This window comes from Dendropsophus ebraccatus, chromosome 4 (assembly GCF_027789765.1).
Source record: "Dendropsophus ebraccatus isolate aDenEbr1 chromosome 4, aDenEbr1.pat, whole genome shotgun sequence".
In the NCBI taxonomy this organism is placed as follows: Eukaryota; Metazoa; Chordata; class Amphibia; order Anura; family Hylidae; genus Dendropsophus; species Dendropsophus ebraccatus.
Window position 1 is genome coordinate 153693268 of NC_091457.1, and position 144179 is coordinate 153837446.

General features: G+C 43.3%; 1 protein-coding gene across 1 annotated transcript; it reads right to left on the reverse strand.

Moving 5' to 3' along the window:
• Positions 1-10455: 10455 nt before the first annotated feature.
• On the reverse strand, positions 10456-117257 carry PTPRC (protein tyrosine phosphatase receptor type C). Its single transcript, XM_069967498.1, has 36 exons — positions 117195-117257; positions 117013-117108; positions 67341-67367; positions 63012-63077; positions 59084-59167; positions 57298-57441; positions 55039-55188; positions 53430-53492; positions 52218-52244; positions 51344-51592; positions 50128-50250; positions 49284-49424; positions 47271-47393; positions 46903-46926; positions 44503-44526; positions 42334-42486; positions 37962-38158; positions 37102-37162; positions 34556-34664; positions 33709-33743; positions 32251-32360; positions 31779-31869; positions 31616-31692; positions 30681-30717; positions 30486-30583; positions 29608-29733; positions 29025-29179; positions 28480-28615; positions 27697-27846; positions 22700-22790; positions 20082-20212; positions 18935-19066; positions 18669-18794; positions 17541-17710; positions 16628-16763; positions 10456-14150 (listed from the first exon to the last, which is right to left on the reverse strand). Exons 2-36 carry the CDS (start codon positions 117077-117079, stop codon positions 13908-13910), a joined length of 3876 nt encoding a protein of 1291 aa, XP_069823599.1. The 5' UTR covers positions 117080-117108; positions 117195-117257; the 3' UTR covers positions 10456-13907.
• Positions 117258-144179: the final 26922 nt, after the last annotated feature.

A 144179-nucleotide genomic window follows, 5' to 3' on the forward strand; every position in this document is an offset into this window, starting at 1 on the left:
AAGAGGGAAGAACTCCGATCAGAGAAGACGTCCCCTGTGAGTCACCTGATGTAACTGCACTGTAATGTATATGGTGTCTAGAGCCTGTGTGGAGCTGCGTCCACCTCTATATGACTGGATGCGGTGATACGTGTACAGTGGATGTTATTCAGTAGCAGCGGTGGTGTTAGTAGGTGGTGGTGTTAGTAGCAGCGTTGGTGTTAGTCAGTATGTGGTGGTGTTAGTCAGTAGCAGCGGAGGTGTTAGTCAGTATGTGGTGGTGTTAGTCAGTATGTGGTGGTGTTAGTCAGTAGCAGTGGTGGTGTTAGTCAGTATGTGGTGGAATTATTTGTTACTTGCTATTTGGTACTATGTTTTATTGGTCTTAGTATACAGGATTTGGTCAGTAACAATATGGCGGTAATATGTGTGGTGATAATATTTTCTCTTCCTATCTTAAGATCGTTATTCGTAATATCTGTCTTGGTGTATATATATATATATATATATATATATATATATATATATATATATATTATACACATATACCAATAGCATCACTTGGTCGAGGAAGGGGGGGGGCCCAAGTTGACCTCTCGCACCAGGGCCCAGGAGTCATTAGCTACGCCCCTGCCTGGAGGTAACATAGTATCAGAATTGGCGGGAAGTTGGTAGTCAGGTAAAGTCCAAGCGGCAATTAGACAATAATTGCATCACCTGCCGAACGGACCCCAGGACAGATCTTGGATTAAAAGCAGCTGATGGTACAAGGGGTTTAGGGGGTCAGATTGTGGGTACAGAGTCACTTTAAATAAAAAATGAGGATCTTAGCAAACCGTTTGATTAAATAGAATGTACCAACTCACCATGTTAAGGTGAACCCCACAGAGTTGGACCCTATACTAGCAAATGGACTCTTTCCGACTATAAGTCTACAGAACTGGGTGTACAGGATCAACTATATGTGTAACACACCCACAGCAGCTGGGGGGAGTGCAAGCTAAAAGGAGGTGGCCACACCCGCCCGCACATGTGACACAAAATGCACTACACACTCACACTAGTTCACACTGTACAGTTTTGTACGATGTTGTGGCTATGATACAGATAAAACAGAAAAATGCTGCAACAAACTGCAAGTGTCAGGTTTGCTTCTGTGTTACCAATGTGTGTGTAAGTGTAAGTGTGAGTGTGTGTGTGGGGGGGGGGGGAGGAGTCTACCTTTTAGCTTGCACTCCCCCCCAGCTCCTGTTGGTGTTTTACGAAGAGTTTAGTTAGATCCCGTACACAGAGTTTTGTAGGCGTATAATCCAAGACAGGCCATTAGCTAGTATAGGGACCAACTCTCTGGGGTCACCTTAACATGGTGAGATGGTACATTCTATTTAATCAAATGGTTTTCTAAGAATCTCATTTTTTATAGTAGTAAAAAAAACTTTTAGAACAGGTTTTTATTGTATGTGTGCTGGAGGGAGTATATGCGGTGAGTCCTGACACTGTCTATTTTTACTCCAGGGTAGAGTGTCATTGGCTCCGTATCCCTGCTTACTGATAGCAAGGCTTGTGACCTCATGGAGTTGGAGACAGCAGGAAGCGGCAGCGGTGCCTGGCGCAGGAGTGTGGTCAGGTAAGTACGATACAATCTGCCTTCTGAGCCAAGTAAAAACAGGTGAGCTTTAGAAAAATACTTGTTACAAAATCAGTTCAGCCTCCGAGGAAACCAGAGCAGCTCAAAGAATTTAGGATCATTCCAGCCAAGGCCCAACCATGCCACACATTCTGTCACTTTTTAAAAAATTTTTTTAGAAAGTCTTTACAAAAATCTTTTGAAAAAAATGAGGTTCTTAGCAGACGGTTTGATCAAACTTAATTTACCAACTCACCACCTTAAGGTGCCCTCAGAGAGTTGGACCTACACTAACAATGGCCTCTCTCGGACTATAAGTCTACATATCTGGGCATATAGGGGTAACGTAACTCTGCTAAGAACCTAATTTTTTTCAAAAGATTTTTCTAAAGACTCTAAATTTTTTTTTTTAAAACTAAAATGTTATATGGCACTTGCTCTTTGCTGCAGCATTTTCTGTTTTGTAATTACTGTTAGCCATGGCTGTGTGCAAATTGCATAGTGTGAACAAGCATGAATGTGCAGGCTTCAATTGTTTTATTCTGTCGCTTTGTGACAGTCTCTCTGGGTGGCACACCAGATATCACTAGGAAGGTTAAAAACAGGTCACCATCAGAGCAGCAACAGAGGAGGAGCGAACAGGTGAGTATCTCTTATTTTTTAATTTTTAAGCCATTCTAAGCCCTTAACTCTTTTTTTTATTTGGCAATGGACAGCTCCTTTAAGAATAAAAATTGGCCTATAGCAAAATCTGAATGCAGATAATTCCAGACTGCTGATAATATACACAGAATAGCCACTTCACTGCCCATCTAGTGGGACAATTGACCTTCTTTGGAACCTGATGGCCACATTTTTTTTTCCATTTTACTATCTGTATTGTATTTTAAAATAATCATGAAATCTTGCAGTTTACATTCTTAACACTAGGCCTAAGCAAAGCTGTGACTTCCTATTCTTTGAGGATAAAAAGGAGGCTTCTTTCAAGTGTTCTGTACAGCAGAACAGCGAATGGTGGCACCAGTAGATAGAGAAGAGAATAGATGGAGCTCACACTTTAGCGTCCCCCTTCCTGTGCAAAGGTCATAGAGCATGCTCAGTTACCTTCCTTATTCATGTCATTGGGTCAGGTCCTGTCTAGAAATGAGCAAAATTTTCAAAAGTTTGGTTCATCAGGTTCGCAGGGGTTTAATGTAAAGTTTGGGTTCGTCCCCAACTGAACTTTAATTAACTGCACTAAAACAGCTAAAATATTGCAGGTGTTTAGCTGTTTTTCTGCGGTTCTAAAAGGTCTCTCATGATACTTACCCTGTCCTCACTCCCCCGCTGTCCTTCTTCAGTCTCGTCTTCTTCGGTTACAGCCTGCTCAGCCAATCACTGGCTGATCGGGATAGGACAGCATTGCGGCCAGTCATTACCTGAGTGGACCGTCACTCTGCGGCTGAAGACACCAGAGAAGCACAAGAGGACACCAGGGGAGCACGGACAAATGAGAATTTGTTTCTTTTTTGTTTCGTTTTTTAGATCTGCTACCGCCATCTTCCCAAACTTTTTCCATACTTTGGAAAAAGTTTGGTTCAGTAGCGAAGGAAACTTTTTGCAATTTTTGGAACGAATTTGGGTTCGGGAGGCTCGGCTGGCTCATCTCTAGTCCTGTCCTTTGGGTCCATTGGGTTTTCTTTAAAGCATATCTCTAAAAGCTGTTAAAATATTTCAGGCAAGATAGCTGCATCCATGAAAATACAAGTACAAAAAAATTCAAACATAGAATTAAAATTAAAAATTAAAAAATTATATTAGAGAAATTAAGTGTTTTTAATGCCTTTCTATTCAGTCTGCAACGTTAAACTGAATAGAGAACTGAAGGTTTTTAGGCACCAAATGATCTATGAGTGTAGAGAACTGAAATAGACTGTGATACACTGTTTCCTTACCGCAAACATCCGCAAAGTCCATCTTCCGAAACTTATTCTGAAGTTTGCAAAAAGTTTGGTTTGGTAGGCTCGGCTCGCTTATCTCTACTCCTGTCCTTTGTTGCTTATGTCCATTGGGTTTTCTTTAAAGCATATCTCTAAAACATTTCTGGCAAGATGGCTGCCCCCATAAAAATGGACAAAAAAAATTATTAAAAAATTATTTAAAAAAATTTAATTACAAAAATTTTTTTGAAGGCGTTTCTATTCATTGTGCAACATAAAACTGAATAGAGAATTGACGTTATTTAGGCCCCTAATGATCTATCAGTATAGAGAACTGGAATAGACTGTGATACACTGTTTCTCTACCACACACATCCGCAGGGTCCAACTTCCCAAACTCTGAAGTTTGCAAAAAGTTTTGTTCAGCAGACTCGGCTCACTCATCTCTACTTCTGTCCTTTGTTGCGTATGTCCATTGGGTTTCCTTTAAAGCATATCTCAAAAAGGTGTCAGGCAAGATGGCTGCCCCCATAAAAATGGACAAAAAAAAAAATTTCTGAAAAATTTAATTAGAGAAATTAAATGTTTTTAAATGCTTTTCTATTCATTCCGCAACCTAAAACTGAATAGAGAACTGATGTTATTTAGGCACCGAATGATCTATGAGTGTAGAGAACTGGAATAGACTGTGATACACTGTTTCCCTACCACACACATCCACACAGTACTCAACACTTGTAGACAGTTATGTAATGGTGTGAAAGGTTTGGAGGAGCGGAGCACACTGTCAGGATTATCCTGCACTGACAGACGCCACTTTCTTGACACTTGGTGCCTACATCGCGCCCCCCTGGTGGTGACTTGCGGAATGTTTTGCTGTGTAGGCGAAGTCAGAAACTCACAGAAGAAACCTGTGTGACGGCTCGGAGATTGAGGAAGCCACAGGCACGATGCTGCTGTTGGCAGCCAGACTCACAGATCCTTTTCATCATTGCCAAGTCCATAAACTCCCAACTTCTGCGCTTACACACTCGCCTTCTTCAGACGCTCAGATATCATCTATCAGAAATACCAATTCATCTTCCCCGATCCGTGTACGCCTCTAGAACCACACAAAGCGCTTTCCACATCCACTGTCTTTATTTTATCCAAACCAGAATTCTTCTTTCCAGCAAACTCTCAGATTACTTCAACTATGTCAACGATTTCCCAAGGAGACTGAGGTCATATGGCAATTGCCCAATAATAATGTTATAATATCCTGCTTTTTCATGACTAACTGCTCATTCATTGGGGTGTTTTTAGTGCAAATTGACCAACGGATCTGAAATTCTACAAAAAAAAAAAAAAAAAAGTCATCGACCTGGGACATAGTTTAAATGCAACCGAGTAAAATAAAATGTGACTTCTATTAGACCGCATTAAAGTCCGATGTGAATGAATGGTAAATGAGTCAACTATTTAGCGGTCATTATGGGAAAATGCAAAAATGTAGAACAAAATGTTTGGATAATAGAGGAAATGGGTCATACAGTCTATTTGTTACCAGGACGTGGGTTACAGTAAATGCAGTCATCTGACCGTATGACGAAATGTATCAAACACTGGGACAATTGCACTTAAAGGGAATCTGTCACTAGGTTAATGCTTCCTTTATTTAAGACAGAGTAAACTAGTGACAGAAAAGCTGAACAGATCGATGTATTACTTCCATCATTCTGTTCAGCCGTTCTCCTGATATGCAGGAGAATGGGCTTTGTGCTACGCTACTCCCTCCACCCTCCAGCTGTCTATTTATATACAGTATAGATAGTTACCTGCCAATCAGCAGCTTGTGGGCAGGGTGTGCTGGTGCTCATGAATATCCAGGACTACTGATCACACGCACATGAAGGAGAGGACTAGTTTGTTATGCTCATCTCATATCTCTGTATCAGCTGCACATAACAATGTTAGTGATACATCATTCTGTTCAGCTTCTCTGTCACTAGTTTATGTTGGTAAGGATAGTGACATAGGAGGTTTGGTAGGTAAGGATAGTGACATAGGAGAAGGTTTGGTAGGTAAGGATAGTGACATAGGAGAAGGTTTGGTAGGTAAGGATAGTGACATAGGAGAAGGTTTGGTAGGTAAGGATAGTGACATAGGAGAAGGTTTGGTAGGTAAGGATAGTGACATAGGAGAAGGTTTGGTAGGTAAGGATAGTGACATAGGAGAAGGTTTGGTAGGTAAGGATAGTGACATAGGAGAAGGTTTGGTAGGTAAGGATAGTGACATAGAAGGTTTGGTAGGTGAGAACAGTGACATAGGAGAAGGTTTGGTAGGTGAGGATAGTGACATAGGAGAAGGTTTGGTAGGTAAGGATAGTGACACAGAAGGTTTGGTAGGTAAGGATAGTGACATAGGAGAAGGGTTGGTAGGTAAGGATAGTGACATAGGAGAAGGTTTGGTAGGTAAGGATAGTGCCATAAGAGAAGGTTTGGTAGGTAAGGATAGTGACATAGGAGAAGGTTTGGTAGGTAAGGATAGTGATATAGGAGAAGGTTTGGTAGGTAAGGATAGTGACATAGGAGAAGGTTTGGTAGGTAAGGATAGTGACATAGGAGAAGGTTTGGTAGGTAAGGATAGTGATATAGGAGAAGGTTTGGTAGGTAAGGATAGTGACATAGGAGAAGGTTTGGTAGGTAAGGATAGTGACATAGGAGAAGGTTTGGTAGGTAAGGATAGTGATATAGGAGAAGAGTTGGTAGGTAAGGATAGTGACATAGGAGAAGGGTTGGTAGGTAAGGAGAGTGACATAGGAGAAGAGTTGTTAGGTAAGGATAGTGATATAGGAGAAGATTTGGTAGGTAAGGATAGTGACATAGGAGAAGGTTTGTGAGGTAAGGATAGTGACATAGGAGAAGGTTTGGTAGGTAAGGATAGTGACATAGGAGAAGGTTTGGTAGGTAAGGATAGTGATATAGGAGAAGGTTTGGTAGGTAAGGATAGTGACATAGGAAAATGTTTGGTAGGTAAGGATAGTGACATAGGTTTAATGAGCCGGCCGGGGCTCAGCGTCGGAATGACGATGAACCCGTCTCGGCATTTCATAGATCTGGTCTGCAGCAGACCATTATAATAGAGCACCGATCTGATGGATCGGTGCTCTATTACACTGTATACACAGCATTGATCTGAATGGGAGATAAGTGCTGTGTATATAGAAGTCCCCCAGGGGGCTTCTAATTACTGTTAGAACAAAAAAAAAATGTTTTTAATAATAAAAAATCCCCTCCCCTAATAAAAGTTTGAATCACCCCCCTTTTCCCATTTTATAAAATAAATAAATAAATAAATAAACATCTTTGGTATCGCCGCATGCATAATAGCCCGCAGTATTAAATTATAACATTCCTGATCTCGCACGGTAAACGGCGTAAGCGTAAAAAACTTCCAAAGTGCAAAATTGTGCATTTTTTGGCGCATCAAATCCAGAGAAATTGTGATAAAAAGTGATCAAAAATTAAGGTACCGATAGAAAGAACACATCATGGCGCAAAAAATGACACCTGACACAGCCCCATAGACCAAAGGATAAAAGCGCTATAAGCCTGGGAATAGAGCGATTTTAAGGAACATTTATTATTTTTGAAAGGTGTTACTTTTTTAAAAGTTGTCAAATAAAATAAAAGTCATGGAAGTTGCATATTGTTGATAACATGTCAGTTTTACCCTAGGGAGCATGGCATAAATAGCCCCCCCCATAGGAAATCTTGTGTTTTATTTTCAATTTCACCGTACATATTATTTTTTTCTGGTTTCGCAGCATATTGTTTGCAAAAATTAAGTCTGCTATTGCAAAGTACAATTAGTGGGGCAAAAAATAAGGGCTCATTTGCGTCTGTAGGTGAAAAAATGCAAGTGCTATGGCCTTTTAAACGCAAGGAGGAAAAAACGAAAACGCAAAAATGACCTGGGAGGGAAGTGGTTAAAGGACTAAATAAGGTTCTAAAGGGAAGAAACTAAACACAAGAACAAGGGGAAATAGTCAGAGGTTGGTTGGTTGCGGGAAAGGTCAGGAACAACACAACAAAATATTACTTTACTGAGTAGTAGATGCTTGGAACAAACTTCCAGCAGATGTGGTAGGTAAATCTACAATAACAGAATGTAACCTGCCTGGTGTATACATGTATCTATCCTGAGATAATAAGAAGGGGAATACTACAAGGGCCGACTAGATGGAGCAGAGGGGCTTTATCTGCCGACAATCTTCTATGTTCTGTAATTGTCCTGTATAACTTCTAGGATTATTGCTTTATTCCCAGCAAATAAATGTGACCTGAAGCTACTCATAATATTTCTAGGGGTGTTTTTAAAATTAGTGGAGGGGGCTACAGCATTCTGCATGTATGAACAAAACTACCCCTGTGAGACCTGAGTCACACATACTTTATAAGCAATATTTGAGTTACATGTTCATCAGCCATAAAATACATTATATTTAGCAGATGAGCGTGTTTTTTTTTCTTTCATGTAATATAACAGTCCTATATCGCCCCCTAGTGGATGTTGGACTAAATAGTCATAACATATACATTCTGGAGCACTCACTCTCTAAACTGTATAGAAATATCCATTACACTGAGGTTCACTGGGATGATTGGTGGGGTCCCAGCACTTGAAATCTCAGTGATCAAATATTAAAGAACTAACTTAAAGGGGTTTCCAGGTTTGGAAAACTTGAGCTTGGTAGTGTAGATTAGGTTTATTGAGGTAAATGGATAGGTGCATGGGGGGTGCCCCCTTATTCTTGTGTTCAGTTTCTTCCCTTCCAATCTTTTTCCAGGAAGTCATGCAGACAAGATTATATAGGTCAGCAGAGAACAAATCCAATCAACCCGACCCAACCTGTTACTTATTTCCAAACTTATATTATGAAGGAGGGGCAGAGAGGAGGCTAAGTAGGATGCAATGCCCTGGCCCCTGGGGGCCACTTCCGCAGTGCTGGTGTTATGAGTGGGCAGTGACCGGGGCAGCCGCAGGGGTTATACTTGTCACGGTATAGGCCTGAGGGTGACACAGCTGTAGGGCCGGTCTGTGGAATCTGCGGGTGATGATGGGCATGCGATTCCTCGCTGCACTTAGTCAGGGCACCAGTTAGTAGACACCAATGCCAGGGTTCAGTAACAGCGGTTTTATTATAGATGAGGTAACTAGTAGCAACAGTTCTGTCCGGATGCAACCGGGTATATAGCAGGCTTTGACAAATAAAGCAGGAGTGGTGCTGCATAGGCTGTGAGAATACGTGCCGGATGATGGGAGTAGGAGTATGAGAGAAATAGCGTTGCTGGGTGGATTAGCTTGAGAATAATACTTGCTGTGAATCCTTGTAGCGATGAGGAGAGATAACGGAATGACACCCAGATGAGAGAAAAGACACTTGAGCAGGCAGATACAGCCGAAGACTTGAATATAGCAGAGCACCTGATCCACACTTCTAGTGGTGTAGTGGGAGCTGCAAAGAAGAAGTCCAACTCCTCTGAGGTAGGAGAGGGACGACACACACCCTCCTTGCTTTGAAGCAGGGGGAAGACTAAGTTGTTAGGAAGTGGGAGGTCACATGGTTGCTCCTGGCCAGAGCTAGTTGGCCATTGGAGGAACCATGGTTACAGGGCACTGGCACGGTCACGTGATCAACAGCCTTGCATACCACTGTACAATGTAATAATACACAGGAATACATGAGAATACACATGAGAATGCACATTACCAGAGAATACTAGGGGAAAACCAGCAGCAGTTGCAGTCATTGAACAGGCATTGACACAGCAAGAGAAATAGCCATAATAGGAGTAGTAGTCTGCATGTTCTGGGACACTGCAAGGAGAAGGGGCAGGAAGGAGAGAGGGAGCAAGGGAAGGTGCAAGGCATGTAGGGGGAATAAGGGAAATAAAGAAGGGAGTTTTTTTTCAGGAAGAAACAACCTATGGCCCATGCATTTCACGTCAATCGGCACTGTGCTACAGTAACCCCATACCGTTTCAACACAACGTACAAAGACTCAGCTAACAACTATCTGCTAACAACTCCAGCGCTGATAAAAAAAAAAGAAACAATCAATCAATAAAACATAGTTTTTACACTTATCATCCCTCCGCAGTCTGTCTCCGTTTGAATTTCCCGCTGTTTGCAGGTCCCTGAAGCTCCAGTTGGTGTCTTCATTTTTCTTCACTTCCTGGTTTGGGGTTTCCCATGATGCACTTTGTCTCCTGTGGTGTCTAACTGACTCTGTAAAACTCTAAGATGGCTTACACCTTGCTCAGCCAATCAGAGCTGAGCAACCTGAGTCATCTGACAAAGAGAGGCTGGCTTAACAGGTCTTAGACCCGCCTCCCTCTTGATGATGTCATTGTCACAAAATGGCTGCCACAGAGCAGCCTGGGGTCAACAGTCATTAGGTAAGAATGAGTTTACTTCACTTCCTGGTGGGGGATTGAGGGGCAAAAGATAGGGAAGGGGGACAGATAGGTGATTGAAGCATATTACAGTTATATAACTTTGTAATGTGTTTTAATTACTGGGAAAAAGCTTTTCGTTGGAGTACCCCTTTAAAGAGGCGAGAGGCGTGCCCATCTGGGACACTTATGGCATATCCACAGGAAGTGTCCCCTAGATGCAGGTCCAACCTCTGGGATCAGCACTTATGTCCAGATCTAGGGATCACCAACCCCCCCCCCCCACCCCCTAACTCCTCTTTGACTCTTCATTACAGTAGAAGACCTAAGATTGTGAATAGAGATGAGCGAACCTCGAGCATGCTCACTAGGGGACTGCCAGCTACGGCACACTGTCAGCTCCTTAGGTAGGGCCCGGGTGCTGACAGATTACCTTTAAGTAAATGTCTATGATAATTTGTATCTAAAATGACAAAATCCACACACAATATAAATACACAATTTTTATTTTTTAATTCCTCTGGCTTTATTTCTTAAATAATGAGCAATCTTTAACAGAATATTAAATATTCTCAAATCCTCCTTTTCAGTTGTAAAAACGTGTCATTAGACTTATTACATCACAAAGCAAATCCATTAATATATTATAAGTATAAATTCTGCATAACAAGCAAATGGCTCACGACTGAACACATAATACAATGGTCAAGTATAAAAAAACAGCATGAAAAGATTCAGTATTCTTCTCTCTATATTTTCTGTTAAAATGTACAAATGTTAAGGCTCCTTGTAAGCTCCAGAGAGGGACGTCCATGGAATTCGCACTAGAACAACTGATCTTGGACAGATCAAACATAAAATATTACTAGAAAGTCAAATGAACACAAAACATTCATAAAACATTTTTCATTCTTTAAAATTAAAAAAAAAAAAATTGCTCAAATTTCAAATTCTACTTCAAACCAACAAACATAAAATGCTGAAGAAGCATCAAACTCTTTCAGTCAGTGGCGTCCTCATGATACACTGTTCTGTACATTTTTAAGGAGTTAGGCAATTGTAATATTAGAACTCCTCTTAAGTCACCCTCTTTTGTACTGTCTCCAGTTTTTTTTCTTCTTTGCACCTCTTTATTATTTTATCTTCTCTCCATCTCATGTAAAACATAGTCACACCCTATATGATGCCAGTCAATGTTACGGTTTTTCTGTACAAATAATTGGTATCGCTATGTCCATAATGACTTGAACTATAAAACTGTCAGGTTACTTAGCACATGGTGAAGACCATAAACAACTGCCAGAGGGCCTGTTTTACTTTGTTCATCCTGCCTCTAAAAAAATAAAAATATACCAATAAAAACATAAACTCATCCTGCAAAAAACGAGCCCTCATCCAGCTTGAAGAATAAAAATATTTATGGCTCTAAAAATTTGGCGTCACATTAACCAATAAATTTTATATGACATTAGACTAACCTAACCTGCTTATATTTCCCTATTGTGCACGGGACGCTGAGGATGAAGGTAACTCTTAACTTCATCCTCTGCGCCATTCCCGTGCATTTTGCAGTTTAATCCTGCGTCTACTGCCCCCAGAGCACTGATCAGCCCCTGCCAGGATTAAACTGCACAGAAGTGCGCCGAGTACCCTGTGCGCTATTGGGGGCTATCAGCAGGTTAGATTCTTCTAACCTGCTGATTGATTCCTATTAATAGACTGTGGATGGCAAAGTTACCCCACAAAAAACAAACCTTTATACAACTACATTGATAGAGATGTGAGGATGAAAAAGAAATAAGACCCATAAGATTTACTACACATTACCTGCACGTTAGACCTCAACATGTTATGTTGTAATTTGGACTGAATGTTGGTTTGTTTGTTTCTTACAGGTTAGAAAAATGGGCAGAAAATATAGGGGATGCAGAGGCTGGGGAGCAATAGAGACTCCATTAAAGTTGAGGGACCCTGTGGTACATTTATTGTACCAGGACCTGATGGCTTTAAGTTATGTCTCTGCATTGGCATATTAACCCTTTCACGACCTGGGGTTGTTGATGCTTCAATGCCCAAGTCGTGTTTGGACATCAGCTTATTGGATCAGAATGATCCCACAAGCTGATGTCTGTATCTCTGCCCCCTTTCCTCTGTCCCCTGCCGCTGTTACTATCTTGTAACAGCGGCAGGGGAGAGAGGGGAGGAGGCAGAAATCACGTGCGCACACCCTGCGCGCCCAGCCTTCCCTCCCAACCCATGCAGGCTTCCGTAGCCAGGAAACCTGAGGCTTCCGGTTTCCATGGCCACCATAGGGCTGTGATCACTTCGCAGAGCCCCGATGGACACCCGAGAGAGAAATGTCCCTCTGTAAAGGGAGAATTCTCTATCTGGAGTCCTATAGATGCTGCAGTCTTGCTGGCCGCAGTATCTATGGGGTTAACTTTCAGCACCGGAGCACGGCTCCAGTGCTGAGAGTTGCGTCAGGTCCCCGGCTATCACTGATAGCCAGGTCCCGCCGCGGTTGACACAGGTGCAGCTCCTGCACCTGTGTTATTCTAGAGCGTTAATTAACGTTGCTGCAGCATCGGGCATAGGCTGCACCGATGTTAATTAACATTGTGGCAGCGGGAGGGGGTTAAACAACAGTACCTGAAAAATACTCTCATCCAATACTAAAATATCTCTACCATAAACACAAGGCACAGTTAATACATGTGTTAATACCAGTGTGTACCGTCCACCATAACTAGAGCATGCTTGAGTCCATCCGAACCCGAACTTTCGGCATTTGATTAGCGGTGGCTGCTGAACTTGGATAAAGCCCTAAGGCTATGTGGGAAACATGGATATAGTCATTGTTGTCATGGATATATCCATGTTTTCCAGACAACCTTAGAGCTTTATCCAAGTTCAGCAGCCCCCGCTAATCAAATACCGAACGTTCGGGTTCAGATGGACTCGAACCCGAACCCGGTTCGCTCATCTCTAACCATAACCTTTGATTTTTGTTAAAGGGAACCCGTTACCATGAAAAAGCATTTGGCATCATGTTATAGAACAGAAGGAGCCAAGCGGATTGATATATAACTTTATGGGAAAAGATTCAGTATAACTTGTAATTTATTGATTGAAATATTTGATTTTTGAATGCTAAGGAGTCCAGCACATTAAGTGACAAGTGATAGATAGATAGGAGATAGATAGATAGATAGATAGACAGACAAGCCTCAACTAAAATGAGGGTCCTCCTACAGAACATGCACAGAACATTGCATCGTAGACTAGGTATATACAAAGATTACTTAGCTCCATTGAAACACCCCATTAGATTTTGTAAATTTATTGTAGACAATGGGCACTGTATACTATAATAATAAAAGAACACATACTACGACACAATATTTCTTATAAAATCCTTACTGAACATGGAAAAAAAAATACATGAGAGCAGAAATATAAGCAAATGAGTGATGTACCCACTGTCTGCGGCTTGCATAGTTTTAGCTTTTGCCTGCTTGGAATGTATGTGCAGCTTCCCTGCTATTATTGATTATCCGAACAATTATACAATGGAACAAATACTATACGGCAGATGGAGACGTGACGCTCTGCATTGGGGAAGCATCTGGGGAGCAGCAGGGAGTCTCTACCTCTTATAGAATCATATGGCGAGAAAGAATTTCAGTAGCCTGTTACTATAACACATCTTGGGCACACGCGGCACCGTGCACATAGGGAATTATAAGATTATAAACTCTTCACCTAATGGATAGAATATTTGCAGCTGTTCCTTATTACCATAAATTTCTAACAATGTGCACATTGTCGTCGGTGACCACGGTGAAGAACCAGTTTTGTTCATGAGATATAAGCTCATTTGACCTGAAAGGGCCACAAGACATTAACAAGTCCCGTCTCCTCCGTTTCCTATTGATCCATTTGTCATTCGTCTATTCTCAGCGATACATCTGTGAACACGGCCGCGCTTGGTCCGTTGGAGACTGTTTCGCCCTCTTTGGGTTCGGGCGGGTTGCTCTCCGTTTGGTTGGCTGTGACTGTCTCTATTGTGTCTGGGGTTTTGGTCTGGATTTCATTCTGCTTATCCTGATGGATGGTTATCTTCACTTCACCATTCTGGGCAGGTATAGTGCTGGCCAAGGTGTTATAGAGGAACTCATATTGCTCCTAAAAAGATACAAAGTAATACAGTTTAGAACTTTAGATTAAAGGGGGATTCCACTGTAGCATGACTTTTGATATGTTGCTGCCCATGGTGAGATTAACAATTCCTTCCATAATTGTCATTATCTATTCAGTCTCCTTCCTGCAGTTCTGAGCTGCTGCTTTCTGCTGAAGAAGCAAAAATCTGTGTGTGAGCCTTTCTCTATGTCTCCCCCTCCTTCCTCCTCCCTTCTGAGACAGCCTGTCCCTGACAGGCTGTATCTGCAACTTTGTAGCTTCTTTGTAATGCTGGGAGTATTACTCACAGTGAGTTCATCAGCAACGTGACTTCAAAATACAGCATTACAAAGAAGCTACAGTGTTGCAGTTACAGCCTGCCAGCCACGTGTTTACATCCGCTGTCTCAGCAGGGAGGGGAAGAGGGGGAGACAGAGAGAAAAGCTCACACACAGATTTTTGTGTCTTCAGCAGAAAGCAGCAGCTGAGAACTGGGAGAAGGAGACTAAATAGATAATATCAAGTATGGAAGGAATTGTTAGCCTCACCATTGGAAGTTACATATCAAAAGTTATGTTTGAGTGGACTACCCCTTTAAGGAAACATGTATTGACGTTGAGTGCTGACATATTCAGTAGGGCCAACACAGCCCTTGAGGAGGGCAGTCTGTACTATGTGGCAACGTCAACCACTGCATATGGGAAAAACCAATGGTCTCTCAATGCTGCAGCATCAGCAATACTGTGCAGCCATTAGCCACCACTTCCATTAGCTTTCACCTCCATGCAGCTGTCTTAACATAGTATGTGCTCTAGGGATGGAGGACTCAATGGTCAGACCCACACTGATCACCTAGTTATCTCCTATCCTTTGAATAATGGATGACTTTAGATGTTGGGAACAGAGATGAGCAAACTTTCTTAAAAGTTTGGTTCCGCAGGTCAGCTGGTCAGCTATATAGCTCATCATGAATCCCAAGTAATAATTGCAATAGAAAATTATGTCTTTACCACTTAAAGAGGTTGGCCACTTTATAGTAAAATAATTCAATGTATAGTATTAGTAACTGTACTCACTGTATATACTGACAGCATCTCCCTGTGTACTCACTGTATATACTGACAGCATCTCCCTGTGTACTCACTGTATATACTGACAGCAGCTCCCTGTACCTCACAGACTCCCCTCCTCCAGGCTGTACTGCCCTACTATGTGGTGTTCCTGTCCATAAAATGGCTGACATGGAGGAGCATTTGACCGTGCCCCGCCCCCCAGTGTCCATCACTGAGCCTGTATATGTCTATGGAGGACCTAGGGGTCACAAAACAGAGCAGGGCAGCCCAGCCTGGAGGAGGGGAGTCTGATTTCAGCTCTATGAGGTACACAGGAAGCTGCTGTCAGTATATACAGTGAGTACACAGGGAGTTGCTGTCAGTATATACAGTGAGTACACTTACTAATACTGTACACTGAGCAATGTTACTATAAAGTGGCCAACCCCTTTAAACGAACTGCACTAAAACCGAAAAACGATTTCAGGCATTTAGCTGTTTTAGTGCGGTTCAAAAAATTTTCTTATCTATACTTACCTGCCCCAGGTGTCCTTCCTCTCTGGTCCCCACATGCCAACAAAAAACGGTTCAGCTAATAACTGACTGAGACGGTACAGTGCCACAGCCAGTGATTGACTGAGCGTGCTGTCACTCTTGTCTCAAGAGTGATAGCCTACTCAGCCAATCACTGGCCATGGTGCTTTCCCATCTCAGTCACTGATTGGCTAAAGGGATGGAGACACGGGAGACCTGAAGGAGTACACTGGGGGAGCTCAGACAGGTGAGAAAACTTTTTGGTTTGTTTTTTAGATGTATGGCTGCCATCTTTTTGAACTTCTGAATTTTGCTAAAAGCTTAGTTTGTGAAGTTCCGTTCCCTTATCTCTAGTTGGGAATACCCCAATAACACCTGTAGAAAAACCATGCACACACAAAGAGGATCTAAAGAGATAAACTCTTTTCTTGCGTGGATTTAAAGGGCATATACAGTTTTCCAACCCAATTAATAGCAAGAAGTAGGAGATCGATGGAAAGCAGAGTCAGTGCAAGATCACACTAACTTGTTGTTATAGTTTATTATGGTAGGTTTTCAATCAATGCTATATACTATGTTTTTCGATTTTCAGAGCAATAAATACAACACTATACATCCCATAGAGCAGAATGTTTTCAATATACTTTGCCCAGAGTGACTCAATCCATGATCTATGGGGCCTGTTATGTCTCAGACCACACGGAAGGAACATGATGTAAGAATGTTTTTGCCTTTTAGCATTAGCACAGGAGTTGACACATCCCTGTTATGGGATTTCTAACATACACATAAAAGGTAAAAGATAACAAAGATAAACATATCACCCAATGGAGAACGACCTGTGAACATGTCAATCACATCATATGAAAAACATCCCAACGTCTATCATATACTTACAAAAGAAGACACCATTCCTGACCGCTGGCGACGTAAGTTCTTCACCGTCTGGAAGACATCAATGACTTCTTCAACCTGAGCACTTTCTAGAAGATTCCAGAGGGCGCAGAATGTCCCAGTTCTCTTGGATCCATCACTTTCAAAAAACATATCAAAAACATGAATTACTTAACATAATATATTTTTTTAACTTAGAGTTCCTTTTCCATAGATGTATACAATGTGAGGTGTACATGAAATATGGAAAAGACCATAGACACCCATGAGCTATAACATAAAATATTGTTATGGCTCTTAAGCAATTTGCATAGAAGATGTCAGTTCTTTAATTCCCAAGGTTCGAGGTGCGACCTCCATGGATGGGACTTGTTCCTCCAGCTCATCCCACCAATGATCGGCCGGATTAAGATCTGGGGTATCTGGAGGCCAAGTCACCACCTTGATCTCTTTGTCCTGTACAATGTCTGCAGTGCGGCCCCTGGGGCATTATCCATTACATACATTAGGGGGTCCCGCTGCCATGAAGGGGGGGACTTTGTGTGTACAATGGTTAGGTAGGTGGTCGGTGTCACAGTAACGCCCACATGATGCCAGGACACAAGGTCTCCAGCAGAACATTGTCCATCAAACTGCCCCCGCCATCTTGTCTTCTTCCCATAGTTCATCCTGGTTCCATTTTTGGGATCAGACCAAACAGGATAGCCTTCACCCCCACACTAGTGTTCATTCATTGGATGATTGGGTCTTTTGTGTGGCCTATAAAATTGCTATAATGACGGTCTATGAGCCATGGAAGGAAAATACTGAGCACATGTAATGGGAGCCGTGGTGCCTTCATGGACTTCTTTGCCTTTCCCTATAATTTTCTATAAAACGTATATCACAATAGAGCTTTTTAAGGACCTGAACTTACCTGCAATGGACCAGGAGAGACACCGATTGCTTGTTCTGATCATCTACTTTCTTACATGAAACATTTTTTCTGACCTTCTCAATCATCTCCAGCAGCCCCTTGGCCTCTTTGGGGACAACATCCTCCCATTGCTTATAATGGAATTGAGTGACCTTTCTGACATCTTTCCTCTAAAGTGTAAAAAAAATGTTGTATATCATTAATATCATATCTGTAAGTATCTCTATGTGTACTGATAAATTTAAAGAGGAACTGAAATTGTTTATCTCAGTCCACAAGGTGTCAACAGGGTTACATTAATGGGGTAAAAAAAAAAAAATTTTTGGCTGAAAGTGTTGAAAAAATAAAAAAGAATTGATACTCACCTGCCTTGATCCCTGATAGCTCCCAGTCTCCACATGTCACTTCTTCCTGGCTCCTGTGACACATCATCCCAGCAGGAACTGCCCCACTCAGCCAATCATTGGTGGCACTGGTGACCGACCTCAGTCAGTGGGCATTTCTTGCAGAGAAACCATGGGAAGTAGAGACTGGGAGTCATAGGAATGCCACCTACGGGGCATCAGGGTAAGTGAGTATCACTTCTATTTTATTTCCACACCACTCCCAGCCATATATGAGGGGGTGTTGATTAGTCTTTGGCTTTGACCACAAAAAAATGAAGATAGACGGAAACCCGTCACCATGAAAATGCTTCCTAAGCTATCACCATCATGTTATAGAGCAAAAGGAGCTGAACAGACTGATATATATATATCTTTATTGAAAAAGATTCAGTATAACTTTATGATGTAATTTATTAATTGAAATCTCTGATGTTTCCATACTAAAGAGTCCAGTCCATTGAGTGATCCCACCCACTGGACTCTTTAACACAGAATCAGCAGGGATGTCAATCAACATGAGACAAGTTATATTGAATATTTTCCAACAAAGTTATATAACAATCTGCTCAGCTCTTCCTGCTCTATAACATGATGGCGATAGATTAGATAACATTGCCTTAGTGACAGGTTTTCTTTTAATTTTCAAAGTTTTACGTAGTCCTCTTGGATATCAGTGCATTTGTGATGGCGTTGCAAGTCCACGGTGCTGCAGCCATGGTGGAGCGACAAATCATAGTCTTACCTTGGTGTGTCTGATCTCAAAAGAGCGCTCAGTGTAGTTAGCAGTTGAATGTTCCTCAGTCATCTCTACCTCCAGATCATTGTACGTCTTGCTCTTCTCTTTCCAATATGGAGCACATTCCTCTTCCTGTATAAACACATAGAGCAGCTCTTGCGCCTCATTCATTTTTTATAGTTTTCACACATTAGCAAAACAAAAAATGTATATAAATTACATTTTCAATCAAAGTTTAATAAAAAAAAAATTATATAAAATATAATACTAACATTGTCTTGGTTTGGTCCAGAAAGCGTCACGATTGCTTTAATTCTTCTTTGGGAGATCATTTGCCAAAACTCAGGAATTGTGTTTTTCAGAGGTGATTGAGCCGCTACAATCGAGCGAGTTCCCCAATATCCCTAGAATAGAAACTTGGATTATTTGGGTTTAAAAACCACATCTCACACTAGAATCTCCCACAATTCTGACCAATGGGGTCGAATAGGATGCATAATACCATATAGTATTGGAGTATTACGACAAATTATGATCTCCAAATTCTGAAAACTAGTTAACAGGAAGAATGGTCTATCTAGTCCATGGGTCTCCAAACTGCGGCCCTCCAGCTGTTGCCAAACCACAACTCCCATCATGCCTGGATAGTTAAAGCTCTGGATTTGGCTGTCCAGGCATGATGGGAAATGTAGTTTTGCAACAGCTGGAGGGCCGCAGTTTGGAGACCCATGATCTAGTCTTTATCTTATATGACATCCTGGGTATTTATATTCCAGTTATTCAGCAGAAATATCCCTAGCCCACTTTGATAATCCACTATCCATGTGGTCATTGTTTCTTCACTTTCCATAAACACAGACCATGTGACTGCTATGGAGCCTAGTCCTGGTTGGTCCCAGTCCTTTTGCAATTGTTAAGAATAGTATCTCCACTTATTTCTGTGGACCAAACAGCAAATATAGCTGTTTACTGTAGAGTAGCAGGGACTCCTGTCAAAATGACAGGAGTCCCTGTTCTCCACATAGTTTCTGTATTGCTCAATGCTATGTACTGAGCAGGAGGCATATGCTGTATATGCTGCATAACATTACCACTTACCCCTTTGTGAGGTCAGTAAGCAACAATGCATAGTGACCACAAGTTGTGTACTAGATAGGAAAACACCTGTCCAGGCCTGGCCACAGACAGGAGTGGGGTGAGTATTACATCAACATGGACGGAGCAGCCAGGCTAACAATATATGTATATGTCTTTACTGTACAGAATACATAATGTAACCATTTCGTATGTACAGGAGAATTATTTGTATTAGATATCAACCACAAAAAAATTTGGATTAAAAAATAAGCAAAATATTTGTAAAATTCACAATGAATATGCCAAATTGATTCACTCATACTGTATACTACTACAACGTACTATGATGAATGAAGCATTGATGTAGATGGACTCTTCATTGTCAGAATCCTCATCTGAAGACATGTCAGAGTCCTCCGTTTGTTCTTTTTCTGGCTCATCATTCATCTTGATTTGGACACGATTAAATTCATCTGGAAATGATAAGAATTATAACTTTGAGTAGTGACATTTGTGTTGATTTTTTTATTTAGTGGTGTAGATAACAATTTTTTAAAAATTATTAGCTTTTGGAATTCCAAGCATCTTGGTGTATGTATAGAGAGATTTGGTACTAGACAAATCTAACCTGCTGATATGTCCCTATTGCACAGGAGATGCTGAGGAGGAAGGTATGTCTCTTAATTTCCTCCTCGGCATATTCCGGTGCAGTTAGTAGTTTGCTCCATGGTGTGGTAAGGAGCACTGGGGCATCTGTTAGGAGCACTGCCCGCCTAATAGTGCTGATCTGGCCGCCCCCAGGAGGCCCACTCCATTGATTATAATTAGAGAGTGGCGGGCTGGCCGGGGGCAATGGGTCCTATGGGGCAAGCAGTGCTATTAATGGGTGCCCCAGTGCTCCTAACAGTCTCACCGGACTGTGGAGCAAACTACTAACTGCACTGAAATGGCACCGAGGAGGAAGGCAGTGGCATAGCTACCATAGAGGCAGGGTAGGCAGTTGCTATGGGGCCCATGCAGGAAAGGGACCCGGGATGCACAGGGAAGATAAAAGTCTCCTGTGTCCTTCTGCTTAACCCCTTATGTACTGTAGTGTGTAAGTGACTGCAACATAAAAAAGGGTTAATATGCAGAGGAAAAGGAGATCTTTGCTTCACTCCTCTGATAACCTCAGTGCACTAGTAGTAAAGTAGAGATCTCATTGTCTTCCTTTTTAACTTTTTTTTTGTGTTGCAGCATGTAAGTGTAGTACATAAGGGGTTAAGTAGAAGGTAGTCTGCTCCTGCACCTATGTATTTAACTATAATGGGCTCTTAATGGGCCCTTATAGTTAAATACAGTGGACTGACAGAGCAAGCAGCCATTGGCTCTCTGCTCTGCCAGTCACTCTTGTAGCTGCTTCTGCCTCTGGTCAAAATATATTTATATAATATATGCAGTACTTTGTGCATAGGGGAGGGGGGCCCCATACAGTTTTTGCTATGGGGCCCCATGAATCCTAGCTACGGCCCTGGAGGAAGATAAGAGACAGACCTTCCTCCTCTGCCTCTTCTGTGCAGTAGGGACATATCAGCAGGTTAGATTCGCATAACCTGCAGACAGTTCCCCTTTAAGGCCCTCATTCATACACAGATTTATCTGACAGATCATTGAAGCCAAAGCCAGAAACAGACTATAAACAGGGAACAGGTCAAAAAAGGAAAGACTGAGATTTCTCCTCTTTTCAAATCCAATCCTGGCTTTGGCTTCTGGTTAGTCCAGGAAGATGAAAGTTTTTTCTGGCTGGAGTTAGCTGCCCTGTAAGTCAATTTGCACAGCACAAATGGAGCCACGAGTGCCTGGTAGGTAGGAGGCACGCTGGTGAGACCACAATCACTCAGTGGGTGTATTCAAGATCATATAGAAGAGGTACAAGAGCACCCAGAAGTGTTCTTCAATGGTTTATTGAGCAAATGAGCTTACATAGATCCAACGTTTCAACCCCATCCAGGGTCTTTGTCAAGTACGGATGGGGTCATATACTTGGATGGGGTCATATACTTGGATGGGGTCATATACTTGGATGGGGTCATATACTTGGATGGGGTCATATACTTGGATGGGATCATATACTTGGATGGGGTTATATACTTGGATGGGGTCATATACTTGGATGGGATAATATACTTGGATGGGGTCATATACTTGGATGGGGTCATATACTTGGATGGGGTTATATACTTGGATGGGGTCATATACTTGGATGGGGTCATATACTTGGATGGGGTCATATACTTGGATGGGATCATATACTTGGATGGGGTTATATACTTGGATGGGGTTATATACTTGGATGGGGTTATATACTTGGATGGGGTCATATACTTGGATGGGATAATATACTTGGATGGGGTCATATACTTGGATGGGGTCATATACTTGGATGGGGTTATATACTTGGATGGGGTCATATACTTGGATGGGGTCATATACTTGGATGGGGTCATATACTTGGATGGGATAATATACTTGGATGGGGTCATATACTTGGATGGGGTCATATACTTGGATGGGGTCATATACTTGGATGGGATTATATACTTGGATGGGATCAACCGTTGTATCTATGTAGGCTAATTTGCTCAATAAAGCATTGAAGAACACCTCTGGATGCTGCTAGACCTCTTCCATAATGTAAGTCAATGTGTGACCCATAAACCTTCTGGCTTTGTGACAATAAGGGACAAGAACCCTGAAACAACTGTCTACAGATGAGTCCTCCTTCTCTTGAATATCTCTGTGCATCCGACACTGGAAACTCTACATAATATCCTATGTAATTTGAGGAAATGCTGTGTATCTCTATGACCGCTTACGTAAGTTTGGAATATTTGTGAGTGTTATAGATGTGATCTATATGCATCGCCCTTATGTCATGTGGGGTTGTGTTAGTATACACATTATTACATATCATCTCTTACATGGAATAATTGTGGAGTTGCGGTTCTTGTCTTTGTTGTCGTGATGGTTTCCGGTCGTCTGTGGTCTCCAGTTTCTATATGAAGGTAATCTCTAAAGTAAAGTACACAATTGTTGTTTTGTTACTTGTGTCCCTGTCATTTAACAAACTGTTGGACGTGTATTGGTCAGTTTTTGGGTGTTCAGACCCCCACTGATCCTCTAAACCAGTTCGCTGCTCTCCCGACTCCCAGATTTTTGACTAAGTCTATGGAGCCGGTGTCCTGCAGCTATATGGGGAGATCAGCTCATCACAGAGAGAAGTGCTCAGCCAAGAACTTCTCCTGACTCTAGCAATCGGTGGGGGCCTGAACATTCAGCCTCTGATCAAAATCTTTTGACATATCTCAATGACATAAAAACACAGAAAAATGCAACAGCTCACCGCAATGGCAAGATACAGACCCCCTACAGACATGAAAATAGTTAAAAGCAGCCCCCCCCCAACTGCTAAAAAAAATCCCCACAAAAATAATAAGGCTCTTGGTTACCATTTGCAAACAGTGTCTCAATATCTAAATGACATGACCAAAGTTTTGTTAAATGACAGTTCATACTAGCATATATAGTATTAGAATTGGTAAAATTGTTTTAATTTAAAAAAACAGAAAACAATCCTTTGCATTGATTTCCTTTAGATTTTTCCAATGGTAAATGCCATTACTGGAATCCAGATCCAGAGAAGATGCTCCGCCAGTCCCAGCCTAGGGTCCTATTAGATGGACCGATGACGGCCTGATCAATAATGTACCGAGCGCTGATCTACTAAAGCGGCGCTCTTTTACTCAGCCTATTGCATGGCTCGATAATTGTTTACCAAGGGCTGCACGGACATTGTTAGTAGAGATGAGCGAACCCGCCGGATTTCTGGTCCGTATGAACCAGAACTCTCGGCCAGGGCCGGGACAAAGGGTAGGCCAAGGTAGGCGATGGCCTAGGGCGCCATCTAGTGGTAATATACAGGGGGCGCAATTGTGGTCTCTGAATTTTTTTTTTAACTACTGGCTACTGTATTCTGCCTCCTGGTGGCTGCCGAGCGCTGCCCCTGCGCGCTCACATTCCACCAGCGCCCTCATATCCCCCTCACCTGCAGCAGCATCAGCTCTGAAGCTGCTGTGGGGCTCACATGCCAACGGGCAGGCCGGGATCCGGCCGCCAGCAGCGCCCTCTGCAGGACACAAGATCTAACCCCCACACACACACCTCACATGTGCGCGGGGGGGGGGGGGGGGAGCAGGCTCTAGTCCCGCGGCGGCAGTCATAGCCGCTCCTCCTCCTGACTACTACTCCGGATCCTTCAGACTCCAGGAGAAGGAAGACGCTGGGGAGGAAGGTGAATATGCTGCTGGGCCTCCTCACCACTTACTGCCTGGCTGCACTGACAGGCTGCCTAACCCTGCCATCTGGGGTCCTGCTCCCTCCACATCACCTGTTTCCTGCTCTGCTCTCATACACAGACAGACAGGCACACAGAGGAGGTGGGGGAGGGGCGGAAGAACCTGGTGCCGGCTCCAGGAAGGAGATGGAAGCAGGAGGAAGCAAGGAGCTGCTGAAAGTAGTTTCCTTATGATAAGTGTGTGTGTTTGAGCTGTGTGTGTGTGTGTGTGTGTGTGTGTGTGTGTGTGTGTGTGTGTGTGTGTGAACTGTGTGTGTGTGAACTGTGTGTGTGAGAGCTGTGTGTGTGAGAGCTGTGTGTGTGTGTGTGTGTGTGTGAGCTGTGTGTGTGAGCTGTGTGTGTGTGTGTGTGAGCTGTGTGTGTGAACTGTGTGTGTGAGCTGTGTGTGTGAGCTGTGTGTGAACTGTGTGTGTGAGGTGTGTGTGTGAGCTGTGTGTGTGAGAGCTGTGTGTGAGCTGTGTGTGAACTGTGTGTGTGAGGTGTGTGTGTGAGCTGTGTGTGAGAGCTGTGTGTGAGCTGTGTGTGAACTGTGTGTGTGAGCTGTGTGTGTGTGAGCTGTGTGTGTGCACTGTGTGTGTGTGCGCATGTGTGTGTGTGTGAGAGAGCTGTGTGTGTGAACTGTGTGTGTGAGAGCTGTGTGTGTGAACTGTGTGTGTGTGTGAGCTGTGTGTGTGAACTGTGTGTGAGCTGTGTGTGTGAACTGTGTGTGTGTGTGTGTGTGTGTGAACTGTGTGTGTGTGTGAGCTGTGTGTGTGAACTGTGTGTGTGTGAGCTGTGTGTGTGTGTGTGTGTGTGAGAGCTGTGTGTGTGTGAGCTGTGTGTGTGTGAACTGTGTGTGAGCTGTATGTGTGTGTGTGAGCTGTATGTGTGTGTGTGAGCTGTGTGTGTGAACTGTGTGCGTGTGTGAGCTGTGTGTGTGAGCTGTGTGTGTGTGTGTGTGTGTGTGCCTGTCAGTCAGTGTATGAGAATTGTGGATGTAAATATCACTACTATGACTACTACAACCACCATCATCTCCCTGGTAGCTGAAGTGTGTTACATGACTACAATCCCCATCATCCCCCTGATAGCTGAAGTGTGTTACATGACTACAATCCCCATCATCCCCCTGATAGCTGAAGTGTGTGTTACATTACTACAATCCCCATCATCCGCTTATAGCTGGTGTTCCATGACTACAACCCCCATCATGTCCCTAATAGTTGGTGTGTGTGTTTCATGACTACAATCCCCATCATCCCCCTGATAGCAGTGTGTGTTACATGACTACAGTCGTCATCATCCCATTGATAGCTGAAGTGTTACATGACTACAATCCCCATCGTCCCCCTGATATCTGAAGTGTTATTGTCCATACTACAAAATGATCACGCACGGTAAACAGAGCAAGCGCAGAAACCCAACAAATTCAGTACCACACAAAAACGTTGGGGGAGGCAGTGGTGTGTGTGTGTGTGTGTGAAGTGGGTTTATTCTAAATGGGAATGCTGCAATGTGTGTGTGTGTGTGTGTGTGTGTGTATTCTATATTTCTATATAGGAATGCTGCACATCAAGTGGGACTATTCTACATGGGGATGCTACACATCAGGGAGGCCTATTCTATATGGTGATGCTTCACGGGGGGGGGGCATATATTATATGGGGATGCTGCACAGCAGGAGGGGTTATTCTATATGTGGAAGCTGCATGGCGGGCCCACATACTATGGAGACTGCTGCACAGGGGGCCTATACTATACAGGTGCACAGAAGGGGTCCATATTTTATACAGGCACAGAGGGGGTCTAATACTATGCGGGGGTAGAGAAGAGGTCTATACTACATAGGAGTACAGAGGGGACTATATTACTATATATGTGTTGAAGCAAGGATCCTAAAGTGTCTCTCTGGCAGATTCTGCAAAGAGGAGTCGTGGCTCAGGGTGAGTGGAAAAGAAAAAGAATAATGAACAACTGTGATCAGAGAAGACGTCAACTGTGAGTCACTATTCCAAACACTAACTGGAATAAACAACAAAACCTGTGTACACATAAGCATACATATGTACACTATATAAATAACGTCAGTGCAGAGATCTCTCCCATCATCCACTTTTTCGGACCCTAGCAGCAGAAGGTATGCTGAGAGTTGTAATGCACAAAGAGGTATGCTGGGAGTTGTTGTGTCGGGAGGTTGTTGCTGCACAACTACAACTCCCAGCATACCTTCTTGTGCACAAATAGGTATGCTGGAGGTTGTAGTGCACAAGAAGGTATGTTGGGAGTTGTAGGGCACTGTATTAAGTATCGAAATGGTATTGAGTATCAAAAGTTATGAAGCACTTTATTGATGTTGAAAATACCTCTTATTGTTTGCACTAGCTACAGGGGAAAAAACTATTTACATTAATTTATGATCATGCCATACTAAGTGTGTTTAAAAGTGTGTATGCATGTCTTTTTTATGCAGATACAGTATATAGTTTTTTTTTTTGTCTTTTTTCGGGGGGGGGGGGGGGGGCATTTGCCTTCTCTGCCTAGGGCACCAAAACTCCTTGTCCTGGCCCTGCTCTCGGCGTCTGATTCCCGCTGTCTGCCCGCTCCGTGCAGAGGGTGGATACAGCCAGAGGACCGCCTGGAAAACTGGGATACAGCCTATGGCATAGGCTGTATCCCAGCTTGCCAGGCGGTCCTTAGGAACGAACCAGAAATCCGGCGGGTTCGCTCATCTCAAATTGTTAGCGATGTCCGTGCAGCCCTTGCCCTTACCTGTCTATGCTTACAGTGTCCTTTTGCCTTCTGCTTCCTTACCGGCTTCTCTAAACTAACAGGCTGCTCAGCCAATCACTGGCCGCAATGGTCCCGGACAGTGATTGGCTGAGCGGCTTGTCAGCTCAGAGAAGCTGCAGCGTGTGGTGCCGGTAAGGGCCAGTTCACACAAAGTAAAATTGGCGGAATTCCGTGGCAGAGCTCTTGCGCACCTCTGCTTCTGCTGCTCTCCACTCAAAGAATTGACATACTGTATCAATTCTTTAAGCAGAGAGCCGTGGAAGCGGAGGCGCACAAGCCATCCCATTGAAACAGATGGCAGGCGATATTCTGCAGCGGAGCTCTCAGCCAATTTTACTCTGAGTGAACAGACTCTTAGAGAGCAGAAGGCAGGATAAGTCCAGGAGAGCAGAGAGGTAATGTACAGTATGACCAGTTTATTTAATCATTAGCCTTCGCCCGCGCATCGCTATTATTTGTTAACGCAAAATGCCTCAATAAGCTTTGGAAAATTGTTATGGGAAAAAAGTTTGATATGTCATAACAAAAGTTTTTACTGATTGAGGTCTAAGTGTTTAAGGGTCTAAGGGAGCCGGGAGAAGTCCATGCTTAGTGTGTTCTCTCTGAGCCGGACTGGCAATGTAAGTCTATGGGACTGCTCACTCACATTGACACAAATGAGAAGTGCACACCAGTATGCTGCTTTCATGCTTTGATCTACTGGTAGCTCTTTCTGCTGATCCCTATGACACGGCAAAAGCTTTTTTCTTGACAGTTTTCTGATTGGAGAAATTCTTTATACTTCTTCTACCTTACCTGAAATTCACAGTTCAGCTGGGACGGCTCGGAGGGAGGGTCGTTTTTCTTCATCTTGTTGAGTAAATGCGGCAGCTCGGATGTACTGATCTCTGTCTCACCAAACTGATTGTATTCCACCAAAGACTTGTGTATGAAGATGTACTGGGACTATAGGTGAAGCACAAACATAACATAAAATCACATATCTGCATTTTAAAACATATGTAAACATTTTCTGTAATAGCTCAATAGTAAATAATACCTTGTTTCCCCAAAAATAATACAGTGTGTTATATTAATTTTTGCTCCCAAAGATGCGCTAGGTCTTAGTTTCAAAGGGTGTCTTATTTTTCCATGAAGAAGAATTTTTAATGTCACATGCCCAGCAGGGACAGAACGTACGGTATTGAGGCTTCTGGCCACCAGGGGGAGCTCACCATAGCACACTGGTACAGCACAGCAGGGACAGTGTACGGTATGGCAGCAGGCGACGGGATAACCGCAGACTGTGTGCAACTCTACATCTGGCGGTTGGGGGTTCCTTGCCTGCACATTTATAAGTGACAGCCGCAGAAGGGAACATCGGGGTGGGCAGCAGGTGATGGTTTTCATGTCCTGCATGCAGCTGTTCTGCAACGGACGGTGAAGGGAGGGGACAACAGCGATGGGCTAAAAACTTTGGGGGGATGCCTTATATTTAGCAATTCCACAAAACCTCTACTAGGTCTTATTTTGAGGGAAACAGTATAAGATTATAAACCACAGTGATAAAATGAGAGTCAAGTTCACGTCTATACTCACCTCCACTTGCACCATCAAACAGCGCTGGCGCCTCAGCTGTACCACGTAGCCGTACACATCCACCCTGCCCTCTGCCTCCAGACCTTCCAACATGGCATCAATGCTTATATAGGTTCCTGTACGCCCAACACCAGCACTGAAAACAGGAAGAATCAAAGGTCATAACTGTGCATTGTAGATAAAGCAAAGTATAGCAACAAGAACAAAAAAAAGTGTAATGTAATCTATATAAACATTCAACATGTCAAAAGTTTTGATCACACGGCAATCCTGAGATCTGCTGTGATCATGGGTGACAGCTGGGAGAACCCACTTCCCTCCCCGGCCAGCCACCCGATCTGACTATTCTACGTAATATCATAGATAACACGTGTTTTTCACGCTATCTTGTTCTTATATTTTGCTTAATGGTGCGTTCACACCTACAGGATCTGCAGCTGATTTTCTGCAGCAGATTTCATCTAAATAACTGAACACAGCATCAAATCTGCTGCGGATCCTGTAGGTGTGAACGCACCCTAAAAGGTATAAAAGCTCTAAATTACCTGCAATGAACAATTATCGGCCCGCTGAAGAAATTGCTCAAAGCATTGACCCTACGACGTAGCTTCAGCAAGAGGTTGGGGTCATCTGGTACTCCATGATCTGGCCACACAGTGAACTGGATGTGAGTGATGTCACGCTCCGATTTTTCACGCCGCTATATTATAGGGATAGGAAAGTATTTGTGATTAGAATTGTAGCCTATATATATTGGTCAGTATACATGTAACTTAAATCTCCAACTGATGGAATATTGCTGGGATTTCCCATCATATTATGATCTATCGGGGTCTAACTTTTGGAGCCCCCATTGATGGTGAAATATGTCCACTATCTTCCAGAGACAGCACCACTCTCTTCTCCAGTTCAGGTGTGGTTTGCAATTAAGCTCCATTTACTTCAATGGAACTGAGTTACAAAACCTTCACCCAAACTGGTAATGAAGGGTAGCCCTAGATTTAGCCCAGAGGTCTGATCAGGTACCAAGATACTAATTCCATGACTGCAACTTAAGTGAATGCGCAAAATCTAAGATATTACAAGCTGCTCACTGTTCTTATAAGTGGAATAAACAGAGTAACGTACATTGTTGATGTGCAGTTTGCGGATAATATAATCGGGGAAGAATTTTTCCTGGGAGATCTTCACGTTGACATCCCCAAATGACTTGGTTTCGCCTTCTTTGGACGGCCAGTACTGAGCGCACTTGTTCTACAATGCAGAAACACAATTATATGACAATAAGAACTTTTTCAATATTTCTTTCTATTTTGTTTCCCAAACTTAAAAGAATATTCCAGGAAAAATCAACTTTTCCCCAACCACAGGATGGGGGAAAAGTAAGAGATTGCTGGGGTCCGACCTTTATACCCCCAACGATTTCCATAGCGGGCCGCCGGCCTCTGTATTATGAATAGAGCCGTGGGTACGGCACATGACCCGCGGCTCTATTCATTCCTATGGAGCGACGGAGAGAGCAGAGTATGCCGGAAGAGCACTGTACTGTACCCCATCTATAATACAGAAGCTGGACCCCGAATCAGAGATCTGCGGGGGATACAGAGGTTGGACCCCCAGCAATCTCCTCCTGTGGATAGGGGGAAAGTTGATTTTTCCTGGAATCCTACACGGCCTGGATTCAGGAGCACATTAGCCTCTTTGTTACCCAAAACGAATTAACAAGATTGTAGATTCAATAGCACCAAACCAATAGAACCCATATTATTCCATATTGTTGAAATATGTACAAAAAACTTTGTGTTAGATAATGGAGTTAAGAGGAACAAATGGAAAGAGCTCTGAATGGGATGAAGCAGCTTGCATTGTATTGTACTGGACATGCAAGCTGCTGAAGAGACACTTCCTTTTTTTTATAAAACAAATTGTAAATATTTTGATTTAATAAAATGCATAAAACACAATAACAATATGTCCATAGCCACAGAATTGTAAGTTCCACTTACACGGTTCCCTTCCTCACAGCGCGTGACCATCACAATGATCGTTGACTTCTGCTCCCAGATCATCCTCCAGAAATCATTCATAGTTTCCTCCTTGGGGCCTGTGAAATATCCCAAAATAAATATATATATAAAAAGAATGTATTTTACAGTATATAAACTTAGATAAGAAGAATGCCTTATTGGAATGGAATTTACCTTGGGCAGCAATGTATTTTCTTGGTTCTTTAAATCCCTGCATAATGAAATAAGACAATTTTATATATATATATATATATATATATATATATATATATATATATTTATTTATTTATACGTTATCACACAAAGTTTTAGAAATGTATTACTGGAAGCAGTAAGGGCCAATATGACCTCTCTACTGCATTCTGTGGCTGTGTTGGGAACCGCAGGGCCACTTAAAGTGTACCTGTTGTTATAACTTCCAAAATCTAAACCAAAAGTAGATGTGATATAAAGCAAGTTTGCAATTTACATTCTTTTTTTTAGTTATCATGAAGAACACGGCACTTCCTGTTTTCTTTTTTTTTTCTCTCAAAGAGTCAGAAAACAGGAAGTCCTGTGTATTTCGGCCATCTGAGCGCTCACAGAGAGAAGGCAGTCATGTGATTGATGGATACATTGAGCTGTAACTCTCTCTACTGGCCGGATTTCTTGTGTTTAGTCTTTTTTTTTTTTTTTTCAACCAGCACAAGTCAGAAAATCTGCCTTCAGGAGACTGGACCTGGATTTCTGGTAAGTTCAGCTTTGGATACAGCAGGATAACAACATAAAAAATAATAAAGGTATATTGCAAACTTGCTTTATATGACATCTACTGTTGATTAAGATTTTAAAAGTTATAACGACAGTGACACTTTAAGCCCTGGCCCCACGACAATTACATGGCTGTAGTGCTGCTGCATGCAGATCCTGAGCCTCCCCAATGTCTACATAATACATGTTAGCGTTAGAAAAGATTTTACACTTGGGAACGCTGTCTGCTTGAGCAGCCCTGCAGTTCCTGACACAGCCACTGGTGTCAGCAGAGAGGCTGTGTTGCCCCTTATTGTAGCCATTCAATTTAAAACTAGGAGTCATGTTGAATTTCAATTTCACCATTTTTTCATCCTTACATTGATGTAGCTGGCATTTATATAGTCGGATCCCAGTTCTCCGTGTATCTCGGATAAGACCACTCTGTTATCATCATCTGGAAAATTTACAATTAAAAACATCAGTCTGTTTGATAAATTTATCCAAAATTGGACACCTACTGTAAATACAATACAAACTTACACGGTAAAATATCAATGTAGCGGTTTTTAGACTGGTTGTAGGGTTTTCTGGCTTCTTTGACGGAGAATTTGCTGAACACGCGTGGAATGCTCTGAAGATTAAAAATATATATATTTTCCAGAGTGAATGTATCGACAACTGATTTCCGGAATCAATATATTCTCTGAAATTCTGAAGAGTAAATCATGGTGCACTGTAGTGATGGGGTGTTTGCTTGTAGTTTAGGCAACAAAGTGTCTGTTTCTTATAGTCTGCAGTCATGGGACTCACGCAAAGTTCCCCAGATTGCATCCATAATGATATGGCAGAGCACCATTTACCAGACAAAAAAAAGGAAGCTGAATGCAATGTGCACATAGCGTTCAGCTGCCTGTCTAAGAAACACTCAGAGGGTATATATATATATATATATATATATATATATATATATATATATATATAATTTTTTTTAAATATCTAAACTAATCATTACCTGGAATTCATCGAGAAATAGTCGTCCCTCATCTGCATTCTTTCTCTTGTATGTCTCCAGGAGTTGTTCCAATGGGATGGGATCAATGCTCAAAAGCTGTCTCTCATCATCTTTGAAAAAAAAAGGCACATTAAGATCTCAAAGAAAAAGAAGATATTCAACTAAAAAATCTAATCTGCTGATATGTCCCTATAGAGCACGGGGCGCTGAGGATGAAGGGCATTTTCTTACCTTGATCCTCAGCACTGTGTTGAGGATATTTGTAGGTTATTTCATATGCTAGCTAGGTGTTTTGGTGCACTGGCGGCCGAGCTATTGACCTCAGTGCACTGATCCGCCCCGGCCAGTCCGCCTGGGACATATCAATAGGTTACATGCTTCCTGCACATACCCAGAAACCAAAAAAGTGATGGTCCCATTTATCTAAACTGGGCTTAAAGCCCACAATCTGCCCCCCCCCCCCCCAAAACCACTTGTACCTTTGGATAGCTGCTTTTAATCCAAGATCTGTTGTGGGGTCCGTTCGGCCGGTGATGCAGTTATTGTCCTAAAAACAACTTTTAAACTTGCAGCCTCGTGCCCAACAGCCCGGGCTTAGAATGTCTATGCATTAGGCTGGCACAACCTCTCTGTCCCTCCTCCCCACCCTCCTCATCATTAGGAATGCTCCGGCAGATTGTCTCCTATTTCTCAGCTGTGTGAATACTGAACAGGGGCTGGATCGTTAAGGCAACTGTGCAATGTTCAGACAGGAGAAAATGTTCCAGTGGCATTCCTAATGATGAAAAGGGTGGGGAGGAGGGACGGAGGGGTGGTGCAAAGTTAGGGCACAGATATTCTATTCTAAGCCCCGACCATTGGACACGGGGCTGCAAGTTTAAAAGTTGCTTTTTAGGACAATAACCGCATCACCTGCCGAACGGACCACAGGGCAGATCTTGGATTAAAAGCAGCTATCTGATGGTACAAGTGGTTTGGGGGGGGGGGTCACAGTAGTGTAATTTGGTGGGGGCAGAGGGAGCGGCTGCTCCAGGGCCCACATAGGCAGGGGGCCCACTGAAAATTTCACCAGTTAATGCTGTCGGCAAAAGCTCACTTGGCTGCTGGCTGCTGTGCCTGACTATTTAACGGTATGCTCTCCTGAGAAGCACATACAATTAAGTGCGGCAAGTGAAGAAAGCATTGACTCTCCTCCCTGCCAATCACAGGGAGGGCCACTCCCTGCCTTAGAGCTGCTGCACACAAGTGACATCACTCAAGAGCTCGCAGAGGCGGGAGAGAGGGGACTCCAGAAGGCTACAGTGTTGCAGCCGTGCAGAGACAATGCCGCCCTGTGAGACATTCCCTTATGGGCAGATTGTCATACTGTCAGTGGGAGGTCCGCACAGGGATAGATTGTTCAATGCAGCAACACAGTAATTCATCATAATAATGATAGTAACTGAAATATCTGGTTACCTTGCTCAGTTAGTGGATAGTGATCTTCAAAATTGCTGAAATAACAAGAATATTGGTTACTACAGTCTTTGAACATGAAAATCAATAATAAAACAAAGCTTCTGTTTCTAAAGACTTATTTCTATAGGATTTTCCAGGTAAAATTGGTTGATAGCCTTTACCCTGTTTAGACATCAGGCACCCATTAGATTAGCTGTTTGTACCCAGACTCCACAGTGAATAGAGCTGGATATGGTTTACTGCATAGTGGCCGTTCCTGGTTACTGCAGCTCCTATTCACTTGAAGGGGGGCTAAGCTGCAGTCACTATGCAGTGAGAGGAGCCATCGGTTTCCAGCCTTATTCACCACATAGACCTAGCTATGGCAGCCTCACTCAACAGCTGATTGGGGGGGTGCAGGGTGTTTGCTTCCCACCAATCATCAATATATGGCCTATCCTTGCTTAACTATTAGAACAAATTATATATATTATTATTATTCCATTCCATCTGCTCTTATACTGTGACTACAATGACATTGCCACCTGATCAGACTCCATGCTGCATTTTATGAAAGTGATGTCAGATTTGGTAGCTTGGAGGTAACTACAATTTCCAACACGAAAAGGCCCAACGAGCCATAAGAATGGGCACCGCTTTATAGAAAAACCTATAATTATTCATATGAGCATAGCTATAGCATTGCTTAATAGGGTCCTGGTGTCTGAGAGATGCTAGAAGATTTCTACCATATAGAATGGCCCATGGTGGGTGGTGGATCTGAATACAGATTTAACACTAGGAGCTGCTAGTTATAGGATATATGATAAAATGTAGTTTACGATTATAAAGTGGGTGTCCACATTACCATGAAGATCTTCTCCGCAGAATGTAGATTTTGTACATGACAAGGATCAGAGCCACGCATGTGATGGTGATGAAAAAAGCCAAAAATCCAATAAGAGCCTTATCATTATCTAAAATACACAAAGGAAAGCTTGGTAAAATGCTGTAAATGGCTTAGACTAAAATCATAAAAGGGAGAGCTAGGGACTGGAGACTGGGCCAACAGACTGCTTCTCTGATGGAAGGGGACACAACAGACTGCTTCTCTGATGGAAGGGGACACAACAGACTGCTTCTCTGATGGAAGGGGACACAACAGACTGCTTCTCTGATGGAAGGGGACACAACAGACTGCTTCTCTGATGGAAGGGGACACAACAGACTGCTTCTCTGATGGAAGGGGACACAACAGACTGCTTCTCTGATGGGATGGGATACTGCAGACTGCTTCCCTGATGGAATGGGACACAACAGACTGCTTCTCTGATGGGATGGGATACTGAAATACTGCAGACTGCTTCACTGATGGAAGGGGACACACAGACTGCTTCTCTGATGGAATGGACACAACAGACTGCTTCTCTGAAGGGATGGGACACAACAGACTGCTTCTCTGATGGGATGGGATACAGCAGACTGTTTCTCTGATGGAAGGAGACACAACAGACTGCTTCTCTGATAGGATGGGACACAACAGACTGCTTCTCTGATGGGATGCGATACAACAGACTGCTTCTCTGATGGGATGGGACACGACAGACTGCTTCTCTAATGGAATGGGACACAACAGACTGCTTCTCTGATGGAAGGTGACACAACAGACTGCTTCTCTTATGGAATAGGACACATCAGACTGCTTCTCTGATGGAATGGGATACAGCAGACTGCTTCTTTGATGGAATGGACACAACAGACTGCTTCTCTGATGGAATGGACACAACAGACTGCTTCTCTGAAGGGATGGGACACAACAGACTGGTTCTCTGACGGGATGGGACACAACAGACTGCTTCTCTGATGGGATGGGATACAGCAGACTGTTTCTCTGATGGAAGGAGACACAGCAGACTGCTTCTCTGATAGGATGGGACACAACAGACTGCTTCTCTGATGGGATGCGATACAACAGACTGCTTCTCTGATGGGATGGGACACGACAGACTGCTTCTCTGATGGAATGGGACACAACAGACTGCTTCTCTGATGGAAGGTGACACAACAGACTGCTTCTCTGATGGAATAGGACACAACAGACTGCTTCTCTGATGGAATGGGATAGAGCAGACTGCTTCTTTGATGGAATGGACACAACAGACTGCTTTTCTGATGGAAATGGACACACAGACTGCTTCTCTCATTGAATAGGACACACAGACTGCTTCTCTGATGAAATAGGACACACAGACTGCTTATATGATGTAATGGACACAACAGACTCGTTCTTTGAAGGGATGGGACACAGCAGACTGCTTCTCTAAAGGGATGGTACACAACAGACTGCTTCTCTAAAGGGATGGGATGGGACACAACAGACTGCTTCTCTGATAGGATGGGGCACAACAGACTGTTTCTCTGATGGGATACAACAGACTGCTTCTCTGATGGGATGGTATACAACAGACTGCTTCTCTGATGAAATAGGACACACAGAATGCTTCTCTGATGGAATAGGACACAACAGACTGCTTCCCTGATGAGATGGGACACAACAGACTGCTTCTCTGACAGAATGGAACACAGCAGACTGCTTCTGTGACAGAATTGGACACAACAGACTGCTTCTCTGATGGGATGGAACACAACAGACTTTATATATCAAAATTTAAGAGGCCACAGGAGAGAAATAATGTATAATTAAAAAAATAAATAAATAAAGACTTAGGGAGAAAACATTTTGCACCCTAATAAATACAAATGAATAATAAAACAATTACGGTAAATGCATAGCCCTTCATTTAGAGATCTACTGTGGGATGTGGATGAATTTTAGCTTCTGATATGGAGTTAATGGACTCCTATGGAGGCATTTATAATTTTACATGACAAAAGATGAACAACACAAAGGGGGACATTTATTAAGCCTGACGTTTCCTGCGCCGGACTTAAAAATGTCCCCGCAGCTCCGCCGGTATGGAGATTTATGTAGAGGCGGACTGCCTCTACATAAATCCCATGCGCGCCGGTGCACACGGCAGAAAATCTACGCCAAGGACTGGAGTAGGTTTTCTGCGTATCTTTAGGCGGAAACCCCCCCAGACCCCCCCCCCCCCCCCCGGCGTAAAGTGCTGTTTTCCGAATATTTTCGCCCATTTCATTCGCAAATTGGCACTTTCCGCAGAAAATCCACATTTCACTGTTTGATACATGTCCCTCAAAAGGTTGTTGGGCCGGGCTGCAGAACCGATTCATGACAATAAACAGAGTTCATTACAGAGAGACGACCACTTGCAATGCAAATATATGTTTTATCTTTAAGATCCAGAAGTCTTGTTAAAATTGATTTGCTGAACCTTAGTGTGAATAAGAGTCTTAAACAATTGTCAGAAATTGTCTATTTATTGTACTTACACTTTGTTTTTGCCTCTACTTGAATGGGATCTCCTGTCAGTATATTATTTTTATATTGAATCTGCAAATAAAATGTAATGTATACTTATGTTAGATTACACTCCCAGCTGTTTTTTCACCTGATTTCATGGGTTAACACAATGTTAATTCTATACAGTACATCCCAGTTGGCAAAAAGGGATACCATCCATTCATCTTTATAACCTGAACATACTCAGCCATTTAGGCTCCTACAAATTCAGTATGGTCTGCAACATTATTGAGTACAGCAAGATAAACATGTAGAAGGGGGAAGTGGCTACATTCACACCAGTAAAGGGAACAGACCCACTACTGTGCGCCCCAGTATACATCAACATCCCATTTTTTATAGCAATGTATACCTGGGATATACAGCATTAAAGGGGTACTCCGGCGATTTTTTTCAAAATCAGCTGGTTTCAGAAAGTTATATAGATTTGTAATTTACTTCTATTTAAAAATCTCAAGTCTTTCGGTACTTATCAGCTGCTGTATGTCCTGCAGGAAGTGGTTATTTTTCAGTCTGAGACAGTGCTCTCTGCTGCCACCTCTGTCCATGTCAGGAACTGTCTAGAGTCCAGAGTCAGGACAGAGGTGGCAGCAGAGAGCACTGTCTCAGACTGAAAAATAACCACTTCATGCAGGACATACAGCAGCTGATAAGTACTAAAAGACTTGAGATTTTTAAACAGAAGTAAATTACAAATCTATATAACTTTCTGAAACCAGTTGGTTTGAAAGAAACACGATTTTCGCCGGAGTACCCTTTAACACGTTGTGAAAATCACAAGTTAAAACAAGTTTATTTGATGTTTTAATGATAAAATGATGTTTCTTACCTTAAATCTGTATGTTGTCAGGTAGTACAGATCTCTTAAGGAGAACTTACAATCATTTTTTTCTTCGACTCTGTCATTGGATGTAAGTATGCAAGCTCCTCGTTTCCCATTAATATGTACAGGCGGGTTACATGTGATGGTGATTGTATTATGGGTCGATCCAACTTCTGGCTTTGCGCAGGTAACTAGACCTGGTTCTAAATGACAAAAAGAAGATGAGAGATTTATAGAAACACAAATTAATAATAATAATAACAGGAATATAAAACAGGTTTATTATAGCCCAAAGCATCAACTACTACTTTACTGCTTTTTTGTCACTTAAGGGGGTGAAATTTTTCATTGTCTACTTTTAATTTAGTAAAACCAGTTATCACAACAGCCATCATACTATAGCACTACAAGCCTATGCTTTATTAACCCTTTGAGGACCAGGCCCAAAATGACCCAGTGGACCGCGCAAATTTTGATCTTTGGGCTTTCGTTTTTCCCTCCTCCCCTTCTAAGAGCTCCAGCACTCTCAGTTTTCTATCTACAAGCCATGTAATGGCTTATTTGTTACAGGAATAGTTGTACTTTGTAATGGCGTCTTTCATTTTACCATAACATGTATGACGGAATCCCAAAAATATTATTTATGAAGATATAAATAGGTGAAATCGTAAGAAAGAATGCAATATGGTAACGTTTGGGGGGCTCCTGTGTCTACGTAATACACTATATGGTAACAGCGACATGATACTATTATTCTATAGGTCAGTCCGAACACAACCATATGCAGGTTACACAGATTCTCTAATGTTATATATTCTTTTTTTAATGAAATCCTTTTTTTGGCAATTAAATATTAATAAAATGGGCCTATTGTGACGCTTATAACGGTTTTATTTTTCCACCTACGGGGCTGTATGGGGTGTCATTTTTTCCGCCATGATCTCTAGTTTTTATTAATACCATATTTGTGAAGATTGGACGTTTTGATCACTTTTTATAATTTTTTTATATATATAATGTAACATCAAATCGGTAATCCGCGCACTTTTTTCCCTCTTTTCGTGTACGCCGTTCACCGATCACAATGACGCTTGTTATATTTTAATAGATCGGACAATTACGCACGCTACGGTATATTATATGTTTATCTATTTATTTATTTTTATATGTTTTATTTATATAATGGGAAAGGGGGGTGATTTAAACTTTTATTGGGGGAGGGGTTTTGGGGCAGTGTGTTAGTGATTTTAACTTTTTTTTTTAATACATTGTAAGTCCCTTTGGGGGACTTGTACATACATAACTTTCCTTTTGTACATTGATCACTGCTTTACCATAGGCATAGCATTGATCAGTGCTATCGGCGCTCTGCTCATTGAGCCTGCCTGTGCAGGCTCAGTGACCAGAGCGCCGATCGGACCGCACGGAGGCAGGTGAGAGACCTCCGGCGGTCCGTTTTACCGATCGGGACCCAAGCAGTCAGACTGCGGGGGTCCCGATCGGTAAGTGACAGGGGACTCCCCCTGTCACTTACACTTAAATTCCGCGCCCGCTGCGTTTAAGCGATCGCTGCAGCGTGTCATTAACGGTGAGGTGTCGGCCCCCACCTGCTATGAAGCGCGCTGTGCTCCGGAGCGCGCTTCATAGCTCAGGACGTACCGGTACGTCCAGGGTCATCTGGAGACAGAGTTCCAGGACGTACCGGTACATCCTAGGTCGTCTAGGGGTTAAAGGGGTACTCCAGCTAAAAAAAAATTCTTTCAAATCAAATGGTATCTGAAAATGCCAGAGGTTTATACCTTATTTCTAGAGATGAGTGAATCACTCGAAAATTTGTTTCGCAAACTTTGCGAATATTTGTATGACTTTGCGAATATTCGTGAAAACACCTACAAACGAATTTTTTTAATTAAAAAAAGCAAACTATAGTAGCTACAATAGTGGGACTATTACAGAGTCAATTATTTTTTTAAACAGCTGTTGCTGTGACAGTGTCAAAATTGGAAAATGTCAATTTTAAAAAAAAATGTCAGTCAGCCTGTCAATCATTCCCTTTCCGCCATGGACAGTAGTGGACGTTGATGGATGAGTGGCGTAATATCAATCTTCTCCCAGGACAGCATTGGACATTGGTAAATGAGCACCCAGTGAGGTATTATGATGGACAGTGTTCACTGTAACTTCCTATAATGCAAACCCAGCACCCAGTGACTTCCTATAATGCACACCCAGCACCCAGTGACTTCCTATAATGCATACCCAGCACCCAGTGACTTCCTATAATGCACACCCAGCACCCAGTGACTTCCTATAATGCACACCCAGCACCCAGTGACTTCCTATAATGCACACCCAGCACCCAGTGACTTCCTATAATGCACACCCAGCACCCAGTGACTTCCTAGCTCGTTCCCACTGAGCAAAAGCAGCTGAATTTCTGCGCTGAATCAGCGCTGAAATTTCAGCCGTTAAAATAGATGCAGAGCTAATTTCCATTGTGTTGAATGGAAATTCTGTTCTGCAGTTCACACAGTGGAATTTCCGCACTGAACTAATCCGCTTTCCGCCAGAAGAATGAACATGTTCATTCTTCCGCTAGCGGAAGCCTATACAAATCAATGGGGCTCTGATTTTCTGTTTCAGCGCAGAATACAATCGTAATACAAGCGGAATACAATCGTAATACAAGCGGAAATTACTCGCTGAATCAGCGCGGAAATGGGGAAAAGGGGGGGGGAGGAGGATTCTAGTATATGTTCTGGTATAGTCTAGTTTACTCACCAAATACTCGCTGAATTTCAGCGCTGAATACATGCGGATTCAGCGCGGATTCCTCGAGTATTCCGCGCTGAATTTGTCAAGAGCTGATTACGAGCTGAACACTTTCCTAGCAGAATACGCAGGGATTCTGCTTACATTCTGCTTATATTCTGCTCGGAATTCAGCGTCAGTTGATTTCAGGCGGAAATATTTCCTTGCGTAATCCGCTCCTTTTGCTCTGTGTGAACGTAGCCTAATGCACACCCAGCACCCAGTGACTTCCTATAATGTACACCCAGCACCCAGTGACTTCCTATAATGTACACCCAGCACCCAGTGACTTCCTATAATGCACACCCAGCACCCAGTGACTTCCTATAATGTACACCCAGCACCCAGTGACTTCCTATAATGCACACCCAGCACCCAGTGACTTCCTATAATGCACACCCAGCACCCAGTGACTTCCTATAATGCACACCCAGCACCCAGTGACTTCCTATAATGTACACCCAGCACCCGGTGGCTTCCTATAATGCACACCCAGCACCTGGTGACTTCCTATAATGCACACCCAGCACGCAGTGACTTCCTATAATGCACACCCAGCACGCAGTGACTTCCTATAATGTACACCCAGCACCCAGTGACTTCCTATAATGTACACCCAGCACCCAGTGACTTCCTATAATGTACACCAAGCACCTGGTGACTTCCTATAATGCACACCCAGCACCCAGTGACTTCCTATAATGCACACCCAGCACCCAGTGACTTCCTATAATGCACACCCAGCACCCAGTGACTTCCTATAATGCACACCCAGCACCCAGTGACTTCCTATAATGTACACCCAGCACCCAGTGACTTCCTATAATGCACACCCAGCACCCAGTGACTTCCTATAATGCACACCCAGCACCCAGTGACTTCCTATAATGCACACCCAGCACCCAGATTTTTTTTTTTAAATTAAGGCATCATTTTAAGGTATATGTAATTTTTTTAGATAGGTTGGAGTGTGAAAAGTAAATATATTTTACTGTATAATATTAATTCTGATTTCTGACCCAATATAGATTTCAGCAATTTTCAGGGGGGTCTAAAAAAAACACCCAAAAACTCTTTTTAGAATTTTTTTTATTTGGCAGGTTTTGCGTCTTTTTCTCATTTTAGTGTTCATTCTAGGTTTTCTGTTGATGGGGGAAAACGCCAATATACATATAAACATGATGGGGGAGATTTATCAAACATGGTGTAAAGTGAAACTGGCTCAGTTGCCCCTAGCAACCAATCAGATTCCACCTTTCATTCCTCACAGACTCTTTGGAAAATGAAAGGTGGAATCTGATTGGTTGCTAGGGGCAACTGAGCCAGTTTCACTTTACACCATGTTTGATAAATCTCTCCCTATGTGTTCCCCCCCCCCCCCCCATTTTTACCCCTCTATAGAAGTCTATGGGAGAAAACGGCAACACTTCTGTGGAAAAACGCCCAGCGCAAAGCCTGCTGTAAACACACTGGAAAAAACGTCTTGAGTTATAAGTTATTAAAAAAATAAATGAGAAAAAACTAAACAAAAGAATTATAAACACAAAATTATAAAGTGATGACTTACTTCCTTCTCTTGTGTTACATGTTATAGTCTCAAATGAAGTCAAAAAGTGACCCGTTTCATCAACGTTGGCTGCTGTAACCTGGATAGTATATTTTGCGTAAGGTTGTAGGCCAGTAAACGTTTTAAAAAGGGATTCCATATAGCCGGAAGAACCTAAAACATGAAGAAAAATGATGCAGATCATTGTAAAATTCTAACGAAAAACAGTTGTACAAAAATTTTTATTCCATCCATAGGTCCCATCTCCAGCACGACACCCGGTGTAATGTAAGTCTATGGTGATGATCTGGAGATGCGTCAAAAAGCATCAGGGATAGCTGGATTTGGGAGCAGGGAGAACAGGAGGTCATGGACGCTCAGACACATATTCTGGTGCCAAATAAATGGATGTATATTAGATAAATTACATTATACACAGAACCGACCCAACCATGACAGGTCCACATTACAGTAAATACGGTATATATGTATGTATGATATGTAAGTTATATCATATTTTATCTGCAACTCTGAGGCCAAGTGTGTGTGTGTGTGTGTGTGTGTGTGTGTGCACCATGTCCCACTGTGTTCAATGGAAATCACCATTGAGATAGAGTATTCCTCAATATCCGTACACAATTCACTGCCAGGGGAATCTAAAACTTAAATTTTAATATTTTATTAAAAATGTCACCAAAAGGAAAAAAAAACACAACTGTTTATGAATCACAGCAAAAAAAAAAATGCGATCATCAAACAATATTCTGACCTTGGTGTAGACTAGATATAATATAAATTTGGCAGTATTACGGGCAGAGTGTTTGACAGTATTATATACAGAGGCACAGTATGTGGCAGTATTATAAGAACAATGTGTGGTAGTATTAGAGGCACAGTGTTTAGAAGTATTATATTTAGGGGCACGGTATGTGGCAGTATTGGGGCACAGTTTGTGGAAGTATTAGGGGCACAGTATTTGGTAGTATATTCAGGGGCGCAGTGTGTGCTTGGAGTTTATGTAGAGGTCTACGTGCTTGGAGTGTATGGGGATGGTGATTGTGTTTGGCACAAGGGGGAGGCATCAGTGTGTAGTGACTGGCACAGGGAGAGGCATCAGTGTAGTGATTGGCACAGGGAGAGGCATCAGTGTAGTGATTGGCACAGGGAGAGGCATCAGTGTAGTGACTGGCACAGGGGGGAGGCATAAGTGTAGTGATTGGCACAGGGAGAGGCATCAGTGTAGTGACTGGCACAGGGGGGAGGCATAAGTGTAGTGATTGGCACAGGGAGAGGCATCAGTGTAGTGACTGGCACAGGGGGAGGCATAAGTGTAGTGACTGGCACAGGGGGAGGCATAAGTGTAGTGACTGGCACAGGGGGGAGGCATCAGTGTAGTGACTGGCACAGGGAGAGGCATCAGTGTAGTGACTGGCACAGGGAGAGGCATAAGTGTAGTGACTGGCACAGGGGGGAGGCATAAGTGTAGTGATTGGCACCGGGAGAGGCATCAGTGTAGTGACTGGCACAGGGGGGAGGCATAAGTGTAGTGATTGGCACAGGGAGAGGCATCAGTGTAGTGGCTGGCACAGGGGGGAGGCATAAGTGTAGTGATTGGCACAGGGAGAGGCATCAGTGTAGTGGCTGGCACAGGGGGGAGGCATCAGTGTAGTGATTGGCACAGGGAGAGGCATCAGTGTAGTGACTGGCACAGGGGGGAGGCATAAGTGTAGTGATTGGCACAGGGAGAGGCATCAGTGTAGTGACTGGCACAGGTAGGAGGTGTCAGTGTAGTGACTGGCACAAGGGGGAGGCATCAGTGTAGTGACTGGCACAGGGGGGAGGCATAAGTGTAGTGATTGGCACAGGGAGAGGCATCAGTGTAGTGACTGGCACAGGTAGGAGGTGTCAGTGTAGTGACTGGCACAAGGGGGAGGCATCAGTGTAGTGACTGGCACAGGGGGGAGGCATCAGTGTAGTGACTGGCACAGGAGGGAGGCATATAAGCCTGGCTCCTGCACTTAGGAAGGACTGGAGAAAGAGGAAAGTTTATAGAAGAGAAGGCCAACTAGTAAGGAATTGCTATAGTCAATGCGGGAATGAATCAGAGCAAAAATAACTGAAGGAAATGTGGGATTTGTGCCTCCAAGCTTTTATTTATTGTGTCTATATAAGCAGCCAGAAAAGCTTTACCTGGTTTATTGGGCCGAAGGTGAGCTATAAGACAGAGAAAGACATCATTATTTCACTGTTATCCTGCAACAAAGGTTTTAATCATGCCCTCTGGCACAAGTGTGAACAAAACCTAACAAATAGGAAAAGGTGAAATTTTGTCCAGGAGATAAAGGGTTCATAACACAATTCAAGTATATAATGGTAGGGCACCACTGTATCAGAAGGAACCCAGAACCCATGTGCTACTGCTGGGTTTTTATTTATGTCAGTTGGCACTGGGGTATATGCAGCTGGGTTCTTCTATGCTTGTCTGCTTGATGTAGTATTACTTTTTTACCACAAGATGTCACTAGCTGGTATTTCTTCTGCAACCAGCACACTGTGTGCAATTATGCAACTCATTAAGTGCTAGAGAATGATTGCCAGCAGACTCCCTCCTCCCCAGAGGCCTGTTCCAAAAGGATCCATCCTATGAGGTATAGAGGTACCTCAAGCTGCTCTCCTTTAATGGGAGACTAGCCCCAGTTTCTCTTATAAAACATTGGTTGGTTCCTGGTGGGTTTAATTATTAGGAGTTAAGGGTAGTCCATTTTGTTAACCAGTACCACTACCTGAGAGAGAGTCACCTCAAGTCACTACCTAAAGCAGTACAATAACCTGTACCTGCACCTATCAACTTTTAGGCCATTTGCAGACGCTGCAAGAGACCGGCCGTTCCGTGACCCGGCCAGTCTCTGAAAAGATCCTCCCGGCCGGTACTGCAGTAGCAGCCGGATGATCTTTAGCCCTGCAGAGTTCTGATGCGGGCGCCCGCATCAGAACTCCCCACTGCCCACTATGGAGCGTACGGCCGGATCCGCTCGCTCCATAGTGTGCACTCACATGGGCTTCTGTGGCCGCTATTTGTTGTTGTTGTTGTTTGTTGTTGTACAACGGCCGTGGTTTTACGTAAATATACGTTGTGTGAACATAGCCTTATACTGTATTAACTGTATTGCACTGAAGTTCCCAAGTAAAGGTGTTACTTGTTTAAGTGCTGTGCTGATTCTTACCGCCGCACCTGCAGCGGCACCTGCACCCATACCTTGTGCTATACTTACAAGTGCCAGTGCCCATGTGTCTGGGGGTAGGTAACACCACTCCTGGCCAACATGACAAGTGTCCCAGCAGAAACACCAGGCCCACCTGCTGCATACCATCCTTAGCAACCTCCAGCCACGGCACTACTACACAGTGGCTTGGAGAAATGTGTATAGCTGACGTGCCCTGCTGACTACTGCTCGGTCCACTTGGGTAATCTTAAAGGGGTTATCCACTGCTACAAAAAACATGGCCACTTTTGCACCAATCTTGTCTTGATTGGGTGGCGTTTGGGTGGAGTTTGAAACTCAGTTCCATTGAAGTAAATGGAGCTTAATTGCAAACCACACCTGAACTGGAGACAAGAGTCGGGCAAAAGTGGACATGTTTATGTAGCGCTGGATAATCCCTTTAAGGGATCCCAGGGCCCATACTTCCGGACCTGGCACTCTGTGATCTCTTCCATTAGACATTAGGCGGTTTCTCATTGCCGTCAGTACTGGCTGTTGCCCTATTTCAGAAGTCATGCAACTTCAGCCAAGAGTCACCCTGATAGAGTTCTGTACTACTAGACAGGCCGTCTCCTGGTAGCCCTCCAACCTACTTTACAAGCCTTCAACTAAACCCTAACCAAGAGATTTTCTCAGCCTAAGTATTGCATGAAAATTCTAAAACTGCTAAAGGCCCCATCATCAATATTCAGAGGGAGAAGCTGGCAATCATATCTCAAGACGCTGGATGTGAACTTGTTACTAGGAAACACATTACCTTTAGCTTTAAGAAACTTGCAAATTGTTAACCAGTTCAAAAGGGATGTTCACCAAAAATTTACTTTTAGTACTTCTAGTACTTATCAGCAGCTGTATGTCCTGCAAGAAGTAGCGTATTCTCTCCAGTCTGACACAGTGCTCTCTGCTGCCACCTCTGTCCATGTCAGGAACTGTCCAGAGCAATAGCAAATCCCCATAGAAAACCTCTCCTGCTCTACAGACTGAAAGAATACTACTTACTGCAGGACATACAGCAGCTGATAAGTACTGGAAGACTGGAATTTTAATAGAAGTAAAATACAAATCTCTGGCACTAGTTGATTTGAAAGAAAAACATTTTTGGTGAACAACCCCTTTAAGTGCTTACTATCTTGCACCACACTACCAGGGACACCAGGGACTACATCTATTATCAGGCGAGTGCTGGGACCTACAGGGGTTTATACTACTGCAAACCCCATAACTAGATCTGCAGCGGTACCACAACACCTAGCACACTAGCAAGTGACATGTATGCAAAAAAGAATATGTTTTCTCTGAGTATATAAGTAGCCTGAAAAGTTTTTACCTGGTACATCATACAGAAACTGACCTGTAAGACAGGAAAACACATCATTATTTCACAATCAGATTGAGTGTTCAGAATCTGCCACAGAGGTTTGGATCACGGCCTCAAATGTGAACAAATCCCAACAAAAACTTTGCTCAGGAGATCAAGGTTCATAGCAAATCAAAATATAAAAAAGGGTCAATGGTTTAAAGCAGGGATGGGGAACCTGCGGCCCCCCAGCTGTTGCAAAACTACAATTCCCATGGGAATTGTAGTTTTGCAACAGCTGAAGGGCCGAAGGTTCCCCATTCCTGGTTTAGAGTAAACTTCATGCAATGTAAATATCTATCCTGCTATTCACTCATGAATATTATACCAAGACTTACTGTCTGTGATGTGAACTTCATATTTAGTCTCTGGGCCATTGCGTTTGATTGGCTGATCCCAGGTAACTGTAATTGTTGTGTTTGTTTCATCATGACAGCCCACATTTTGTACCCGATCTGGACCTGAAACACAATAAGGCAATTCTTTTTTTTAAACTAACATATAATACGTTGCGGCTAACATATAAAGACTAGAGATGAGCGAACCTGGAGCATGCTCGAGTCGATCCGAACCCAAACTTTCGGCATTTGATTAGCGGTGGCTGCTGAAGTTGGATAAAGCCCTAAGGCTATGTGGAAAGCATGTATCAGTCATTGGCTGTATCCATGTTTTCCAGACAACCTTAGAGCTTTATCCAAGTTCAGCAGCCCCCGCTAATCAAATACCGAACGTTCGGGTTCAGATCGACTCGAACCCGAACCCGGTTCGCTCATCTCTAATAAAGACATATAAAAACATGCAAATTTGCCACTAAATACTGTAAATAAAGCAAAATACAGCATAAGGCCATGTTCACATGGCGTAAGAGACCGGCCGGGGCACGGAGCGGCCGGTCACTGAGAAGATCATCGCGGACGGTACTGCAGTACCGGCCGGATGATCTTTATGGCCGTAGAGCTCTGATCTTCCCACTGCCCACTATGAAGCAAGCATCCGGAGCAGCTCGCTCCATAGTGTGCACTAACAGGGTTTTCTGCAGCCGCTATTCAATGAATAGCAGCCGCAGAAAAGTGACATATCAGTTTTCTACGGCGCCGCAAGAGATCCCGGCCGGAGCGTATACTATGTGTATACACTCCGGCCAGGATCCCATAGAAGGCAACGTATGTTTTCGTACAAAGTATGGCCATTGTTGCCGATTGCAACAACGGCCGCACTTTTATAAAAATATATGTTGTGTGAACATAGCCTAAGGAAGAGAAAGTGTCGGTTCACACTACATTTTTGCAACCCGTTTTTATTTTCATTCGTTTTTGCAAAAAAAAAAAGATGCATTTGTGTGTATCCATTTTGATACATTTTCCCATTGACTTCCAATTAAAAAACAAACAAACATCAAAACGCATTCTTTTTTTTAATGACCTTATTTTTGTGTACGTTGTTAAAAAAAAAAAAAAAAAAAGCGTTTTGATCCTTTTATTTATAATGGAAGTCAATGGAAAAACGGATGGACACAAATGCATCCGTTTTCCATCCGTTTTTGTAACGGACTGCAAAAACGTAGTGTGAACCCAGCCTAACATGTCTATCACATTTACTGTAACGCTACGCTCACACTGCGTAAAAAAAGAATAGAAATCTGCTCTTGCTATTTAAAAAGACGTCCGTTATCGCAGCATTTTATTGCAATTTACTAAAGTCAATGGAATGACGGATGTCCAATGCACACAGTTTATTAAATGACGAACGTTGTCTGCACGGACGTCTAAATAACGATCACGTCAATTATTTTCGGATGTCTTTTAGTCGATTAGTCTACCTGACCTAGAATAATGTACAATAACAGCCGCCATTGCACTGACGGGCGGCCAAACAGCAAAATGACGGACCTCATTTTTTCTTTTGAAAAATGTAGAGGAAAAAATATTGTGGGAACATAACCTATGGCAGGGATAGTCTGCAATCGAAAGCACCTTAAGGGTATGTGCACACTAAGGAATCCCGGTAGTTCTCCCGCCGCGGATTCCAGAGCTCTCAGATGCTGGCGGACGCGTGCATCTCCGCTGGTCCCATAGGCTTCATTCTATGGTTTGCCAGATTCCACCATCCGCCCGAAGAATGAGCAGGTTCATCCTTCAGGCGGACGGCGAAATCTGGCAAACCATAGAATGAAGCTATGGGACCAGCGGAGATGCACACGTCCGCGAGTGGGGGTGAGCTGTGGATTCCGTGGCAGGTGATCTGTTGGGATTCCGTAGTGTGAACATGCCCTTAAACGTACAAACGGTAATCAGCAAATACTATTTCCTACATACTGCATTGCCTTTTCCTGTTAGGTATGCAGAACTTACGTCCAATCTTGGTCTGTTCAATTATATCCGTTCTGCGCTCTATGACCTGGTTTCTGTAAAGTAACTTTGAAGAGCAGCTGTAGTTGGTGTAAGCTTCCAGGTTGTTCACAACTTTTCTACCAGTAAAATTCTTCTCTTTATCTTTAAAAAATAAAATAAAAATGATAAAAGTTAATACATTTTTTCCATGAAACAGAGCCACTTTTGTCTTTTGGTAGAATCAGTGTAATTCTTAAAGGTTTTGTCTATGGGTTTACAGAGCATAGCAAGTGTCTCTACTAAGTTATCCTCAAGGGGTACTCCGTTGAAAATCTTTTTCTTTCAAATCTACTGGTTTCAGAAAGTTAAATAGATTTGTAATTTACTCCTTTTTAAAAATCTCCAGTCTTCCAGTACTTATCAGCTGCTGTATGTCCTGGAGCAAGTGGTGTATTCTTCCCAGTCTGACACAGTGCTCTCTGCTGCCACCTCTGTCCATGTCAGGAACTGTCCAGAGCAGGTGAGGTTTTCTTTGTTATGAATACAGCCGCGGGTACGGCACGTGACAATGCATGTCAACTGCAGTGCACAAATTCTATTGAACTCTATTTTCAGTGAGGAAGCAGCGCTGAAATTCAGCACTAATTCCTCAGTGTGAACTGGCCCTAGATCTGACTCAGCGTTTTGCTTCTTATAATACTATAGATCACAGGTGTCACACTAGCGGCCCTACAGCTGTTGCAAAACTACAACTACAAGCCAGTGCTTTGTCTTCAACCGTTCAGGGATGATGGAAATTGTAGCTTTGCTCCAGCTGGAGGGGCTGCAGATATGACACCTTTGCTGAATTTAACAAACAACCTACCATCTACATTTGAACAAGCAGAATTCACTTTCAATGCATCACACCCAGGTCCGCTTGCATTGTACCAGTTAAAGGTAATGGAGTTAATGTCCGCAGCGACACTTAAACTGTAGATTCCTTTTTCTGTTGAAAAAGAAACAAAGGAAAAAGTTATCACATTAAAAACTAACGGCAGAATAAATCAAAGCAGTACAGTATTTCTAATACATATCCTTGGTAAGAGTTCCCCTTTAACTTCATTTATTCAATTAAAATATGTTGTCATGACATCAAAACATATTGGGGGGGATTTATCAAGCTGCACAAAGACCACAAAAAGTCTGAAAATAGTTGCAACTTTTTTTGACATCTGCGCCCCTGACACCTGGGAGGGAGAGAGGGGGGGCCCCCTCCACATGAACCATATCTATCACAAGTTATGCCTGCACACAGATGTCAGTGACGGCGCTGGCGGGGGGGAGGGGATTTAAGACTGGCATGTAAGATATCGGTCTTGATAAATCTCCCCCATTAAGTGTAAAGATGTTAAAAATATTAGAGAATGTCAAAAAAATAGAATAAGGCTGGGTTCACACTGCGTCTTTGCAGTCTGTTTAACGCATGCAGGTTTTTTTTTTTTTTTTTATGGAAGTCAATGGAAAAAAGGATCCAGACCGCATTTTTTTTTTCCATAACACGTATACATTAATGAAACCGACTGCAAAAACGCAGTGTGACCCTGAGTTCACACAGAGTAAAATCCCGGAATCCCTCCAGCCTCCGTGTCATACAGGCAGTCTATAGGAGGCTCGCGCGCCTCCTCTCTTTGCGCCTCTCCGCTCGAAAGAAGTGACATGTCCATTCATCAGCGCGGAGAGAGGAGGCGCGCGAGCCTCCCATAGACTGGCAGTATGACGTGGAGGCTGGCGCAATTCCACAGAAGTTTTACTCCGTGTGATCTGGCCCTTACGCGGCAATCCTATAGGAAAGAATAGTAGAATATTGGGTGGAGATTTATGGTGAGGTCTTATAGAAAGATTATTTCCATTGCCCATAGCGACCAATCACAGCTCAGCTTGCAGTTCTCGTATTGCTCTTGTAAAATGAAAGCTTAGCTGTGATGAGTTGCCATGGGCAACCAAATAGTCTTACTCAAATACGGCGCCATACATTTTCGCTATCGTTCCTAGTTACAATATAATACAAGTGGCACGCGTTGGCATCATTTCTAACTTACTGAGTGGAACATCCAAGGGTACGGGGATCACACCGGGGCACTCCTCAAACCAGCAGCTGATATTTGCTGGTGTACACATGGGAACGCGGAATGTAAAGCGTAGAAGTTTGAATTCGTATTCCCCAGAGCCGCATTTATCGCATGTACAATTAACGGTTTTATTTTTGAGGTTGTCGGGAAGATCCAGATCCAGTGTTTCGGACTCTTTCTCGTATGACGGTTTTGGCACTTTTAGGTTTTCGAAGCCGCCTGTTAAATATTAAGATTAAAAATAAAACATCATTAACATTTCACATTGGCCGCCCTTGAACAGCATTTTGTAGGCTAGTCTATCTCATTACCAATTGGACGGTTGTTTATCCGACACAAGGCATTGCTTTCTCTAATTTTATTTCATTTAAGCAAAAATATATATATTTTTTTTATTATTTCTGTTCATTTTTTGGAGACAGCTGCTATAGAAATATTGTTTGTGCTAAACTATATTTATACTAATGACTAGAACAGGCTAAATAATTCCACTGACCGCACCAGGGGACTGGCCATTTGGCATTTCTGGCAAATGCCAGATGGGCCAGTCCCCTTTGTGGGCTGGTCTTGTCTGTCTACTGGTGATGTGCAGGGAAATACCACATCACCAGGAGACATCCTACCCCCAAGCTGGACTGGGGGTAGGATGCCATTGCCAGGATGGATTACCTACAGAGGGATGTGTACATGAAGGGGAGTGGTTATACTACAAGTGGCATTACCTACAAGGAGGCGGGGGGGGGGGGATCCTAGAGTAGGGGGGTCAAACTTAGGCCCCCCAGCTGTTACAAAACTACAATTCCCATCATGCCTGGACATGATTCTCTGGAAATACTGAACTTACTGCAATCTACTGGTGTGGTCTTGTTATCTGAAAGAAAACAGATAAAAAAATGAATTAAATTAAAATGAAGCAGAACAATCTGCATGAATATAAAGAGGTAAAAAACTACGGAGGTGATCAATGAAGTCAGAGATAAACGTAATCAATTAAAGACTAATTAGATGCATACATACATAGGGATTAGATAGATAGATAGATAGATAGATAGATAGGAGATAGATAGATAGATAGATAGATAGATAGATAGATAGATAGATAGGAGATAGATAGATAGATAGATAGATAGATAGATAGATAGATAGATAGAAAGATAGAAAGATAGATAGGAGATAGATAGATAGATAGATAGATAGATAGGAGATAGATAGATAGATAGATAGATAGATAGATAGATAGATAGATAGATAGATAGATAGATAGAGACAGGAGAAAGGCCGCACTTCCGAATCCAAGCAGCGGGTGCTGTACAGAGTAAGTCCCTTGGCTAGGGATCCCAATAGATACAAAACGAAGTTCCGCAGCACACCAGCATTAGGTGAAAAAAGTTGATATTTATTGCATGTGGCAAAAAATAACAGAGAGGATGCAACGTTTCTGCCTTCTCACAAGGCCGTTATCAACATGCTTGATAACGGCCTTGTGAGAAGGCAGAAACGTTGCATCCTCTCTGTTATTTTTTGCCACATGCAATAAATATCAACTTTTTTCACCTAATGCTGGTGTGCTGCGGAACTTCGTTTTGTAGATAGATAGATAGATAGATAGATAGGAGATAGATAGATAGATAGATAGATAGATAGATAGATAGATAGGTAGATAGGAGATAGATAGGAGATAGATAGATAGATAGATAGATAGATAGATAGATAGATAGATAGGAGATAGATAGATAGATAGATAGATAGGAGATAGATAGATAGATAGATAGATAGATAGATAGGAGAAAAATAGATAGATAGATAGATAGATAGATAGATAGATAGATAGATAGGAGATAGATAGATAGATAGATAGATAGATAGATAGATAGATAGATAGGAGAAAGATAGATAGATAGATAGATAGGAGATAGATAGATAGATAGATAGATAGATAGATAGATAGATAGATAGATAGATAGGAGATAGATAGATAGATAGATAGATAGATGTGCAAGACTTTTTTGTATGCAAGCCATGCAGTGATTGTAATGGATGTGGGTCAGCTTGTCACCTCCTGGAGTAGGGGAGACGTCTGGGGGTGATGTGGTTTGGTTGAAATCAGTGGTTGTAGTATCTGGAGTGAGGCAAAAGTATGGAGAATATTATAGTATACAAAAATTATATACAAGAATATATACTATACATGAATTATATACAAGAATATATACTATGCAAGCATTATATACAAGAATATATACTATACAAGCATTATATACAAGAATATATACTATACAAGCATATCCATAACATACGCGTAATAAGGACATCTAAATACAACTTTTACATGAGCCGCTACACACCAAACCTACTGAGTAAGTAATCCACTTTTATATAGTGTCAAGATTATTATGTATATAGGGAAAACACTCAGGGAGGCATTTATTAAGTCCGGCATTTTTTACGCCGGACGTAAAAATGCCCCCGCAGCTCCAGCGCTACGGAGATTTATGTAGAGGCGGACTGCCTCTACATAAATCCCGTGCGCGCCGTTGCGCACCGCCGAAAACCTACGCCAGCTGAGGACTGGAGTAGGTTTTCGGCGTACATTTTGGCGGAACGGATGATAAATCGCGCGGACTCTGAGTCCGCGCCCTCCGTTCCGCCCACTCTCCGCCCCTTTTCCGCCCCCTTTCCGCCCCCTGGCGTACTCGGCGGAAAGTGCCGATTTGCGAATATTTTATTCGCAAATCCGCCATTTTTGCTTAAAAAAAGACGCAAATCGGCACTTTCCGCCGAAAATCATCCATTCGCCGGATTATACATGTGGCCCTCAGGATGTAGAATAACAGATATGCAAATATAAAGGAAACTATATATAGAGTAAGTAAATCCATATAAAAGGAGGTATGGTGATAAATAACTGTATAGTTGGGTCTCGGCACCTAAATGACTCATTGTATGATATAACTGTTTTAATTGTCATTTTTTCTGAAGCCGGAGACTCTAGCAGTAAGACCTGGCTTCTGCTGCAGTGCCTCCACAGGGGAAATGAGGTATTACAATCAATGGATTGTCCGTCATGACTTGCCTGGTCCTCCAGCAGTGTTCTCTGACTTGTGACTCTCCAGCTATTTCAGACAATTGGGGCATGATGAGAGTTGTAGTTACGTAACAGGTGGAGAGCCACAGGTTGGGGAACAGAGTAAAAGTCTCTGGGCAGGGCAATGCCATATCAGACAATTATGCAAACCAGACACTAGTGGGGTATGATTCCATACAAGAAGAGTTGGAGTCATCCGTTCCAGAATATGAAACATGAAATAGACTTCAAACCCTAACCCCATCCAGGAAGACCATACATCAGTAATAGACAGTCCCTGCAACCTACAGGTGGTTGTGCAGGTAGTCACGTGGTCACACCTATATGTACCAGATTTGGGTCTTCCATCACACAATGGGTGAAACCACTTACAGTATATCCATGGATAGGTCTGAACATATTCTAGTTGAGATGCCTGGATAATATCCTGATCTACATCCATAGACATCCATGTGCCATATATCCATAATATACATAGAGTCCCTATAACACTACTGTACATTATAACAGGATTTGCCTCAGAGTATCAGGAACTAGTATAAGGATTTGCCCACTTAATGGTGGTTGCTATCGGCCAGACCTGTGATATTAGAAAGCATAGAGGTGGTGTTGCTGGTTGGAGAGGTGAATGCAAGAGAGACAGCAGTGCTGTTGTCTGCAGGTGTGGGAGCTGCCGTGGGGACAATGCTGGTGGGTGACTGCGGGTTAGAAGAGTCATTGTGAGACTGATCTGCAAGGAAAAAAAGTGGAAAAGTTGCTTTATTTTTCAATAATATCCAGTGATAAATTTAATTCTTCAAAAAAAAAACAAAAAAAAACAACAACTATCATTGATCTATTCATTTCTTCCCAAGGATGGAACCCTAGATACAGGGGAGCTGGAGATGGATGGTTGTGCACCTCTAGTTTACATTGATAATGGTATAGACATAATCTTCATATAGTTCCCAATGAGTGACTGAGGTTGTTACATGTATCATACAATCTGTGATATAACAGGGATAAGGTGTCATCTGGGATTCTACAATATCAATATACAAAAATGATGCAGCTGAAAGTGCTCAATGATAACCTCAGCCCTGCTGCATCATTATTCCCTATCCATGGATGATCATATATAAATACACATAAGCCTCTATTCCTTCTCCCAGGTTGAAGGAGAAGTGCAGCGAAAGTTTTTATGAAAGTATTGTATTGCCCCCCAAAAGTTATACAAATCACCAATATACACTTATTACGGGAAATGCTTATAAAGTGCTTTTTTCCCCTGCACTTACTACAGCATCAAGGCTTCACTTCCTGGATAACATGGTGATGTCACTTCCTGGATAACATGGTGATGTCACTTCCTGGATGACATGGGGATGTCACTTCCTGGATAACATGGTGATGTCACTTCCTGGATAACATGGTGATGTCACTTCCTGGATAACATGGTGATGTCACGACCCGACTCCCAGAGCTGTGCAGGCTGTGGCTGCTGGAGAGGATGATGGCAGGGGGAGGCTCAGTGTCCCTCCAGTGCCCTGTGTCCCTCTGCCATCATCCTCTCCAGCAGCCACAGCCCGCACAGCTCTGGGAGTCGGGTCGTGACATCTCCATGTTATCCAGGAAGTGACATCACCATACTCCTTTAATATTCTATATGAATATTTCTTACCTAGAGAGCAAAAACCTGTTCACACCTATATACCGGTGCTCAAATGTAACCTCTCCTTACATAATGGATCAAACCACTTACATCCATGGATAGGTGTGAATATACTCCAAGTCAGATGCATCTATAATGTCTTCATCCACTGGTGTGATATAGCCATACACTTTCTGCATGGACACTTTGTGCTTCTTTACTTTTTACAGTTGCAAGAAAAAAGTAAGTGACCCCTCCCTGTAGAATTATCTGGATTTCTGCAGTAATGACTATTAAAGCCTGGTCTGTTTGGTGTCTGACTCTCAACTGTAGACAAACACAATATAACTAAACTAATAACAGATTAACATTTGTACCATTTATGTCTTTTTTTGAGCAGATTGAGTAAACATCCACAGTGCAGGGAGAAAATGTAAGTAAACTTTTGATTTTAAAGAGGAAATCTTGCAGGGGGTTAAAAAAAATCACTATGGGTGGGGGTGGGGGGAAATTGAAAAAACTAATCTGCTTACCTCTTCCCGAACCCGCACTGCGCTATGCAAAGAAACTTCTGGACCCGTCCGGCTGTCATTTTCTCTGCAGTTCCAGGAACATCACGACTCGGCATCCATGTCACAGGCTGATGGGATTTAGGCTGCTCAGTCAATCAGTGACTGCAATAGTGTCCCGCCCCAGTCACTGACTGGCTGAGCCGGAGATTCGGGTTGTGACATAGCCGGGTGGGAGCTCAGAAGACACCCGACAGGGTCCAGGAGTGGGTTGCAGCTGCCCCCCCCCCCCCCTTATCAACAATCATATCCATTAAATGTTTTTGTAACTGTAAATGAGATTGGCACAATGTTGACAAGTTATAATAATGAATTATTACCCCACAGAATTTTTGTTTGAGAGAGAGGTCATTATCGCTGATGTTCACTTACCTTTCTCCCTGCCCCATGGATGTTTACTCAATGTACTTAATAACAGACAATAACATATAACTGAGTGTGTGTGTTATCAGTTTAGATTGTGTTGGTCTATTGACTGTTTTGATATATTATGCAAAGATCCAGGTAATTCCAAAGAGTCCACTGATCTTTTCTTGCAACTTTAGATTCTAAGAGGATTTACTTTGTATTTACTCATAGTATCTGAAATGAAGACGGACACAATATATGTCCATTTAATGGTGGTTGCTATCAGCCCGACCTGTGATAGACAGCATAGTGGTGTTGCTGGTTGTAGAAGTGAGTGCATCAGAGACAGCAGTGCTGTTGTCTGCAGGTGTGGGAACAGTCATGGGGACAGTGGTGGTGGGTGATTGCGGGTTAGAAGGGTCATCGAGAGTCTGATCTGCAATGAAGAAGAGTGAATTAAAAAAAAATTATTTTTCAGAGAAAATCTAGTCTAAGAATTATGTGAACCCCCATTTGTATCAACATCTGATAAATTCCCTAAATTCTTGTATAACCTCAGCAATATACACCCCTTAAAAAGCATTGTAAGCATTGTCAAGGCTTGTAGGTCACTTTTCTGGTATAAAAAAAAGACAAAAACATATGTTTACGCCTCATGTTGCTCCAAAATTTGCGACATTTTTGTGTTTTAAACAAAAAATTGCGATTATGGGGGGCATGCTCTGTATCGTGCTGGATCAGAGCAGGGGACCGGGAACTGCACATCTTAGGGTGTTATTACATGGGCCGATGGCGGCCCGATAATAACTGTAAACAGGCGCCGATCTGCTAGACCGGCGCTCGTTTACTGGGCCTATTACACAGCCTGATAATTGTTTAACAAGGGCTGCACGGACATCGTTACCGATGTCCTTGCAGCCCTTACTAAACTGGCATACATTACCTATCCATGGTCCAGGGCTCCTCTTGCGGTCTGCTTCTGACCGACTTAACTGACAGGCCGCTCAGCCAATCACTGGCTGCGGCGGTTCCGGCCTGTGATTGGCTGAGCGGCCTGTCAGCTTAGACAGGCCGCTCTGAAGCTGCAGCGCGCAGGATCGGGAGAAGCAGAGTGCAGGAGGAGCCCTGGACAATGGATAGGTAATGTATTTACTTTGCAAATCGTCAGCTGCAGGCCGCACAACGCTATTACACATAGCAGTGCGCGGTCGGTGGCCAACAATTATAGGTCCAAACCTATATCAACAATCAGCCGATGACAACGATCATCGGCTGATCGTTCTGTTTATTACACGGAACAATAATCTGCCGCATAGGGCCGATTCAGCCGATTATCGTTCCGTGTAATAGTACCCTTAGATAGCCCTGCAGTTCCCGACAGGAACATTGGTGGCAGCAGAGGGGCCCATGTCGTCCCTTACTACTGCCAGTCAACAAACGTTGGTAAACAGACAAAAAAAAAGTATACATTTATGGTAATGAAGTTATATCACAAAGTAATATAACATTATTAAAGCAATGGCGCTCTCTGGAAATTGAGTTGACTTGTAGATGTTCGATGACACTAGAGATGAGAGCAACTCGAGCACGCTGGGGTCCGATAGTCCGGCATCTGATTACCGGTGGCTAAAGAAGTTGGATGTCACCCTAGGGAGTCCTGGAAAACAAGGATACAGTCATAGGCTATATCCATGTTTTCCAGGTCTCCCTAGGGCTGCATCCAACTTGTTCAGCCACCTGTAATCCAATCAGTGTCGGACTGGGGAATCTGGGGCCCACCAGAGGAAATGATCCTGGGGGCCCACCAATGAAGAACCAGTGAGAAACAACATGTCAGTCAGTGTTTGCGTAGGTTTTAAAGCTGGGGGCCCATCGGAGGATTCTCCAGTGTTCCGGTGGGCCAGTCCGACACTGAATCCAATGCTACACACTTTGATCCGGACTGACCCCCTCTCGCTCATCTCTATGGCACTTCTTCTATGAAATATTATCGATCACTTTATAACTTTACAGTAATACACAGCGGTAACATTGGCTCCGGTATCATCTGATCTATGTGGTAAGTAAGAATAGGTTACTTGACGTGGTGGTTGTAATGAGTGCGGAGTCATTGGAAGAGCTCTGGATTCTGGTGGTGGGGTGAAGTGGAGGTAAGGATGTGCCTGAAAGGAGGAGAATATAATATACAGTCAGCATCATATATACTAATCTGGTTCCAACCAATTAGAAAGTCACTGTGTTATTCCCTTCTTCTTACTATAAATGAATCACCTCTATACTGGACGTAATCCAACTTGGAAAGCTCCCATATTATTAAGTAGCACTTGGTGCAGAATGTGCCAGTCTGATATAACACAGTCAGATTTCTACAACCTAGGGCTTTAACTTTTATATGGAAAAGTTCCCATCCACAGCTAACTAACGTTTACCCAGAGGCTGCCAAAACCCTTGACATTTCACATATACACTTCATTTGCATTTCACATTTTATAGCCGTTTTATAGTGGAAAGAGGAATACTATATTAGTAATGGTCCCTTTAATATCCTGTGGTTGAAGAAGCTTAATTCCCCGTAGATGTAAAGTTACCTGGATGATTATAGGCGACCCATGGCCTCTCCTGACCTGATTCTGCTAACTTACCCATATAATTTTGCCGACTCCAGCTTTTGTTGCGCTGTTCTTATATTACTCTTCTAAAATGTTGATGAATAAATTGACAAGTGGGTGTTACTATTCCATTAAAGAGGGTGTGTCATTACAAGGTCTGGTAATGATTGGTCAGTGGCAAACAGAGAAAGGACACGCCCCCAACTGGTAACACCCAGGTGTCACTTTAGTTATAAATTTCTAGAAAGATTGACAGCACAGTGTAAGGTTAAAAAAAGGATGCTTTGTAATTGTTATATGATAGGGGATGCAAGTATACACCAAAACAGCAGACCCAATGTATACTGATTAAATTCTATACAAAAATAAGCCGTAAAGAGCATGAGATTTGTGGGTTCATAATTTTGTCTGACAATTCAGTTTATAGTCAGATGGGCGTGACCTTAATTTTAATAACGGGAATGAAGGTTAGGTAATGGGATTATAGAGTCGGGGGGCGTGTTTGTGTTAGACATACACACTCCTCATTCTAAAATGTTCACCCCCCTCAGACTGTATAATAAGACCTATTCACCAAAGTTCACGCCCATTTGGCTATTAATTAAACTGTCAGTCAAATGTCAAATCTTCATATCTTGGGAACAGGAAATTGTAAAAAGATGTGTAATCAGGGCAGCCTAAGCTATTTAATGGTAATAAAATCTTTTTTTTTTTGTCCATCGTCTTCAGGTTCTCTTTAAGGCCAAAAGGCCTATGCTTAATAGACTCTGAATGAGATCTATCCAAGGTATTTATTTCATTTAAAATACAAGTCATAGTCATCACCACATAATTCAGCCTTTAAAGTTGAAATTAGACAATAACCTGCATTGTTGATCCAGAAGAAGACAAAATTATTTTAGGATATTGTCATTTCCAATAGTTCAGCTTGTTTTATATATTATAGATGGGGCACTGGACCAGGGTATCCTACCTCAAGACGGGAAGACACATGTTCGGGTCATATAAAGTCTTAAAGTTAAAGGAATTAATAGACAGCCCAGGTTCTCAATACCCAGAATAGACATGACCTGGCTGAAATAATTCAGTGTTTTTGTACTATGTATTACTATATAGATGGATCATACACAGTTTTTTTTATACGTAGGTCTGATGACCAAGAGGCATCTGTACATCTAGTAGAAAAAGGGTTTCACCTTTAGCATAGACAGAGATTCTTTACAGTAAGAGCAGTGAGACTATAGAACTCTTTGCCAATAGGATTACAAGGTGTGGGCACTCAGTTTAGGGGATGGGACCTTGATCCAGGGATTCATTCTGATTTCCATAGTTAGAGCTGAGGAGACATTTTTCATCTATTATGGGGCAACCGGTATCTATCTCATAGGGAATTTTAGTCTTCCTCTGGAGGGTTATAGATTGGACTTTATTGACCTACTATGTTATTACTCTGCTGTACAAAATTAGCAATGTAAATAATTTCAACTATTTTCTAATAAGGCTGGGTTGACACTATGGTTTTCCAGTCCAGTTTTTTCAACCGTTTTTTTCTAAAAAAAAAAAAAACAACAAAACAAATGAAAAAAAAAACTGATGCATTTGCGTGCATCTGTTTTGATCCGTTCTTCCATCGACTTACATTATACAAAAAAAAGGGATAAAAATGCATGCGTTTTTTTTTTTTTTGAGGGTACACAAAAACGTAGTCAACCTAATTTTTATAACCCTTAAAAGAAAGGATCCTTTTTGATCTGTTTTTTTTTATTTATTTTTTTTTATAATGGAAGTCAATAGAAAGAACGGATCAAAACGGATGCACTCAAATGATTCAGTTTTTCATGCGTTTTTTTCTTTTGGAAAAAAACGATGAAAAAAATACGGATTGCAAAAACGTAGTGTGCGCCCAGTCTAAAAGTTAATTATTTAAAGTTTTACTAAGCAATATACAGTGGTGCCTTGGATTACGAGCATAATTCGTCCTGGGACTTTGCTTGTAATCCAAATCCACTCTTAAACCAAAGCAAATTTTCCCATAAGAAATCACTGATATGCAGACAATTGGTTCCACACCCCAACAATAATGATTTTATATTTTGAATAACATGTAAGACAAATGAAACAAACAGCTGGATATGTGATATTATAGGTTACTGTACAGTATAGCAATCAGCATGTGGTGTATAATGTATAGTAACTGCATAACCCTGATAACACAGCAGCAGTTTGTAGATACAGGATGGAGGTGCAGATCCCCATAATGCAGTAGTATAGTACAACAGGCTCGAATAGAGAAGCAGGGCTGCTGTCAGAGATCTGTGTGGTCACATGACAGCAATGAAGAAGGGGTCTGTGCTCAGCATGGACTCATCAGGACTGACAGAGACTGCAGGGAGCATGAAGGAATGAGCAGGGCAGATGTGGGCACATACATGCAGCGCTCTCTGTCCGGGGAGAGAGGGGTTACAGCTATGGAGAGATTACCTCCACAGTCCTGTCCCCTGATGTAAGCCCCAGCCTGAAGTGGATCTGCTATGATTTGGAAGGCAAGGGAGACTTTCTGGGTCAGAGTACAGTGCTGTAGACCCCGCTATACAGACCATGTCCCTCCCCAACTCGCGCTCCCACCTAGTACAGGGAGCTCTTAAACCAAAACAATGCTCTTAAACCAAGTCACAATTTTGAAAAACTGTGATCTCTTAAACCAAAACGCTCTTAAACCAAGTTACTCTTAAACCAAGGTACCACTGTATATTGTGGTAAATACCTTTTATTGGCCAACAAAAAATGCTGTGCTGTTTCTGTATGTCATTCATTGGTGAACGTGTCTGACGAAGGGATCTTGTGAATCCCGAAAGCTCACAATTCTAATAATTTTTTTGCTGACCCTTAAAGGTATCACTCCTAAAATACTTTGATCACAAGTACTTACCACGATATGGATTTTTCTGGCAAACACAGTACCATACTATTTTTTTTTCCTCTAAGAAATATAATAACAATATAGTGTGAGATCCCATAAGATTGACTTCAGGTTTTAACATTTCAACTGGCAATTGTAATGGACCCATTCAAGACCTGAGGTGAGTTTTTGAGGTCTTGTAAGAACTTTTTGCTCATGGAAACACCAGCTCTGCATCCCTTTAATTCTCATGACTGATGGAAGCTCCTTAGGTCGGACATCTATTGATCTATTGATCATAAAATGATGGTATACCGTACCGATATGCCATTACTTTATGAGAAAATCTTCTTTCGAGGACCTTATCGGCAATATAAACAAGGGCAATAGAGATGACTCATTGGTGTTGGGTTGCACCACTTCTGTGAAATGTTACGATAACATTGGTAGCATTGGTTTTGGTATCATCTATGTATGTGGAAGGTAAGAATGATTTACTTGTCAACTTGGTGTCTTTGGGAATGGAAGTTATCTTGGTGGTGGTGGGTGCAGGTGAGGTTATTCCTAAAAGGAAGAGAGTATAATATACAGTCAATATAACCACATGATATTAACTACAGTGAAGTCTCTCTAAAAAACAAAAAAGACCACCTCTTTCACAAGACCACTCTCTTATCCAGACAGATTTCCGGTAACAGATTTCCTATTCTACCATATAAATGCATGTTGGCTATCCACTTCGAGATGAACATTCCCTGCAACACTGTTCTCCGACTCCAGTCCTCAAGGACCACCAACAGATCATGTTTTGTGGATTTTACAAATAAACAGATGAGTAAGTAAATTAGTTATCATCACGTGTGTTCTTTATATGGGATATCTTCAAATCATGACTAGAGATGATGGAACATCGGGAAATCTTAGGTTCGATCGGACTCAAACTTTCTCGAACCTTCCGCATTTGTTTCCCAATGCCTTCCCGTTCTGTGGGGAAGGTGGAGACTGCCCGAATACCGCCTGGAAAACAGGGATACAGCCTAGGTAATAGGCGGTACTCGGGCAGTCTCCACCTTCCCCACGGAACGGGAATCAAATGCGGAATTGGGAATCAAATGCGGAAGGTTCGAGAAAGTTTGAGTCCGATCGAACCTAAGATTTCTCGATGTTTGATCATCTCTAATCATGACCTGTTGGTGGTCCTTGAGGACTGTAGTTGGGGAACATTGCCCTAAGAGACAATTTTTCAATGCAATTTTGGGTGTCTGTGTATTATGTAAATTGTGAATTTATGTAAAATTCATATTATTCCCACTAACCTTATTATTTGTTCAAATAGATCACCACTAAACGTGATGTAACCCAACTTAGAAAGCTTCTGATTAGGCACATCCAGATTCCTAGAATCAGTGGCTATGAATCATGCTAAAAGACTCCTTTTAATAGAGAAAACCCACAGCTACTATAGTCAATGCAATGCAATACATATATCTACACGGCATAAGCACTTGGACTTTGGCCCCCCCTTCCTTGGTTTCCATAGTGCCAAACACTATTAAAGAGAAGAAGGGACAGTAAGCTAGAATCGCTTTATGCATCCCTGGTTTACTGTTAGTAGAATCCCTGGGCTGGGCATTGAGAGCTCTACACCACATACTACAGTAATGCAGTGATGGGTTAGACTGGCTTACTGTATTCTGCTAAGTGCCTTAGTGTTTCCTGGGCAAATAACAGAAGGGGGCCCATTGTGAGAATTCAGTAAACAGATACCTGTGATAAATGCTAAATTTTAGTATTAACACCCATAAGGTAACATGGTTTCTGTATTATGGCAACAACAAAGGGTTAACTGGCACTACAGTATCTTGAACACACTCACCTGTATTGAGGAGTACTAGGGTGGTGCTAGCTAAACAATAGCCCAAGTCCAACATGCAAGTAAAGGAGAAAAAGTAGCTGCACTCACCCTATAGCTGAGACACACATGGGCAGATGTCGGCAGGGTGAGGATGACAGCCTGTTTCATGCTACCGAGCGCTTCTACGGACCACCAGAATCCTTTCTCAGCCAAATGGTGCAGCTACCTTTTTTTCCTTTACTTTCTGTATAATGAATTAAATTTTTTAAGGGATGCCAAGATATGGAATGGCATAGTATTAAACTATTCCATTCATTTCATTGTGTGTGGTCTATTAGCAAATACTGGCTGAATGGGGGGGGGGGGGGGGGGGGGGGGGGTAAACGAGACAGTTTTTGGCCTTTTACTGACAAAAGAAGCTTTAGTCTAAATAGTAGTTTTCCCAATATCCAGACCAACAGAAGGGTAGAAATGGGGTCTTAAAGAAGTGGGAAGTACAGCTGTCAGATTTCTTCAGTTTCTCCATAGACAGTGAAAGATGAAGGGGCACACACAGTTGACTTGATGCACCACATCTAGGTAAGATTCCCATCAGTCAGAACCGATATGTTTACATACTTATCTAGCTAGACACACTAGAAAAGTATTATAAGGTGGAATACCCCTTTAAATATACCAGCAGGGAGCAAAACTTAGCTGTCTCCTCGCTGTAGGAGATCAATGGGTTAGGTTCATTCTAATATGCTGACAGATTTGCTTCAATATAGAAAAGTCCACAGCTACAGATCGAGCCAGTGCCAACTTTATAATTTACGCACTACTCACAAAGTGAGCAACAAAGCAACACAGTATGCTTAGAAAGGGGCACGAGCACTTGCACTTCTGCTCCCTTACAAAACTAATAAAGAGAAGACGGGACAGTAAGCTAGGAACGCTTTATGCATCCCTAGCTTACTGTTAGTAGAATCCCAGGGTATTTGCCCTCTGCAACACACACTACAGCAATAAAGCACTAGGTTAGATAATGCTGACTTAGGGTACTATTACACCAAGCAATTTTCCGACGACTAACGATAAACGATCTAAACGACCGCTAAGGCAAACGACCCCAAAATCTTTCGCCCAAGTACACGAAACGATGATCGTTATTTATGATCGTTCTTGCGGTCGTTTAGTCGTCGCTATTGCGTACGTTTCAGCTGTGAGTTCTTATTCCACCGAACGATGTGCGAACGATCAAACGATAAAAATAGGTCCGGATCCTATTAAACGATCAACGATTTCTCGTTGGTCGTTTAATTGTTGCCTGCTATTACACAAAATGATTATCGTTCAAATCCGAACAATTTAACGATTTTTCGAACGATAATCGTTCCGTGTAATACCACCCTTACTGTATTTTGATAAGTGCTTCAGTATTTCCTGGCAAATAACAGGGACCCCTGTTTCTTGACAGGGATCATGAGTCAAAATCTGGTGAACTTTCTGCTATTGAACTAGAAACCCTGTGGCAGTAAGCAGAGACCACACTGAACCATCGGAGGTAAGTAGCCAGGTACCACAATATCCCTTTAATAAAGGACACCGGGGGTGAGATTTATCAAATTGGTTTAAAGTAGAATTGTCTTAATTGCCCCTAACAACCAATCAAATTCCACCTTTCATTCCTCACAGATTCTTTGAAAAATGAAAGGTGGAATCTGATTGGTTGCTAGGGGCAACTAAGACAATTCTACTTTACACCAATTTGATAAATCTCCCCCCTAGTATTTTAAACGTTTGACATGCCATGGGGACATAGGTTTCGACTGGTCATAGCACAGGTGCTGAACACCCACCCGTCAGCAAGGGGCAAAAACAACTGAGCACTTCTGTCTTTTGCAAATCATTGGGGATCCCAGAACTCAGACCACTGATCAAACATATCCTTTAATCCTAATATGATGTTTCATGAAATTACAGCCTATTAGGCCTCTGGTTTCTAATAGTTCCTTTACACGGAGCGATTATCGTTCAAATTTTCACGATAACGATGGCATTTGAGCGATAATCGGCTCAAACACTGCGTACCATCAATCGTTAAGCGATAAATCTTTCATTGTGATCTTTCAACATGTTCTAAAATCGTCGTTGGTCGTTCGCAGAAAATTAGCAGATCGCTTCGTGTAAACCCCGATCCACCCTATGTGTGACATAGGCTTAAGCGATCCTAAAACGATCGTAACAACAATTTTTTCAAATGACTTATCGTTCCATCTAAACGCTGATCGTTTTAAAAAAACACATTGTTACTTCCAAATCGTTAATCCTTCGATTGCGCAAATTATCACTCCGTGTAAAGGTGCCATAACATTTCGAATGGTTATTCTAATGGACTGTGACTAATAAAATAGATTATTAGCTATATGACCACAGTACAGTGCCGATGTCACACATTCAGATTTACCCATATTTAGAAATATTACGAAAGATCTAAACCGTCTAAAAAAAAAGTGGAAGAGAACAGCTCACATACTGATTTATGTGTCTTCAGCAGAAAGCAGCAGCTGAGAACTAGGGGGGAGGAGACTGAATAGATAATAACCACCATGCTCACCATGGGCAGCAACATATGAAAAGTTATGTTTGAGTGGAATACCCCTTTAAACCTGGCTTTCTCCAGTATCTCCACAGACAATGGAGCTGGGGCGTACATGCACAACTTCCTTCTCCCTATTGGTTCTGCCAATCTGCAGATGTTTCAGCACCCATCCCCCTACCGATCAAAAGTTTTTACGTATTTCCAAGGTCAACATCTATGAAGTGACACTTGATCTTATACACATATGGCATCCTTGCAGGTCATGTATCTTCTCTACTGTATAATAATTTATAAAGTTATGTTTAAATCCTAGACCCTGGCCAAGCTAAGAAACATGAAGCAAGGAAACATGTATGTGCACATATAAATCATGTAAGAAGTGTTATATTACCTGGTATGGTCGGAGGTACACTTTGTCCTAAAAAACAACAAAAAAGAACATTTAAATCTGAACACGCAAAATGTAAAATGTTTACAAAGTTGTAAAAACCTTAACCTGCGACTTGAACTTTTAACTACATATATAAAAAGTTTCCATGTAAAAAAAAAAAAAAAAAAAAAAAAGTGGGTGCATGTCATAAATTCACCAGCAGAGGGCGATGATGTACATGTGTTCTAATTCAGACAAACCACATCATAGATGAAAATGTATGCTGATGTAGATGTTACCTACTGACAGCCAGCAGGGGGCACTCTTATCTCAAGAATAGCAACCGTCCTAGGTACTATTAGTTTTTTGTTTTTTTTTCTCTAAAATGGTAGATAGATGGTTATATGTAGCGTAAAGGATGAAAATTCTGGTTCGAACATGATGAAAACGCAGCAGAAAAGGAAAAAAAAAACAAAGACTAGTTAAATATTTCATTTAAGTTGCTTTTCTTAGAGAAAAGAGATGTTCTCCACCTGCCTCCTATCCACTATATGAAATGTTCATGCGCGCTCATATATATATATATATATATAATGTGATATAATATTACATTACAGTTATTACTGTGCTGGACACGGCAACCAAGGAAAGGAAAGCGACTGGGCTTTAAGTAGGTAAAATTTAAAGTAGTTAAAACCCTTGATTTATTTTATACTTCCAGGTTATACAACTGCTCTACATAGGGAAAACAGGGAGAAAATCACAAGGAACGCACTGGAGACGTCTTAAAAAAAAAAAAAACTTTAAAAACCATCCCAGCCATAATGGTTACAATGTCCCGAAACATTAAAGGGGGTCCCTAGCGTTAGAAAAACATGAGACAGCACCACTAATGTCTCCAGGCCAGGTGTGGTTTGCAGTTAAAGGGGTACTTTGGCAAGAAAAAAAAATTGCTCTGGACAGTTCCTGACATGGAGCAGAGAGCACTGTGTCACACTGGAAAGAATACACCCCTTCCTGCAGGGCATACAGCAGCTGATAAGTACTGGAAGACTTGAGATTTTTAAATAGAAGTAAATTCCAAATCTATATAACTTTCTGGAACCAGTTGATTTAAAAGAAAGAAAAAATCACTTAAGTACCCCTTTAAGCTCCATTCACTTCAATGGAATGAAGTTGCAAAACCATACCCAAACTGGAGACAAGAGTAATGCTGTTTCTGGCCATGTCTTTCTCTTGCTGGATAACCCCTTGTTTAGCCTACCAGAGACTGGATCTACAGATGAGTCCATCTTTATCTTACCATGAAGTTATAAACAACCATGAAACTAATAATTGCTACATGCTGGAACCCCCATCACGTCCCCTGGGTGGTCCCATATAGACACATATGGTATTAGGAAATCACACACCACTCATCCTATCTATTGATCCAATAGGAAGAGCAAGGAAAGACACATCTGTATCTATAGTATGTGCTCTCATGCGGTAACAATACATCTCTAAGCGGGCTGACACATTTGGTGCTCCAGGCACTCTACATACAGCCCAATGGATGTTAGAGAGCTAGTCTCATCTAATAAAGATACCCTTCCCCTTAGCCAAAAACAGCTGAAATGCGTAAGAGCTGACTTTAAACAACTTTAATCGTAATTGTGCAAATGGCATAGCCCAGCAAGCGCCATTGTCTAAATAACTTTTAAAGCTCACTGAGCTCCCATATGCTCAACTCCCATTAAAGTCAATGAGTGTAACGCAAACTGCATTCAGCCATTTTCAGCCACCAATAGGCCAAAGGGGTCCAGGAGGCCATCTTTGTGGGATGGGAATTAATTAAACTTGTCGGAAGAAGCATACACTAGTGTGTGAAACTGCTGTAACCTTTTCTTGGGTGCTGGCGTCCCTGCTTACCTGCCATTAGTAGTGAGCAAATAATCGTGATCGGTTTGTGTTCGCCGAACATTCACGAGCAAGTAACGAATGTACAGTAGAAGCATACGTTTCGGTCTGCGCACATGCGTACAGATTATAAGATGCAAAGCGTAACTTACGCAGCTGCGTATGTTCGAATATGTTAAAAAATGATCTTTAGGCGAACACGAATTAGAGTCATGTTTGTAGAAACATACAAACATTTACGAACATGTTCACTCATCGCTACCTGCCATGAAGTTTCCTGTGTGTAAGAATGAATAAAGCACGAAGATCCGGTGAGTGCCGCCTCCCTATCGTCTTTTGTTGGGCTGCTACTGTGAAACATTTAAAGGGGTTATCCAGCGCTACAAAAACATGGCCACTTTCATCCAGAGACAGCACCACTCTTGTCTCCAGTTTGGCTGCAGGTTTTGAAAGTCAGTTCCATTGAAGTGAATGGAGCTTAATTGCAAACCGCACCTGACCTGGAGACAGGAGTTGTGCTGTCTCTGGAAGGAAGTGGCCATGTTTTTGTAGCCTTTAACTGAGCAGCAGGGTATATAGTGTACGCCTCTCTGCTCAGTATGTATAACAGTAGGGACACCCAGAGTCCGCCCTACGAAATTACTCAGAATTAATCACAAAAAAAAATCTAATTCAGAAAAATCTACAATGAATTTGATTCATTTGAAATCCAATTTTTAGTTGTGCCTCTTAGTTTTCTTACTATCCGCAGTTTTGTAGCTTTATGTTTTTTGTTGCTGCTTTTCTATCTTTAATAAATAACGTTCTAATGTCTGAAACGACTTCAAAACTCTGCCAGATGACTACGGGTGTGAGGCCTCTATATATCCACATGCATTATCTGTTCCAGCTACATGTTCCATCTCCTGCGACATGTCCTAGTCTCTGCCAGCTTGGTGGCGGATATATAGCTGCCATTCCAGCTCCGGACTGCTCTGGGCACTTTCTACCACTGTCATGTATTTGAGCAGTAAAGCCTGACAATCATATGAAAGACATGAGACCTGACAGGGCCGCTTCCTGTGACCTGATACTCTGGTTCAGCATCCAACCATTTATTGTGGTCACAGAGAATTCTTATGTGATCTGCTGTGCTGGTACCAGGGGCTGTAAGAGTTGGGATATACAGGTTATACCAGGTCCAGTTGTAGACAATAAATGTTATTTGCTTTTACTATATCACATAGTCAGGGGTAGGGAACCTTGGCTGTCCAGCTGTTGCAAAACTAGAACTCCCATCATGCCTGGACAGACAAAGCTTTAGCTTTGGCTGTCCAGGCATGATGGGAGTTGTTGTTTTGCAACAGCTGGAGAGCCAAGGTTCCCTGCCCCTGATATAGTCTAATGAAGGAACAATCCATATTTCCATTGTTATAAATTTAATACATTATTGCAACATTGTAGCTAAAGCCTGAATAGGCTGCAGTTCACATCACAGCCACTGGGTGGCCACATACAGCACATATAGGGGGGCATTTATTAAGTCCGGCGTTTTTTACGCCGGACTTATAAATGCCCCCGCAGCTCCGGCACTACGGAGATTTATATAGAGGCGGACTGCCTCTACATAAATCCCGTGCGCGCCGGTGCGCACCGCCGAAAACCTACGCCAGCTGAGGACTGGAGTAGGTTTTCGGCGTACATTTGGGCGGAATGGATGGTAAATCGCGCGGACTCTGAGTCAACGCCCTCCGTTCCGCCCACTACACGCCCCCTTTCTGCCCCCCCTGGTGTACTCGGCGGAAAGTGTCGATTTGCGAATATTTTATTCGCAAATTGGCCATTTGCGAATAAAAAACTACGCAAATCAGCACTTTCCGCCGAAAATCATCCGTTCGCCGGATGATACATGTGGCCCATAGAGTATAACGAAATCATGTGACACATATATAAGGATATAGGGAAAGGTAAGAAAGTATATATGTGTAGCTTTCCACCCATGGCAGTATATTAGTAAATCAGGATGAATGTCAGTAACCAAAGATAGACATTAGAGGAAGATATTGGCATTGTTCAGTGTCGGTTTTTGCAGAAGTAACGAGAGGAAATGTGGCCACCTTGGTCGGAACTTTTGAGTTTTAGAGTTACCTAATCTAGTTTTAGTTTCTTTTTGCACTTAAAAAATAGATAAAGTTGCTGTGAACAACACACGTTATGCCGTACAGCTTCCCTCAGGTATGAAGCCTAAGAAGTGAAAAATAACATAAGGACCACTCCTGTAAGGTGCATAAGGACCACCACTAATAAGGTGCACAAGGACCACCACTAATAAGGTGCACAAGGACCACCACTTATAAGGTGCACAAGGACCACCACTTATAAGGTGCACAAGGACCACCACTTATAAGGTGCACAAGGACCACCACTTATAAGGTGCACAAGGACCACCACTTCTAAGGTGCACATGATGGTTTCCCATTTAAAACAATAGGGCATTTTTGCATTTCAATGTTTTTATTGTTTTATTCTTTATTCACATTTGTTTTTTTGTTTTTTTTTATGGACTTTATTTTTATTTCTCATATGCAGCATGCAACATTGAATCCATAGTATTTTTAGCCCATAGAAGTCCCTTGGTTGAATATTTGATCTGTATTCTCCTACTGCAGGCATGTCCAAAGTCCGGCCCGCGGGCCATTTGCGGCTCGCGTTCCGAACTTTTACGGCCTCCCAGGTATCCAGCAGCAGCAGATACCTTGCGGCTTTGCCGCTGCCGCTCTCGTCGCCTCGCCACTCTAGTGCACGGAAAAGAAAAGCCGAAATCTCACGATGTCCGAGATTTCGGCTTTCCTTTTTTGTGCACTAGAGTACTGAGTACTGACATCTCGGACATCGCGAGATTTCGGCTTTCCGAGATTTCAGTACTGAGTACTGACGGTGATCCGGCCAGCTGGAGATCTCGCACGTTGTGAGGGCGTTCTAGGGCTGGAGATTCTTACAACTCCTCAGAGGTCAAGGAGGCTGATGACCTCAGCTTAGTTATATATAACTTATATAAATAATATATATTAAAAGTTCCAACACCACCCTACTCTTCCAGAAGGGTTAGACCAGCAGGGTCCTCGAACAAAAAATTTCTGCAGCCATACATAGGTAGTGGTAGTCTCTGAAGAGGAGTTGGCTACTGTAGGCAAGGAAAAGCAGGGCTATACACTCACGATACATAAAGGGAGCATATAGGAATCTGTGGTAGCAAGTTGTCATACCCTTCATTAACCCCTGACTGCCTTTCAATGTGCTATAATTCCATTATCTGATGTGCGACTATTTCACAGCTTGCTATTATCTGCCTGTGTTATAAAGCATATAGCATGTAGCATGTAAAATGGTCGGCCCTCGCATATGTTCACTTCATCAAATTTGGCACTCTTCAAAAAAAGTTTGGACATGCCTGTCCTACTGTATACATAGATATTAAGAGTAACTTTTTGCAAGTTTTATCACAATTTTTTTTATTCTAGCAACACTTTAAGGTTTTCATTACTACAATCCAGGGATGGGGAACCTTCGGCCTTCCAGCTGTAGCTAAACTACAATTCCCATCATGCCTGGACAGCCAAAGCTTCAGCAGGTTCCCCTTCCCTGCTATAATCAATGCAATAGAAACCCTCCCGAATAATATCCGGGGATGATCCCGCAATGAATCACCTCGGCGGGATTACTTTTATGATGATGATGTGCTCTGTATGAGATATTGCAGCTATAAACACTTGTAAAATAAATGTGTGAAGCTATGAACTTTTATTTCCTGCCACAGACTCGGGGAGAACACCTGCCGTATACCCCCCCCCCCCCATATATCTATAGATACATGTGCTAACACTAAACTGCTGCCTGTGTAAGTGTGTCACAGATGTGCCACGCCTCGTCCTATCGCAGCTGCAAATTAAAGGATATAATAGTCTCATCTTTCCTCTGTTACCGGCACAGATATTCTGTGTATAAATGATATTTTCCAGTCAAGACTTAACTGAAGCGTAGAAATTGGGTAATGTCATTATATGAGGCCATACTCATATCTACATTATATACTGACTGCAGGACATACAAAAGCACCGGACCGACCCCATTGACTATAATGGTATATTGGCAGTCCAGGCATGATGGGGGATTATAGTTTTGTAACAGCTGGAGGGATGCAGGTTCCCCATCCCAGACTTAGATGGACAATCGACATATGCACAATGTTTATCACAGTATATTAAGGGATTGAACAATCTGGAGCCTGTCTAGTCTACGTTTTACAATAGTTGTGTATAAGCGAACGGAAGAACAGCATCAAGGAGGGGCTGCACAAAGTGACCAACGTATTTTGAGTAGGAATTGTTTACTTCATCAGGTCTTTAAAGGTGTTTTTCCAACTTCAGACCTAAGGCCCTATTACACGAAATGATTATTGGCTGTATTCGGCCGATATCGGCCGTTACAGCTGATAACCGTCTTGTGTAATAGGAGGCAACGATCAGCTGACATGAATGATGTCGGCTGATCGTTGCAGTCGTTTGTCTTTCAGCATGTTCAAAGACAAACGACTAGTAAAGCAACGATCTGCTGTCATCGCCCTGCGGAATAGGAGCGGCGGCAGCAGACTGCTGCTATATGCTATGGGCTGCCTGGACAATCAAGCGTCGGGGGCCAATATGAAGATCACCAGGGGGCACAAATGTCAGACCCCCCACAATCTTTTACTTGTCCCCTATTCTGTGGATAGAGGATAAGTTAGTTTGAAGTTAGAAAACCTTTTTAGTGTGGGTTTTCACAGGACGACTCGCAGCGGAAATCTCGCTGTGAGTTTTGCAGCGAGATCCGATACGAGGTAAGGTCCTGGCAGGTCCATGTGGATATATTCTAAAAGACCGCTGCAAGTATGTAATTCAGCCGCCCCCGTGCAGCAAGGAGACAGGTAATGTATACAGACAGCGGGAGTCGGTTAAGGGGGCGGCTAAAGTACATACTTACAGCGTCTTTTAGACCGCTCTGAGTATGTATGCAGAGGGACCTGCCAGGACCTTATCTGCCAGGACCTTACCTCGTAGCCGATCTCGCTGCAAACTCGCAGCGACATTTCCGTCGTCCTGTGTGAACCCACCCTTAGGTTACAAACCCACCTGCCGGATCTGCAGCGAGTCTCCTTGCTGCGTTTTTGCAGCGAGACTCGCTGCAGATCCCGGCCCTATACTTTCAATAGCAGAGAAACTCGCAGCAGGGATGTACATCCCTGCTGCGATTTTGTCTGCAGCCCGCCCCATTAACCCCCCGGCCGCCAGACATTATACATTACCGGGTCCCCATTCCTGCTTGCTTCGGGGCTCCCGGTGTCTTCACGGCCCGCCCGGCCAATCAGTGCGCTGTGGCGGGGCAGCGCACTGATTGGCCGGGCGGAACGTGGCGGGAGCCACCGAAGCAAGCAGGAGCCGGGATCAGGTAATGTATATCCTGCCTGCCCCCCTGCAGCCCCGATCGCCCGCAGCCCCCAGCCGCATGATCGCCCCCAGCCCCGCAGCCCCCGGCCGCACGATCGTCCGCAGCCCCGGGGGCTGGGGGCGATCGTTCGGCCGGGGGCTGCGGGGCTGGGGGCGAACGTGCGGCCGGGGGCTGGTGGCAATAGTGCGGCCGGGGGCGATCGGGGCTGCAGGGGGCAGACAGGATATAAATTACCTGATCCCGACTCCTGCTTGCTTCGGTGGCTCCCGGCACGTTCCGCCCGGCCAATCAGTGCGCTGCCCCGCCGCAGCGCACTGATTGGCCGGGCGGGCCGTGAAGACACCGGGAGCCCCGAAGCAAGCAGGAACGGGGACCCAGTAATGTATAATGTCTGGCGGCCGGGGGGTTAATGGGGCGGGCTGCAGACAAAATCGCAGCAGGGAGGTTCCCTGCTGCGATTTTGTCTTCCATTGAAAGAATAGGGGCCGGATCCGCAGCGAGACTCGCTGCAAATACGCAGCAACGGGACTCGCTGCAGATCCGGCAAGTGTGTTTGTAACCTTAAAGTCTACCTGTCATGACGGATCAGCAGCCTTTTTCTCTGTTTATCCGGAAGTTTGGGTCTCCATGGATACCAACACGCAGTAAGACCATAATGTGTGCGACCCCCTCATCGCTCTCATTACGCGCATGGCATTGCATTTATCTATTTATCCAACCAATCACAGAGCAACTTTTGTTTGTTCAAATATTTTGGTAAAATGAAAGCTAATTGGTTGCTACAAGCAACACAGACCAGTATGCCTTCAGACAGGCCCATAGGCCTCATTTATTTGTTGCCCATAGCAACCGATCAGCGCTCAGCTTTTAGTTTTTAAACTGCTCTGGAGAAATTAAAGCTGGGCTCTGATTGGTTGCTATAGGCAACACAGTGTTTATCTGTTGGTTCTGATGAATGAGACCTATGGACCTGTCTAATGGCAAACTGGTTGCCCACAGCAACCAATCAGAGCTCAGCTTTTCTTTTAAAATTTAACACAATCTAAATTATTTTTTTAATTTTTTTTTCAAAAAATGAGAGAAAAAAAAAAACATTTTTAGTCTAGGACTAGGGAGACAATAAGGAAGATTTCTATTCTTTTGCACCAGAGATCATGTACTCCGGCCATGTGATATCAGGATATGGATCTAACAGAGAGACAAGGTTCCCTACCCCTGTTCTATATCAATGTATAGGTGATGCACATGTAATTGGAAGTAATTAAATATACCACAGTAGTAGTCTACCCATCAGTATTGTTGTATGTATAGCATGGGCGCACAACCTACCGACCTCCAGCTGTTGCAAAACTACAATTCCCATCATGCCTAGCTATCCAAAGGGGGTCCAAGCATGATGGGAATTGTATTTCTGCAACAGCTAGAGGTTGTGCACCCCTAATATATGGTGACACATCTACAGATGACAATAAAATCTTTTCTAATAGACATTTTTTCATGACATTTGCCCATCCAGGTACAATCCATGGTAAAGGCTTCACGTGCACAGTAGAAGAAAGCAAAGAGCATGTACAGTAAATAGAGTAAGTAGAGCTCAGGTGTGCGCATTGCAAACAAAGGAATTATGGGATTTGTAGTCTGCAATGTAAATTTGCAATCATGTGACTGCCTGCAAAAATTCGATTAGCACAAAAAAAAATAAAAGTTGAATTGCTGAGGACTGAACAGAGCAAGACAAACAGTAAGCAGATGCAGATTATATTTGCCACCATTAGCAATGCTATGGTTAGTTTTATGTTAAATCCCTTTGAAGGGGTTGTTCACCAAAAAAATATAATTCTTTCAAATCAACTATTGCCAGAAAGTGCTAGAGATTTGTGATGGTGCGTTTACACGTAACGATTATCGTGCGAATTTGCACGATAACGATCGAATTCGAACGATAATCGTAAGTGTAAACGCAGCGAATGATCAAATGACGAACGGGAAATCGTTAATTTTGATCTTTCAACATGTTATCAAATCATCGTTCGTCACCGATCGTTCCGTGTAAACAGTCGTCGCGCGATAGTCCGGCCGCCCGCAGCCCCGCCCGGCCCCCTGCCCGCAGCCCGGCCCCCCGCTCATCCGCAGCCCCCTGCGCCGGCCCGATCGCCAGCCCCGCCGCCGCTCTGATCGCCGCCCCGATCGCCACCCCCGACGTCGGCAGGGGTGGCGATCGGGGCGGTGCAGGGGGCTGCGGTTGACCGTGGGGCCGGGCTGCGGATGAGCGGGGGGCCGGGCTGCGGGCACGCGATCGCAAAACGATCGCAAAATGATTTTTCTGTACGATATATCGTACCGTCTAAACACTGATCGTAATGAAAAAAAAAATCGTTACTCCGACATCGTTAATCGTACGATCGGGCCAATTATCGTTTCGTGTAAACGCACCATAACTCGCTTCTATTTAAAAATCTCAAGTCTTCCAGTCCAGTGCGCTCAGCTGCCACCACTGTCCATGTCAGGAACTGTTCAGGGCAGTAGCAAATCCCTATAGAACACCTCTCCACTTCTCCAGACTGGAAAGGATACACCACTTCCTGCAGAACATACAGCAGCTGAAAAGTACAGACTTGAGATTTTTTAAATAGAAGTAAATAACAGATCACAGGCACTTTCTGGCACAAGTTGATTTGAAAGAATTTTTTTTTGTTAAACTCCCCCTTTAAGTTTTAACACTTTCTATGTACTGTAATACCCCCCTAAACATCTGAAAAGCTCCTAATGTACTATATAGCTTTGTGCACAAGTCCTCCTGTCTGACATGCTCATATACTGATATGAAGATGGATACTGTCGTCTGATGTGTCCTGCTCTTTGTGTAACACAGACCTAACACGTTGCGCTGGTGTTTCGTGTTGCAGCAGATAGAACTTTCTGTGATTACTCAACTGATGGTGAAGCAGATAGTCTGATGGTTACTTGGAAACATAAAGAACAACAGCCCACAAAACACATAAAAAAACAAAACAAAAAGAGGTACAAAAAGATAAAGCTCTTCAAAAAGACTTGTTCCCCTTGTCGGAGATCCAGTTGGTTTAGGGAATATAAATAATGAGAAAATGTTGTAAACCCATAAAACAAGATACATTTTGTATAAGTGTGTTAGGCCATGTTCACACAATACAAACACAGGTCACAAAATGGCCGGTGTTAGTGAAGATCATCCCGGCCGGTATTGCAATACCAACCAGATGATCTTCATTTGTGCTGAATTGGGATGCGGGTGCTTCCATGTGTGCCCGCATCCCAATTTACCATTGAATACAATGGAGAGTGCGGCCGAAGCCGCTTTCTCCATTGTGTGACCTGTCAGGCTTGTGCGGCCGCCATTCAATGTCAGTTTTTTGTACGTCCGCCAGCGATCCCGGCCAGAGTGTATATTATGTGTATACACTCTGGCTATGATTCCCTCCAACTACAGTGCACGTCAGTTGTGTATTAATCACGGCTGGTGTTGCACATCGGCAACAACGGCCATGATTAATACACAACTTAGGTTGTGTGAACATTGCCTTATACTGTTGTTTCACACTTCTTATAGTAGTGGTTCCTTCTAGGTAACTGTGAGTCACAATGCACAGAAAAGTGTGCACAGACCAGTCTGTAGCGGAGTGTTTCCAGACTTGTGGCTCACCAGCTATTACACAACTACAACTCCCAGCATGAGCTCCCCAAGCACTGAGTGACCACATAGAAACCCAGACAAAGGAACATATTACCATTCCCTGAGGTTTTGTATTAATTTTAGAAGCTTTTGGTGTATTGTTAGCTTATACTGGGCAGCCAGGCTAGTTAGAGCTTTTACAACATCTGCTGGACAGGGCTCAGCTCTAAGCCTTACTCTGTCTGATGCTGTATAGTCTTTCTATGGACACCTTAGTGAAAGTCATTCTCTACAAAATGCACTTCTATAACATATAGGAACATATATATATGATATATATGATATATAGGAAATTATTGCTTTGGCTTCAAAAAGATGATGGAGATCCAGGATCATCACTGCCAATGGGCAGCAGCACTGCTGAGGACTGGCAGGAACCTTTATAAGCAATGGGAGTTGTATATATAGCTCATCATGAATCCCAAGTAATAATTGCAATAGAAAATTATGTCTTTACCACTTAAAGGGGTTGGCCAAGGGGGGGCGTGGCGAACCGCCGATGGAGATGGCAGCCTGAGTGAGGAGCTCCGGGCATACACAGCTACATAAGAGGCCATACACCCGTTCTGAGGCAGCTGACCGGTTCCTATACATGGAGCAGAGGTACCGGGGGACCCCGAGACCACCCTTCACCCACGCCAGACCTGCTACCCGCCTGCACCCGTCCGCCCCATACCTCACTCGCGGCGCGGCCGCATCAGAGTCCCGGCGGCCTGACACGAGGCGGACGCTCCTTCAGCTCCCCTGCAGCCCGCGGTCAGACCTGGCTGGAGCCAGGGACCGGATCCCTCCTAGCCCGCCGCGGAGTCCATCGGAGGTGAGGAGAGGGGATCCGCCTGGCCCGACAGCCGAGACGGAGGGTGAGCTCCCACGTGGCGCGCGGCCATCTTGTTTTCCGGCCGGCGGAGTGCGGCCTGTAGCTGGGCCCCTTCATCTCTCCCCTACTAGCTCTGACAACGAGCTGGGAGCTCTGGACACAGGCCTGGGAACTATAGAAGGGGATAGCTGTCATCAAGCCTCTCTATCCCCCATACAACAGGCCCGACAGCGCGCTGACCCCATCACCTTAAAGGGGCAGCAGCGCATATCACAATATATGATGGCCGCCGTACAGAAAACACAGCGGGGGGAGAAGAATAAGAAGGGGGGCCAGACTCAGTCCACTAAGAATAATGGTGCCCCGTCCCGCTCTGATACCTCGCCTAGATCAGATTGGCGCACAGCAGACTCGGACTCTGAAACTTCTATCATAGGCACTATGTCCCAGCAAGGGGTCCAGGACCTGCTGTCTCAGCTCCCCACCAAACAGGACTTTAAGTCCCTGATTAATGAAGTGAAAGAGACTTTCAGGGTAGAGCTTGCAGAGGTGAGAAAGGACCTACACCATATTTCTCAGAGGGTTGACTCATTGGAAAACGACCATGATTCTACCAGAGTCTATATTGACAAATTGAGATCCACTGTTTGCACCCAGGCCCATACTCTGGATGATATGCAACGCCACATTGAAGACCTGGATAATAGAGGGCGGCGCAATAACATACGAATAAGAGGCCTCCCCGAAGCGACGCATGATGATGACCTTGTCAGTACACTAGAAGGACTCTTTAATTCCATTCTGGGTGAACCACCCACCAACAAGATTAAGTTCGACAGGGCACACAGGGCTCTCAGGCCCAAACCGACATCGGGTGCGCCCCGAGATGTTATCTGTTGCCTACATGACTATACGGTTAAAGAGGCCATCATGACTAAAGCTCGCTCTCTCCGGGATCTGGATTTCTACGGTGCATCCCTTCAACTCTTTCCTGATTTATCCTGGATAACTCTGCAGAAACGCCGCTTTCTGCGCCCTCTGCTTGCAATTCTGCGGGACTGCGACGCCTCATACAGATGGAACTTTCCTTTTGCACTCTCTGCTCGCAGGAATGGGCGTTCCGCTGTCCTGCGAACCCTGTCAGACCTCCCCAAGTTCTGTGACACCCTGGACATCCCGATTCCCAAAATATCGGAATGGACTATCGCTCCCCCTCCTCCATCACCGCCACCAGTGTGGCAAACCCAGCGACAGAAGAGAAAGCGCTCAGGATCCACTGAACCGACTCCCACTCCTGTGCAGGACATAGATCTCCCTCATGAGTAGAGACGTGGCTGTGAGCCTCGTGTCCTCCCTACCTCACAACAGCCTACCCCCTTATGGGCTATTGTAACATGGCCTACTTCTACGATAACTGATATTACCATAGCTGTGTTGCTCAGTTCTTTGTATGTTCTTTGCTTGGTCTGCTGTTGACCCACTTGGTGCTTCCTACCTCCCCCCCGATAGGGGCATAATGTTTCAACCTTTGGGTTGTTTATTTCTATATGTTATACTCTTATGGTTAATCTATTTACCCCTTTGTCCTGATATGATGTGTCAGGATGGTGAGCCATGGGCTCCTACAAATGTCCGTCTATGGTGTCTTTGTCTTGTCTGTCTGCGTTTTCTCTCCCCTCCCTTCCTTTCCCCTTCTCTCCCTATCTCCAGGGGTCCTTCGGCTGTTAACCTACATCTACATAATGGTGAGGGGAGCCCGTCCCTGTCCGCGAGCTGTCTGAACTGGGTGAGTTGTTATGTCGCTGGTCCGTGTTCACTACTCCCTCCCAATGGCTAGAATAGTGACTCTAAATGTAAAGGGCCTTAACTCCAATGTCAAACGCCGTTTGACCTTAAGGGAATTACGCAATCTAAAAGCAGACGTGGCTTTCCTACAGGAAACGCATTTTGATAACACCGCGACCTTCTCTTTTTCCCACCACTCCTATCCCATAGCTATCACTGCCTCCAGGGGCACTAAAACTGCAGGGGTAGCTATCCTTTTCTCTCGCTCCTTCCCCTTCCAGGTTTCTTCTTCATTCTCAGACCCGGGCGGGCGGTATGTCATAGTGGAAGGCACGCTGCATGGTAGACCTCTAATTTTTTGTAATATCTATGCCCCAAATAGGACCCAGATTCCCTTCCTCCGTAGGGTGTTCAATAAGTTGGCAAAATACCCCCCGGCTCCCAGAGTTATAGGGGGAGACTTTAATTTAACTTTCTCAGATCTGCTAGACAGACACTCTGTAGATAACCGAGCTGTCCCTGCAGACCAGACCAGACTTTCCACTGAATTCCGCAAACTTATCCGAAAACATAACCTATACGACCTCTGGAGGCTAGACCATCCTACGGAGAGGGAATATACGTTTTACTCCCATCCACATCGCCTACATTCTAGAATTGATTATTTCTTTGGTAATATTCCCACTGTCAGGCTCCTACAAAAGGCGCATATAGACCCTATCTCCTGGTCGGATCACGGGCCAGTGGTGATCTGTCTAAAAAGCTTAATGACACCAACACGCCATTGTCATTGGCGCCTAAATGAAACCCTGCTGAAGTACCCGTTGTCCCGTGATTCGATCAAGGCCAGTATTACCTCTTACTTCCTGGACAATGGGGGCTCTGTAAACTCTGAAGCCATCCTGTGGGAGGCCCATAAGGCAGTAGTCAGAGGGCATTGTATCGCTCTGAGCTCTCGTCATAAACGAGACTCCCAGAGGGCCTTTCTGGCAGCTAAGCGGGAAATTCAGACTTTGGAGCGCTCCCTAGCTGACCGCCCATCTCTGGTGGGGCTGCGGCGACTGGTGGCTGCGAGATCACGTCTGAAAGAGCTATCATTAATGAAAGTAGAGAAGCTGCTCCTCTATTCCAAGCAGCGCTTTTATGAAAAAGGCAATAAAGCCCATACTCTCCTAGCTCGCAAACTAAATGACCAAACAGCCTCCCAGTCCCCCCAGGTCCTCAGGGATTCCTCGGGCGCTCTGCGATATCATCCTGCGGATATCTCTTCCCTATTCCTCCAATTCTACTCTAAGCTATACTCGCTACCGTCTACCCTTCCCTCCGACCCTGAGGCCCGTTCCTGCCGGATTAATGAATTTCTGTCAGAATGTCAGCTCCCCTCTTTGCCAAACAATGCTATAGACGAGTTAAATGCACCTATTAGCATGGAAGAGCTGTCAGAAACACTTAAATCTCTTCCGTCGGGCCGGGCACCGGGACCGGATGGTTTTACCTATCTCTATTATAAAACCTTCTCTGCAGACCTGTCCCCCAGACTGTTATCACTTTTTAACTCTTTTCTTCAAGGGGAAGCTATACCTTCCTCCTTGTCCCACTCATTTGTCACCCTCATCCCTAAGCCAGGTAAGGACCACACAGATTGTGCCAACTATAGGCCGATCTCCCTCTTGAACTCAGACTTTAAAATCTTCACCAAAATATTGGCCACTAGACTAGGTTATTGGCTACCCTCCCTCGTGAATGCAGATCAGGTTGGGTTTGTGTCCGGCAGACAGGGTGGGGACAATACCAGACGGGCCATTGACATTATCGATGCAGTCAACCAGCAGTCAGGGAGGGCAGTGCTTCTTAGTCTGGATGCAGAAAAGGCCTTTGATCGCCTTGGCTGGCCGTTTATGTTTGAGACCCTAAAACGCTTTGGTCTTAGGGGACCCTTTCTGACTGCAATTGAGGCATTATATTCGACCCCTACTGCAGCTATTAAATTCCCCCATATGTTGTCTAGAACCTTTCCAATTTTGAATGGCACCCGACAGGGCTGCCCGCTGTCGCCCTTATTATTTGTTCTATGCATCGAGCCCCTGGCGGCGGCGGTTCGCAATTGCCCCGATATACGTGGGGTGTCGGTTAGAGGCAAGGAATTCAAAATTATGCTTTTTGCCGATGATGTCCTCCTCACCCTGTCTGACCCCGTCACGACCCTCCCTGTCTTACGCGACCTCCTCACTAGATTTGGAGTCCTATCAGGCTATAAAGTTAACACCACTAAATCAGAAGCCATGCCCTTAAATCTGCCTGCCCGCCAGGTCACACATCTGCGCTCTGTATTTAAATTTAAATGGACTACATCTTCCCTTAAATATTTAGGCATTCAACTGACACCCTCGTACACTACCCTGTACTCAGCTAACTTCCCCGCTCTATTTAGGGACATCAGAACTCTCCTCTCTAAATGGACCTCCCACTTTATATCTCTCCTGGGTAGGGTCGCCTCGGTGAAAATGACCATATTGCCCAAATTGCTTTACTACTTTGAAACTCTTCCTGTAAGAGTACCTCTCTCAGAACTCAAGGCCCTTCAGAGGGATATTTTTAAATTTATCTGGTCATCAAAACGGCACCGCATACCTAAGTCGGTAATGATGAGTAGTAAGACGCAAGGCGGGCTGGCAGTTCCGAACATACTCCATTATTACTGGGCGACCCACCTGCGACAGATTCTTGCCTGGTCAAAGTACTTGGCCTACAAGAGATGGGTGGAAATTGAGAAGATCTGGCTGGCCCCATTTCACCCCAACTCATTTTTGTGGCACTCCTCCCCCCCCCCCCCTCCGCACATCTCAACCTACTGGGGCCTATCCGCTTTACCCTGCATATCTGGTCTTCCTGCTATTCTAAATTTGGGCTCATCTCTAAAGCCTCTCCTCTACACTCCTTTCTTCTTTTCCCTAACTTTCAGCCGAGTTTACAGTCCCATCCTGTTAAACTGTGGGGTTCGAAAAAACTTTTCCAATTCGCTGACATCGTAGACCCACTCACTCGCACTCTCCTTCCATTTGACAGGCTCGTGGACAGGGCGGAGCTACCGTCTTCAGAGGGGTTTATGTATTTGCAGATACGACATTTTATGATGTCCCGCCTGGGAACCCTCACGGTGACCAAACCCTCAGCGTTTGAACAACTGGTGAGGTGTAATACCTCCACTGCTGGATTAATTTCAGATATTTATAGTATCCTCAATTCCCCTGTGGGTGATTCCCAGGTTGGTCATGCGTATATGTCCCGTTGGGAGACGTGGTTGGGCAGGCAGCTTCCACCAGAATGCTGGAATGTGATTTGGGAAAGGGCAGCAAAATCCTCTATATGTACCACCTATAAAGAATCGCAATATAAACTGATGATGTTCTGGTACCACACGCCAGAACTGCTCAATAGGCTGAATGCTTCTATCTCCCCGACGTGCTGGAGATGCCTTGGTGCAATTGGTTCACTTTTCCATATTTTCTGGGAATGTCCTCTTATTGAGCAGTTCTGGAGGGATGTCTGTGGTATGGCCACTACAATCTTCCACACAGAGATCCCCAGAGACCCTGCTATATGTTTGCTCAATCTCTTCCCCAAAACTTTACGGAAGAAACAATCCAAATTATTACTAACCATTTTGACTGCTGCTAAATCGCTGATTGCGAGGGGATGGAAACAGGTCTCGCCCCCCTCTATGAACTGTTTTATTGCTAGAATGCAGGAACTGCGCTCCCTAGAAAAACTGACTGCCTCTCTAAACAATAAGATGGAAATGTTTGACTCAGTATGGACCATGTGGGACTCTTACCTCACCTCTCTTACGACCGCCGATGGAATACCCTAACAGTCTACTTCACCCCTTTTCCCCTCCTTCCTATGTATCTCCTGTCTTGTGATTTGTTGCTATGTGTTATCAGTGTACCTTATTTTCGAGCGGATTACCTTGTTGGATCCGCCCGTTCTTGGCTAATACTGTTTTGTAATCCTCCAGCCGTGTTTCGGCCCTGGTATTTTTACGATGGTTGCAGAAACTATATATATTCCAACTGTTACAGCCTATTGTTGCAATTGCTCTATGTCTGCATTACCTCTCTGGGCTGAGGTAAAAGCCTTACCATGTGTGTGCTTTTGTGTTTCATGGAAAAATGTCAAAATCTTTAATAAAAATTACAGTTATAAAAAAAAAAAAAAAAAGGGGTTGGCCACTTTATATTAAAATTGCTCAGTGTACAGTATTAGTAAGTGTACTCACTGTATATACCGACAGCAGCTCCCTGTGTACCACATAGAGCTAAAATCAGACTCCCCTCCTCCAGGATGTGCTGTCCTGCTCTGTGGTGAGTCTGTCCATAAGATGGCTGACATGGAGGAGCATGTGACCATGCCCCACCCCCAGTGTCCACTATAGACATATACAGGCTCAGTGGTGGACACTGGGGGCGGGGCATGGTCACATGCTCCTCCATGTCAGCCATTTCATGGAGAGACTCACCACAGAGCAGGAGAGGGAAACAGCCTGGAGGGGAGGGAGTGTGATATTAGCTCTGTGAAGTACGCAGGGAGCTGCTGTTAGTGTATACAGTGAGTACACTTACTAATACTGTATACTGAACAATTTTACTATAAAGTGGCCAACCCCTTTAACCAGACAGCAACTTTCCTTAATGACCATAAGTTGCCTGATTTACTTTGCATTTTATAAGGTGAAATCTATCTGCAGACCCAATAATAAGAATTATTATTATTATTATTATTATTATTATTATTATTATTAATAATAATAATAATGATAATAATGATGATAATAAAAATTATAATAGTATAAAATGCTGATAAAAAGCATAAAGAACAAAGTCAGGTTATAAAAAACAAAAGCAAATAGTTACACTGTATAAGTAGTTTATATGTAATAAATGTATAATCGTATACAGTATGTCCTTTCTAACCACAGTACTAATAATAATACATATAATGAGCAGTATGAGCTTGTTGTACCAATAGGGATTTATTGTTAAAGGTGTAGTCCGGCGGGGGGGGCATTTTTTTCCTGGGACCGGGAAGGAGGTGGCTGAGGGAAACGACGTCCACTCACCTCCCCGGCCCGCGTCAGACACCAGGAAGCGTTCGGGAACCGAGGACCGGAGTGCCGTGATGCGGGACCCGCCGATGGAATCGGGGAGGTGAGTGGACGTTGTTTCCCTCAGTCACCTCATCCCGGTCCCAGGAAAAAAATGCCCCCCCCCCCGCCGGAGTACCCCTTTAAGTCCAACAGGATGAATGCACCTACAGAGAGTGTGTATATGGGTCTCACTTCACCTGCACTTTCTGCTTCCGTTAAAGATATAAAATGGAGTATTAAGTCCTCAGCAATATGAAGTATCAGTGTCAGACATTGTATAGGTATAAATCAGCCATTGATTCTACTTTTTAAAAACATATTCCAGACACTATGCATTATTTACTGGGCCCCTCTAGTGGAGTACACTTCACTTGCCATTTGGCATTCATTAGGTTCCACTCACCATGTTTGCGGCACCCAGCCCAGCTGCTCAGTGTAGTGTACAGCAGCAGGGACTCCTGCCTTGGATAGATGTCCCTGCTCCTGTTCATTCTTTCCATAATCTGAACATTTCTAAGTCAGGATCTGATTCTGAAACAAAATGAATCTAAGAGATTTGTTCATCTCTAACTAAGAGGCTTGTATCATGAGGGCAACTCTCATCTACATGCCTTATTAGAGCATATTAAGATTATGAGCCAGAAAGAAAGAAACACTTTAGTGGACTCCAGCTGTTCATGTACTATGGATGTAATACTACTATCTCCCGTGCTGGGGATGCCATCTGGCTACAAACCTCCATAGGCAGCTGTTTGCTAGAGGCGTCAAAACTGGACCAACCTAGAGGATCCTACTCTGTTGGGAGACAACCCTTGGTTGGGAGATAGACGCTAAATTGTGGCTCAGGTCAGCCAACAGCTTCTTAAATACCCTACTGGGGCAGAATAATGTTATAGCTGGGGCTCCTGGAACAGACTCTCTCACCTGAACAAGGGGGCCAACACGACTACTAAAACAACTGAACACCTGCAGTAATTGGTTTCTGTGCAAACTTTGCAGTTCTAAACCCTACAGTTCCATTGGTCATATGATAACATGGGATATTATATGGCGTCAGTACTAGAGATGAGCGAGTCCTGCTCGATCGAATGAGTATTCGATTGAGTAGAACACTATTAGAAATACACGTTTTTTATTGCTTATTCGACCAAAATGCAGTAAAGATTTGATTCCCCTCCCAGCTTCCCTGGCGATTTTTTTAACCAATAACTATCCGGGGGGAGGACAGGCGCTAGAAGCACACAGGAAGTGAACCAAAAGCATCTACATTCATTGGCTGGCTAAACCATGTGACCTTTACAGTAATAGAATAGTGGTTTTCAGATTCGTTTTCAGATGCTACTTGGAGCTAGACACTGAGACAGTTAGGTGTTAGGTGATTTTAGGCAGGAGGGACCCCTAAAAGCCCTTGTTAGGGCTAAAACTATAGACAGCAGAGCTTCATCACACTCACACACACACACACACACACACACACACATATATATAACTATTTCACTGGCTAGCAGCACATAGGTGTGTTCAGACAGGTAGGCAGCTGGAGTGCACTGTGAGGAATAGGCTGCAGTGTATCCACTTGCTCAAAACTTCAGATATAGGGTATACAGCTGTGTGGCAAAAAAAAGTTTGCCACTACTTTTTTGCATTCTGTGCGTAACAGAAATCAGTTCAATTGCTGTTGCCTGTAGGCATTCAAAAACTTCATATATCGAAGTGTTTGGAGTATATTGTTGAGAGTAGTAGTGGATTATAATGGGTCCTTTTCGGGCAGTAGCCCGGGGTCTGAGCTCCTGGGGGGCCCATGGCCACCTAAAAAGACTTACTGTGGTGTACTGTCTCCTGGCTACATATCTGCCAAAATTTGCAAAAAAATTGCTGCATTTTTTTTTTTTTACCACAAATCAATTCATCATGACATTATCCTGTACTATGAACACTATGCTAGTGCTGCCATTAGAGATGAGCGAACCGGGTTCGGGTTCCAGTCGATCCGAACCCGAACGTTCGGCATTTGATTAGCGGGGGCTGCTGAAGTTGGATAAAGCTCTAAGGTTGTCTGGAAAACATGGATACAGCCAATGACTATATCCATGTTTTCCACATAGCCTTAGGGCTTTATCCAACTTCAGCAGCCACCGCTAATCAAATGCCGAACGATCGGGTTCGGATCGACTCGAGCATGCTCCAGGTTCGCTAATCTCTAGTTGCCATAGTTACAGTGGGGTGGGGGAGGCCCAGGCTTGGTTAACAGCCCGGGGGCCTATGGTAAAGGTAATCCGCCCCTGGTTGCGAGGCTGTGATAGCGGCATAATGATGCCACTTTGGCGTGTTAGATGCACCCAGGCATGCTTCCCCTGCTGTCTCGAGTCGCAGTCCACAAAAACATAGTAAAAGTCTCATCTAGGGCCCCTTGTCTTCTCTCCATTAAGTCATCAAATGACCAGGGCAGAAATGTAGAGAATATTCAGAGAAGTTGTGAATCGTGAGAAATCGATGCACAAAGTGAACTTGAAGCAGATTATAATTGATCAGCAATATATTTAATGAGGCTGGAAACCCCTGGTCAATTCTTCTTCCTATCTCTTCTTGCGTTATGGTCTGGGAACACCATCTCTACTTCTAGAGTGTTCTTCATAGTGATTCCGCTAATCCACTTCCCCAAACAGAGCTGAATATTCAACCCATGTACAGAATGGAGGCTAAAAATACAACTAGATTTCACTTCCAGCCCACCCAGCCGTCAGCAGATATAAGGAACGATCTACTGTGTGATGATTCACTATTCTGTAGTTTCCTATTCTATGTCTCAAGACAATTCCAATCATACCTGGATAGCCAAAGCTTTGGCTGGAGGAGAGTTATAGAGCTAAATTATTGCTCCCTTGACTGACAGCTATCTATCCTCACCAGCCTATACACTTCCATGCTCAGCTGAGTATGCAAGTGCCACCTCTGGTGGCAGCTTATCTCCCTGAGAACAAAAGATCATAGCTAATGGGGATACAGAGGGTGCGGTTGCCCAGGGGCAGCCCATACAGTCTCTCCTCCCCATAAGAGGAGGCCAGTACTATAAAGATAGCAGGCCCTTTGACAGATTTTGCACTGAGGCCCACTGGCTTCAAGTTACACCTCTGGGATTGGGCATGTTGAATTGCAACTGTCTGATCCTTCTCTCCCGCAACATCTGTCATTAGGGGAGAATTAGGAATCACCCATTAACATAAACATTAGATGGTTGCCTAGTAAAGGTGAGCAAATTATTTAGTTTAGAATTATTTTAACAAAAAAAATAAAATAAATAAAGTAAACCTTTTGGCGTGAATTCTTTTCAGGTGTCAGAGCAGATACTCCCTACTTCTGTACATAGTAAACAGTGAGGCATACATTTTTGATTCCTGCCTAGTTCACATTTGGGCTTTGCAAGTGCTCATACAGTGTATACCTCCTGCTCAGTACTCAGTTTTCTAGTGTGTAATTAGGTAGAGGAGAAGGGACTTCTGTCATTTTGACAGGAGTCCCTGCTTTTCTACAGTAAACAGCAGCTGTATGCATTGCTGCTTACTGCTCCTTGGCACAGGTATGTGACAATATTCTGCATCACCACTTAACTCCTTCTTTGACCATTCAACCATTGAACATGAAACAAATTTGACGGCTGATTCACACAAAATTTTTGAAAAAATTGGAGAGGTTTTTAAACTTTATTGGCTGGTCCTGACAAAATTGTTGGGTACAGCTGATGTATATAGCCAGATATAAAGTACTCTACCCTAAGAGGCTGCTGGCAGCTTCTACCGGAGTCTCTATCTGCAACATTAGAGCAGGGACAGCGGGCATTGGGGGTTTTGCCACCGAAATTATTTTTGGAAAATTGATAGAAAGCGAAACTATCAATATGATGGTGACGTCACATGGTGATACATGATAAAGTTTACAGCTTTAGCCAATAGGTGTAAAAAAATGCACAGAACATAGCGAATACCCGAACCACACGTAGGTGAGGAAACCTCAATGGAACTTTGACCAAACATGTACCCTCCCCTAATGCTAGCCTGCAATATACTATATTATAATATAAAGAAGTTATAAGCAATATGACAGGACATAACATTGACATATAGACATACAGGATTACAGAATGTCAGAGCAAGAGGGTGACGGGAGGTGGCGTCCATTCCTCCTGCCTGGAGGTGACATTACTGAAGGACAAAGACTCATGGCGAGTCGAAACGTTGCATCTATGCTTGACGGCAAAATAAAGACCTGATGGCTCACCAAGGTTGGATGCTGTTGGAGTCTTGATATTTCTTTGCTGAATGAGAATCTATTTGTACATAGGTGTGTTTTCTCATGTACTGGGGGCTGGAGATGCCGGACCAGCTTAGGTAAAAAAAAGGGTTGGTTGTGGGGATTTATTTATTTCTGTATTTATTTTATGTAGAAGAAGTTTAATCTAGAGTATAGTTATGTTGGTTATTGCGGACAAGATGTTATGAGTTTTATTAGTGTTAATATTTGTGTTATTGTGTTAATTTGTATTGTCAGTGTTAATATTGGTTAATAGTTTGCCTGTGTGGGGGTTAATACAGTGGTGTGTTTGGTGAGTATAAGCTGGACCAGCCAATCTGTCTATGGAATTTATGGGCTCTTGTACAATATTGTACATATTGTATATATTATATGTATATATTGTACTTATATGTTATTTATACTGTTGTTTGGTTATTGTTGTAATGTCTTATATTTTTAAATAAAAGATCTACAGGACAAATTGGTGAATCTTTATACATATCATTGGCGGCTGGACATGTGTCACCTCTGCCAGTACCATTTTATCAAAGGGGCAATGACTGTCTATACAGAGAAGAGAGTGTCAGACCCCTCTCCACATTCAGAACACATGCATGCCCCGATGAGCCGAGCATGCAGGGGTAATAAGGGTTTGTGGGCCTATGTATATGGACAGCCTCTGGCAGGGATGGGGAACCTTCGGCCCTCCAGCTGTTGCAAAACTACAATTTCCATCATGCCTGCAGAGCCAAAGATATGGCTGCCCAGGTATAATGGGAATGGTAATTTTGCAAAAGCTGGAGGGCTGATGGTTTGCCATGGCTGGCCTCTGGCATGCACACACCTAACACACATCAGACATAAATGCGAGAAAGAACTAGTTACTTTTCAGCCCCCATACTTCCAGTATAAGCTAGTGTCCCGTCCCTTCCTGCCAGCACCACGATCAGTGCTATAGAGCAAGAACTGCGGCATTCGGAAACATAGATCCCCACCGACCTTCTCTGAATTATTTCCCATGTTATAGCTCACCCTCATGACGCCACAGGAAGCAAATGGATCCAGATATAAATGGATGGTGATGAATGAAAAAGCTAAAATGAATAAATGTGGCGTCATCAAACTATTAGTCATCCAGATGCTGCGAGTTTTCTTCTTTTCAATGTGTTTAATGCACTAAAACCAGCTGGTAATGGAACAAAGATAAAAACCACAGCAGATGTACAAGATTACAGCATAATGCCGAGAATAGAGTAGAAATAGCCATAGATGTGAACTGGACCCGGGTCATTTATCATGGTTCATATCAATAAGTAACATTCTGTAACCTATGTACCTAATATCTATCTATCTATCTATCTATCTATCTATCTATCTATCTATCTATCTATCTATCTCCTATCTATTATCTATCTATCTACTATCTATCTATTATCTATCTATCTCCTATCTATCTATCTATCTATCTATCTATCTATCTATCTATCTCCTATCTATCTATCTATCTATCTATCTCCTATCTATCTATCTATCTATCTATCTATCTATCTATCTATCTATCTATCTATCTCCTATCTATCTATCTATCTATCTATCTATCTATCTATCTTCTATCTATCTCCTATCTATCTATCTATCTATCTATCTATCTATCTATCTATCTATCTCCTATCTATCTATCTCCTATCTATCCATCCATCCATCTATCTATCTATCTATCTATCTATCTATGTTATCTGTCTATCTCCTATCTATTATCTATCTATCTATCTATAAATTATATGCCAAGCATGTATGTGTGTGCGCAGTTGGTAAGGTCTTCCTCTACATACAATTACATTAAAAAGAAAAAAAACTCCACTTGCATAGGCCCACATTCACTGAAGATGTTCTCCAATTACACACAATATTGATTGCCTATCCATTAATACATTTGGTTCATTTAAGGCATAGATTTACACCAGTATTAGTTATCGCAGTAAGGGAGTTATCCCAATATTATAATGTACAGTGTCTGACTGGTGAAGGTCTGATTACTGGGACAGTTTGAATATAGCTGATGTGGAGTATGCATGCAACTGCTCCACCCAAACTCTATGGCACTGCCAGACATGTGCATGTTCTATGACTGTTAGGAGGCCTAGCAATGTGACCTCCATCCGTCACACATTCACCCCCTATTCTGTAGTAACCAATAGTATAATCTTGGGTTATCCCTGTAATAAATTTGATTGTGTGTGTGCATGGTGGATGTATATATGTGTGTGTGTATGGTGTATGTATATGTGTGTGTATGGTGTATGTATATATGTATATGTGTGTGTGTATGGTGGATGTATATTTGTGTCCGCGCATGGTGGTTGTATGCATGATGGATGCACATGTGTATGTGTGGTAGATGTATATTTGTGTATGGTGGATATATATATATATATGTGTGCATGTGTGTAGTGAATGTATTGATGTGTATGTCAGGTGAATGTATATGTGCATACGTTTGGGTGTGTGAGCCCCATTGGAAACAAGGAGTTCTATAAATGCAAACATTGGCCACGACCACACAACGTCTTTTTTTGGCCGTTTGTCGGCCGTATTTTTGGACAGCCAGCATTTAACGGCCAAATAATATTTGTTATTTCAAAATAACGGCCACAAAATGACGTTGTGTGGTCATGGCTATTTTCTGTACAGCGCTGTGGATTATGTTGGTGCCATATAAGCAGCAGGATGAAAAGTAGCTTGAAGACCACAGACCGGCTTATTAGTCATCCTGCCCAGTTACGTCATTCCTTTCCATAGAAGTAAACTGCTGTTAGCCATGGCTTTCTATGGATCCACGCCGGGGATGTTGGGATTGTATTGTTAGATTAGATATATATTGTGCCTGGGATCGGATATTGTGATTTCTCTCCATCAGGATATGGCTCTGCCTTTACCGATGAACAATCCCCACGGCATTCGGTTACATGGATGAACATATTTCCTGTAACGTGTTGCCGAGCCGACATCAAGCCTGTCCAGTGCCGGCCTTCTGCCTCCAAATTGTTTTATCACAAGCTGTCAACAGGAACAACAATGCAATTAAAGTCTCTCCACGGTATCAGCGATCAAACCGCAGCTCAGCGCCAGCACTTGTGGCTTTCAGCTCTTTCCAAGCAACTCTTGTTATTCAGCTCCTCGTCCTTCATCTTCTTTCTGATATACAGAGATAAAACACGTTCGAGGCCGATACAAATCTAACCATCTGCGTCTCTGAATCCACTCTCTCCGGTGAGGATTTTAGAAACGTCTGATTTTTGTCAAGAGACCTAAAGCTCAATATGCTATTTATCTATTTTCATTTTGTTTTTATGTCTCCATTCGGCGGCACCCTTCGGAGGTCTGTGCGCACAAGCCAACCCTTGGGCCGGTGCGGTGCCGTGTGACGGCCGCAGGTTCCCCGAGGCAGCAGCTGCTTCAATCATCAAGTGAATTCAATGTGTTACTAAGGCAGCAATGGAGAATTTAATATGACTGTACCCTGGAATGGATACTGGGACCGGGATAGATAACACGGCCTGGCACCAACAAAAAGGAATATGGCCGACATGTGACACAGTAGAGAAAAATATATATCTAAATACGACTGAAATATATACAGTAACTGCAATCATAGGCATTAGGTCACAAAAGGTCTAAATGCTAAGAAAAATTATTCTGAGTGCTTGGTAAGAAAATATGCGGCACTCACCACTTTTGATTGGGCTCTTTTATTCCATAAAAAAGAAAGTTACAGCAGGTTAGATGCCAGCGTTTTCCATGCATCACACCTGCAAAAGGCTGGCATCTAACCTGCTGTAACTCCAGTTTTATGGGATAAAGGAGCACATTTTTTTTGCAATCAAAAGTGGTGAGTACTGCATATTTTCTTACCGAGCACTGGTTGTTTTCAATGAGTTGAGCACACAACTTGGAATTTGGGAAATGTTTCACCTGACTGGATAAACAGTACTGCTCTTCACATGCCAGTGAAGAGTCCTCTCCTAGAAGGAACCCTTGCTGTGCCAGTCTGTCTCTTGTTTCATAGTGTGCACATGGATTAGTAAGACCACATGTTTGTATCAAGTCAACTAACCATTCAGAAGTTAGTTAGTATGTCGACCAACCACTGCAGAAATACATCTAAGCAGCCTAGTAACCTGGCCATGGTAGAAAAGTACATATACAGACCAATACTGCAGAACGTGCAATCCCTTAATGTAAGTTTCGCCACCAGCTTCTTCAGAGGGGCTAATGATTAGACTAGAAGTCCCCAGCTCAAAACGTGTCAAACTCAGAGACCACTAGACTCACTGTTTTTAATGGATTATATAAAGTCTATGATGTTAAGTTTTGATGCTGGATTTAACCCTTAAATCCTTATCCATGCTGCCCTGGCAACTGTTCTTTGCATGGGGAGACCTTGTTTCATGCTAAATTTCGGCCAGCTGGGTTATACTCTATAAGGGTAAGCTACATGACACGTGGCCACAATGGTCATAGTAGCCTCTTCTTCATTAAATACAACATGCAAATAGATTACTTAAAAAAATTGTAATAATACTCAGTCGCAATGGTTCAATTTAGCTTAGGTCCCCATATGTCCAGGGATCTGGCACAGTTTCCCTCCAGTGTTTTTTGCAGAGAACCAAAAATCACTGTGTGCGGCATTATTCAATCATGTAGGTTGATAGGGCTGGTGAGGTGCCCATAGATCTATCATCTTCCCAAATTTGATCCTCTGGAGTGCCAGAGGGGTTGCTGAGTGCCTTACAGTTTCTTGAATCCAGATTTCCCATCCAGGTTAGTTCAGAATGACTTAGATGGGTCGCGGCAAATTTCTCAGAGTCCTAAACCCTACTTCCTATAGACTTTGTTCCTGAAGAGCTCACCAGGCATGACCAACCTAAACCATTAACATGAAATTTCCCTTGAAATAGTGTTGTCATACCAGCAGTGGGCCCCACCCATTACAATAACTGTCTATGACATCTTGCCTTCTGGCTGTTGTGACAGTGTCCTTATTCCTAAACAGTTACTGTAATCTCAGATACTGTTTACGTAACACTTATTAAAAGTCAATGAGAGTTACACAAAATACCTAAAGGGGAACTCCAAAAAAAAAACAATTTTTTTCTATTAAAAGTACATTAAAAGTTATATATATGTGTCTATACAATGTATTACCGCATTTGTGCAGTTCTGCCACACTGGTAGCTGACTGACATCCAGGAAGTGAAGAAAAATGGCCCCTGTGCCAATCCACATTGTCTCCCCCAATCCCCTGAGTAATTCACCATCTCTGACGGGCCAGATGCAGGTGCAACAACTTATGCAGTGTGGTGTTACAGGTAGAGAATACAGTGTGCTGTGTGGTGTTACAGGTAGAGAATACAGGGTGCTGTGTGCTGTTACAGGTAGAGAATACAGGGTGCTGTGTGGTGTTACAGGTAGAGAATACAGGGTGCTGTGTGGTGTTACAGGTAGAGAATACAGTGTGCTGTGTGGTGTTACAGGTAGAGAATACAGCGTGCTGTGTGGTGTTACAGGTAGAGAATACAGCGTGCTGTGTGGTGTTACAGGTAGAGAGTACAGCGTGCTGTGTGGTGTTACAGGTAGAGAATACAGCGTGCTGTGTGGTGTTACAGGTAGAGAATACAGCGCTGTGTGGTGTTACATGTAGAGAATACAGGGTGCTGTGTGGTGTTACAGGTAGAGAATACAGCATGCTGTGTGGTGTTACAGGTAGAGAATACAGCGTGCTGTGTGGTGTTACAGGTAGAGAATACAACGTGCTGTGTGGTGTTACAGGTAGAGAATACAGCGTGCTGTGTGGTGTTACAGGTAGAGAATACAGCGTGCTGTGTGGTGTTACAGGTAGAGAATACAGCGTGCTGTGTGGTGTTACAGGTAGAGAATACAGCGTGCTGCTTGAGGTTACAGATAGTAACAGTGCGCTGTGTGGTGTTACAGGTAGAGAATACAGCATGCTGTGTGGTGTTACAGGTAGAGAGTGCAGCATGCTGTGTGGTGTTACAGGTAGAGAATACAGTGTGCTGTGTGGTGTTACAGGTAGAGAATACAGTGTGCTGTGTGGTGTTACAGGTAGAGAATACAGTGTGCTGTGTGGTGTTACAGGTAGAGAATACAGCGTGCTGTGTGGTGTTACAGGTAGAGAATACAGGGTGCTGTGTGGTGTTACAGGTAGAGAATACAGCGCTGTGTGGTGTTACAGGTAGAGAATACAGTGTGCTGTGTGGTGTTACAGGTAGAGAATACAGCGCTGTGTGGTGTTACAGTAGAGAATACAGCGCTGTGTGGTGTTACAGGTAGAGAATACAGTGCTGTGTGGTGTTACATGTAGAGAATACAGTGTGCTGTGTGGTGTTACAGGTAGAGAATACAGCGTGCTGTGTGGGTGGGACCACAATGAAATGATAAAGTACTGCAATTAATTCAGTAACACAATGAAACTGCAATGTGTGAACACTGCCTAGATGTTCTGCAACATATTTGGGTGGGGAATGGGCAGGGTGGGGAACTCTGATGAACAGCTGAGGGAAAGCATTGCATTCTGGAACCTGTAGTACTGAGTACAACTGCTCAATCAGGAAGTACAGCCACACAATACAGAACAAAGACCCCCAAAACAAATAGGTATTTTGTTAGTTTCAAAACTGGGATAGATAGGTAAGTAATGCTATATGCTTCAGCAGCAGGTGTATTTTTTTTTACCTCTACCTGGAGTTCCCCTTTAAACCAGCCACTTGCGCATGATGAGTAGACACAATTGGGGAGATTTATCAAACATGGTGTAAAGTGAAACTGGCTCAGTTGCCCCTAGCAACCAATCAGATTCCACCTTTCATTTTCCAGAGAATCTGCCAGGAATGAAAAGTGGAATCTGATTGGTTGCTAGGGGCAACTGACCCTGTCCTACTTTACACCAGTTTGATAAATCTAAGCCTAGGTCTTTTATCTTGAAATAGGTGTGGATCCTGTAGAATGGGAATACCCCTTTAATTTTTACAACATCAGGTAACTATATGGTGAGTGTTGTAGAGACTGCAAATCACTGCTGCACGATGATGCAAGCCAAGAAGGAGGAAGTGGAGGAGGAAGGAGGCTTGCATGCTGCAGCTCAGCCCGGCCTCTGCTGAGCTTACAGGAAAAACATAATTTTATAACTTTACCAACAGCCATCAGCAAAGGGATATCATGTATTATATATGTATTATATCAGCTGTCTGCCCTTGTCTGCAGCTCTGAGCTTTATATATTTCCCTATCTATTATACAAACCACAAAATGACAACTATACCCCCTTCTCCGTCCTATCACACCATCTGGCAGCCATTTTTACTTTGCTCTATTCGTATACTCTGCTGCCACTGCATTATATTTCCTCCTATCAGATCTCCCATGTCACGATGATCACAGACATTAACTTGCACAAAGACAAATTCAGACGTCCCAAATTCCTGCTGCTTCTGTCTTTTTATACTTTGCCGAATCCTATTTGCAGCTAAGTCGTGTTATTTCATCTAGAGCCCACCCGGGGAGAGCGGCGCGGCCCTGAGATCTCGGCGCAGTGAAGTTTCTAAATGAATCGTGAAAGAGAGGTGTAAGAACTAGACAGGGTGTGGGGAAACTTTACTTCTCCATTTCTGCATGCACAGGAAGCGCTCGCTTCTTGCTATATATCTTCTCACGTTCTGTATAAGATTTCACCATTTTCTGTACGATATGACTTCAACATACAACATACATTTTTTTTCTTTTAATTTAACATTTTATATAGTTTTGTAAACTTTTAGGACCCTTATCCACTAGTAGTCACCAACACTACTATGGCTCATTTAACCCTTAAGGACGGGGCCAATTTCAGCGTTTTCATTTTTTCCTCCTTGTGCTTAAAAGGCCATAGCAGTTGCATTTTTTCACCTAGAAACCCACATGAGCCCTGATTTTTTTGCGCCACTAATTGTACTTTGCAATGACAGGCTAAATTTTTCATAAAGTACACTGCGAAACCAGAAAAAAATTCAAAGTGTGGTGAAATTGGAAAAATACCACTTTCTTTTATTTGGGGGGATTTCGTGTTTTTACGCCGTTCGCTCTGGGGTAAAACTGACTTGTTATATATGTTCCTCAAGTCGTTACGATTACAACGATATATAACATGTATAACTTTCATTGTATCTGATGGCCTGTAAAAAATTCAAACCATTGTTAACAAATATTTGTTCCTTAAAATCGCTCCATTCCCAGGCTTATAGCGCTTTTATCCTTTGGTCTATGGGGCTGTGTCATTTTTTGCGCCATGATGTCTTCTTTCTATCGGTACCTTGATTGCACATATGCGACTTTTGGATCGCTTTTTATTACAATTTTTCTGGATTTGATGCGACCAAAAATGCGCAATTTGGCACCTTGGGATTTTTTGGCGCTTACGCCGTTTACCGTGCGAGATCAGGAATGTGATTAATTAATAGTTTGGGCGAATATGCACGCGGCGATACCAAACATGTTCATTTATTTATTTATTTTTATTTATAACATGGGAAAAGGGGGGTGATTCAAACTTTTATTAGGGGAGAGGGCTTTTTATTAAAAACAACACTTTTATTTTTACTTTTACACATATACTAGAAGCCCCCCTGGGAGACTTCTCCTGCTCTGCACAGTTCCTGACATGGGCAGAGGTGGCAGCAAAGGGCTTTGTGTCAGACTGGAAATAATCCGCCACTTCCTGTAGGACATACGGCAGCTGGTAAGTACTGGAAGACTGGAGATTTTTAAAAGGAAATAAATTACAACTCAATTTAACTTCCTGAAACCAGTTGATTTGAAAGAAAAGAAAAAAGAGTACCCCTTTAACATCATGTATATAAAAGGCGAACACAAGCATTGTATGCAGAAGACTGGTAATGCATCAATCACTATGCATAAACCTCAACATGACGACACCTATAAAAACAACATATAAAATGTCTATGCAGAAGTATAATGTGAAAATCTTTGATATGCTCTTGATCACAGGTGTCAAACAGGAAGCCCTCTAGCTGTTGTACAGCTACAATTCCCATCATGCTTTGGTTTTGGCTGTCCAGGCTTGATGGGAATTGTAGTTCCTACAGCTGGAGGCCTGCCATGCTCTTGATCATCTAACCTGTAGGTTATATATCACCTATAGGGTACAAACCCACTTGCCGGACCTGCAGCGAGTCCTCTCTCTGTGTATTTGCAGCGAGACTCGCTGCGGATCCCAGCCCTATTCTTTCAATGGCAGACAAAATCGCAGCAGGGATATACATCCCTGCCGCGAGTTTGTCCCCAGCCCGCCCCGTCAACCCCCCGGCCGCCGGAGCATATACTTTACCTGCACCCGGCTCCGGCTTGCTTCGGCAGTTCCCGGTGTCTTCAGCAAGCCGGAGTCGGGATCAGGTAAAGTATATGCTCGCTCCAGCCGCCCGCCCGCAGCCCCGGCCGCCTGATCTCCTGCCTTCATCCTCAGCACCGTTTCTATGCAGCTTTAGTGTGGTGCTCTGTCCCATAAGGCCGTTTGGAGAAGTTCCCTGCCCCCAAATTGCCAATCCGCCCCCGGTAGGCCCGCCACTTCTAATGATTATCAGTGGAGCCAGTCTTTCATGGTGGTACTATGGATGTCACCAGCTGTCATTGCCTCTACTATCTTCCTGTCCGTAACTTGGTCCAACCATGTAGCCACAAAGCTCGTGCTGCTATGGTAGAGAGTGATGGAAGAGAACATTGTCAAACTGTATCACAACTGGGGACGGGAGTTTTGGATGGTGTAACATTAATGTACAACCTGACCCAATACTGAAAAAGTGGTTTTGCTTTATGTGTATGAAATTATCATCTGTTCAGTACCAGACCACAACAATGACGGCCTATTAGTTAAAAAAAAAAATCATGACGTAGTGTATTCTTTCCTGTGTCAGACACATCGCTTTCTGCTGCCACCTCTGTCCATGTCATAAACTGTCCAGAGCAGGAGAATTTTTCTACGGGGAATTGCTACTGCCATGGACAGTTCCTGACATGGACAGAGGTGGCAACAGAGAGCACTTTGTCAGACTGGAAAGAATACACCACTTCCTGCAGGACATACAGCAGCTGATAAGTACTGGAAGACTTAAAGTTTTTTTTAAATAGAAGTAATTTACAAATCTGTATGTCTTCCAAAACCAGTTGAAAAAATAATTATATACATTATTAAGTGTACTGTTAAAAAAAAAACCTGTATCATGCCCTCTCTTCTTCCTTTGCTTTGATGGAAAAACCATAGCCATAACCATAGTTACTTGTAACATCTGTGATCTTGTGGCTTCCATGTCCTCCATATTATAATTTTCTATCCTTTATCTATGTATGTAAGTGTGTGTGTGTGTGTGTATGTATGTATGTGTATGTATGTGTGTGTATCTATGTGTGTGTGTATGTGTGTGTGTGTGTGTGTGTGTGTGTATGTATGTATGTGTGTACACATGTATGTGTGTGTGTGTATGTGTGTGTATATGTATCTATGTGTGTGTGTGTGTATGTATGTATGTGTGTGTATATCTCGGTTTTCTACGTTCAATTCTTTGTAACAGCAAAGAGGAATTAGAGACCAGTGCTATCTTGCAAATTCTTGTTCCCATTTTGCAAGTGTGTTTTTGCATTGTTAGTTTCACTTTACTATGAGAACGTATATGTGTAGAAGCTAATGTGAACTCTGATATTTATTAAAGTGTTAAGACTAAAGCGGGTGGTTTCCAAAGTTATCAAAAAAATATATCTTTCTATGCTCTCTGTGCTTTTTATTAGCCTTAAAGTGACTCTGTACCCACAATCTGCCCCCCAAACCCCTTTATAGTCGGATAGCTGCTTTTAATCCAAGATCTCTTCTGGGGTCCGTACAGCAGGTGCTGTAGTTGTCCTAAAAAACAACTTTTAGGGTGCGTTCACACCTACAGGATCCACAGCGGATTTTCATGCTGCGAGTTTGCAGGGAAATCAGGTGCAGATCCTGTACTGTGAAGCTCAATGGGTCCCATGCACGCAGCGCATCCACTGCCTGCATGGGACCCGACCCCTTTAACCCCTGTGCCGCCACCGGCCACCCGCAGCTTGCAGCCCCAGCCCCCTTAAACCCCCGCACGCGCGATTGGCGCAACGCCCCCCCCCCCCCAATCGGAGCCCCGCCCTCCCCACTCCCGATCGCAGCCCCGGCCCCGAGCATACATCACCTGCTCGGGCCGTGGCTGTGTGACGCTCCTGGCCCCCCTCGCTGGGAGCATCACACAGCCACGGCCAGAGCAGGTGATGTATGCTCGGGGCCGGGGCAGCGATCGGGCGTGCGGTGGGGCCGGGGCGACGATCGAGGTGGCGGCGATCAGGTGTGCGGGGGTTTAAGGGGGCCAGGGCTGTAAGCTGCAGGTGGCTGGTGGTGGCGCAGGGGTCTAAGGGGCCGGGTCCCATGCAGGCAGCGGATCCACAGTTTTTTTCCTTTTTTTCCTTTTTTTTTCCTTTTTTTCCTTTTTTTTCAGCGGATCCACAGTACAGGATCCGTAGCTGATTTCGCTGCAAACTCGCAGCATGAAAATCCGCTGCGGATCCTGTAGGTGTGAACACCCTAAAAGTAGCACTGCCTCTCCGTTCCTCCCCCCCGCCCCCCTCGTCATTAGGAACACCCCCCGGCAGGATTCCCCTCCCTTGTCAGTTCTGGTTGGGGGGGTGGTTAAAAACAGGGTTGCTATGGTCTGAAATAGTCCACCAGCAATAAGCTGATGACAGGATGTCAAAATTCTGGGACTATCATGTGTGGGGAACCAGACGCTAGTGTTTCCTTGTGAAGCATTAAACAGTTCTCATTGAAACCATTGGAGCGACTATCTGTCATATCGGGCCAATAAAGGCAAACATCCCTCATATAATAAAAAACAGATCATCCGAAAAGCTGACGGGTGATGCACGTTTGGTGGCTGATGAAAGAGTATAGAAAATAATAAAGTTATACTTACCTCTCCACACTCCCCCGATGACCTGCTGCTTGTTCCCCGCTTACCACAGCTGTCGCTGACACTGCTGAAACCATCTCGGCAGGGACAGGCTGCTTATCCAATCACTGACTGAGATGGGACATGGCCACAACACGTGATTGGCTGAGCAGTTGTCACTGCAGACAGTGTTCAGAAGTGTCAGCAATGGCTGCAGTCAGTGGCTAACAGGAAGAAGGACATCAGGGGGAGCCTGGAGAGGTAAGTATAACTATTATTTTCTATATAACCAAAATACCAACAAGGTATGCCCAACCTAACATCTATTGTCAGGAAACTCCGCTACATATTAGAAGATTGCTTATTCCTGCTGATGTCTACCGTTCAGTCAATGCATATCTAATACATATGGAATCTTTAAAGGGGTTATCCAGGGAGAAGAAAAGGTCTTACTTGTTTTGCTTCCAGGTGCCGTACTTCTTTTGCCTGGCCGTTTTGGAAGTATACATTCCAAGATAAAAGGGGGATGGGTCCATGTAAAGAGTATTGCATGCGGGTGAAACCATGTCTGCACGCAATGTTTAATACCTGCCCAATGTTATCAATGCTACCTATTGGATATTGTGTGCAGGCATGGTTTCACCGATTCGGCCGATTATCGCTCCGTGGAATAGGCCCCTTACTTCCATAGTGGCCAGGGGAAGGAAGTGGGGTACCAGGGAGGGAAACATGGACCTTTTCTGCTCCCCAGATAACCCCTTTAAGAGTCCTTTTACACAGATAAATTGCCCATAAGAACCTTTTATCAACTATATAGCAAGTCGCTTAGACTTACAAGACAACATTCATCAGTTACAATAATTGTGTGCTGCTCTCCGTACAGCCATGCCTCTCCTTCCTCTATAACAAACAACAAGCAGCTGCCTGTTTACACCAGGGGACGTACTGCCGACAGCAATGATTCTCATATCAGCGTAAAAGAGGCGATCAATGCCAAACAGGAGAATTTCTATTAGTCGTTCAATCACTCGACAAGGATTTAGAGATGAGTAGTGGCGAGCCAGCTTGCCAAACACTCTGCATCCAACTTCTCCAGCCACCAGGAGTCAAAAGGCGGGCATTCAGGTTCGGCCAAACGTTCGGCAACTTCGCTCAACACTAAAGATGAGTAAGTCGATTTGGCACGATTCATTAGTAACCAAACTTTTTGGGATTTTATTTAGGATTTGTTTTGTCTCTATTACTATACAATGTGCAGCCTAGAGATAAGTTGCCATGTCGTATGTAGCCTATCATCTACTCATTGGGAGAGTTTCATCAAACATGGTGTAAAGTGAAACTGTCCCAGTCGCCCCTAGCAACCAATCAGATTCCACCTTTCATTTTCCAAAGAGTCTGTGAGGAATGAAAGATGGAATCTGATTGGTTGCTAGGGGCAACTGGGCCAGTTTCACTTTACATCATGTTTGATAAATCTCCCCCATTCAATGGACTGGGCACTCAATCCAGTCTTTAAAAAATCCCTCTGGTACATACCATATTTTCCTGGCGTATAAGGCGATTTAAGATGACTTTTAAGAAGATTGTCAGGGCTTCGCCTTATACGCCGGAATATTTTAACCCCTGCCTGACCACAGCCCTGCTGTGGTAAGGCAGGAGTTAACTGCAGCTAAATTTAAAAAAACAAACAGTAAACTCACCTGGGGCCTGTTCCCCGGAAGTACCCGAAGCCTCTGTCCTTCTTCCGAAGCTCTCCCAGCTTTGTGGATCCCGGCGCAGTCAGTGTACGGCACACTACCTGCGCCGGGAACGGGCCAGGAGGCTTCTGGAAGCACGGAACAGGCCCCAGGATAGTTAACTGTTTGTTTATTTTATAGTGGTCGCCCCATACGGTGGGGATGCGGCCATTTTTGAGCTCCCTCACCATATGGGGCGGCCATACTCGGCGTATAAGACGACCCGCGACTCCTAAGAAGATTTTTCGGGGTTAAAAAGTCGTCTTATATGCCGGAAAATACGGTACTTTGTGAGGACAGTTACGTGGCAGTGGGGGCACTACAGGTTTGCCAAATCAGACTGGAAAGAAATCTCAGCCCTTTCATTCCTTTTTTATTGGGAACAATTGTTGCCCCATATAAAAGGGCCTTAAATGGGTTATCCAGGATAAAGCATGGCTCCTTTTTTGGAAAACAGCACCACCCTTGTCTTCAGGTTTTGTGTGCAATTACAATTCAGCTTCATTCACTTCAATAGAACTGAGCTGTAATACACCACCTGAACTGAAGATAAGAGTGGTGCTGGTTCTGGAAGAAAGCGGCCATGTTTTTCCATGCCTGGATAACCCCTATCCGCACCACAATGTACAGCTGTTTTGTGGTGCCGGTAAGGGGGTATAGAGAGGGCTCACAATGTAACCCCTCTCTATAATGGGTTGGGGCCGCCACTGATTGTCCGTGTTAGTCATTTAGCCATTTTGATGCTGCTGTAAAAACTGTGGCACTTAAATGGCCTTAAAGGAGAAATCCAGGGAGAATAACTTGCAAGCGGGCACAGTGGAACATAATAAGCAAGTGCTACTTAACTCCCCCCGTGCCCCCAAAAGCGCTGGGTCACAGGATCCCTGCTTCAAGATTTTTTTTTTATATAAATAAAACTTTAAATTCCCCCTTCCTATTTTCCAAATAACATAACATAACCAATATATATATATATATATATATATATATATATATATATATATATATCTATCACAGGTCTACAAATAAAAATATTTAGTATTGCGGCACATGACATTGCCCGAACTATGAAATTATCACATACCCGATCTTGCACGCCAAACAGTGTAAGTGCAAAAACCTGGCAAAGTGTAAAATTGATAATTTTTTGATTCATCACATGCAGAAAAAAAACTGAAGAAAAAGTGATCAAAAAGGTGTGGTACAGAATAAAACTAAAGATCAACGCACACACAAAAAAAAATCCCTCCCACAGATTCACAGACCACAAAATAAAACCATTATAGAGTCAGAATAGAGCAATTTTAAAACACATTTATTATTTCTTAATTATAGTTAAAAAATGTTTAAAGGACTAAAATAAAAAATATATAAGTTGCCTATGGGTCTTTAGCTGAAAAAAAAAGGAAAGCACTACGGCTTTTTAAACACGAGGAGGAAAAAATGAAATGAAAAATGAAAGTTGGCCCAGTCATGAAGGGGTTAATATACTAGACCCCCCCTAAACATTAGACAGTTGGCCAGCCCCGTTGAAATCAATGGGAGGGTTGGGCCTACCCTTTTCTAACGGTTAAATTGTGAGCTGGTGCCAATATAGGTGAAGCTTATGGGATGTTAAGTGTGATGGGTCTTCTCAGAGGGGGGAGGTTCTCCTGGCACTGTGCACACTGAGACCGCACCACTGTGTAAAAAGAGAAGATACAGGACTTCCTGCTTGTGGGGGTGAGATAACATCTGACAGAAGAACTCTATTACCAAACATGTATATTAGTAAGTTCTTTCATTTTAATCTACCTCCAACTGTGAAGAGTTTCCTCTTTATGGAAAACCCCTTTAATTACCTAATATCTCCCCTCTTCCTCCTCACAATCAAGTGTCTGCAGCAGGATCCTCCCCCTCCTGCACTGTCTAAAACAGGAAACAATGGGTGCTAAAGGGGTATTCTCTTGCTTAAAAATAAATAAATAATGCCATGCTGACTCCATGGTAAAAAAATAAAAAATAAAAAAAAAAAACATAAAGAAACTACATTATAAAGAGACAAGTGGTGGAGGCCAGAAGTAGAAGAACAGGAGCTGCAGGGGAACAGGGATACAGTAAGTATAGTTTCTTTTTTTTCCCATGGCCCTAGCATTGCATTCATTTTTTTTAAAGCACAAGAAAACACTTTAAGGATGGGGATCCTTAGGCCCTGCAGCTGCTGCAAAACCAAAATTCCACCAAAATTTAAATTTTTTTTTAACTACTTAAAACCCATCCCCTCTGCTGTCTACCAGTCAAAAATGGAGGAAATGTTGATTTCTGCAGAACTGCTTTAGGAACATGCGTCAGAGTCAGAGTCACCAGTACTAATCCTTATCAATTAGAAAAGTTTGTACAAAAGCATGATGAAATAATTGTGTGTTTTTTGTTGTGGAAAAAAAAGATAAAAAACTGAAAACTTCTTGTGAAAATGTACTTCCTTTTTTGTTTTTGGGGGTTTTTTTTTGCTTTTTTTTTTACCTAAAAAACCCTACAAAATGGTCTGGGCAATATCGTGTATTCTAAAACTGACATTTCCCACATCAGACTGACATTTCCCACATTTCTTAAAGGAGTTATCCAGGATTAGATAAACATGGCCACTTTCTTCCACAAACAGCGCCACCCCTTTCCTATTTCCAAGCTGTAATACCACATACAACCTAAGGACACGGGGGACATTGTTTTTAGAAGAAATTAATTGTGCCTTTCTGTTTCTGGAAAATCCCTTTAAGGCAAACAGCACTGGAGCAAGTTGAGCCAAATGTATTAAAGGATTAAAAAATTTCTTGCAAAAACCCCCAAACAGGGCCACCCCTGTCCTCAGGCTGTGTGATATTACAATTATCCACACCAGAAGACTTCAAATATGCATTGATAAATTCTCCCCATTGTCTCTGTCTCTTGTATTACAGATTTATATAATTTGGCATCCAGAATAGCACCCTGATAGCCCAACACCATGGGCCCATATAGGCACACACCTCTCTATGACCCCAGGACACTGGTACTTTAGTGTTGAGATCAAATCTGTAACTATTCACATAGTATAACTATTTAGCTCCACAGTACAGAAGGATATACATCGTGAGAGTTAAAGGGGTTATTCAGGATTAGAAAAAATATAGCTACTTTTTAGCAAAAACAGCACCACCCGACCTGAGGACAGGGGTGGAAATGTTTCTGGAAGAAAGCGGCCATATTTTTCTGGACAACCTCTTTAAAGCGAATGTACCATCAGATACATTTGCTTTAAAGTGACTCTGTACCCACAAAAAAAACTCTGTGCCCACCAAAACCGCTTGTACCTTTAGATAGCTGTTTTTAATCCAAGATCTGTCCTGGGGTCCATTCATCAGGTGATGCAGTTATTGTCCTATAAAACAACTTTTAAGCTTGCAGCTCTGTGTCAAATTGGTGTGGCCTAGAGTGTCTGTGCATTAGAGTTGCACCGCCTCTCTGTCCCTTCTCCCCTCCCTCTTCACCATAAGGAAAGCCCCAGGCAGGATTTCTCCTATTCATCACCTGTGTGAACACTGCACATGGGCTGGATCGTTAAGGCATCTGTGCAGTCTTCAGACAGGTGATGAATAGGAAAAATGCTGCCCAGGGGCTTTCATAATGGTGAGGAGGGAGGGATGGAGAGGCGGTGCAGGCCTATGGCATAGACACTCTAGGCCATGCCAATTTGACACAGGGCTGCAAGTTGTTTTTAGGACAATAACTGCATCACCTGCCGAACGGACCCCAGGACAGATCTTGGATTAAAAGCAGCTACCCGAAGGTACAAGCGGTTTGGGGGGGGGGGGGGTCAGATTGTGGGTACAGAGTAACTTTAAGATTTGCCCATGGATAGAAAGGTGTCGGCGCGGGGAATCTGGTGCCGCAGTCCTTTCCTGTGTATGGCGCCCTTCTACTCACGGGCACCGGTCGGGGTGAAGCTCTAGTGTCTATGACACAGGTCCATTAGAATCAATGCATTATACCTGTCAGCTTTATGCTGACTGCCAATCTATACAGTGGGGGTGGGGGGGAATACCATGGGAGATGCCTACACCAGAGGGGAGGGGCTGAATATAAGTGGGGGTACCTAAATGGGACTGAAAGGAGCGAGTAACAGTGGGACACCTACAAGGGGGCTAAATACCAGGGAAGATGACTACGTAGGGGGGGAGAAGCTAAATGCCAGAGGAGGTGACTTCATAGCGGGAAGAGGGGCTAAGTAACGGGAATGCCTGCATGGGGGGAGGGGGCTAAGTAACAGGGGAGATGCAGAACCTGGGGATGTTATCTGCTGGGGGATAACTAAGAAGATTACCTATAGTGGGATGCCTACTACATTGGGGGATACTACTACTACATACTGGGGATTAACCACCAGGGTTATTACCTACAGGGGGGTAACCAAAACTAGGGCATACTATCTACTAGGAGGCTAACTAATGGGTTATTTACCTACAGGGGTATGCTAAAGGGGCCGTAAAATGAGCACTGTTACAGTGTGGAGCAATACAGATGGGAAGTTTGTATAGAAGTGAAGATGGTGCTGGAGCAAAGAGTCTAAAATGTTTGTCGGCAGATTCTGCAGGGACTAGTTTTGGCCAGGAGAAGCCCTCATGATGACCGGGCCAGATGGAAAAGGTAAGGTAAAGTGAGCAACTCTGATCAGAGAAGATGCTCCCTGTGAGTAACTGGATGTAACTGCAATGTAATCACTTATATGGTAAACAGAGCCTGTGTACTATTGGTAGCAGATGTGCACTACTGTTAATAGGGTAAGTGTCCTACAGAAAGTATCAAAAACTGAGCTCCCTCCTCCTGTACACTGGAGAATATAGGATAATGTGACCACGCTAAACCATATATAAATGAGGTTATATAAACCATATCATTTGACCATGCTGCACTATGTATACACAGTGAATAAAGTAACATTGGTGCAGTCCGACTTCTCACTTACAACTTCCTTTCTCAAGATGAATACGCTTAATTAATAAAAACTTTTTCACTTCTCTATTTTACTGCAGAGAGATTGTAGTGACTTCTCAGAGCGTATTCTAACATTGCGGTTGCCACTAGTGGGTGAAACCACGCCCACATCCGATGGCCAGTAATGGTCATGTGATGTCATCAGTGTTACTGGAAAAATCACATGGCCATCGGCGGGGTTTAGTTCCCATAAGGCAATCTCAATGTTAAAAAAAATTCTTATAGACTGGGAGTGGTCAGGACCATAGATGACGTTGAGTTTACACACCCAGATACCGACCAGACAAATGTTGTGGCCACCTCCTGCATACTGTGGAAATATTCTTACCCAACCCCCTTAGATTTTACATTCGGTATAGCCCTCAAACAACCCTTTTATTGAAAATGGCAACTAAGGGGTGTAGGAAATACCAGCATGTCCAAAGAAACTATGATATACTAACCACGACAATGATATCGACATCGGTATTCTACCAACTACTGTTCTCGCACTGTAAAATGAATGTTTAGTATCAGTGAGGTCTAATAATTTAACTTTTTTAATAGCTTTACTATTGATGCGCCCAACGATCAATTGACTGAAGGGATCATGGCGCACAGGTGAGCATTGCCACCTCTTCACAGCACCGTATATTTGTAGTGGCCATATCCGGTACTGCAGCCTTCTGTAAATCAATCCCATTCAAGAAATAGAACAGGTACACAAAACAAATACTCACATGATTCCCATATCTGACAGAAGTCTCATACTCTTATATACTCATAAAAAAGCAAAGTAAAAAACAAAAACAAAACACAAATGCTATCCTGAATATTTACATACCAAGAACAGTGAATAGTGTTGAGGAGACCTGTTAAAGTGTTAGGGTCTGGCAACGCTCTACGAACCCGAACATTTAGAAGTTGAATGCAGCCCTAGGGAGTCCTGGAAAACATGGATACAGCCATAGGCCATAGACTGTATGCATGGTTTCCTAGCAGCCTTAGGGCGAGTTCAGACTACGGAATTCTCGCAGATAAATTCTGCGGAATTCCATCGCCTTTACACGCTCACGGCTGCGCGCCTTTCCAACGGCTCCATAGACACTATTCTATAGGCCGGCTGATTCCCCGTTCCGCCGAAAGAATTGACGTAGCTGTATATCGAGGTGGGAGAGGGGCGGCAACTAGTCATCTGGATGGACTGGTCACTGCTCTCTGGAAATTGCACTATATGAATGAGTAGTGCGGTTCTTTTTTTTTTCTTTTTTACAATTTATTATATTTTTTATTCTGTTTTGGATTTGTTCTACTATTTTAAAGAATAGTTAATTTAAGAATATACTTTTTTTTAAGAACTTACTTTTTCTTTTAACTATTTGGCTGTTGGAAAAAAACGTAGAAAATTTAAGAAACCCATATAATCTATTTAAAAAAATCTTGTTAAATTAAACTCTTTGGGGGAGATTTATCAAACATGGTATAAAGTAGATTTGTCTCAGTCGCCCCTAGCAACCAATCAGATTCCACCTTTCATTCCTCACAGACTCTTTGGAAAATGAAAGGTGGAATCTGATTGGTTGCTAGGGGCAACTAAGACGATTCTACTTTACACCAGTTTGATAAATCTACCCCTTTGACTTCTATGGGGCTCCGAAGGATATAAGAAAAAAAGAATACTATTCGTATAAAGAACCTATAAAAAAAAACAGAAAAAAAATCTAAAACTAGTACAACCTAAATTCTGCCCCTGTCCCATTGATGTTAAAGGAGCCTGTAGAAATCCACCTGCTTGTACGGCAATCTAATCTGTTAAATCTTATGTACCTGTATACCCGTTATATACTAGGAGCCTATACAGACATATCTTCTGCAATTTAGCATGTGATGTTTTTTTTTTTAGCAAGAACAAGGTGATTGTGACATGACAGGAAGCCGGGGGTGAAGGGCGACAGAAATGTGGGTGTTGGTAGTTAAAAGTGATCAGACTTTGTAAAATTAGATCAAGTTAAAAAAAAATCCTAAAGAAGAAGAAACTCTATAAGTGGATGAGATGTGAGGGGCTGTAGGTCTCTTTAGCATATCAAGGGTTAAACATCATAAGGGATTGCAGACACGAGCGTGAAATGGAAGAGGCCACCTTGTTTCAGAACTGTCATAACGCTTGAAAATCACATTTGAGAGGTAAAAGGCCTTAGGGTTTTTAACCTAAAATAAAAAAAAAAAACACTTTTTTTTTTCACCGTCGAAAGTTGAGTTGATGCTGGCAGTGCCACATCAATGGAGCACAGTCACATCTATCAGTCTGTACGGTGGAGGAGACAATCATTGCTTGTGATGGAAGTGAGGGAGGAAGAATAAAAGTTTCCCCGAGTTTTTCATGTCACAATGAAGAGGAAAGTGACAGAGAAGAGGAGAGAGAGAGACTTGCAGTAGCGGGGCAGAGACTAGAGGGACAATGTCCGCATGGAAGATAATACAGGGCGTACAATGGCTGGGTGTCTGACAAAAGGAAAGGTTTATAGGGAATCTGCCAGCTGTCACTCTCTATTAAATGTTACTGAAGCTAAAGTAACCTCCACTGGTATACTGAGACTATATACTGCAGCGCTGGTATTGTATATACATCCATCAGGCTTAATATTGTATAGATTAGGGTCAGGGCCTGGACTTCATAACATCTCTGATGTGTCCAAGATGCCCCAAGGTGATTCTGGATCTCCATGCATGGGACTTGTTCCTCCAGCACATCCCACAGATGATGGATGGGATGAGATCTAGGGAATCTGGAGGCCGAGTCACCACCTTGATCTCTTTGTCCTGTACAATGTCTGCAGTGCGGCCCCCAGGGCATTATCCATTACATACATTAGGGGTCCCACTGCCATGAAGGGGGGACTTGGTGTGTACAATGGTCAGGTAGGTGGTCGGTGTCACAGTAACATCCACTTGATGCCAGGACACAAGGTCTCCAGCAGAACATTGCCCATCACACTGCCCCCGCCATCTTGTCTTCTTCCCATAGTGCATCCTGTGGCCATCTCTTCTCCATGTACAGAAAGTGACGCACAAGTACTTCACCATCCACATGATGGAGAACGTGACCCATCAGACCAGACACCTTCCTCCATTGCTCCATGCTCCAGATTCTCATTATAGACAGAGGTGGATATGGGAACTGACCGTTCTCTGGGGTCCCATACACAGCAATCTGCGATGTCCAGTGTGATCTGACTACTTTCTATCATAGACAGCAGAACGTTTTTCAGCAGTTTGCTCTTCAGCAGCTGTTCTGTGGAATTAGACCACACGTACTAGCTCTTACACCACACACACATCAGTGAGTCTTGGACCCCCATGTCCCTGTCCTGGGTTGTCCTTCCTTGGACACTTTTAGTTGGTACTAACCACGACATATCGACAGACAGATCCAAACATATACCAGACTACTATATGCTACTATTTTGGCAAACAACCTGTGTACCTAATAGAACTAAAATCAGACTCCCCTCCTCCAGGCTGTGCTGTCCTGCTCTACGGTGAGTCTGTCCATAAAATGGCCGACATGGAGGAGCATGTTACTATGCCTTACCCCCAGTGTCCACCACTGAGCCTATATAGGCCTATGGAGGACACTGGGGAGGGGGCATGGTCACATGCTCCTCCATGTCAGCCATCTTATGGAAAGACTCACCACAGAGCAGGACAGCACTGTCAGTATATACAGTGAGTACACTTACTTATACTGTCCACTAAGCAATTTTACTATAAAGTGGCCTGACTGATAAAAAGGCCTTGCAAATACTAGCTATTGAAGGCCAGATAGCGATTTTGAGGGCTAGAGCTACATAGCTACTTCTAGCCACGTGAACGGAACCCACACAGTCACGAAAGTTGCATATCACACGCGACCACAACCCCACAGTCACAAGAAATCCATCCAAGATGTTGGGTCGCAGCCAATTGTGGGTCACAGCACGACCCCATTCACTCACACCGATGGCGGTGGTTTCAGGTCACATGACCAGAAATTGCTGTGTAGCCCTAGTTAAGGGTGTGTTCTTCCATTAAGGTTTTAGATGCGTTTAGACATTTTACATTTACATTTATTCAATAAAATTAAATAATTATATAATTCAATTAAAGAATATATATATGTAATTTTTTTTTTTTTACATGGAGTGGCAGCAGTAGGGTGACGTGTTGGAAACTGCAGGGCTGCACAAGCCCTGGTCCCGCCACAGTTACATGCCACTAGCGCTGCTGCATGCAGATACTGAGCCTCCCCTAATGTCTATATAATACGTGTTAGTATTAGAATAAACATTACACTGGGGGAAAGCTGTCTGTGCCATTAGCGCTGCAGCCACAGCACCCTATAGTAGAGCGAGCATGATAACTGTCAATCACCAGTCCCTCCACTACACTGTGCTGCAGCTACAATTTACTGACACAGACAGCTTCCCCAGTGTAATGCCTAGTCTAATACTAGCATGTATTATATAGACATCAGGGGAGGCTCAGTATCTGCATGCAGAAGCGCTACCAATATATAACTGTCCTGTGCCAGGACAAGGTCTTAAAGGGAACCTGTCACCCCCCGAGTATAGGTGAGCCCCCTATACTCACCTAATCCTGCCGGGTCACGCTTCTGGAGGCAGTCGGGTGATGAAGATCTTAGCCGCTGAAGCCCGACACCCATAGAGAATGACAGGAGAGTACAGCGCTCCGTCATTCTCTATGAGCGTTGGACTCATCTCTCAGCGCGCGCGCCGGGCTTCAGCGGCTGAGATCTTCATCACCCGACCGCCTCCAGAAGCGGGACCCGGCGGGATTAGGTGAGTATAGGGGGCTCTAACGGGGTTCGGGAGCCTGTCACCCCGGCACGGGGGTGACAGGTTCCCTTTAAGTAACCCTGCAGTTCCCGACACAGCCACTGGTGGCAGCAGAGAGAGATTATGTCACCCCTTACTGATGTCACTCAATAAATAAATGTAAAAAATAATTATACATTAAGCACACACCTGTAATTTGATACTTTATTTTTATCTAGGGATGACCGAATTGATAGTATTTTATCCACAAAAAAATAGAATTCATTAAAATCCAAACTTTTTGTGATTAGTTTTGGATTCACTGAGTGGAGGTGAGTGGAGATAGTATATACACTTAGGGGGAGATTTATCAAACAAGGTGTAAAGTGAAACTGGCTCAGTTGCCCCTAGCAACCAATCAGATTCCACCTTTCATTTTCCATAGATTCTGTAAAGGAATGAAAGGTGGAATCTGATTGGTTGCTAGGGGCAACTGAGCCAGTTTCACTTTACACCTTGTTTGATAAATCTTCCCCTAACTACATTGGCTAGAGAGACACATCAAAGCCTAGCTAGTGTCCAGCACAAGAGCAGGGACTGCGGCCTTTGACAGGTGTCCCTGCTTCCGTACGTACTTAATCCCAAACATCCTATTTTCCAGATCTCGGGAGATTGTCTCTCTTCTTTTCTTATCTGCTTAGACCCTACTTTTAGGGGAAGTTACTTGTTATCGCTTCTCGCTATATACAGATATTTTCTTACAAAAATGGGACAGAATTAAAATTATGACATCTTAGTGATTACTCAGAAGCAGTGTTGTACCCGATCCACCGCTTCTCCCTTCATTCTGTCCCTCTATATAAAGTCTAGAGAAGGTTCTAATCCAGCATAAAATATACGAGACTCAATGAAGAATCTGACTCGGAACGCGTATCGCTTATCTCCCCGTGTATTGGCGGACGGTCTTTTTCGTTATAATATAAACAGAGGTGTGAAGACATGTTGGCAAAATTGCATATGGAATTGTAGTCAGAATCCATGATTACGACATCTTTCTAACATGTGTGCCATACTCAGAGATAGGTGTACATTAGGCAGAAGAGGACCATGCCGAATAGTGTAACATGGCCGCATTTCAGGGGTCTATCATGCTATTAGTTTGGTTGGGGCGGGACTTAAAGGTGAAAAGTGGTCGTAATACTCTTATCTGATACATGTCTACTGGGGGTCCTGAAGGAATGGCGCCATGTTAGAGCAAATGGGCACAAGGTTAGAGCAAAAAGGGCACAGGGATAGAACCAGGCACCATAGTCACGGGATGGGAGTGGTTGAGTAGTCACCATTCATATCTATAAATATCTATAGATATGGCGCTAATGGCCAGATAATTTGCCTATGTGATCTTGACTTTCCTATGCTAAGTAGGCACAGAGGAAAAAAAACTTGATTTATTGCCAGGTCAGGTTTACTGGTTAGATTATTGCCCGGATCACTCTTTAGCTTCGAACACTGAACCCCCAAACTGTGTAAAGAAACTGCAACTCCCATCAGGCAGCATTTGGAGAGTCATTAGAGCATTAGAAATTAAAAAATTAAAAATTAAAAAAAAAGTAAGCGGTCGTATAGACCATTGGTGGCTTTGAAACTTTGATCTATACCACGTACAGATCTTACAAAGTGCTTAAAGGTATAAAGTACTGAGTTATTTTAGCCCATTGAAAAATAGCACCAGAGATAGACCATGAACAGCAATCACTTAGAGTAAAACGGTGTACAAAACATCATAGACCCCCGACCAAGTCAGGCCCAACTATACGGTAGAATGTGTTTGCCGCCAAAACGACTCCATTCAGATGAGTAGAATTTTTTTGTTTCATCTGCTCTGTGTATATCCATAAATTAATTGATCATTCTATTTTTATGTATATTTTATACAATATATATATATATATATATATATATATATATATATATTCTACAAGAAAAGAATTTAGCAGATCGTCCCTAAAATCCATGCAATGAGTTGGATATGCACGAACAACACCCAGGCGTTTACGGCTATCTATGGTAAAGGACCTGATATATATATATATATATATATATATATATATGTGTGTGTGTGTGTGTGTGTAGCTCTACTAGTTGAACCCCCAGACGACTCTAACTGTTAAGTTATAATTTGTGCACAATAGGTTTCCTCTAACATTGGATCTATAGTACAAAGCACAACTATATAATAAACCAGCCACTATAGCCAACATATCTCTATATACTTCTATATACCTCCAATATTACCTCTATATACCTCCAATATTGTCTCTATATACCTCCAATATTACCTCTATATACCTCCAATATTGTCTCTATATACCTCCAATATTACCTCTATATACCTCCAATATTACCTCTATATACTGCCGATATTACCTGTATATACCTCTATATAACTCTGATATTACCTCTATATACCTCCAATATTACCTCTATATACTTCTAATATTACCTGTATATACAGTACCTTCAATATTACCTCTATATACCTCCGATATTACCTCTATATACCTCCGATATTACCTCTATATACCTCCAATATTGTCTCTATATACCTCCAATATTACCTCTATATACTGCCGATATTACCTGTATATACCTCTATATAACTCTGATATTACCTCTATATACTTCTAATATTACCTGTATATACAGTACCTTCAATATTACCTCTATACCTCCGATATTACCTCTATATACCTCCGATATTACCTCTATATACCTCCAAGATTTTCTCTATATACCTCCAATATTACCTCTATATACTGCCGATATTACCTGTATATACCTCTATATACCTCCGATATTACCTCTATATAACTCCGATATTACCTCTATATAATTCCGATGTTACCTCTAAATACCTCCGATATTACCTCTATATACCACCAATATTACCTCTATATTAATCTTCCTATCATTAGTCACTGTAAGAGCTACGGTTACAATACACATGACATTACAGCACTTACCCAGGGTTACATGATTTAGGTCCCATAGAAGAAATCCAAGTATTAGCACTTTTAGAGCCCAATTCATGGTGCTGAAAGCTGGGGGTACCTCTCTCCCTATAATATACACCATCCAGTTAACATCAGGTTAATAACAATTCAGAATAAACTTAGAGAAGTAACATTTTCATGTACTGTGAGACCTTTGTTATCAATCCTCTTGCAGCTTCCTCTGTGACTTAGTGCTGCAAGTGCACCATGCGATGAAACCTCCGGAGCGGAGCATAGTTTCGTCCTACCTACTTCTTCAAAGCTTCCAGGAAGTTGGGTTTTTAAACCGCGCTGTCATTTCCTTAGCAAACTTATGTGCTATAAGTGTGTCAGAAAGTACAAGCAGCCTGGCCCCGCCGTCCGCCAAAGTTACATACTTATAAAAGTAGGTGGGGGGGGGGGGTCTTTATGGGGGAGCGAAAAGGTGCTGAGCTTAGTTTCTCCAAATTTACATCCATTTGTGAAACGCAACACACAAGTAGTAAGGATATAGAATAGAGCGCCATGACATGGCCACCCATTGGTCTACTAAGTTGATTATAAAGTTCTATGGAAGGGTCTTGGGCTAAGTTCGCCCCGGCCTTTTTTCTTGTTCTTCTCTTTGGTGGGTCTCTTCGGCCTCCGTCACACAACTGGTACAAAAATTACTGAACTTGTGAATAAGGCCTAAGGTTTCCTGATCATTGATTCCTGATAACGGCCACGGACGTGTGAAGGGGGCCTTACACACTGTGCACAAATGGACCACCACAGACTGCATTGGCTTCATTGGGTTTAAAAAAAGTGCCAGTGGATGCCTTGTACACCAGACTATGAAATCATCGCCGAAATGAATCCCTGCCCGCGAATCCCACCTGCTATCTCTTTCAATGGGAGGCCTCGCGTTCCTTTGCTCTCTGTGCCTTACCGCTCAAAGATTTGACATGTCTGTAGTGTGAACGGGCCCTTAATGGAGTCCACTGAGATTTTGGCAAGGTGTTCAGATTTTACCAGGCAAAATAGCATTATAGACTGTAACCAAACTCGCTGACATGTCGTCTCATCTATCATCTGCAGGACTCCAGTGTTTAGTGTAACCCCTTCCATGCTGTGCTGCTTCTGCTCTTTACTTTCTGCTCATAAGCATCTTTCCAATCCAGTGCATCAGTAACCTTTCTACCTCCACATGTCATCCATAGTAATAAATTGCGGACATTTTGGGGGTGTTCTTGGGCTTCCTCAGGGGTGGAGCTTAAACATTCAATTTTGGTCATTTAAATGTCAGTTACTATGCCATTTATCTGGTGGTGTGATTTATTTTCTTACTAGTAACCGACCACACTCAGGCCGAAGCCTGGGGCAAAAGATCCCTAATATAGCCACACCCACCCCTAAAATGTAACTTTTATCATCAAACATGATAAAAGCACAAATGTTAAAGGGGCTGTTTTTAACAGCATTTAGTGACTTGCTTTACAGCCAGCCTCATGGACATAGACGATAACAGACAGACTCTGTGCCCTTGAGATGAATGTGAAACATTACTGAGCGCACTCTGTGACCTGTGAAGAGATCATTACACAGGGAGCTGCTATTGTCTCCTCTATCTACTGGTGTCACATGTCGCTGTAATGCTGTACAGATCACTTTACAGCATCCTCCTCTTATGGCCACAGATACAGCAGGAAGTCTCAGCTTAGTTTTAGCCCCAGTGGTGAGAATGAGAACTGCAAGATATCAGGATTATTTTAGAATATAGATAGAAATGAGGGAAAATGTCACAAAAAATTCTTAAAAAATATGTTTAACATAAAAACATTATTTAAATAAAAATGTATTTTCTAATGACACATTCCCTTTAACTCTTAGTTAGTATGCCATTTATCCAGTGTCGTGATTTATCTCCTTCCTGGTGTAGATCGTCCTTGTTCTTTTCGGAATAACCTGACGATAACTCTATGATGTTATAGAGAATATTTTGTGCTTGTTTGATGATTTATTCCTGTATTTTGGCGCTCCCCAGGTATATGAAGTCATATGTTACGTGCGCAGTGATCAGTGGCTTCCGACATGACTGAATGTTCCCGCTTTTCAAAGTCTTTCCTGACAAGATAATATGAGGATAAAATCTATTTCAAGAGATCAGAACAATATCTATTTAGTCTGAGCGTCTCGGGGTATACAATAAAACCATGAGATGTGTTTGTGGATTCCATGTCATACCTGTCTCTCCTGCAGTATCACCATAGGCTGACAGCCATATTGATTTCTATTGAAACCAAAAAAAGGAGGAGAATCTCGCTGTTTGTTTCCTCCGGTCGCCATTGAACTGTCTTTCCCTGCAGTCCTTTATTTTTTAGCATTCCTGTTATAAAATAGACTAATAAGAAACAATGGTAAACATATTCTTCAGCATGCTCGCCGACATTTCCCAATTTTAGCAGGACAACCGGGTCACAGAGAAAGCAGGGTTTACATTTTTGGGTGTTCCTAGGGTGAGGTTAAAGGGCTACTCTGGAGGGGAAAATCGTTCTTTTATTAAAAAAAAAATAAATCATTCCAATACTTATCATCTGCTGTATGTCCTGCAGGAAGTGGTGTATTCTTTCCAGTCTGACACAGTGCTCTCTGCCGCCACCTCTGTCCATGTCAGGAACTGTCCAGAGCAGCAGCAAATCCACATAGAAAACCTCTCCTGATCTTTGCTAGAAGAGTTGTGATTAGCTGTTGGTAAAACCTGAAAAAAAATATTTTTGGGGTAACCAAGTAGGGGTGTAAGGACCCTATTAGATGACCTGAATCGGACTCTAAGCAAATGCAGATCTTGCGCATTTTTGATTGGTTACAGAGCTTATAGAGATGGTGGAGAGTGGTTTCACACAATTGCAGCCTTTGCTGCCGGCTACACACCCTATTGCACAAAGAGGTGTAAACGACCATTGACAGATCAAAACAACCAGATTAGCCAACAAATGTTTGCTCGTTGATCAGCTGATCTTCGACCCTATTATAAAGGGTGATATCACCCTGTTCAACCAATAGTTGCCCAGTCTAAGGCCCCCTTCACATGTCCGGAAAAAACATCCGGATTTCCTGATAGGATTTTCGGACCCATAGACTTTCATTAGGCACGGGTTTTTTTTCCGGATTTTTCCGGAAGGGTGTCCGTTCCGGAAAATAGAACTGGATTTTTTAGAACCGGTCCTATTTTCGTCCGGAATTCCGGCCCGGACGCCCCCATAGAAGTCTAAGGGAGCGCCTGAGCTCCGGACGCTTTCCTGATGCATGTCAGGAAAGTGTCCGGATTCCGGACTCTCTACGCACCCCCACCTGTAACCCTTTACCCCCGAACTCACCGGCCTGCACCCGGCTCCCTCGGCTGCGCTGCTCCTGGTCTGCCCCGGCTTCCGGACCACATCGCCCGGCGCCTGCCGCCCGTACCCCGCCCCCCCCCCCCCCCCCCGGACCTCATCACCGGCCGCCCGCAATGCCCGTACCCCCCCTCCCCGGACCACATCCCCGGCGCCTGCCGCCCGTACCCCGACCCCGCCCCCAACCTCATCACCTGCCGCCCGCAATGCCCGTCCCCCAGCCCCCCCCTCCCCGGACCACATCCCCAGCGCCTGCCGCCTGTACCCCGACCCCCCCCCCCCCACCAGGACCTCATCAAGAAGAGGACCAGGGACGCCAGGATCCAGGACAGGTGAGATTATCCCCCTAAAACTACTACTCCCACCATGTCTGCTGACAAATCCATGATGGGAGTTGTAGTTTTGCAACAAGTGGCCATTCAGGTTGCAGAACTACTCCTCCCATCATGTCCCACTGACAGTCCATGTTGGGAGTTGTAGTTTTGCAACATGTGGCCATCCAGGTTGCAGAAGTGCAACTCCCATCATGCCTTGCTGACAGGTCATGATGGGAGTTGTACTTCTGCTGCCTGTGGCCATCCAGGTTGCAGAAGTACAACTCTCATCATGCCTCTATTGGCAGGCCATGATGGGAGTTGTAGTTCTGCAGCCTGTGGCCATCCAGGTTGCAGAAGTACAACTCCCATCATGCCTTGCTGACAGGTCATGATGGGAGTTGTAGTTCTGCAGCCTCTGGCCATCCAGGTTGCTGAAGTACAACTCCCATCATGCCCTACTGACAGGTCATGATGGGAGTTGTAGTTCTGCAGCCTGTGGCCATACAGGTACAGCCTGTGGCCTGAAGGTTTTTCCTGATGGTTTCCTGATGGTAAAAACGGATTACTGTCAGGAAATCCTGATACTTTCCTGATGACATTTGAGGTCTCCTGATCAGGATTTCCTGACAGTAAAAACTGACACGGACGTGTGAATGGGGCCTAATAGGGTCTAACTAGCAATCACGGATCCTTATAGCGAGAGCCGGAAAATGGGCCCCACTTCATTACGGCCAGCCCTAACATCTACGGGTTCTACAATGCCAAACCACAAGGTACGGATCTATAATTTATATTACCCAGAAACCATGCTGCAGTAGACCCGGCCTAAAGCCCTGAGGTCCTTGTATTCCAGAATGCAGTCCTTGTATATTTCATTCTCAAAGTCTCCTCTCTTAAAGGAGAAGTCCGGTGAAAATTTTTATTAAAGTATTGTATTGCCCCCCAAAAGTCATACAAATCACCAATATAGACTTATAACAGGAAATGCTTATCAAGTGCTTTTTCCCCTGCACTTACTACTGCATCAAGGCTTCACTTCCTGGATAACATGGTGATGTCACTTCCTGGATAACATGGTGATGTCACTTCCTGGATAACACGCTGATGTCACTTCCTGGATAACATGGTGATGTCACGACTTGACTCCCAGAGCTGTGCGGGCTGTGGCTGCTGGGGAGGATGATGGCAGAGAGACACTGAGGGACACAGAGCACTGGAAGGACACTGAGCATCCCCCTGCCATCATCCTCTCCAGCAGCCACAGCCCATACAGCTCTGGGAGTTGGGTTGTGACATCGCCATGTTATCCAGGAAGTGACATCACCACGTTATCCAGGAAGTGACATCACCATTGTATCCAGGAAGTGACATCACCATTCTATCCAGGAAGTGACATCACCATGTTATCCAGGAAGTGACATCACTATTTTATCCAGAAAGTGAAGCCTTGATGTAGTAGTAAGTGCAGGGAAAAAAACACTTTATAAGCATTTCCCGTAATAAATGTATATAGGTAATAAATATTTTCACCGGACTTCTCCTTTAATCTTCCTGCAAGCTGCCCTAAGCGATCCTGGGTTTAGGCCTTACGAGACCGCTCTCTATAGAGAAGAGTGTAAGCAAAGGTTAGCACATCCATTCCCTAGGAGAGGCCACTTCCCACTACCTAAACTTTCGTACTATGTAGACGGGTCCTAGACCCAACATCACCTTGACTTAGGATATTTTCCATACTAAGTTAATGGACAAACACAAAGTATAAGTGAAATAAATGACTTATGGGTTAACCCCTTACTCACAGTCATGAAGTGGTTTAAATGCAAAAGCAGGTTTGCAAATATAAAAATAGCATCGAAAATACTTCAAATGCAATAGGAAAGTGCAAGGAAAGAGTATATAGCATAAACAGTATGACCCCCAACCAACAGGCCCCGCAGGGCACGTAGTGGGACACTGCATAATGACTTCTCTTTTGTTGCACCTTCTAACATGTCTCCGTCCTTCATATCTTTTGTTATTTCCCCGCAGTCTCGCAGAACATATTATATTTGTATTTTGATTTTTATAACTAAAGCCGCATGACAACATGAGGTCGTGTCAAGAAACCATTGAAGGCAAAAACTCGAGTTGGGCAGCAAGAAACAAGGTCGTCTCTTCGAAGACTGTTCTAATACTGGGAGTAGCTGGCTCTTTTATGTAATAAAAACAGGAATTTCTGTTTTTTAACATTGAGGTGTCCTAGTTTTACGCTGTGCAAAGATGTTCTCTATTTGCCGGCAGAAGCGGGAAAGGAGAACGGACAACACACTGCGAACGTGTTTCAAGAGGCTTTTTAATAAGGACGTGCACCAAATATTTGGTTTATTACTGGAAAAAATATATAAATTGTCTATATCTATGTGCAGCTCAGAATCAGGTAAGAGACATGTATTTTTGTTTATTTACAGGTTTTCTAGAAAATAGAACATTTTTTAGTTTGTATATCTTTTTTATAGGGCTGAACAAACATACAATTAAAGGGGCACTCCAGCAAAAAAAATTCTTTCAATCCAACTGGTGTCAAAAAGTTATAAAGATTTGTAAATTACTTCTATTTAAAATGTGATACCATCCAGTACTTATCAGCTGCTGTATGTCCTGCAGGAAGTGGTGTATTCTTTTCAGTCTGACACAATGCTCTCTGCTGCCACCTCTGTCCATGTCAGGAACTGTCCAGAGCAGGAAAGGTTTTCTATGGGGATTTGCTACAGTTCCTGTCACGTACAGGTAGTGGCAGCAGAGAGCACTGTGTCATTCACCACTTCCTGCAGGACATACAGCAGCTGATAAGTACAGGAAGACTGAAGATTTTTAAATAGAAGTAATTTTCAAATCTATATAACTTTCTGGTATCGGTTGACTTGTTAAAAAATAATTTTTTGATGTAGTACTCCTTTAAAGGTGTTTTCCAGGCTAACATAATTGATAGGCAGAAGATGAAAAAATTACAAAATTTTCATTATATGGAGTATCCAGCTATATATATATATATATATATATATATATATATATATATATATATAGTTGAAATTACTATGATATGGAATCACATCAGCTAATACATATCACCTAAAAAATACAGAAAAAGTGCATGTGAAAAAAGTATAAGGGACAGTGATAGGGGCAGTGGGTGTGGCTTAGTATAAAAGGGTGGGGTGTGGTGGAAAGAGGCGTGGTTTCTTACAGCCACCAGATTTATTAGGTGGTTATTCTGCGATGAGTGTATGTGCCTTAGTGAGGGTATAAGTGGTCTAACACATAACATAATTGATGGCCTACGCACTGCATACAGTAGGTCATAGGTCATCAGTCCCTCTTTGGCGACATAGTGGCCAGACCCGATTACTGCAGGTCAGCTCCAATTCCCTTGAAGGCAGCAGAGGTAACTGCATACTTCCTTGTAGTGTGGCACCAAACAGCTGAGCCAACAATTAGCTTGTTATCGCCAATTCCATAGATAGGGATAACAGGCTCAGATAGGAATACCCCTTTAAGTAAAATCCCATTGGCTGTAGATTTACACCTCTTAATAAGTCTGGTGCTGCTCGTAAGTCTCTGACTGAAATCTATCCTAGCCGGGAGCTGGTGTAGATTTCAGCTAAAACTTCTGTTTGCAAGCATAAGTTTGAATAAAACTTGAGAGTGTAGGAAGCCACACCTCTTTCTGCCAAACCACTCCCCTTTATGCTAAGCCACACCCACTGACCTGTCATAAAATAAAACACCCAAAAAATAAACATTTGTGACTTTCCTATGCCCAAACTTAGTTGTTTATTCCACTCAAACATAAGTTTTCATATGTTGCAGATGGTGAGACTAACAATTCCTTTAGTATCTATTCGGTATAAAATAAATCAGTATATGAGCTTTTCTCTCCGTCTCCCGCTCCTCCCCCCTCCCTTTTGAGACGGCTGATGTAAATAAGTCCCTGGTAGGCTTTATCTGCAACTTTCTAGCTTCTCTCTAATGCTGGGAGTTCATCAGCAACTTCACCTCTGATTACAAAGAAGCTACAATGTTGCAGATACAGCCAGCCAGGGACTTGTTTACATCAGTTGTCTCAGAAGGGAGGGGGAGGAGGGGGAGACAGAGATTCTTCTGTCTTCAGCAGAAAGCAGCAGCTCAGAACTGGGGGAAGGAGACTGAATAGATAATAACAAGTATGGAAGGAATTCTTTGTCCCAACATGGGCAGCAACATATGAAAAGTTATGTATCAGTAGAATACCCCTTGAAATAAAAAAAAAATTATATATTTTCAGTTTGTGACCATTCATTTAATCATTGATATTTACAAGTTAATAATCTGAATGATGAACACATAATGTGGGAGTGTAATGTGGTCTCTGGAGTATAGATATAAAACAGGAAGCGGTAATACAATAAAAAGATTAATTGAAACAGAGATGAAGGTTTTTAGAGATGGCGGACGTGGCTTTTAAGATGGCGGCCATGTTCCGGACATAAAAGATAGGCCCCTCCCCCATTACCTGCTGGGGTATCAGACAGGTCATTTTCACTTTATCCCTGCCCTGACACTTCTGACCACCCCGTATAGTGCTCTTCTATTGAGGAGTAGCTTATCTCTATGACTGTGCAGTCTGCTGATCTCCAGTCTAGGGCCGATAACCAGAAAGTAACTATATACATGAAGCGCAACTATATATCAAATAACTGAAAGTTGACAATGTTTTGTAGAATATACTGTGCAGAAGTTTTGTATTTTAAAGGGGTGACTGCTGATTAAAAAAAAAACTAGGACAAACAGGGAGAAGGGCCTGGCTAAGTGCTTCTCTCTCTCTGTCTCTCCTCACTGCCAGAGATGGGCTCCATAGACTTTCTATGTCTCCTTCAGTGAGGAGAGAACCAGGGAAAGAAGAGCTTCCACCCACTTGTTCTAGTGATCGATGGAGAAACTCTCCAGAGCAGTAACAAATCCCCATAGAAAACCTCTCCTGCTCTGAACAGTTCCTGACATGGACAGAGGTGGCAGCAGAGAGCACTGTGTCAGACTGGAAAGGATACACCACTTCCTGCAAGACATACAGCAGCTGATAGGTACTGGAAGACTTGAGATTATTAAATAGAAGTAATCTACAAGTCAGTGCAACTTTCTGACACCAGTTCATGTGATGGAAAAAAAATTGCCAGAGTACCCCTTTAAAGAGAACCCTAAATATTTGGTACCTAAGTGCTGATAGTGTTACATACTGTAGGTCCTGGGGAAAGGATACATATATTATCTTTCACTTAGCTATCCATGACTGCAATCTGTTAAAATAAATATATGTTCTATACTGCAGTGCCAAAGAGGCGGGGCCCAGCTCTGACGTCCCCAGACCACGCCTCCTTGGCACCTAATTTCATTATAAAACAGCACTGGTTAGTAGAGTGCAGTGATGGACAGGTAAGTGACAGGTCACGCATGTATTTTATCATGTGACCCTGTCAGCTCTTGGATTTGAGTTTCCAAATTCCCTTTAACTCCAGATAAACAGCGCTGTGAAGCACTGGAGTTTTCTCTTGAAAGTCTATGATAAGGATTGCAGAAGCGGAGCGCAGAATATTGTAGGACTAGATATCAATTTCTCCATTTGACTATAGATAAGAAAGAGAAGGGAACAAATATAGAGCGTCATTGTTTCTAGGCGTGTAATGCTAAATCCCCAATCTAAAAGAGATAGCAGGGCACGCTATAACATAGGTATCTATATAGTATAATGCTAAATCCCCCATATAAAGAGATAGAAGGGTACGCTATAACATAGGTATCTATAGGACAATGCAAATCCCCAATATAAAGAGATAGCAGGGCACGCTATAACATAGGTATCTATAGGACAATGCAAATCCCCCATATAAAGAGATAGCAGGGCACGCTATAACATAGGTATCTATATAGTATAATGCTAAATCCCCCATATAAAGAGATAGAAGGGTACGCTGTAACATAGGTATATATAGGACAATGCAAATCCCCCATATAAAGAGATAGCAGAGCACGCTATAACATAGGTATCTATAGGGCAATGCTAAATCCCCAATATAAAGAGATCGCAGGGCACGCGATAACATACTGTAGGTATCTATAGTGCAATGCTAAATCCCACATATAAAGAGATCACAGGACACACTATAACATAGGTATCTATAGGACAATGCTAAATCCCACATATAAAGAGATCACAGGACACACTATAACATAGGTATCTATAGGGCAATGCTAAATCCCACATATAAAGAGATAGCAGGACACACTATAACATAGGTATCTATAGGGCAATGCTAAATCCCCAATATAAAGAGATATCAGGGCACGCTATAACATAGGTATCTATAGGACAATGCTAAATCCCCCATATAAAGAGATAGCAGGGTACGCTATAACAAAGTTATCTAAATAGTACAATGCTAAATCCCACATATGAAGAGATAGCAGGATACACTATAACATAGGTATCTATAGTGCAATGCTAAATCTCACATATGAAGAGATAGCAGGGCACACTATAGCATAGGTATCTATTTAGTATAATGCTAAATACCACATATAAAGAGATCACAGGCCACGCTATAACATAGGTATCTATAAAGTATAATGCTAAATCCCACATATAGAGATGGCAGGGCACACTATAACATAGGTACAGTATCTATAGTACAATGCTATATCCCACATATGAAGAGATAGTCATGCTATAACATAGGTATCTATGTTCCATGCCAAATTCCACATATAGAGAGATAGCAGGCCAGGCTATAACATAGGTATCTATAGAGCAACGCTAAATCCCACATATGAAGAGAAAGCAGGCCACGCTATAACATAGGTATCTATGTGCAGTGGTAAATCCTACATATAAAGAGATAGCAAGGCAATTTATAACACAGGTATCTATGCGCAATGGTAGATCCTACATATAAAGAGATAGCTATAACACTATAACATAGGTATCTATAGTGCAATGCAAAATCCCACATATAAAGGGATAACAGGGCACACTATAACATAGGTATCTATAGGGCAATGTTAAATCCCACATATAGAGATAGCAGGACAGGCTATAACAAAGCTATCTATGTACAATGGTAAATCCCACATATAAAGAGATAGAAGGGCACGCTATAACATAGGTATCTATAGTGTAATGGTAAATCCCACATATAAAGAGATAGCAGGACACGCTATAACATAGGTATCTATAGTGTAATGGTAAATCCCACATATAAAGAGATAGCAGGACACGCTATAACATAGGTATCTATAATGCAATGGTAAATGTTAGGTCTCCTCTTCTGTAAGGGTTAATCGTCTGCGCTGTGCAACTTTTATCAGAATCCCTGATGATATGAAGTAAGACAGCAGCATTGTTGGCCGCTCCTCCTTTGATGTCGGCCCAGGCTGCGCTCCTGTGTACACCTCCTCCCGTCTGCTGTTCTTGCTGTAAAATAAAAATGAAACTTACCATAGACGGGGAAAAAAAACATCTTCAGACTTTAATGACTTTTTACTTGTGTGAATAAAATAGCAGAATTCTGCAGATTAGATAAAGTGCTGTGAAAAAGTTTGTGCTATATACAAATATTATATTTTCCCATGATCTGCTGCCCCTCTGGTTTTTATGTGTGTTTGTCAGATGTTTTTATCACATACAGAAATATGATTGCAATCATATTATGAGTAACAAAAGCTTATACTGACAGTTAGAATGAGTTAATGTAAAGTCAATATTTGCAGTGTTGACCCTTCTTCTTCAGGACCTCTGCAATTCTCCCTGGCTGCTCTCAATCACCTTCTGGACCAAATCCTGACTGATAGCAGTCCATTCTTACACAATCAATGCTTGCATTTTGTCAGAATTTGTTGGTTTTTGTTTGTCCACCCGTCTCTTGATGATTGACCACAAGTTCTCAATGGGATTAAGATCTGGGGAGTGGTGCGGCTTGTTTTGACGGATATGAAGGTATTTCATGCAGCTGTGTTCTTCAAACCTGGCGGAATCAGCGCCGGAGGCTCCAAACAATGCAGATGTGAACTGGGCCTAATCCAGCTGTTGAGGTGACGGAAGAATATACTATTATATATATGAAGCTAGTGGGCACCACTAATAATCATGGAGTGCTAAACCAATGCATAGAAGTAGTACATCATCCTCTCAAAAGAAAAAAAGCATATGCACAAAAAATGGTAGCACATCACAAAAATCTTTATTATAACACTAACATAGATACAAAGTACCACATAAATATATCAATATACAGGAGTAGTAAAATGAGGGAGACAACACCCCAAATACTGCTCTACATTAAAAACACTAAAATGTCACCATAAGTCCTGCTGGTGTACCAGCCGGGACTAATCTACCACTCTGACTCTGGACCGTATGTACAATAACAAAAATCCATCATCTCTACCTAGACAGAGACCCAGTAAAACAAAATATAACCACAAATAATGGAGCATAGGAAAAAAAAAAAAAAAAAGGAAATTGGAAAAGATCACCATATACAGTCCAACAGAATGAGAGTCAGATGGGATAAGAAATCAACCCACGCGTTCCGCCGTCTAGCGGCTTCCTCAGGGATGTAGGGTGAGTAGGTAGAGGGGACACTGTGTATGTACATTTACCAGTGGTAGACATATTTATGTATATATATATATATATATTATTTTTTATTTTTTTCTGTATTGATTACTGTTTTTGTGGATTTGTTGTAACACTAATTTAATTTAAGTTGAACCCTCTCTGGGTCTGTTACTATACTATTTTTAGCACATCAAAAAGTATATTTTGGATCTTATCCACATTAATTGCACTGCTTTGTAATATAGAATTTTATATATTTAAAGTATACTTGGTTTCATTAGTCACTTACTGTCTTCATACGTATATACATATATATTTATATGTTTATCATGAATATGTGCAATATACTATTATACAAGTGATATGTAAATACAGGCTATTTATTTTGATTTTTGTCCCCTCTCCCCAATTTTTGTGTATGGTACTGTTCAGTGGCGTAGCTATAGGGGTCGCAGGGGTCGCCATGGCGACCGGGCCCCTACGCTAGGGGGGCCCGCACGGCCCCCCTTGCCACTTCCTCCTGTGCTCCCCCAATCAGGGGGGGCCGCGGCAGGGTCCCCCTGTGCAGTTAAATGGCCACGGCCGCCGGACCTCTTTAAGTTCAGTGAGCTTCCGGGTTGCCGGCCCTGGCCGGAAGCTCACTGATGCAGGACTGCGGCGCCGGGACTTCTCCTCCTCCTCGGCAGCTGACATGTGACGTCATCACGTCACATGTCAGCCGCCGTGCAGTATAGAGGAGAAATCCGGGCGCCGCGATCCTGCATCAGTGAGCTTCCGGCCAGGGCCGGCAACCCGGAAGCTCACTGAACTGAAGAGAAGCTGCCAGGGAGATCAAGGATCCAGGTGAGGTGAGTTTATTTATTTATTTTTTCATTTTTTACATAAATGTTGCGATGTGGGGGGCTGTACAAGGGGTCTATACTGGGGGGGCTTCACAAGAGGTCTATACTGGGGGGGGCTGCACAAGGGGTCTATACGGGGGGGCTGCACAAGGGATCTATACTGGGGGGGCTGCACAAGGGGTCTATACGGGGGGGCTGCACAAGGGATCTATACTGGGGGGGCTGCACAAGGGGTCTATACTGGGGGGGTCTGCACAAGGGGTCTATACTGGGGGGGCTGCACAAGGGGTCTATACTGGGGGGGCCTGCACAAGGGGTCTATACTGGGGGGGGCTGCACAAGGGGTCTATACTGGGGGGGCTGCACAAGGGGTCTATACTGGGGGGGGCTTCACAAGAGGTCTATACTGGGGGGGGGGCTGCACAAGGGGTCTATACTATGAGAGGGTTACACAGGGGGTCTGTACTGTGGGGGATCTACACAGGGGGTCTATACTGTGGGGGGCTACACAGGGGGTCTATACTGTGGGGGGCTACACAGGGGGTCTATACTGTGGGGGGCTACACAGGGGGTCTATACTGTGGGGGGCTACACAGGGGGTCTATACCGTGGGGGGGCTACACAGGGGGTCTATACTATGGGGGGGCTACACAGGGGGTCTATATCTACATTATCTGTACTCAGAGATATCTTTGTGTTGTCTGTGGCGTTACATAGGACTGCAGGTGACCACTACATTATCTGTACTCAGAGATATCACTGTGTTATCTGTGCTGTTACATAGGACTGCAGGTGACTACTACATTATCTGTACTCAGAGATATCACTGTTATCTGTGGTGTTACATAGGACTGCAGGTGACATCTACTACATTATCTGTACTCAGAGATATCACTGTGTTATCCGTGCTGTTACATAGGACTGCAGGTGACTACTACATTATCTGTACTCAGAGATATCACTGTTATCTGTGGTGTTACATAGGACTGCAGGTGACAGCTACTACATTATCTGTACTCAGAGATATCACTGTGTTGTCTGTGGCGTTACATAGGACTGCAGGTGACTACTACATTATCTGTACTCAGAGATATCACTGTGTTATCTGTGCTGTTACATAGGACTGCAGGTGACTACTACATTATCTGTACTCAGAGATATCGCTGTGTTATCTGTGGTGTTACATAGGACTGCAGGTGACATCTACTACATTATCTGTACTCAGAGATATCACTGTGTTATCTGTGGTGTTACATAGGACTGCAGGTGACATCTACTACATTATCTGTACTCAGAGATATCACTGTGTTATCTGTGGTGTTACATAGGACTGCAGGTGACCACTACATTATCTGTACTCAGAGATATCACTGTGTTATCTGTGGTGTTACATAGGACTGCAGGTGACCACTACATTATCTGTTCTCAGAGGGATATCACTGTTATCTGTGGTGTTACATAGGACTGCAAGTGATATCAGGTGACTTTCCAGGTTGCAGAAGTTCAAACTTCATCATGCCCTGCTGACAGTTTATTATGGGAGTTTTGCAGCATGTGGCTCTTCAGGTTGCAGCACTACAACCCCCATCGTTTCCAACTGACAGTTCATGATGAGAGTTGTAGTTTTTCAGCTGTAGAGTCAAAGATTGGAATACAATGATTAGACAATGACACAGTACAGTCCATTAATTATAGGGGGCAGTAGTGCAGTACATGAGGTGGAGGCAGTGACAGGGCATTAGAACATGGTGGCACATTAGAATCATTGGATATAACGTTAGATAGGACTTTGCCTGATCGGGGTGAGATGGGGGGCCCCAAGCTAACATTTTGCACCAGGGCCCATCAGCCTTTAGCTACGCCCCTGGTACTGTTCCTTCGTCTCCAACTTTTAATGTAATTTTTTAATTGTGTAATAAAAAAGATTTATTGTGATACATTATTCATTGTCCAGCAAAACATTTTTTTGGGGATCCCCTGGGTGGATTCCTCTTTCTTTATGCTAAGTTGCGTTTTTTGAGTATAGGACGGATTACCTAGGGCACCTTGTGGTAGATAATTGGTGCCCCATAATAGTGCAGAATAGAAGCTCCGGCAGTAAGGCTGCCCCATAATAGTGCAGAATAGAAGCTTAGGCAGTAAGGCTGCCCCATAATAGTGCAGAATAGAAGCTCCGGCAGTAAGGCTGCCCCATAATAGTGCAGAATAGAAGCTCAGACAGTAAGGCTGCCCCATAATAGTGCAGAATAGAAGCTTAGGCAGTAAGGCTGCCCCATAATAGTGCAGAATAGAAGCTCCGGCAGTAAGGCTGCCCCATAATAGTGCAGAATAGAAGCTTAGGCAGTAAGGCTGCCCCGTAATAGTGCAGAATAGAAGCTCAGACAGTAAGGCTGCCCCATAATAGTGCAGAATAGAAGCTCAGACAGTAAGGCTGCCCCATAATAGTGCAGAATAGAAGCTTAGGCAGTAAGAGCCCTATTCCACGGGAAGATTATCATTCAGATTATCGATAAATCGTTAATAATAGTGAAGAATAAAAGCTCAGACAGTAAGGCTGCCCCATAATAGTACAGAACAGAAGGTCAGGCAGTAAGGCTGCCCCATTAGGCTATGTTCACACTACGTAAGTTTCCGGCCGTAGCGCGCTCCGTAGCGCGCTCCGGCGCGCTGAATAAGTGGCCGGAGATTTACGTAGTTTGAGTACAATGGAAAGTATATGATCTACGGCCGCACAGTTCACACTACGTACGAACTTACGCCCGGATCGTATGCGGCGCCGTAAAAAATGAACCAGACCATTGTTTCGGGACGGAAATGCCGTAACTTACGCCCGTAGCGTAACATGCGGTCCCGTACGTAGTGGTGATTTCTTCATTTTTGCAGCTTTTTGTGCCGATCCAAAAGGTTCTGTGGGGTGTCCGGGGTTGGCGAAGCTTTCCAAGTAAAAGACCGCTGTCAGATCGCTACATACGCCGCTTGGGAAGCGTACGTAGCTTACGGGCGTAAGTTCGCGGGCCGTACGTAGCCGGCCGCAACTTGCGTAAACTCCGGCCGGAGTTTTACACGTATATGTCCAGCCGCGAAAAATATGCGGCCGGACATATACGTAGTGTGAACATAGCCTAATAGTGCAGAGTAGAAGCTCAGACAGTAAGGCTGCCCCATAATAGTGCAGAATAGAAGCTAAGGCAGTAAGGCTGCCCCATAATAGTTCACATATAAAAGAAACAGAATAGGTACAATCACAAAATAGAAACAGATTAAATGAAAGAACGTGGTCTGCATCTGGTGCAGCCATAATAAATTTTCCCGCATGTATATAAGGTTTTCTCTACTTCCCTATATGAGATGAAAGTGTATGATACATAGCATTATATATGTCATTTACTGACAGCAGCAAAAGCAATTGTACCTGCTTTTAATCTGTCAAGGTGGTGACACACTTCCTGGCAGGCAGAGGTGACTAACCATGAGTATATCAGGTTATTCCCCGATTGCAATCTATTCCATCTGGGGAAAATGTATAAAATAAGTAGGTAGGGGTTTTTCTTCTGCAAACATCAATGTTAATAGATTCACACTTTCAATGAAAAGACATTTTTACACATACATCATTGTATAGTCTAATAAACTTAAATGGGTACGCTATGCAGGAAGTGGTGTATTCTTCCCAGTCTGACACAGTGATCTCTGCTGCCACCTCTGTCCATGTCAGGAACTATCCAGAGCAGCAGCAAATCCCAATAGAAAACCTCTCCTGTTCTGGGCAGTTCCTGACATGGACAGAGGTGGCAGCAGAGAACACTGTGTCAGACTGGAAAGAATGCACCACTTCCTTCAGGACATACAGCAGCTGATAAGTACTGGGAGACTTGAGATGTTTAAATAGACGTAGTTTACAAAATTATATAACTTTCTGACACCAGTTGATTTATAAATAAATCTCTGAAGTACCCCTTTAAAGGTTCTACCCACATGTCATCTAATAAGCTTAAGGCTGGGTTGACACACAATATATTTCAGGCAGTATTTGGTCCTTATGTCAGGTCCTCATGGCAACCAAAACCAGGAGTGGATGGAAAGCACAGAAAGGCTCTGTTCACATAATGTTGTAATTGAGTGGATGGCCGTCATTTAATGGCAAATATTTGCTGTTACTTTAAAACAACGGCTGTTGTATTGAAATAATGGCCGTTATTTACCGTTATATGGCGGCCATCCACTCAATTTCAACATTGTGTGAACAGATCCTTTCTGTGTTTTCAATCCACTCCTGGTTTTGGTTGCCATGAGGACCTGACATAAGGACCAAATACTGCCTGAAATATATTGTGTGTGAACCCAGCCTAAGGCTATGTTCACACTGCATATATGTCCGGCCGCATATTTTCGCGGCCAGACATATACGCGGTAAACTCCGGCCGGGGATTTACGCTACTTGCGGCCGGCTATGTACGGAGCACGAACTTACGCCCGTAGTCTACTTACGCTTCCCGATCGCCCTACGTAGCGATCTGACAGCGGTCTTTTACTTGGAAATCTTCGCCTAGCCCCGGACACCCCACAGAACCTTTTGGATCGGCACAAAAAGCTAGAAAAATGAAGAAATCACCACTACGTACGGGACCTCATGTAAGGCTACGGGCGTAAGTTACGGCATTTTCGTCCTCAAACAATGGTCTGGTTCATTTTTTACGGCGCCGCGTACGATCCGGGCGTAAGTTCTTACGTAGTGTGAACTGTGCAGCCGTACATCGTATACTTTCCATTGTACGCAAACTACGTAAGTCTCCGGCCGCTTATTCACAGAGCGCGCTACGTCCGGAGACGTACGTAGTGTGAACATAGCCCCCAGGTGTATATCCATCTAGAACACCTATGGCATATAAGTGTCAACTAGAGGTCCCACCTCTGGAATCCGCACCTACAGTGTCTCCGCAGTGTTTGGGTTGATCTCCCTGAGGTCAACCATCATTACTTTGAAAGCACTTACTAGGCATTGCTCCCACCTAGCCAGAATCGTACTCCACACTGATGAGGGGCAACACCCCGAAACAGCTGTATGTGAATGAATACTTTGATTGGGTATATCCCAGGTCATCTCATGCTTGACTGTGGCTTATTGGAAGGCGGTTTCCATGACCAAGGAACCCCTTGGCTTGGTTGTCCCTTCCTTCCTAACTCACTGACATTGAGAAACAGGTCATGGTGTCTCCGCAGTATTTTTACACAGTTAAAAGGTAGACAGTGCATGGTACAAGGATGGAGAGAGGCACAGAGTCCTCAGAGGTAGACAGGCAGAGACTAGGACAATAAGAAGGAATAAAGAATAAGAGTTTGGTAAATAGCAAATGGAAGATGAACATATAAACCTTTGCAGAGTTAAGACCTTGCTGAGAAGCCTGTGGGTCCCGGCCATTGGTGTGAAGTAGAGGCCCGGAGCTGATATACTGTATGTGTGGGACCTATGGCCAAATTAGGGTGATACACAAGATGGACATACACAACGTCATTGCTTTAGTGTAGATTTTGTGATCACTTAACATATATGGGAATATTCTAGAAGGGACAAGACTCACCGAGGAAGCTTCTATATATAAATACTAGTGAACAAGAAATTAATTGTTTTTATAACCGTTCAGTACAGGACATTGTGCGGCCATGCACTTTGTTACTCTATGTAAAACAGTATGCAAACCGAGGCTGTCTGACAGGGATGTCTCTAGACGCCATCACCCCGAGCGGGAGGCAATTATTGCAGATATTCTCTGCCAAAAGAATTATGTGTGCAAGTATGTGTGTGTATATATATATATGTGTATATACAGAGGGGATGTATGTGTATATATAGAGGGGATGTATGTGTGTATATACAGAGGGGATGTATGTGTGTATATACAGAGGGGATGTATGTGTATATACAGAGGGGATGTATGCGTATATATAGAGGGGATGTATGTGTATATACAGAGGGGATGTATGTGTATGTACAGAGGGGATGTATGTGTATATATAGAGAAGATGTATGTGTATATATAGAGGGGATGTATGTGTGTATATACAGAGGGGATGTATGTGTATATACAGGGGGGATGTATGTGTATATACAGAGGGGATGTATGTGTATATACAGAGGTGATGTATATGTGTATATACAGGGGGGATGTATGCGTATATATAGAGAAGATGTATGTGTATATATAGAGGGGATGTATGTGTGTATATACAGAGGGGATGTATGTGTATATACAGGGGGGATGTATGTCAGAGGGGATGTATGTGTATATACAGAGGGGATGTATGTGTATGTACAGAGGGGATGTATGTGTATATACAGAGGGGATGTATGTGTATGTACAGAGGGGATGTATGTGTATATACAGAGGGGATGTATGTGTATATACAGGGGGGATATATGTGTGTATACAGAGGAGATGTATGTGTATATACAGATGGGATGTATGTGTGTATATACAGAGGGGATGTATGTGTATATACAGAGGGGATGTATGTGTGTATATACAGAGGGGATGTATGTGTATGTACAGAGGGGATGTATGCGTATATATAGAGAAGATGTATGTGTATATGCAGAGGGGATGTATGTGTATATACAGAGGGGATATATGTGTATGTACAGAGAGGATGTATGTGTATATACAGAGGTGATGTATGCGTATGTACAGAGGGGATGTATGTGTATATACAGAGAGGATGTATGTGTATATACAGAGGTGATGTATGTGTATATACAGAGGTGATGTATGTGTGTATATACAGAGGGGATATATGTGTGTATACAGAGGTGATGTATGTGTATATACAGAGGTGATGTATATGTGTATATACAGGGGGGATGTATGTGTATATACAGAGGGGATGTATGTGTATGTACAGAGGGGATGTATGTGTATATACAGAGGGGATGTATGTGTACAGTATATACAGAGGGGATGTATGTGTATGTACAGAGGGGATGTATGTGTGTATATACAGAGGGGATGTATGTGTATATACAGAGGGGATGTATGTGTACAGTATATACAGAGGGGATGTATGTGTATGTACAGAGGGGATGTATGTGTGTATATACAGAGGGGATGTATGTGTGTATATACAGAGGGGATGTATGTGTGTATATACAGAGGGGATGTATGTGTATGTACAGAGGGGATGTATATGTATATATACAGGGGGGATGTATGTGTATATACAGAGGGGATGTATGTGTATGTACAGAGGGGATGTATGTGTATGTACAGAGGGGATGTATGTGTATATACAGAGGGGATGTATGTGTATATATAGAGGGGATGTATGTGTATATACAGAAGGGATGTATGTGTATGTACAGAGGGGATGTATGTGTATATACAGAGGTGATGTATGTGTATATACAGAAGTGATGTATGTGTATATACAGAGGTGATGTATGTGTATATACAGAGGGGATGTATGTGTATGTACAGAGGGGATGTATGTGTGTATACAGGGGGGATGTATGTGTATATACAGAGGGGATATATGTGTATGTACAGAGGGGATGTATGTGTATATACAGAGGGGATGTATGTGTATATACAGAGGGGATGTATGTGTATATATAGAGAAGATGTATGTGTATGTACAGAGGGGATGTATGTGTATGTACAGAGGGGATGTATGTGTATATACAGAGGGGATGTATGTGTATGTACAGAGGGGATGTATGTGTATATACAGAGGGGATGTATGTGTATGTACAGAGGGGATGTATGTGTATATACAGAGGGGATATATGTGTATGTACAGAGGGGATGTATGTGTATATACAGAGGGGATGTATGTGTATGTACAGAGGGGATGTATGTGTATATACAGAGGGGATGTATGTGTATATACAGAGGGGATGTATGTGTATGTACAGAGGGGATGTATGTGTATATACAGAGGGGATGTATGTGTATATACAGAGGGGATGTATGTGTATATACAGAGGGGATGTATGTGTATGTACAGAGGGGATGTATGTGTATATATAGAGAAGATGTATGTGTATATACAGAGGGGATGTATGTGTATATACAGAGGGGATGTATGTGTATGTACAGAGGGGATGTATGTGTGTATATACAGAGGGGATGTATGTGTATATACAGAGGGGATGTATGTGTATATACAGAGGGGATGTATGTGTATATATAGAGAAGATGTATGTGTATATACAGAGGGGATGTATGTGTATGTACAGAGGGGATGTATGTGTATGTACAGAGGGGATGTATGTGTATATACAGAGGGGATGTATGTGTATATACAGAGGGGATGTATGTGTATATACAGAGGGGATGTATGTGTATGTGGGGTCCTGCTGGGAGCACTGCAGCCATAATATGCCATATCCTCTATATCAAGAGACGTTCTTTGCGGCCACACTTTAATAGATGAGGGTCCTGAATGAGGAAACCTCCCTATAAGATTTATATTCCAGTTACCATAAGCAAAGCCTATTCATTGTATCGTGAAATGATGTTCTAGAACGAGGGGGGGGCGGGCAAGTTTCAGCTTTTGTGTTTGTAAAAACAACTTGTCTTTCATTCGCGAATGTGATAAATGTGTGAATTCACAACCAGCGAAGACCGTGAGACAGGAGGGTAATGCCAGGAAGCCATCGGTCGCCGGTAACATAATAACATCCCTATGCAAAACGCTGTAAGTGAAAGTAAGTAAACTCAGCGTGTAACACGTCTCCTTGTGCACTGCCGCCCCTTCATCACATTATACAGCAGAGGGTTATATAGTGATAGATATGGCTGAGGTTGCACAGTGGGATCACACTTCTCAGTCTATACAATGTGACAATGATATGTGAGCTCAGCCTTAGTTCACATAGATTCACACGTACCGAATACGCAGCGGATTTCATGGATACCTTCCAGGTCATTTTCAATGAGATTACATACTCCATTGTCATCCCGCTGCGAGTATGTAAATGCCGGCCCCCTTAACCCTTTGCACAGCCCCGCCACAGTCACTGATTAACTGGGTAGGACGTCTGGGAGCCTTAGATGCAGCCGGAATGAGGACCAAGTAAAGTATGTTCTTACATGAGCTCCTGGAATTATTCCTTTATCACCACCTGGTATTATTCTTACATCACCTCCTGCCATTATTACTACAACACCTCCTGGTACTACTCTTGTGGTGTCCTACCATGGGTGTTACTGGTTTATACACCCCTCGCAAAAGTCTGTACTTCAAGAAAAGTGGTAATGAAGTCATATCTATGTTTTACCACTAGATGTTGCTGTTATTTGTGTATGCACTTGTATTTTGCACAACTGTAGTAAACAAAGAGTTATTGGTTGTTTGTTATCTGCGCACCAATAAGAGCTTATTTTCATTTCTCCACCTCTCTGTATTCTCCTTTCTTCTTTCTTTACACTTTTTTCTCCACCACTCACAGGACACATCCTGTAGGAAGTAATTACATAGGGAGAAGAAGTACACGCCCTAGTATAGTCTGACGTGTGGTAGCGGACAGACGTTTGGACAGTGCAGAGACTCTTCTTTTCTTCCAAGCACCACTTGCTCATACTATGCAGTTCTAAGCTACTCAGGAGAGGACAAATCAGAGATCACCCCAACCCACACGGTGAACATTTCTAACAGTGCAGGACAGTATCCTGAACCAAGTGGAACTGATCCGGATAGAGCAAAGTTGCTACAAGCCTACGCAGCGCGGGTGTAACCAGGTATTTTGGCCAACCTGCTCAGCTCAGGTAGCAAGATCTGGGGCTTGTGTCACCCTAGGAGGATGGGTCACCCGACTCTGTAGGGCAACAGAGGGTATCACAACAACAAAGGTTGAAACACGGACACAAGTAGTCTTTTATTTTCACTTATTCTTCAGTATTCTACTTCTTCTTCCAAAGTTCCAGCAGAGCACACTTCTAATCTGGGTTGGGACTCTTAGCACAAACTCCTCTCTACTACTCTGAACTCTCAGCACAAACTCCTCTCTACTGCTCTAAGCTCACTCTATTTCTCAGCACACAACCAAGTCAGCACAGCTCTTCTGCTCCTGAAGCTCTTAATACAGTCATAAGTCTATTATCTGTTCCTGTATAAAGTTTTCCCAAAGTAAAGAAGATTTTATTTATGATAACAGGACTCAGTGATTATTATTCCGGCACCTACACAGTAGTTACACCATCCTTGGGTCATCTCCCCTTTCTGTGGGTGGCGGTACTGATAGTCCGGGTGGGTCACAACTCCACTCAGGACCACCGTGATAAGTACTCAAGGGTATCACAGCCTGGCAGGTCGCCGACCACAGGGGAAAGGATATAGCTCCCCACCATAAAATAAAAGCAGGTGTGCCTCCTTCTGTGTACCCAACTGGCACTGGCGTCACGACAGTACAACCACTGGCTGAGCTATATTCCGACCAACCACCACAGTAGTGGTGTCACACAGTACCATCTGGCAAGTGACCAGTTGGCTGTAGTGCACCACACTCTTACAACACCTCCTGGTAGTACTCTTACAACACCTCCTGGTATTACTCTTACAACACCTCCTTGTATTACTCTTACAACACATTACTCTTACAACATCTCCTTGTATTACTCTTACAACACCTCCTGGTATTCCTCTTACAACACCTCCTTGTATTACTCTTACAACACCTCCTTGTATTACTCTTACAACACCTCCTGGTATTACTCTTACAACACCTCCTGGTATTACTCTTACACACCTCCTTGTATTACTCTTACAACACCTCCTGGTATTACTCTTATAACACCTCCTGGTATTACTCTTATAACACCTCCTTGTATTACTCTTACAACACCTCCTGGCAGTGGCGTCGCTAGGCTGAATCATTCGGGGCCCAAGCCCCGAATGATTTCAGCCTAGCCCCGAAAGTCTTTTTGATCCCGCCAGCGCTGAAATAACAGCAGCCGGGGCCTGTAATAGATCACTATCAGAGGCTCCAGGCTGCTGTTACTTCAGCGCTGGCGAGCCGCGGGAGCGGGATCGGCCGGCATCACTTCCGGATGCCTCGTGACGTCACCCCGCTCTTCATTGGACGGAGGACGCTGCACGCTCTGGCCTGCCTGCGCTCCAGGGACGTCACAGCCGGCTGTAGCGGGGCCAAGCTTCTGCCCCGCCTGCGCTCCTCCACCTCAGGCTGCAGCTCGGGGTGAGTATTGTAACCCCGGGGGGGGGGGTTCTGGGGCTGGCAGTGTAGTGTGTGATTCCAGGTGGGGGAGTGTGTGGGGAATAGTATTGGCGCCCGGGGGGGGCGGGGTCTGGCAGTGTGTGGGGATGGTGACCAGGTAGTACTCTGTGTGTGTATGGGGGCTCAGATGGGGGTTAGTAGTGTGTGTGTGTGTAAGGGGGGTTAGATGGGGGTAGTAGTGTGTGTATGGGGGTTAGATGGGGGTAGTAGTGTGTGTATGGGGGCTCAGATGGTGGTAGTAGTGTGTGTGTGTATGGGGCTCAGATGGGGGTAGTAGTGTGTGTATGGGGAGGTCAGATGGGGGTAGTAGTGTGTGTATGGGGAGGTCAGATGGGGGTAGTAGTGTATGTATGGGGGCTCAGATGGGGGTAGTAGTGTGTGTATGGGGAGGTCAGATGGGGGTAGTAGTGTATGTATGGGGGCTCAGATGGGGGTAGTAGTGTGTGTGTGTGTATGGGGCTCAGATGGGGGTAGTAGTGTGTGTATGGGGAGGTCAGATGGGGGTAGTAGTGTATGTATGGGGGCTCAGATGGGGGTAGTAGTGTATGTATGGGGGCTCAGATGGGGGTAGTAGTGTGTGTGTGTGTGTGTGTATGAGGGGCTCAGATGGGGGTAGTAGTGTGTGTGTGTGTGTATGGGGGGGCTCAGATGGGGGTTAGTAGTGTGTGTATGTGGGGGTTAGATGGGAGTAGTAGTGTGTGTATGGGGGCTCAGATGGGGGTAGTAGTGTATGTATGGGGGCTCAGATGGGGGTAGTAGTGTGTGTGTGTGTGTGTGTGTATGGGGGGCTCACATGGGGGTTAGTAGTGTGTGTATGTGGGGGTTAGATGGGAGTAGTAGTGTGTGTATGGGGGCTCAGATGGGGGTAGTAGTGTATGTATGGGGGCTCAGATGGGGGTAGTAGTGTATGTATGGGGGCTCAGATGGGGGTAGTAGTGTGTGTGTGTGTGTGTGTGTATGGGGGGCTCAGATGGGGGTTAGTAGTGTGTGTATGGGGGGGTTAGATGGGGGTAGTAGTGTGTGTATGGGGGCTCAGATGGGGGTAGTAGTGTATGTGTGATTCCAGGTGGGGGAGTGTGTGGGGAATAGTATTGGCGCCAGGGGGGGGCGGGGGTCTGGCAGTGTGTGGGGATGGTGACCAGGTAGTACTCTGTGTGTGTGTGTGTATGGGGGCTCAGATGGGGGTTAGTAGTGTGTGTGTGTGTGTGTGTGTGTATGGGGGCTCAGATGGGGGTTAGTAGTGTGTGTGTGTGTGTGTGTGTGTGATGGGGGTTAGATGGGGGTAGTAGTGTGTGTATGGGGGCTCATATGGGGGTAGTAGTGTGTGTGTGTGTGTGTGTGTGTGTATGGGGCTCAGATGGGGGTAGTAGTGTGTGTATGGGGGGTCAGATTGGGGTAGTAGTGTGTGTATGGGGATTTGATGGGGGTAGTAGTCTGTAGGGGGGTCAGGTGGGGGTAGTGTGTGGGGGAAGTGTGTGTGTGTGTGTGTGTAGGGGGGGGGGTCAGGTGGGATAGTGTGTGTAGGGGGCAGGTTTATTGTAGGCAGAGGGGGAACTTTATTACTATGGTGGGTACAGTAGGTGCTATATTACTATATAGAGGGCACAGCAGTGGGGGCATTTTTACTATGGGGGACACAGCAGGATCATTATTACTATATTTGGGTGCACAGCATGGACACTATTACTGTATGGAGGCACAGCAGGGGACATTATTACTATATGAGGGGCACAGCAGTTGGCATTACTACTAGATTGGGGCACAGCAGAAAGCATTATTACTATATTGAGGCACAGCAGGAGACATTATTACTATATTGAGGCACAGCAGGGGACATTATTACTATATGGGGGCACAGCAGGAGGCATTATTACTATATGGAGGGCAAAGCAGGAGACATTATTACTATATGGGAGCACAGCAGGGGACAATATTACTATATGAGATCATAGCAGGGGACATTACTATATGTAGGTACAGTAGAGGCATTTAACAATGTGGAATGGCACAGCAGGGAGCATTATTACTATATTTGGGTGCACAGCGGGGGTATTCTATACGGGAATAATGCACAGCAGGGGGTATTCTATATGGGGATGCTGCACAGCAGGGGGGTTATTCTATATAGGGAGGATGCTGAGCAGGGGGGCTATACTATTTGGAGGCACAGTTGAGGCCTATAATTTATGCAGACACAGAGGGAAGGGGGGGCTACAACTATGTGGGGGTAGAGAGAAGGCTTATATTATGTGAGCACAGCTAGGGCATATAGGGCAGAGAGGAGACCTAATTTCTGTGTGTGCTGGAGCAAGGAGCCTAAAATGTTTTTCCTGGCAGATTCTGGAGAGAAGGGTTATGGCTGGGGCCGAATGGAAAAGAAAGAGAAAAGTGAGCGAATCTGATCAGAGAAGACGTCAACTGTGAGTCACAATTTCAAATACTAGCCTATGTGATCATCTGTTTAAAAGAAAGTTATACACACACACACACATTATATATATATATATATATATATATATATATATATATATATATATATATCGCGTGTGTGTAACGTCACTGCAGAAATCAACTCAGGGGGCCCGTGCCCCGGATGTTTTAAGACCCTAGCAACGCCCCTGCCTCCTGGTATTACTCTTACAACACCTCCTGGTATTACTCTTATAACACCTCCTGGTAGTACTCTTATAACACCTCCTTGTATTACTCTTACAACACCTCCTTGTATTACTCTTACAACACCTCCTGGTAGTACTCTTACAACAAAGTGAAAGC

What these genes read in the sequence shown, in the direction of transcription:
- PTPRC (XM_069967498.1), bottom strand. Translation starts at nt 117,079, where the DNA reads ATGAATTGGGCTCTAAAAGTGCTAATACTTGGATTTCTTCTATGGGAC. An exon ending in TGCTTGTTCAAATGTAGATG is followed by an intron (nt 49,425 to 50,127) that starts GTAGGTTGTTTG and finishes TATTTTTTAAAG; the next exon opens with ATAAAGAGAAGAATTTTACT. An exon ending in CTACATTGATATTTTACCGT is followed by an intron (nt 31,693 to 31,778) that starts GTAAGTTTGTAT and finishes TAAATTTTCCAG; the next exon opens with ATGATGATAACAGAGTGGTC.